This window comes from Pelmatolapia mariae, linkage group LG16_19 (assembly GCF_036321145.2).
Source record: "Pelmatolapia mariae isolate MD_Pm_ZW linkage group LG16_19, Pm_UMD_F_2, whole genome shotgun sequence".
NCBI classification, from domain to species: domain Eukaryota; kingdom Metazoa; phylum Chordata; class Actinopteri; order Cichliformes; family Cichlidae; genus Pelmatolapia; species Pelmatolapia mariae.
In genome coordinates, this window is record NC_086241.1 from 56,155,539 (window position 1) to 56,277,096 (window position 121,558).

A 121,558-nucleotide genomic window follows, 5' to 3' on the forward strand; every position below is an offset into this window, starting at 1 on the left:
TCTATTATTTTACAAACCCTAAAAGGCATGGCACTATTTGGCCTCCTGGAAATTTTGCAGAGATGTTTGCGGTGTAAGGTTGCACCCTCTGTGAATTGCAAACATCCCCATGTGTGCAGATTTATGCCAGCTGTATTGGGTTTACATGCATGCATGTACAGAAAGGGATTCGATCTAATTAAGTCGCTTCAGAAGGATGACTTCATCATGATTTCCTTTCTCCCTCCCCCTACTGAGACCCCGCCACTGCCACACCCCACTCCTGCACCATTCATATTACATGGCAGTAGGATAGCACGTCTTTGAACCAAATTAGCTGTCATTGCAACCCCTTAATTCCCAACAGACAGTGGGGGTAATTTAATCAGTCAGCTATAGCCTGCAGGAGAGCACGCATGCAGACATCCAAATCCATACAATAGAGAAAAATTATTTTATCATCTGTCTCTTGTGACCACACAAACAAATGCTTTAAGTGAGTCTGGGGAGATAATTTCTTCTCTTTGCTACATCAGCCCCGCCCTTGGCAACTTTTCCTGTGCACCTGCCAATAAATAAAAAGAAATAGAAGGAGTTTAGTAGGTAGAGATTTTATCAAGATTATTATCGCAGCTTTTAATTACTGTCCATACTACATCTGTATCTCAGTTAATGTTTAGAGTTCGTCTGAGCTTTGTTGTGACCGACTTTTTCTCCTGGATTAAGTTAAATGAAGCCTAATCCTAATGAGCGCATTTGAAATTACCCAGATCGCTATAATAACTGGATTACATGGGCTCCCCCTGATTTAAGACACCCCTCCTCTTCTTAAAAATATCAGGAAAAAAAATAGGATGAGATGAGTTGGGTGAATCTGGCGAGACTGAAAATGGTTGAAAAGTAATAGCACGACTTTGATGACTTTGTGTATTTGAGCATTTCTTTCTATTGTAACTCTTTGTGGTATTTCTAACTTTAACAGACCCTTGTCTCACAAATTCAGGGAGTGGACATTGGTTAATGAATCTGTCATTATTAAGTTAAACACACACGCACACAAGCACTGGTGTTAACAGTGTAACTAATGACACATGCACTGAACAAAAGCCCAGCTGTCACTCCAGAGGCTTAACAATTATGTATGAATATTCATGGCAGCCACGAGAGTGACAGAAGGTGAGCTTGGCTTTGCAAAGCGTGGTCTTTGTAGTGTGGAGTCAGCTCTTTCACCTCATCTCCTTTAGTCGAACAGCAGCTTTAAGAGCCTGTTTTTAATTTGGTATGGTTAACAAAACATGTTATAACTTCTGAATTAATGCTAAAAAATGATTTAAGAAAATAAGAGTCAGAATCTGCTTGACTAACAAAGTTAGAAAACCTTGCACTGATTTGCTCTCAGTCATATTATTATTGTTAAAAATGGAAACTCATACGGAAACCTGAATGATGGCTTTCATTTTTGAAGATACCCTAAACGATTCTCTACAGCAAAACTGCATGCAGCTAAAAACCGGGTGGACAGCTTTATTTATTTCTTTATCAGGTTATGAGGATCAAATCACACTCTGACCACAGCCTGCTAACATTAATTCCAAGGAAAAGTAGAATTTTCTTAAACAAACTGCTGCTAAGTAGTGATTTTGTTTATTATTACTAATTTTGATTAACATTTAATGACAGTTGTTCTAATACATTTGTTAAGCATTGATTGAGTTTCATTTATGTACGTGTTTTGTTTTTCTGCACAAACACATACATATGGGCACTATATATTTTTATTTATTTGATTTTATTGTATAGACTATACAATTGAAAGAATAAATGAAAAAAATATCACAGCATGACTCTACTAAAAACGGCCAGACGGTGGTAGTAATCAGCCAGTAATTAGAGCACGTTGACTACATGGTGAGTCGCTTAGATAGGCCGTGTCAGTATGAGCCCGCCTCTAGGGAAATCCGATTGGCTGACGTTATGCCATTAGAGAACTCCTTTTCTTATTGGACAAGATACCCTTCACTCCGCGGTGACGGAGACGGACTCCAGACGGCTAGCTGTTTCGAAAATGAAACTGGCTTACCTCTGACTTTGATAGGTAAAGACGAGAAAACGAAAATAAAACGCTTCTTTAAAAAAATTTCAGGCGATTCACTCTTGCGGCCTGACACAGCGGAGGCTCAAGACACAAACGGTAAGGATACGATGATGGGAGAGACGGGGGGGGGACATTTTTTTTTAGGGAGTCAGGCCTTTGCTGTCAAACCACGACAACAACAACAACACCTGATTCGCTTCTCCTATTTTAGCTCCAAGCTAATTACGGTTTACTTACAAGCGAAGTGTAAACATGTCCAGACGTGTTTGTTGACCCCCTCTGACGAAATACTGCTTAAATCTCTGTCCGAGCGGTTTGTTGTGGGTTTAGATAAGACAGGCAGGAGAAAGGCTCACAGAAAACTGCTCCTCCTTTTTTTTTTTTTTTACAGCTGGATATGTTCAGCAAACACCATACCAGTTCGGGGCGTGTTGTACTGGAATGGGGGTATGTATATTTCGTATTTCCTGTCATATATATGTATATAGTTTCTTCGTGTATTTTTAGGGGCCTCTTATAAGCAAAGCCATTACACCACAATGTGTTGTTTATCGTGTGATAAGCCACAGCTTACATGTAAAATAAGTCTTTCGTACATCATGAGGAGTGTGGGTCTTCTTTTCATGTAATTTTTGTGGGGTTTTCTGGGGGCTTTGGGCGTTGGTGTCACGGCTGTAACACAATAGTCAGACAAAAGCTTGAAGGATTGTGTTTTTGTTTGGTTTTACTTGGTCATTCGGGTATATTTATTATTTTGTGTCTCATTCAGGCATTCTAAAATTGTTGCTGGTATCTTATGCATAAAGATATTGCCCTATCTGCTCTATGGACATATTTTATATATGCACTTTAGGCCAAATTTTATCTGCTTCCAACATGTATCATGTAAACAGGGTGCATTTTGACCAGTAGACCTAGTTTTGAATTCCCTAGTAAGTACCTACATTCATCTTCTGTCTGTGATCCTGACCTTTGGCCTTCCTTCTGAAGGGTCAGCAAAAATGGCATTTATCTGTACAGTCAATAATGGATAAACCAATAAAGACTTATACTTGAGGTTAATTCCGGTGGACTTTGTGGCTGTTGTAACCTGTATAGCGTGTTTTCTATAATGTATGGGTCTCAAATTCAGTTGATCTTTAACCAAGATATGAGATGTGGTCGTACATATGCAGTGATATTTATGCAGAAAATGAAACTTAGCAGTGAAACCTGGTCACGTTCTTTAAAATTTAGAGCAATAACTCTCTCCCCTCCTTTCTACAGTCTGTAGCAGCAAGTTTGACAACTCGGTGAGACTGAAGCTGCTGTCGGTATGGCGCACTTTGACACAGAATACCAGCGCCTGGAGGCATCATACAGCGACTCTCCCCCGGGAGAGGAGAATTTGTTGATGCATGTGCCTGAAGGAGTTAAATGTATGATACACATGCACAAATCACAAACAAATATAAGACTTTTTCAAAAACGCATGCCCCTTTTGCTTTATATTCACAGTGATGCCTCAGAATAACAGTGTCACTAACTGGAAACAACTCTTTTGCAGCTCAATGGCACCACATAGAAAACCTGGACCTGTTTTTCCAGAGAATATCCTTTGAAATAATTTTGGCACATTTCTTGCTCACCACATTCTGAATTGCGCTGCACTTTCTTACCGCAGATGGATTTAGGATATTCCTTAACACTTATTACGTCTATAATCTGCATCAAAAGAATGGATTCACTTGTATGCTGCTCGGAGAGATCTTTGAGCTGGTGTATGTATTCTCTTCATCACAAGTTGTATTTTTCAGCAAATATAGCATTAACTTTTATCTGTAGAGTATACTGTGTCTTATGTTTGTCTTCATATTTTCTATTTCTCCCTGTCTTTCCTCTTTACCTGGCACCGCTCGCTTTCTTTCTCTATGCAGTCAGTTGCTGTTTGTGGTTGGCTTTACAGTGTTCCTTGCTAACTGTGTGGATTATGATGTCCTCTTTGCCAACAAGTTTGTAAATCACACCGATTCATCTAAAGTCACCTTGCCTGATGCATTCCTCCCAGTGGATGTCTGCAGTGCAAGGTGAGTCTAAGACTCTGTATTTGTTAAAATGACCTTATGGTGTTTTTTGCAGAGACAGTGCTCCAGCTGGAGTTCAAAACAATAATAATATTTACCGTATGCTGTGCTTGGTGGAGCCCCTTAGTTTATTGACTGCCTTAAACTACACATTTTAGTCCCTCTATCTTTGAGACAGCTTTTTCTGATTGGTTGCAACACCTCAAACAGAAGATTTAACAGCAGGCGGGTGGGGCATCTATACTTACAGCCATGGGTTTGTGTGGCTGAGATGACCATATCAAGGACATCTGCCCTAAATGATGTCATACAGAGACTAGATTAAAATAGAATATCTGACATCAAGCTTTTAGAGCAGTCTGAGGTTTATGTTTGCATGCTGATGTCATTATTGTGTGTTTTGACCATTTTAGATATGAGAATCCAGACAGAAAATAAGGAAAACATAAAAGGTCCACTTTAAGTCTGCCTTAAATCTTCACTGTATTATCTTCAGAAATTATTGTAAAATAAAGCCTCCAGTTTTCTTTATTTTTCTGATAAATATGACATTTTGTTGAAGCACTGCTTCAATGCTGGTGAATAATAACATTTCTTTTGGTCTACAGAATCCGAAACAATGCGTTTGTGATCTTTGTGCTGATAATCTCCGGGGTGTTTTGGCTACATCGGCTCATTAAATTCATCTACAATGTGTGCTGTTATTGGGAGATCCGATCCTTCTACATCAACGCCCTTAAAATGACCATGGTGAGTTTTTTGTGGGACAGTTTGTCCTGTTGACATTAGAAACACCCACTAATGTCTGTTATTTTTTGCCAAGAATAAAGCCCAATTCCTAAGCTTTATAGTGCTTTTGTGCTTCAGTCAGAGCTCCCCTATGCAACGTGGCAGGAGGTTCAGGCCAGGATTGTTGAGATCCAGAAGGAACATCAGATCTGCATCCATAAAAAGGAGCTGACAGAGCTGGACATTTACCACCGCATCCTCCGCTTTAAGAATTACATGGTTTGTATATTTGCAGTGAAATGTTATTAAAGATTTTGGTGGGTGAACACCTCCTTTCAGACATAACAAAACGATGTAACCTCAAACCAAACCTTTCTTCCTGTACTTCTCTAGGTTGCCATGGTGAATAAATCACTCCTTCCTGTGCGATTTCGACTTCCTGTACTTGGGGAGTACGTGTTTTATACTCGGGGTCTCAAATACAACTTTGAGCTCATCTTCTTTTGGGGACCAGGTCTGTCATCAGTTATACATGTGTGCTTTTGTATACGAGTTATATCCTGTGTAAGTAATTGATCTGTTTATGAGAATAAACCTTTATTTAAACTCTGCTGATTTTGATTTTCATTCCTGTAGGCTCCCTGTTTGAGAACGAGTGGAGTCTAAAACAGGAGTATAAGAGGGGAGGGAACAGGCTTGAGCTTGCAGACAGGCTAGCCTCTCGTATCCTGTGGATCGGCATTGCAAATCTGCTGCTGTGTCCAGTCATTCTTGTGTGGCAGATCCTCTATGCCTTTTTCAGTTATACTGAGGTAAATGGTTTACATATGAATTAACTAAGCCATTTCCTTTTGCATTTAATAGTGACGACAGTGCTTTGTTTTGTTTTTTTGTCTGTGTTTGTATGTAGGTGATCAAGCGAGAGCCTGGCTCTCTGGGGGCGAGATGCTGGTCTCTGTATGGTCGATGTTATCTGCGTCATTTCAATGAGCTGGACCACGAGCTCATGTCACGCCTCAGCAAAGGCTACAAGGTCAGTGCACCAACTCATCTCCTGCACATCTTTGATGCTCATAACTACCTTCTTATTTTCTAAAAGCTAGGATTATAAAGGCTAATCCGTAAATCTGGCAAATCTGTAAATATATGAGACCAACTGGGATTTTTCCTGTAGATAAGAGCAAAGAAAAAGATTTTTCTGGTGCTTCTCATTCATTGCCTGTAGAGTTAATAATCAACCCCATTTCCTCCTCCTTTCTTCCTCTTCTTTGTACGCTGTTCCTGTTTCATTTAGGCTGCATCCAAGTATATGAACTGTTTCCTTTCACCACTGCTCACAGTGGTTGCCAAAAATGTGGCATTTTTTGCCGGGTCTCTTTTGGCCGTTCTCATCGCCCTGACCATCTATGATGAGGACGTTCTTGCAGTGGAGCATGTGCTCTCATCAATCACACTCCTTGGAGTGTGTATCACAATCTGCAGGTAAGGACTGATGGTGAAATAATTTAATGGGAAGTCTGAAAAAGATAAAAACCTAAATTTAAATGTGTTCAGTGGAGAAGAAAAGTAAAATAGAGGGTAGAAAGGAGTAAAGGCAAGAAACCGCTAATCAGTCCAACTGTGTAAAACTATATGAAACTTTATAAACATATAAAATACTTAACAATATTGTAAATTAAATTGCATACATCTGCTACAAACTAAGACTATAGGACCCAAATCTCATCATGTAGAATATCAACGATTAACCCCCAGCCATTTCTTTATTGCCCTTTTAAAGCTACTCATAGTTGTAATCCCTTTAATGCTCTTTTGCATCTCGGTCTTCTTCCTACTTATGGAAGGAAGAGGGATTCCTTGCCTTAAGCAGCTTCTGGCTCTTTTACATCTGAATTCCAAAAGTTAATATGACACAGTTAATTTTTTTGCGCTTTCAGCCATCCAAAACACTGAAAAAAACAATGCATATGTGTAGTTTATTATGAATGAAATTAATAATTTTTAAAAATGTCCACTTTTACTTTACTTAAACAGTTCATTCTTGTCTAATATGCATCTGTTTTCCAAAGCTTTGTGTCATCATACATATCTCATTAAATGTGGAAAAAAAGACCTTCTCCACCACTTCTCTTTCTTTCTCTACAGGTCATTTATTCCTGATAAACATATGGTGTTCTGCCCTGAGCAGCTGTTGCGGGTAATTCTGGCTCATATCCACTACATGCCTGATCACTGGCAAGGCAATGCACACAGATATGAGACCCGAGACCAGTTCTCCCAGCTGTTCCAGTACAAAGCAGTGAGTACAGAAACTTAACTATGAATAAACCTTTCTAAATGCTTTTTTTTTTTTTCAAATTATACACTGAACATGCCATTACCTGAAAACTGACTGAAGGACAATTAATGGAAGCCAATCATTGTTTTTTAAAAAAACAAATTATGTACACATGTTCTGCTCCTGCTTACCTCTACCATGATAAAGGCCTTTTAATACATGCTTTTTCCAGCCATTCTTTTGTAGATTTGCTGGTGTGTTTGGGAACTATGGCCTGTTGCAAGGGACGAGCTTTAGTTTGAAGCCTCATATTTGACCCTAGAATACTTTGGAATACAGAAACATTCATGGTTGACTCAATGACTGTACAGGTCCTGGTGCCACAGGATCTGTGTCTGCACAACAAGCATAAATAATCCCCTCTACCACCGTGCTTCACTGTTGGTCTGAGGTCTTTGTGCTGATGTGCTGCATTTGGTTTTTGCTAAATGTTGCACTGTGTTATGGTTAAATATCTCCACTTTGGTCCTTTTTGTTCAAAGGATATTGTTCCAGAGGTCTTCTGATTAATACAGATGCAGCTTTGCAAACTTAAGCTGTGGTTCCAGGTTTAATGAGAAGAGGCTTTCTCCTGGCAAATCTTCCAAAAAAAAAGTCATACTTATTCAATTTTTTTCTAATTGCACTGATTGAACTTTAACATATAACATTACAACATGCAAAATTACTGTCTGTAGATTCTCAGACATAGCACTCTGTATTTGTTTGGGGGGTTTTTTTTTTTTGGCAGTTTCTCCAAGCACAGTATGACATTATGAATTAGCTGAAAAGATTAGCAACAGTATTGAATGTTTTCCACTTGTGAACCATCATTCTCACTGTACAGTAATGGACCTTCAGATTGTTTAGAGGCCTTGTAGCACTTCACAGACTGAAGGGCAGCAACAATTGATTCTTCAAGATCATTAGTGATTCTTTTCTCCTTGGCAATGTATAAACTCACACCTGAATGCTTCAGACCAAAGTATTGCCCAAAAATCTCCATTTATAGAGGTGCTCACGCTTGCTTATGATCAATCAAGTGCATTTGATTAGCAGCACTTGGCCGCCGCTTACCCTTTTAAGTGATATGGAAGCAATAAGGGAGCACATGGGTATTCATACACTCCGCCTGCATTTTGGCTTTGTTTATGTTAAATAAATAATGACATGGTGTAATATCCTGTGTTTTTGTAGCTCATCTAAAGTTACCTGATTTTAAGACTTGCTGAGGCCCAGATTATTTTTATTACTTCCTGATATGTAAAACCTTAGAACTGAGAGAAGGTGCACTTTCTTTTTACCATGAAAGGCTTCTGAAGATTTTCTGCTATTTAGCTGTTAATTACCGCTAATAGTGAGCTTCACATTCACTGTCATTTGCATTCATGTCTCGTAGGGATTGGAAAATTAGCAGATTCTAGCTATTGACTGTGGGGGTCTTTAGTCCCATGCTGAGGAGCATATTATCACTGCTTGTTAGAAGTAATTTACTCTTCCCTTGAAGATTTTTAGTGCTGAAAGCAACTTTGAAGTTTATATGTGAATGTGTTCAAGAAGAATAAATTTAGCATAACACTTTCCTCGTTTTCAGTGTGCAGTTTACGCTTTGTTTTCCTCCAGGTGTTTATTCTAGAGGAGCTGTTAAGTCCAGTGGTGACTCCCATCATCCTCATCTTCTGTCTAAGGAGAAAGTCTTTGGAGATCATTGACTTCTTCAGAAACTTCACTGTGGAGGTGGTTGGGGTGGGAGACACCTGCTCCTTTGCTCAGATGGACATTAGGCAGCATGGACACCCTGCGGTGAGAGACTGTCACAACGCAGCCAATTTTATGACTAAATATGTAGATGTAAACACAAAGTGTTTATGTATAAACTATGTGGTGTTATTGATTGATAATTAATCCTCCCTTTGTAGTGGATGTCAGAGGGGAAGACAGAGGCATCTATCTATCAGCAGGCAGAGGATGGGAAGACGGAGTTATCGCTGATGCACTTTGCCATCACTAACCCCCAGTGGCAGCCTCCTCGAGAGACCACACACTTTATCAGCCAGTTGAAAGAAAGAGTTCACAGAGAAGCCACAGGGGCTCCTTCAGACACACATCCAATGTCTCTGTCAGAGTCTGAGGTAGGCTGATGAACTACCATGCATTCCCAAGTATGAAAGTGGTCATTAATTAATGTAATTACATTTTCACTGGTAAAAATTGATTTTCTCTGTTGTCTTTTCTTTCTTTTTTAGCCACGGAGTCTCATTGCAAACCTCTTGACAGGTCCCTCCACACTGGCCTCAGTTCATTTTGACCGGGATATTTCTTTAGCAAATCATGCAGCAGCTGGCATAAATGATGGGGGGTCCGCCTTACGCTCTCTTTCGCCAATTAGCAGCAGCCTTCACTTGAGAGGCAGCTTAAGTGCAGCTCACAGGGCTGCTGGCCATACTAGCAGAACAATGGCAGGCTCAGGGTAGGAAAGATACTCTTTCAGTTATACTAAACTCATGTTCTCCTTCTCTTTGCCATTTCCTTGTGTCCAATTTTCTCCACATTTGTTCTCTCCTCCGGTAGGACCGACGCTCGAACTGTGAGCTCAGGCAGCAGCGCATGGGAAGGTCAGCTTACCAGTTTGGTCCTATCGGAGTATGCCTCCACTGAGATGAGCATCCATGCACTTTATATGCATGAGGTATGTGCGTGCATAACAGAGGTATTATGAATATTTCGCAGATCTCATCCATCTTTATCCATCCTCATCTTTCTCACTTTTATTCCGAAGCTCCATAAACAGCAGTCTCGTGGCGAGATGTCCCGCCACACTTGGCACAGACAGGAGAGCGACGAAAGCAGCGACAGCATCCCAGATGAAGTAAGGAGCGAACCCATTCCCCATTCAAGAAATTTCCCTCGATCGCACACTTTCCCCACCACAGTTCCCAGTCCTAGTGCCATTCCCACTTCAGCTTCAGCCACCAGCAGCACCGCTCTGGGCCAGGAGGGGCCAACAGCACAGAGCAGCAGTCAGAGACCTACAACTGGTACCTATGTTTTTGGTTGCTTGATATTCTTTTTAATGTTATTCATTTTAAGGTTATTATAATAAAGCCTTACTTTTGCAGTAGCATTATTGCAATGAATGGAAATATAAATTAATACACTTAAAGGAAATGTGTTAATTTTAGGAAGAGGTGTGGGAACTAATGTGAAAATTTGCCTGCACTGGAAATACTGTAATTCTTCAGTTCTACTTATAGGCTGTATATAAAAGATAGATGTAGAGTCTGGAATTGAAAAGAAAGCTGATGCAAAGTGCTTTAAACCTGCATCCTTTCAAAAGGCCATAAGGAGGCGACTCAAAAAAGAAGCCAGTTGTGGAGAAGTCACAGAAGTGTGTTAAATCTTGACTCCCTGTCTGTTTGTTTTGAAGACCCGTTTGGTACAGGGGTAAAGATAGTGAGGTCAGCACGTGTGCCAATGGGAGGATGGGCAGAGGATGGTCAAGCAGCGCCACGATACCATGAACCACTACCAGAGGAGAGTTCAGAGGATGAAATGCCTCCTCACATACACAAGGTGAATGCTCTTTCTTTCTGTGTGTGCTATTGAATGTTAATTTGTCTGTATTCACTGCAAGTAAATGAATATTTTGTTCTTTCTCCCCACTTTAGGTTACATAATCAAGCCATGTGAATAAGTACCTGCATCTGTCCTTCTATAGCTCCCACAACATTGATCCTCATCCAGACCCTTTTCCAGGACTGAACATCTGATCTGACATATAATGCAAAAGCAGTAAAACCATCTGAACAGGTTTAGATAGTTATTGCCTTTGGTCATTAGAATACTTTATGACTTTGTGACATCCATGATATGTTTAACAGGCATTTGGAGTAAACCTGTTTATCAGAAGAGGACCTTCAGGATCAAGTTATTTCTAATAGCCACTGTGCACATCAGATTACACTACACATTTTTAAACATCACGTGGGATGAAAGTGCGTATGCTGTGGAGACACAGTGCTTGTGAAAACCAAGCACTGCTGGAAAGTAAACAGTTTGCCCAAACCAGACCACAGCAGTCCGGACTGTGCTGTCTACCACTTTTGCAAACATTTTAACATGAAATGAAGAAAATGAAGAATGTCTCCATAACAATGAAGTGTGTTTAGACAGATGCTGTTAAAAACAGAGACTTTCATTATGTATATTTGTTCTTGTACTGATAGCAGCAGGCTGTGGATTATACCATATACTCTGCATTTCAGCTGGCATTTTGCCTCTTGGAAAAAAAGTATGAAGATCTCAACTCTTATAAAAGTCGCATAATATTTTTCATATCATATTTTCATTTAACCTTTTTCTGCATTAATTGCTTTACAAGAGATTTTTCTAAAAATGTCACAAAGCCCAGAAATCTGGATGCATTTACACAAATTGATGTTTGTTTAAAAGATGAATTGTACTGATTTGAGTTCTGCATGCAAACATGCACTGTGTTATCAGGTTATTTTACAGCAGCCCAGGGGAATATTGAATCCATTTTGATGTGTTTGCAGACACTTTAAAATCTGATGTCACCCAATTTTTTTCCCCATTTAAATATTTGTCAACAGACTTATAGACTAATAGTTCAGTAGGAAAACAAGGCTGTCAAAGCATGTAATATTGACTTCTGCCATACTAAAATCTCCCGAAGTGCATGGACATCACATATTCATCCTTCTGGAGAGTTCAAACTTGATGGCACAGCAAGAAACTGTCTACCATATCCAGTCAGAGCATGGAAGCACTCTGTTCCCCTGTCAATAAGCCAGGTCTTTACACTGGGAATGATGCACTTTAATAAGTTGCTAATGCAGAGTGTCACTTAACTTGGATTGTTTTGCATCTGTATATTTTCGTACACATATTGTTAAATTATTTTTATTTTTCAAAGGGATGTGCCAAGGTGATGATGAAGTACTGTCGATGGAGACTGCAGTGATTAATGTTAATTTGAAGGTGATTAGCGTTTGTTTGTTTGTTTATATTATAAATCTTGTAAAATACCAATTTGTACAGCTGAAAATTCGTCTATTAAAAACGATGCAATGAATTTGTGTGTGCAGTGAAAAACAAACTACAAACAGTTTCTGATCCCGTTTATAATGGGTTATGATGAGTAGGTTGGCGGTGACTAACCTTTCGTATTTTAACGTCGCTCTGGCTACATGAAGTTACAAAAGGCTGTCTGCAGCGCTAGCTTAAGTTTAGCTTGCTAGCGTAGTTCGCTGCTAACATAACGGCCGTTTCGCCTTGACATCACGGAAGTTGAAAGAAAAGTTTCTGAGACTGGTGAAATAAATTGACGGCGTTAAGGCTGGTTGTCATACTTATTGTGTCCTGTGCGCCTTGTTGTCAGAGCCCGGATAGCTCAGTCGGTAGAGCATCAGACTTTTAATCTGAGGGTCCAGGGTTCAAGTCCCTGTTCGGGCGTCAATCTTTTCCCCTTCGAACGAAGAATGAAGAACAGTTTAATTTATGCTCTTCGACAAAAGTGAACACACGAACGATATTCAGCGCTGCAGCACACATACCCGTTTTAAAGCTGTATGTTTTAAACCTTCAATCATATAGTTTTTACAAGCTGCTTTGAGCAGTTTTTTCTAAGTTGCCTCAGTTTTTTCTCCTTTTATTAGTTTTGTTTAAGATAGTTTTCCTAAGTGAAGCAAATCTATTCTCTCAAAGAAGTCTACTTAAGATCAGTCATTTGGATCCAATGCTGAACAGATGAAAGAAGACAAGGAGACTATGTGGAATGAGGAAGTATGCAAAGGAAGAACAAAGAAAAAATGGAATGGTCAGGGAGAAGGTAAAGTAGCTGGATGCACTGGGAGGCTAGGTATAAAACAAAGAGAGAGGTGGCAAAGGAAAAAAAGGCTTGTTGGAAGTTTTATATGAGCATGGACACTAAGAAAGGAGAAAATAACTTGTATTAATTGGCTGGAAGGGATGTGCAGCAGGTTAGGGTGATTAATTATAAAGATAAAATTGGTATGAATGAGTGAAGAGAATGTGTTGAAAACTTGGAAGAAGTACTTTTTCATTGATGAGCCTTACCACAAATTTACGTGTATGAGTTGTTAAAGCTAGGTTAAGAAGAGAGATGACGATCAGGCAAGCAACGCTCAGGCTTCGGAAGGAACACTGCAGATGTGACGTTTGCTTTGAGAGTAATGATGGAGAAGGTGCAGAAAAGGTCAGAAGGGACTGCACTAGGTCTTTGTGGATCTAAAGAAAACAAGATGTGATAGGGTGCCAAGAGAGGAACTCTGGCAGTGCATGAGGAAGTCAGGAGTGGCAAAGAAGTATGTGAAGATGGTGCAGGACATGAACTGAGGACCTGCTGTGATGGAGATGGTGGCACTGACAAAAACACAGGACAAGCTGGTGGGAGAGTTGAAGATGTTAAGATTTTAAGCGGGAGTAACCACAATGGACAAGATCAGAAATTAGTATATCAGAGGGACAGCTCAGGTTGAGCGGCTTGAAGACAAAGTTAGAGAGAGAGGCAAGGCTGAGATGAGAAAAGAGGAGGACCACAGAGAGGATTCATGGGTCTATCAAAGGAAGATGAAGGTTGGTGTCTCTACATGTGGAGCAGGGAGAAACGTCACCCCTGGTGGCTGATGAGCATGTATGTTCGCTGATTGGAGGCAGTTGTGGTGATCTAGGGGCAAGACTGCAGTGATGTTGATGTTGATGCACAGCCACACTCTTTATTTTGAGATCAGGTCTTACAAACATGATATCCATGGTAACTTGCCTGGAAGTAATGATTTATGACTTTGTTGAGACAAAAAAATGTCAATTTGGTAAACAGTGTAGCCATTTTTTCACTTTGTCTCTATGTGTCAAGGTGTTTGTGTCAGTTTACACGCTTGAGAAATGTAGTGTGAAAAGCACAGTGACTGAGCCCACCAGGTGGTGACACGGCCACGGACAGTATGGCTTGGACCATGATGTCATGCATCATTTCATTTCATTTATTCATTTATAAAGCACATTTAATAACAACAGGGCGTTGACCAAAGTGCTGTACAACATAACAATTAAACAGTGACATTAACAACAACAACAGATAAAATTTAAAAGCAGATTAGGATAAAAGAATTGGTAACTCTCCTACAGTTTCGAAAGCCAGGGTAAAAAAATATGTTTTAAGATGCGATTTAAAAAGAGTAACAGTTGGGGCCTTTCTAATGTGGAGAGGTAGATCGTTCCACATTTTCGGTGCCACAACCGCAAATGCCCGATCTCCTCTATGAACCATCCTAGACTTATGTAAAGTAAGGAGTAGGTGATCACTTGATCGGAGGGCTCTAGAGGGCGTATACAGCTGCACAAGGTCAGACAAATAGTCCGGTGCCTGGCCATTTAGCACTTTATAAGTTAAAAGTAAGATTTTAAATTTAATTCTAAAACGCACTGGAAGCCAATGAAGGGAAGCAAGCACCGGAGTAATATGTTGGTGTTTCTTCACACGAGTCAAAAGGCGAGCTGCAGCATTCTGTACAAGTTGGAGCCGGGCCAAGCTGGACTGACTAACACCCACATAAAGTGAATTGCAGTAATCCAGTTGAGATAAAACAAACGCATGAATTGCTCGTTCCATGTTTCTAAAGGATAGAAAAGATCTCACTTTGGATAGGAGCCTTAATTTAAAAAAGGACCGCTGGACAACTGAATTAATTTGTTTCTCAAATGTAAGTTTGCTATCCAAGAAAACCCCCAGGTTTTTTTTACATGCGTTTTAACAGCCCATGTTAGGTTACATAAGTCCAAATCTGGGGCATTGAAATTACAACTTGGTCCAATAATAATTACCTCTGTTTTATCCTCGTTGAAAGTAAGAAAATTTGAGGCCATCCAGGTTTTAACTTCGTCGAGACATTTGACTAGCGATTCCAAGGGCGTAGAGGTGTTTTTATTAAACCGAAGATAAATCTGGGTGTCATCAGCATATGAGTGAAAGCAGATGTTATGCTTCCTAAAGATTAGGCCTAGAGGCAACATATAGATTGAAAAAAGAATTGGGCCTATCAATCTGGTCTGATCAATCTGGGCTTTTTGTGTCAACATCAGCTACACCATGTCAAACAGTACCAAAGATATACTGTAGCTACACATGACATAAGCAGTGCTGTTACGCACCCTTTGTGATGACTGTTTTGCAGGGCAGGGCTGAAGGAGAAGAATCCAAGGAATCTGCAGTTGCTGTGGCACAGGGTGCTGCGATAGTTGCAGTGCCAAGAAACGTCACCCCTGTCAAAATTATCGTGTGGTTTGTCCTTTTTCTCATATATAACCAATAATTTTACAAATTAACAAATCTTGCAAAGGATATTGATGCAAAAAACACATACTACAAGAAGCACATAGATAAATAATTGAATTAAAAAATATATAACGTTTCCATGTCTTAAAACTCAAATAACCATATATAACACTAGATTAAATCAAACTGCACATTTTCAATTTATTTTGGTGTATATGGGATATGGGATTTGGCGTATGGTATAATGCAGGGAGGTAAAAAGATCATTTTACTTGGGGATTTTACCAGAGCATTTTAAATCTAATCCGTGCAATCTTGTACACAGTGTAGGTCAGGTTGGGTCAGGCAGCACGAGGAGGAGAAGAATATTAAATACACTTAACAGACCAAATAGAAACAGAGGGGCACTGTACATGAGGAGGCTGAGTTGGGGCAGGTAGTGGTAGAGAGGGCAGGAAGGGCAGACCAGTGGCTGGTTGACGGAGATGGGTGGGTACTGTGGGTGGATGGTGAGGACCACTGATGAAATGCGACTCGTGCCATGTTTTTGATCATTAAAAGCTATGGGTTCTCTGTCGGACTTTATATGGAATAAAAATAAAAGGTTCAAATACAAGAGGCAAGTCCTACTTTCATCGGAATGCATGGAGAAATACTTCCATCCAAATCCAAATTCAAGTTGTTCCAATATCTTTTTTATGAAGTACTAACCACACAGACTTACAGCTTGATTTTGTGACTTTTATGTAGAGTTTATATTTTACGCCTGTTTTGTTTAACTTGTACAGTGCTCTCGTCAGCTGAGGTTGTTCTGAATGTACTATAGAAATAAAGTTTGACTTGCCTTAGCTAAATTTTACTTCATGTCTTGGCATTTGGAGTAACTCTGACTTTTTTCAGACAAACTAAAGCCACAGAGTAGCTGCCATGGGACACACCTGTTTATTACGACTGGACTTAACTATGACTTGCATTACCTGCTTGGTCTGGTTTCTCTGCTGCCAAAAAAAACTAAGGGTGGGACAGTGAAGAAAACCTTCAAACATTAAATGTGTCCTATTCTTCTTTTGATTTGTCACATACAAAAGCCTAAAGCTGGGTTCTGAATTATTACTGGGCTCTGTTGGATGGATTTAGTGCTTTAGTGCTGGCTGCTGTTGGTGCTCACCTCATTTGGGTATAGTCAAAACCTTTCTAACGTGGCACAATCATTGACTCCTAATAAACGGAAACGCACTGTTTGAGTACATTAGGCACTAATCTTTAATTAATATAAACTGTAGATCGTTGCTTTGTGTTTTAATAAATATAATGTGAACGGTATTAATGTTTTTAACCTGCGTACTTCACTGTGAACGCCCCCTAAATGAGAAACTTCTCATCCAGCTGTGACAGGAGTATGATTTGTATGAGCTAATTGTGGTTGGCTACAAGAGACGTCAATCCAGTCTAGGCGGCTTAAAGCAGCAATGTGATTGGTTAGTTGAGTGATAGTTTTGACTGATAGATAAAGTAGGCGGTGCTTTTAACTTATTTTTAAACAACACGAATTTCATTGGCTGAAGGTGAGGAAAGTAACTAATTGATTGGGCAGTTAGGCAAGGGAAACTCGATAAGGGCGGAGCTACGTTGACTTGGCGGCCATACTGAATGTTGTCTGTTGACAGTTGCATGTAAAGATTTGTTCAAGGGTTAACTTATTCTTTGAAGGAAGGTTTAGCGTTATTTTCAGTTAAATTAGGACGTATGTCCTAAACCTTTAACGCGTTTATTTCGATCGAGTCATGGATGAAGATGAACGTCGGAGGAAGGTAGAAGCTGGGAGAGCTAAGGTTTGTTGCTAACATGTAACGCATGCTAATATTGAATGCTAGCACTTAGCAAACTCTTTTGTCATAGCCTTGCGTTTATCCATTGCTAACTACACCCACCACCAAAAATGACTGCACATTTGTTGTGGCCTGAATTACCTTTGAGTGTTAAAGTGCAGGCTCTCGCCATGTATTTCCCGCGGTTGGGCGTAGCATATGAGAAGCGAAGAGTAACATCATTTATGAAGCAGGTTAATCAGCTGGTAAATAAAGGCAGTTTTCATATAAGTTACTTGGTAGTTCAGCAGTAAACACATATGTGATTGTTCCATTGACCATAGCAAATAGCTTTCATTTTTATTTAGACATATGTGTTAAGTTTGCCTTTAACTCGTATGCAGTGAAGATGCATTCGGTGGAAGATTTTTGGCACATGCTTGATTTATTTTGCTATTGAGAATGCAGGTTGCACATTATTCACAGGCCATTACAGCTCTAAACAACGTGGATCAAAATCATATGTTTACTCACTGAAAGGGTTTACTTGTGCAGTGGTTATAACAGAGCCTCAATTCCAAAGTTAACTATTCACTAAGTCAGTCATCTGTGTTTCAAAATTGTGGCAAATCTTTATGTCAGCCTATCCCCCACTAAGCTCTCTAAACAAGTACTGTTTACTTGTATCTAAGTGACATAGTGCTCAGAAATCAGGAAGGAGGCAATTTTTTTTTCATTCTTTTTGTATACTTGTCATACATGGCAGATCAAACTAATTTTCATGTTAGCCAAAGAGCCCCGCCACCACCGGGTAAATAACAAAATGCAGTTTTTAAATGATTTCATTTAATAACTGGTTGCTCCAACCTTGGCAGAAAGAACTGCAATCTGCAATAACTGGAAATGAGTCCTTCACATCACTATTGAGAAATATCCTGCCACTTTTCTTTGTGGAATTGTGTGAATTCAGAGGTTTTGCAGCATGAACAGCCTGTTTAATCTCATGCCAAAGCATCTTAATGGGATATAAGCCTGGACTTTGACTAGGTCCCTCTAAAACCTTCATTTTGTTTTGTTTGAGCCATTCAGAAGTGAACTTGCTGGTGTGTTTCAGGCCATTGTCCTGGTGAGAACTAAGTGAGTCAGACCTTCAGACCACAAACTGATGGTCTGACATTCTACTCCCGGATTTTCTGAGAGCGCAGTCTGCATGCTTCATTTAGTTATAGCAAGCCCCAAAGTAGCAAAAAAAAAAAAATTTTTCAGCCCTCATCAGTTTTGAAATTGGCTACTCTGGTGTTTGCAAGTAGAAATGGCAAGCAGCTGATTTCACCTTAATGGGAAGCCATATTTTTAATGGGCTAGTAGTCAAAAATGGCTTGTCCCACATTGACAACAAGCCATGTGGTCTAGAAACAATGTATAAAACTAAGTCACCTTTTTAGGATAGCCATTTACACTGCATGTGTTATATGATGTAATCCATCTATAGTTTGTAATGGAACTCATTTTGGGGGAAAAAATAATCATCATCATAATAATAACAAAAAATTACTCAACTACAACATTTATATTCCTTATAGAAATCTTCCACCATGCCTCGGAGTCAGAATGTAAGTATAGAAAGTGGAGGATGAAGGAGCAAATCGATAACTTGAGGGCTTGTGGCTGTTTCTTCTTTGATTTTTCTTTTCTTTTTGTTTTGTTTTGTTTCTGTTGAGTGATCAATGATAACTTTATTTTTCTGCGCCGTGGGGTAATCACTGTCACCTTTTAATATATAATGCTCTTCAAACAATACAGCATCTGAAAGGAAATCTGCCTGCAGTCATGATCTGAATGCCTAAAATAGCCATGCACCTTGTGTATGCTGTCATGTTAGTTACAGGCCATCAGGTGGTGCAGTGCACCCATGAGATTGGGTGAGGTGGAGGATGTTGCGCGTGTGTCTCACATGAATGGTGTTGCTATGGTAATACAGTGCTGTCTTTTGCCTTTACTATGTTTGTGGCATCGGAAAGCTCTGATTTCTCTCTGGCATTAAAAGCGTGGCACAAATTTGACACCATCACCAACGTGAACAGCAAATTGACCCCTTGTTGGAGACAGCAGTGCGCCCTGACCCTGGCTTCATGATGACATTGTTGAGAACACCGTAGCAGCTTTCAGCAGTCCAATTACATCTAATTTGACTAGAGTGAGCTTCAGCCAGCTTGTTAGGGCGGAAGTGGCCTTGGGCTAAACACAGCTCATCCTGCTGTCTTTGAGATGTGATGTGGGCTTTTTTTTTCTTTTTCTTTTTCTTTCTTTTTTTTTTTGTGGCAAGCGGAGGCAGTGAATAGGGTGATGGATGGAGAATGGGTGCGGTTTTAAGCAAGTAAGGAAAGAAGGCTAACAATTTAAGGTAGGAAAACATTTAAGTGTGGTTAACCTGATAAAAGGCTGCTTTCAGGAGTTGGACACTGAGGTTGTACAGTGATGGATGCATTTCAGGCTGCTTATAAAGCAGAACCTACAATGTGGCAGTGTAGTCAAGGAACATGTGATCAGAACAAGGTTTTATGCACATGCACATACGATATTGTTATGCATCACGCTTGTGAGTCATCACATAAAGCAACAAGTAGGTCTCCCAGGGCCATGTAATCTCAAATTGAATTGAGCATGCACACTCCAGTGCTGCTTGCCACACATAGAGTTCTGTCTCCTCCTCTCTATGTGAATGCATGTCCCAGTCTCCACCCTCTTTCTTTAGTCTAGACACATGCCATCCTCTACCCAGAGTTTGTGGATCCCTCTGCTTCGGATGTTGGCTGTTGACAGCGAGTTTTTGGATGAAAGGTTGGGCTGACTGCGCTGTTGCCTGCAGACTGCAAGATCTATATCTGGACAGTAGAGCAACTTGCCCGATGAGGAAGAATGGACAGGTCTGACAGGCAGCAAGAAAGGAAGTCAATAATTGCTGTCAGATATTGATGGAAAGCTCTGTGAGGGTCTCTGTCACAATGTGAACTGCCGTAATCTGATTTAAGCTGCTTAGGAAGAGAGACGGGCCATGAGAGAGAGGCAGTGAACAGAGGAGAGGGTGTGTTGCAGTCAAACTGACCGAGGTGAATTTCTATCAAATTGTTCCCTCTGGAATTCAAGATAAATATTGTAGCTTTAATGTAATTTTGCATTTTTTTTCTTGTCAGGTTTAGAGTCTTGATATTTTTTTCTTTTATAGCTACAGAAAGGACTTTAAGAGACCCTTCCAAAAAAATAGGGGAAAAAAAAAAGCTGCATCTGTGATTTTTGAGGTTTTGACAAGCTGAGAAATACAAAGTGACAGTTGCGTGTCCTTTTTTTTAAACCTTGCTCTGTTTCTGGTCTGCTGAGAGGTTGTCCACTGTGTGTCAATGTAAAATCTGCACTTCTCATCAGCCTGTTCTCTGGAGATTTGAGAATATTTAGCTGCCTCACCTCATTTTGAATTTGGATACCTTGTCAGGCTATGGTGTAGTCTATTTTGGATTTGGATTGAGTTTTGGGACTACTTTTGGGCTTTTTTTTGCTGAACAACTGACTCATCAAGACGAGGGGTTTTCCTTTCTACACTGTGGACTATCACTAACTTCACATGATGACTTTTGTCTCGTTTTGATTCATTTTGTATACATTTCCCTACCTTGAGGAGATAAATCTGGACTCTGACCTCATTTCTCCTTCAACTCCTGAGGTTCACCATGCTGATGGTGTGGTGGTGCTCTTTGGTGCTGACGTACGTGTCCATCTACCTCTCGCTGTCCTTCTTGCGCAGCTTGCTAGTTTCAGACAGAAGCGGGCGAAAAGCGACGGGGCGGGGGCGGCGAAAAAGACGCAGAAGAGGAAGGGCCAGATTGACTCGCAGAATGACCGCTCGACGGAAGATCGCCACGTAGAACCAGCTCTTCCATCAGCCAGTGCCACAGAGCATAACAACACCAACCATGAGGTATGTCGCTGATTGCCTAGAGTTACAAACACTGAAGCAATTTTGATATGTAGGGAGCATAAGATTATTAGTTTTAATTAAAACTGCTGGTTATTTTCATCACGGTCATGTCTCCATTCATACTCACATCCCCCCCACCCCCCCAAGTGTTTGTCTAATTTTGTTTATTCACTGTATGCTTCAACAAGTGGTCTATACCCCCTGTCTGTAAACATACATTACAGAAATGGGTCACTAACCATCACATTGCCTGTAGGCCATGTTGTCATGGCAACCTGGCCAGGATTAACTGCCTTTTTTCTTTTTTTTTTCCCTACTAAGGCAGAGTTCACTAATGACATTAAATGTGCAAATTTGCAGCACATGCATTTTTTCCTGACATTTCTTTTGTGGACTCTGGTAAGATTAGACTTTAATTCTAATACTTTTTAATCCTTTAGGAGCCTCAAATGTCAGAGAAACCAGAGGTTCGGCAGAACGAAGCGAAGGATCAGCCGCTCACCCCCAAGCATAGCCCGTCCCCTGTGGATGACTTGAGAGAAGAGGAGTTAGCTGCACTTACTGGCAAAGAGCAGCTCAAGGTATACAAAGCCGGTATCTGGACACTGCTGTAGGATGTCAAACTTAAAGTGTGTCTGGGGGAAAACTCAAGAATACCATAGATGGGTTCTCTCATGGAGTTGGTTATGTTTAGAAGAATAAAATCAAGAAACGTAGGTCATTATTGTTAAAGAGGACAGAGGATTTACATTTGTTCTCGTGAGATGAGCCAGAGACGTTGACCAAATCTGTACCCTGGATTGAGCTGTAGAAGTTGAACAAGTGGTGTGAATGGCTTTATAAAAACGTGAGTGATTTAGGTTTATCAGAATTGACTCGTACTTCTGCAAACATTTTTTTCCCCCATGTCCTGGTGCTGATTGGATTAATTACATAAAGGGCTTTGTCTCCATATTTGGCGCAAGTTAGCTTCTTGAAGCAGTTTCCAAGTTGGCTGGTTTGCATCTATTAGTGCAGTTCCAAGGAGCATGTCAGGATATTTGCATGTCTTTGTCTTGTATGGCATAATTCAGTAATCCGTGAGTAAGCCGTTTGATTGGAGTTCATCATCATGGTAAACTCAGCTGGCTGAAGCATAACTGGAAATGGAGAAACAAGATGGGGTTTGTCATGAATACTGTAATCTACTTGGGCTCACATTTTTAAGTTCTGTATTGACACACAGTAACCTCAGAACTGAGCAGTTGTCTAAATCCGTTCCATTGTGTACTTTGTAATTGGATGTGTTTAATTTGTCCTGATGCTTTGTTTGCTCACTAAGACAATGAAAGTCTTGTTATGGTATTGCTATGTGTGTGAGGAGGACTGTTTGTTTGGATTTCTGTGTCATCACCTCCCATGGGGGATTGTACCAAGTCTCCTCTTCTGCATGGCTGCTTGGTGCTCTAGACTGAAAAAGCAGCACAGTTGGTCTAATGTGAAGCTTTGTATGCAGAGGAATCTGGTTAGTGTCTTTGGCACGTAGTGTTTCACGTGTTCACTGTGTATTTATATCTCAAACTAGGGGTGTTTTCTCTGTATATAAGGTATTGTAAGTTAATGGTTTGTTCTTCCAACCAGATTGTGGGCTTCATTTGTTGTTGTAATTTGCATATAAATTGTTTGTTTTGAAGTATTTAGTCTGTTTTCTGGCCAGCCACAGAGGGGAAAAAATAGAAAATTAATTTGGAAGTAGGAATGCATGCTGGACATTTGATAATATGTTCTGCAAAAGCTAATGGAAGTGTGTGAACTTATGAGTGTTTGATTGCTCGTAAAACTGACAGATACTTTTGTCCTGCTTGCAGCTGCTACAGCAGGCTGTGGAGAAGCGTAATGAAATAATTGCCAAACTCAGCTCCAACCTGCAGGAGGCACTGGCCAGTAGAGACCAGGTACAGGTGGAGGCACAGTCTCTTGCTGGACAGCTTCAGGCACTGCAGAGGCAGCTCCAGCAGGTAAGTGCCAATCAAACCGAATGTGGCTGTGGTTGTTATTTGTGCTTCGTTGCTCATGCACAACAACCGCTTCTTGAATGTCCTCTCGTCTGTCACACAGACCAGTGTGGAGTTTCTACGTATCAAAAATCTGTCAGGAACTGAAGCCCTTAATATTCAACAGCCTTACCATGGACCGTCCTCCCAAGAGCCAAACATCAGTCATAAGGAAGCGCCATCAGAGGGCTCAGGAAGTTCTGGCTCGCAGTCTGATGCTGAAGGCGAAACTGATGTAGAAACTGTTCTGTGCAAGCTGAGAGCTGAGCTGGAGGAAGAAAGAAGGAACAGCCAGCGAATATGTAGCGAACTAGCAGAGGCGATGGAGAAAAACAAGCACGTGCTTTCTTTGCTGGAGAACGAGAAGCAAGAAAGAGAAGAAGAGCGAAAAGAAAGGGAGGCAGAATTGCAAAACCTTCATATCCAGTTAAGCCAACTTCAAAGTCAGTGCCTTGAGATGCAACAATACAAAGAGGAGAAAGAGGTCCTCAACATAGAACTGCAGGAGCTCAGGAGAAGGCTTCAGGAGGAGGAAGATGCACGGAAGAGATGTAGTGAGAAGCTTGCTAGCTCTGCCCTTTGTTTTCAGAGTCTTGAGGAGGAGATGAAAAGGCTCAAAGAGGAGCACACAGTGGAGGTCGAGCAAGTCAGGCAGCTTTTGGAAGAGAGGGAGAAAGAACTAAAATTTAAAGAGGAGGAGGTGATGGGACTCAAAGCGTCTAAGAATTGGCAGAACCAGGTAAAAGCCGGCGTTAACTCTGATGAGACTGTCAGTATCGATGAGGCTAATCTGGAAAGTGGAGCTGACCAGGGCAGTATGAATGAATCAATGTCTGGAAATATTCTGATGGAGCGCTACTTGTCTTCAGCTCCCCTTGCACACTTGCAGTCTTCAGCGATAACTGAGAACCTTGACCAGTGCAGTCAGCTGGACATATCTGCAGACCGCAGGTGAGAGCAGCTATTATTGCACCATCTATCAGCTGTAGATATCTTTCATCAGTTATCTTAGAGTTTATTTATTAATCCCCTTTGTAATTGTGTCTTCTCAGTTTTGAGCTAAATAGTGATGTGTTTGGAGAAGAACTATTATCAATTTCCAAACGTCTGATTGAAGAACACGACGACCGCCAAAACACCTCTAGTCCACAGGACTCTCCGGCTGACGAGTCCAACCCTCAGTGGCTTCACTCCGCTTCGGGCAGGATGGAAATGAGTAATGTGTCCGAGCAGCAGTCTGAGGACACTAACTTGGAAAAAGAACTGCTGAGTCAGCAGTGTGAGGAGCTCCGTGAGGAGCTGGCCCTTAAGGAGAGGGATCTAAATGTGCTAAAGGAGGAAGTAATCAAGAGTGCAGAAGAGCTTGAGGAGGCAAGGAGCAGGTAATGAAGTTCATGCCATTTATCAAATGACTAATTCAAAGTCCTTTTAAAACAACTCTGTGCTCTATACCTAACAATGATGTTGCTATTGTGTTAATACAGTAATATTTACTTCTAAAGTAAATTGCATAACTATTAATTTTGATTAATAATAAATATTTATCTCAAGGTGAATGTTGTTAAATGTCCACGTTGGAAAAAGGCATTTCTAAGAAATAAATCACTAGTTTACAATAAACATTTGAATGTAAGCTGGTTTACTGTGGTTACACTTATTTCTTACTGTAGATTGATATACATTTTTTTTTTTATTATTATCTGTCTTATTAGGTGGGCTCAAGTCACAGAAGAGCTTAGGGAAGCTCTCCAGGAGCTCGAAGACGAAAAGGAAATGAGGAGACAATTTGAGGAGGAGCTGAACTTGAAAGTCTATGAACAAGACAGCCTTAGGAGCAAACTCTGTGCCTTATCAGAAGAAAGGGAGCAGGAGAATGTAGTAATGTTGACGGTAAAGGAAACTGAAATCTCTGCTGAAACTTCCCTCCTCATGTCTGGTACCTTTCCATCAGATGAGGATGAAAAACTGGCAGGGGAACTAAAGGAGGAGGAAACTGCACTCCAGTCTCATCAAAAACAGCAGGAGCTGCTCGTATTATCTCTGCAGGAGATAAAGCAGAAAGCAGATTTGGAGAGCACAGAATTCAGAGATGACAACCAGCTGCAAACATTACAGGTATGCCAGTACCACAAGTGTGCAATAATTACAATGCATTCAAATATGATAATAATAGGTTTCTGAGCAATTAGATTTTTTTCTAACAAAGATGGAATGGTGGAGCTGATGCAGTAGTCATATTAGTACTAAGACATCAAGTTGGAGGTTTTGACTTGATAAGAAAAATATTGTATAAATAATTAAAACCATTTCCCTGGCTTCCTTTTCTCAAGGCCAACCATGAGCATCTCATGTCACAACTCGAGGAGACAAAAACTGAGCACAAAACTGCATCGACGCTGTTGAGTCAAAGGACTATAGAGCTCGATACAGTTTTAAAGGAGCTTGAAACGACACGTGTGCAGATTTTAAGTGTCCAAATGGAGGTGGAGAGGCTGGAGAAGGAGCTGCAGCAGAGCCTCGATAGTCTGCAATGTGCTGAAAAAGAGAAGCATGAGCTAGAGTCTCAGATCTCCTGTCTGAGAGAGAAACTGACTTGTTCGGAGGAGGATCGGGCTCAGGCTGTGAAGGAGAGGGATGAGCACACCAGAAGAGAAGAAGAGATGGATGAACAGATCAAAAAAATGGAACAAGTGCTAGAGGAGGAACTCGAGCAGTTTGAGAAGCTGCTAAAAGCCAAGGATGTCGAGGTGAGAGATTATGTAATGCCATACTTTAAATGCATGCCAGTTTGAAATACTAATGTGCAGTGATTTACCTATAAAATTATATTCACAGCTGGCTGAAGTGAAGGAAAAATGGGAGGAGGAGAGGCTGGAGAAGGACAAAGAGATTTTTGATGTAAGACATCTGTTGGAGGAGCAAATGAAGGAGAAAGCAGATGAGCTGAAGGCTCTCCTGGAGAAGCAGGCACAGGCTGTGGAGGAGGCTACAGAAAAGCTGAAGGCATCGCATCAGCAGGAGATAAAAGATCTGATGGAGAAACATCAGCAGGAGGTGTGATTCATCAACTGCTGTAGGATTTGTAATAGTCAGATTAAATATTAATTTTAGTAGCAAGCAATAATAAATGTAATCTGCATGACTCTTTAGATTTCTGACTCGAATACCCGCCTGGAGACAGAGCTGCTGAAGCAGCGGGCCAGTATGGAGGAAGAACAGAAGCAACAGATCAGTCTAATCAAACAGGTATTCGAGCAATTCACTCCTTCACTGCTGTGAGGACTCCATTCACCAAGAGCGCCATTTTAGCTTTTTCTGGCTGTTCTTTCGTGACAGGTAACTGAACGTGAGCACGAGCGGATGATCTCAGAGCTCAGTGCCAAACACAATGAGGTTGTCAGTCAGCTGAAGACAGAGGTTTCTTTGGAGCTGAGAGAGAGCATGGAGGCCGCTCACCAGGCTGAACTGCAGCAGGTTCAGGTATATTGTATGCAGACGCACAAGCCAAAACATTATTCATTCAGTCAGCCTCTTCATTTTTTTTTAATTATTCCAAAGTCATTGAAATATATTATTGTCCTCATAAATACAGACTTGGATTCATCATTTCATTATGCTTTTATTCCTCTAGGCTCAAAAGGCCATTGAGCTTGAAGCCTTGCATCTGAGCCTGACCACAGTCCACAAGTCTCATCTTGAGCGCTCTCAAGAAAATGTGGAACAGGAGCAGACGTCTGCCCTCATCAAGGTCCAGGCCTCTGTGCAGGAGAAATTTGACCAAGAAATTGCACTCGTACAGGCTCGCCATCAGTCAGAGGTGGCCCAGATCAAGAGGAAGAACCAGGAGCAGCAGGAAAGGCTGCTTGAGCTGCACCAACAAGACATGGGTGATTACACACAAGATCATCTCAGCTGCTCAATGATCTTCATTCTTTAGCTGTCTTTGTTTGAGTCATCCAGTTTCTAAAGAATCGTTTCTCATGTGTTCAGAAGAGTTGAAGGAGCAGTGGGAGACTCGTGTTGCTCAGGAAAGTGCTTCAATGGATGAAAAGCAGGCCAAAGAAATACAGGTCAAATTTCATTATATTTTTATACAAAAGCCGCATTTTATTCAATAATTCAAAAAATTGCTGTGGCTTTTAAAAACATGCACTGTCTTGTCATTGTGTGTATTATTATATTTCACTCCATTTTGGTTTATTTTGTTTCAGGATCTAAGAGCACAGTGGGAGAAAGATGCTGAAGCCATGCAGGCAAACTTTCAAACGTCCCTTTTGGAGATCCAGAACAGCCTCAGTGCCACCCAGGCTGAACTCACCAGCACCCAGGCCTCCCTCGCTGAAGCGCAGGAAGCTGTGTCCCAGAAACAGTCAGAGGTACAGGAGACACAAGCCAGGATAGAGGAGCTCCAAACCTCCAGTAAAGAACAGACACGGAAACTAGAGGAGCTGAAACGAGCCTTGGCTGAGAGAGATGCTGCTGTCTGTGAGTCCTTCTACAGTCCCCGTATTCCTCAACAGTATACACTTTCATAAAGGCTGCACAGTCCTCTAAATCCATGATTTGAATTTGTGTATTACATTAATATATGCAAAGTAATGATGAGTGAAGCTGACTCTGTTCTGGTTGTTGTTGTAAAAGGTTCCCTGGAGGAGGAAATTTCTTCTAATAAGACATTGCTGCAGGAGAAAGAGCAGCAAGCCCTCCACCTACAGGAGAAAGAGCAGCAACTGCAGCAAGAGGTTAGTTTACTGCCATGTTTCTGGCATGTCCCAGGTCAGTTCCACAAAGTCTGGTAAAAATGTATCCAAGCACCAAAGGGGCTTGCCCGGGAGTTTGAACTACTGGTCTGCTGCAACCCTAAATATGCATTTTATCTGCAGCTTTCTAAGTCTTAAGTCACAGTAAAAAGGATAATCTTTTTTTCTTTTTTTTTTAGTTTTGTAAAGGGTTTTTTTTTGTTTGTTTTGTTTTGTTTTTTTTCAGTATCCAGAAGTTTTAAACACTAACTTATTAATATAATAATTACTTCCTGAAACACATTGCCATCTTAAAAACCTGTTGGGTCATTTTTTTAATTTCATAAAAACTTTTCCAAACTTTGCCACCCAGGTTTCACAGCTACAGGAGGAGAAGACCTTGCTCAAACAGAGCTCGGATCAGGAAATCAGTCAGCTGTGGATTCAGCTGGAGAGCATGAGGACTAGTCGTCAGGAGTTGGGTGGTATGAATAAGTACCAGGCTAAAGCTTGGATTTTTTTCTTTCCTTTTTTTTTTTTTTTTCCCCCCATACACTGGATTTCTTTACATTCTAACAAAAATGATATATTATTAGCAATGCCTGTTCTTAGTGATTGAATGACAGATGTCTGTTTATTGTTTTACAGAGCTTAAGGAGCAGCTGCTTGCACGCTCATCTCGGGTTGATGACATCGAACGCCTAAAGATGGAGTTTAATGAACAGAAACGAGAAATTAAAGAGCAAAATGAGGCTGAGCTAGAAAGCCTGAGGAGGTACCATAGAAGCACCTGAAAACACAAATTCTTGATGCATTTATTCCTGAATATTAACATTTAGTGTAAACAGAATCTGAATTATGGGTTTCTTTAAATTGAGCTTAATTTCTCTACTCTATTATGTTTTACCCTCATCCTGCTTTTAGGTATTTTGAGAAGCGGTTGCATGCAACAGAGGAGAGTTACAAAGAGGAAATTGCTCTGCTACAGCTGAAGCTGGTAGAAGGTGCCTTGGAGGACTCTCTGCTTAAAATTACTGATGACGGGTATTTCACTTTATCTGGATATAAAAATGAGATTCACGCTCTGCAGTTTTGCACAAATGTTTTTGTGAATATTCAAGTCTTTGGTCTCTGCTTCAGTCCTCTGTCTCAGTGTCAAGCTCAAGGGGATAAAGATGTTTTGTCTGATACTGTTCAGCTGGAGAAACAGCGGGTAAGAGATGCAGATGTTTAATGGGCGCTGCTGTCAGTTACATTTTTAAGTCGATACATATTAAGTGTAACTGATTGAGAGGTTGCTTTGTTTCCTGTTCCTCATCCAGGAAATGCTTGACAGTTTGACACTTCACCTTGAGGCGAAACACACAATGGACCTTTCTAATCTGCGATCCTCTTTGACTCTTTCCTTTGAGGAAGAGGTGCAGAAGGTCAGACATCAACTTATATGTTCAGCCTTTTATTAAAGTGATATCGTACTAATATGTGACTGCTTGTTGTCACGAAGTGTTTTTGGTTAACTTGCTGCATGTTGTAACTTGTACATCAGGTGCGTGCAGACCTCACTGATCATTACTATGAAGAGCTGCAGGAGATGAAAACTCGTCACGCTCTGGACCTTGAGCAACTCAGAGCCAAACTTTCTGACAGACATCTGCAAGGTCCTTCACATACTTTGTGGTGTGTGTGTGTGTGGTGTATGTGGCAAAATGATTGAACATGAATATCTTTGTTGTAGAGCTCACCAGAGTCCATTTGGAGGCAGCAATGCAGGTTGAGGTGAGAAGAAGGCTTAATAATATAGATAACAAATTCGAGATTACATTGTTTGGCCCAAAATCTGAATGTTTCTATTATTATAATTAGGCTGAAGTGGAACACAGGATATGGTCTCACACTGAGGAGCTGCAAACAGCAACGACCATCATCTACACTCTGGAGAACAGAGTGGCTGCTCTCACCGAGCAGCATGATGCTGAGATCCAGAACATGCAGAAGGTATTTCTGTAATCCTTCATACTAAAAACTATCGTACACAGTAAAAACAGAAAACTGGGCAGCAGGTGGTGTAGTTGCATGAAAATACTGATTTCATAATACAGTGACAAGCTTTGGTTTAGTAACAGCTATTTAATATGTTCCTTCAAAATACTGCAGATGAAACAAGAGTTTGCTGAGCAACTTGCCTGTCTTGAGGAAGCTCTTGAACTAGAGAGGAGTCAAGCACAGGAGAATATGAACAAGCTGAAAGAAGAGCTGCAAGAGAAGTATGAATCTGAGATCTCTGTCCTGAGGTCACACCATGATGAGATGGCAAAGGAGCAGGCACGGCTTGAAAAAGCACTTCACGAGGAGCAGGAGAAATTGAAGTCTCTTCAGGATGCACTGGAAAATGATGAGAGTAAGAATCTCCAGGACTCGTGTAATTTTTATTTATATAAAAATGTTGGTGAATTGCATCTTCTAGCCAGATCTCATGTTTTGGAAACGGTATACAGAATCTACCCTTTGGTTCTCCATCAGTTTTTAATGTCTGCCTTCTAGGCCAACAGGTTCTGTTGTTGAAACAGAAAGTGGAGGCCCATGACGCAGAGCTGCAAAAGACCAAGGACTGCATGTCTGTAGAATTCAAAGAGCTGCTTCATGAGCAGGTTAAGATGCAGCTGTGCCAGGCCAGAGAGAGGTGAGCTCAAGAGTGTTGATTGTAGCGAAAATTGTATAATCCAGAGTGTATTAAATAGGTAATCATATTGATTGTGTATGATTTTTTTCTTTCTCAATTAATAATGATTATAATAAGTGAGAGATACCGTTTACAGTGGTTTGAAGCTATATTTCAAGAAACTTTTTATTGAGTATTTTTGGTCATAAAGGGAAAAATATAAACCTAGGGTTCTTCAGGAGCTGCCCAAAATTGTCACGTAATAAACTGAAAAATGTTTTCTACCTGGTTGTAGCTTTTTAATAAGCTGCCTAACGCCCTGTTTTTTTGTAACCACACCAGTAATATGAATTGACCATTTGCACAGTACAATCGGGGATTGCTCCAGCGGCGCATGGTGGACTGATTTATTTATCTCCGGGTCACACATCACCAGCTGCTAATATCTCCTCCTTCCTAGCCTTGCTGCACTCAAGGGTGTTTCTGCTTCAAGTGATGCAACAAGTTTGTTTTCACCTTGAGCAGGAAGGGTTTTCTTGTTGTTTGTTGGATGGTGTTGAAATGACTCCCTATTTAGATACTAAACTGAATCTGAGGCTGACACATGACATGCCCAGGCTTGTCTCGGGTTATACAGGAGGGAACAAATGCATATGGTTGCTATAGCAATGATATTGCAGCTGTATAGGTAAAGGTAAACTAATGAAATGGACACTCAATAAAATTACAATTTCTCTTGCTGTACTGCTGTGAGGGTCTGCACTGCAAACTCAGGCCACATGGTAGTAAATCAAAAACTGAAAGATGGTATTGGAATGTCTCAGTTACTCTTCAAACATGTTAACTTCTTGGGTACTTTTTCATGTCTTTATTCAGGTTCCAAGAGGAAAAGGCAGCGGTAGAGCAGCGTTTAATCGAGAAATATGAAGTGTCTGTGGCAGAGCTGAAGGACAAATATGAAGCTGAGCTGGAACATGAGAGGGCAACGCTACTGAACAGACACTCCAAAGAAATGGACGCACTCAATGCCAAACACAAAGCAGACCTAGATTCACTCTGTGCCTCTCACAAAGATCAGCTTTCAGCTAAAACAGCCGAGCTTGAATCTAAGCATAATGCAGAGCTTGTTGCCTTGGAAGCATCCCTCAGTTCCAAACTAAAGGAAGACCTTGAACGTCTTGAAGAGACTAATCGTGCTAAGTTAGAGGCTTTGGAAGCTGAATTGACTCTTAAACACCAGGAGGAGAAAGATGAACTAGAAAAGAGGATGCTGAGTAACATGGATACGTTGGAGGCCACCTACCTGAAAGAAGTGCAAGTAAGGAGATGGAAGCCACAGACAGTTTCTCTGTTTGTTTGTGGTTTTTAATGTCTTTGTCCTTTACAATTGCAGACACTACGTGATGAAATGGCTCAGCTTGAGGAGAAACATCGCGAAGACCTGATTTTCCTGAATTCAGAACATAAGCAGTTAATAGAGCGTCATACTGCAGAGCAACTGTCCATCAGGGAAGAACTGAGGAAAGAACTGGCTCATGTGCACATGGAGAAGTTTAAAGCCATGGCAGCCGAGCTCAGCCATGTTCACAAAGTGAGTAATGAAGAGGAGGGGTCCCCCCCCCCCCCGTCAAATAAAAATACCAAAAATTTCTTTACCAAAACAGTAACTTATTTTCATGTTTTATTTTTACAGTCTGAACTGGCTGCTCAAAAGGAAGCCTTGGATACTGAACACTGCAAAGCCCTGGAAGCACTCAAGAACCAGGTACATGCCCAGTCATCATAATAACTACATCATGTTTGTTTTTCCACTGTCTCAAAGCCAAATAGCTGAGTACCATCTCATTATTAGGCTGGTTTAATGTCACAACAATAAGTATATAATTGCAGATTTCCTTTAATTTTTAATGCAAATATCTCTGAAAAAGATGTGTAACTATGGCAAACAGATGGTCTCTGCTTAAACATGATATAATCTGATTGTTGGCAGTTATTCATAGCTTGAAGTAGAGCTGGGCGATATAAGATTTTTTCATATCACGATATGTTTGTTTTGTTTTTGTTTTTTTTTTCCATTTCAGGCGATAACGATATATATCACGATATAAGCCAAATAACTATATTTGTAAGATTTAAATGTGCCGTTGCTCACAAGTAAAATGTGAAATAATCTGCAGCTTGTTTTGATTTAAATATTTATTTCCCATAATAAGTTTAACAGGGTAGATGTACTTAAGGAACATAAAACTTCAGTTTCAGATAAATAAAGGCAAATATTGCAAACTACACAAAAGGCAGCCGCTAAAGCGTTTAAGTTTCAAAATAGAACAAACAAAACAGACTACTAAATTGTCAGTTCCACTTAGAAACAAAATATTAATTCTAAAAATAAATCTTAGTTCGTTTTTACAGAAGAACAGACAAAATTGACTAACTTTTGTCAATATCAAATAAACTGAGAACTAAAAGGAAATTCTCAATCTCTCCTTGTTGTATAGCTTAGCTTTTCAAACAGTTTTAACAGTTACTTTAGTCTGACAAAAGCCGAATGACGAATTAGCGCTTTCAGTCAGAGATTGAGCATGCACCGGTTTATTGTATTTCCAGACTTGCTTTCGGCACAATTTACAGTGCGCGCTACTCTGTTTTTTGTCAGACTTGAAATAGCCGAAATACCTTCACACTACGGAACTTCTATGGCCCTTCCGTTCGACAAGCTCTCCAGCATTGGAACCATCATCGGTTTTTTCTTCGGTAACCTTCGCTCACGCTCTCGGTTGATTTTTCTCTAGTCGGCAAACTCATTTCCTTCATTACCTGGGCAGCCCGGCTGCAAAAACAAATACACATGTGCGCCTTGGCACTTGTGCTGTACGGCTCTGCGCTACTTAATTTGGATTGGCTGTTCTTTTTTTTTTTTTTTTTCTTTTTTTTTAAGAGGATAAGAGAGATGAGGCCTATCGCAATAGTTTAATTTTTCTATCGAGAAAAAGTTATTTCGCAATACATATCGTTATCATTCTATCGCCCAGCTTTAGCTTGAAGCCATTAAAACTTTATGAAACTGATTTGTTAAAATCCAAAATAAAAGCATTGGAGCCAAGTTTGTTTGGCTGGATAATCAAATTTGATTTGTTTTCATCTGATTAACTTAGTCTTGTGCATTAAGTACCAGGAGACTCTAAATCGGACTTGATTTGTATCTGTTTCTTTTGCAGGTTTTAGAGCTTGAGCAGCAACACAGCACTGCTCTGCAGGAGCTCTCGCAAACCTACACCGCTGAAAAAGAGCAACTAACCAAACAGCACCAAGTCCAGCTACAGGTGTGTGCGTCACAGTCTGTCATAAATCCTCTTCCTTTTTTTTTTTTTTTTTTAAACCACGTGAATTAACATCCCGTTCTCTAAATTGCGAGTTGTTTTAATGGTTACCTGTCAGTTCTTGTCTCAGTGGCTCTAAAAGCCCATTAGTGAATGGACTACACTCAATTATTGTTGATCCTTCATAACGGTCTATTTGTGCGTAGAGGCACAGAGTATTTATTTGGATTTTGTTTTCTCCGAAGCACTAAAATTTTGACCTTCTGACTGAGTACTGCGGTATTAAATAAATACATGTGTCTGCTGTAGGAGCTGAAGGGAGTCTCTGCACGGGAACTAGAGGCATGTCGCAGGGAGCTTGAAGAGGAGTCATCAAGGCAAAGACAGCACTTCCTAGAAGAGGTGGAGCTCCTCAAAGTCCAATCAGAAGAGCGGCTGCAGGACAGGATTAATCAACTGAAGGTAAGAGGAGAAAAAAGAAACTCCTTGAGATAGATAAAACAGTTTGGATTAGAAGTATTCTTTCAATTAAGATCTTTATTAATGCTGAACACCTTTGAGGTAGCCATGTTTCTCCATATAAGCAGTTCATGTGAAAATACATTGATATTCCCTATATTTGTTTCTTTAACTCGTTTCAAACATTATTATGCAATAGCTCCGGATTATTTGGAGCGTGTGTGTGATGCCATTGGCCTCTCTAAGCTTCAGCTGCACCAGTTCATTCCCAGGGATATTTTTTTCTGTTGGACTCTATCCCACTGGGGCTTCATCCAAACCCAGTTTCCTCATAATCCCTCCATCATATATGTACAAGTGTTCATGTCCGTCTGTCCCTCTGTTCTCTGAATGTGTGTGCTGATGGGTCGTGCATGTGTTCGTGTTGCTGCCATCTGAACAGTGGCTAAATGGGATGGATCTAAGCTTTTTATCCCCTGATGCAGAAGGTTTTAAGGCTGAAGTTAGTTGGGTTTTTTTTTTTTTTCCCCCCCTTCCCCCTCCAGACTTTTAGCATTTTACCATCTGAAATGTGCAAGCCAGTTGTCAGCTATAAGCCAGTCAGTCCAAAGGTCTCTGGAATGAACGAACCTACTGTGTACTTCAGCTGTTGCTCTGTGTTTTTGAATTAATCTATACACATCACTGTTTTCTTTGAAGACGGAATTTGAAGAGCAGAAGGAGGCGGAGCTTGAAAACCTGAGGCGGAGCTTTACGTCTGAACAAGAGGAAAAAGAGCGGAGCTACACAGAGAAAATGAGTCAACTCACTGCCCAGCTGCAGCAACTAGATGCTGTGGTGGCCCAGGTACCAGTCATGCATACATACATGCATATAAATATGTCTATGAAGTCTTAACTTGGATAGGTTGACAATGGCTGTTTTACTTAAGGGGGGGGAGGCAAGACTAACTGGGCGAAGTGGACAGAAAAATGTTGTATATTTACTGAAGGAAGGGAAAAGGTCCACAAGAGGGCTGAGGAGATGCAAACTGATCTCCCTATTGGAGCTCAGTCTGGGGGGAGTTATATTTTTTTTCTCCTTATCTTTCCTCATGTGGTGCATTTTCCATTGTTATACCTCTCTGACCTGTCTTCCCCTTGTGATGTTTTTGTGTAATGTATGTATGGTCGGAAGGTAAGATGGCGCCGCCATTGCGTGCAATAGGTTGGCAGCCTTAACATGAAATTTCCCCCTGTGGGACTAATAAAGGTATATCAGTCAATCAATCAAAGAGTGAGGGATGGTTATACAGACTGTGGATCTGTAGGTTAGTTTCCTTATTCACCATATATCAGATGGTATCCTGTGGAAGATGAACATATTAATGAATAAAATCACCAATCTGGTGTTTGTTTTGTTTTTGTGTTTTTGTTTTTTCAGATTAAGGCGGGTAAGGTTAAAAGCATTAGTCGAATAATCGATTAGTAGATCAACAGAAAAACAGTTTTACTGCATTTGCTTTGGCGTTTTTGTTTTTGTTTTGTTTTCTTCCCCCGAAGTAAAGCAAGTATTAGATTTCACCCTGATCTTCAGAAAATGACTTTTTTCTCTCTCACATTTTTGTAACCTCATTTGGACAGTTACAAAAAGCAGTTACAATAATAATAAATTATGTCCTGGCACATAACTGTATTCAGTTATGTATTTGGGGTTTATAATTTACTCTGACTGACCTTTTTTTTGGGATTGGTCTTGGTTATCTTCTAGGGTTGTAACAAGGCAGTTGCAATATTACCTGCATTAGTATTTCCTAAAACCTGGGGTCCCTTGGATTTCACAAACTGATCGGTCTCCTGACTGATTGGTGTTTGCATATATTTGTTTCCATGGCACCTGTCTAGCTTGACTCTTTGTAGTGAGATATTAACAGACAGCCACACTTGTGTCCCCCACGAGGTTAAAAAGGAGCGCTTAAGAGAGGTTGGGAGGGGGCTGTTGTCATGGCTACAGCATTGTTTTGGTGAGGCAGGTGACTGCATGAGATGCAATTGTGGGAGGGAGCGGAGGGGAAAAGGGAGGGAAAACGTGGTGAAAGCTGAGGGAGAGATCGGAGAGGCTGAGGAAGGAAGGGTAAGGACGCTTACAACAGATATGCAAGAAAACTCTTCCAGCTTTTGAGTGTTTGACGTCCTGAAGTTGGATTTTGTCACCGTACTGGGTTGGTACTTAACATCAGACACCTTTGATATTATATACTTTAAAATGAGGAGTGTTTTTCTCTTTAAAGTCTGTATTCAATATATTTACAATCAACAGCTGGTTTTTATTTCCTTCTGAGCCTTGTAAATGTCTTCTGTGTTATGCTTTTGGATCTGGATATTTTTGTGGTTTTCCCATTTCCCTTGTTAAGACCCAGAGGCTTTAATCAGATAGACTTGGATGGCACAGAACCAGTGTTTCAGTCTTTTTATTATGTTTTGGGTTTAGAGGTCCTGCCATGCCCTTTTTTTCAGTCTGTTACTTCTGTCCTCTCTGGGTTTCAGCTGCACACAGGTTTTAAACAAGCCATGGCATAGGTGAGAAACTAAAGGTTGGTCACAAGTGCAAGGAGAATTAACAAGATATCCTTGTTCGTTTTAACAGCTGCGGGCAGAGGTCGGGTGCCTGCAGGGAGAGCTGGAAGGAAAACGTGCAGAAATGGAGACCATGGACACGCTCCTTCAACGAAGGGAGCGAGAGACACAGGAGGGAGGGAACCTTCTTAAGATGCTCACTGATGACTTACAGACGGCTAAAGAGGAAAGGTGTGCATTTAGTTGTGTAGTTAATATTTATTATAATCATATTTTAAGCAGCAGCTCTGAGCTTTCGCAAATCCTGAATGTTCTCATTTCTGTGTACCTGTTAACCCAGATGCAAATTACACCGTACAAATGAGAAGCTGAGGCAGGTGCTGATCGAGATGCTCCGCGGCATCGTGGCAACAGAAGAACTGATTGGACAAAAGATCAGTGCCCGAGCCAAAACGTCCGAGCAGGCGACTCACCAAAGGAGCTCAAGCGTGAACAAAGAGGCACAAGAATCAGGTCTGACTGATGTATTCTATAGTCTTACAATGAATGCTAGGATTTTTTTGTTTGTTGGGGATTAACTGAAAATTGCTTTATTTCTAAAGGAACCAAGGAGGACTCTTTTTAGTGTAAGTCATGTGAGAGTTGGTTAAAAACACTTAATTTGCTCTTTCGTAGGTATTTCAGTTGCAGACTTGTCATCAGAGGAATTGGAGCTCACCCAGCTGCTCTGTGAGAGTCTCCTGGTTTCTGATGGTGAGATCAGTCCTGGTGGAGAAGAAGCAGCTCTAAATGCTTGCGGCAGACTTCGACATACAGTGGACACACTGCTAGAGCTGCTCAACCAAGCCAATACGCAGGTAAAGGAAGTAGAAATGCTCCTCAGTCCACATAGGGTTTTTTTCCTGTTTTACAGCCTTGCAAGGTGTCTGATCATTTTATGCTGGTCATTTCTCCAGCTGGAGCAGACTCACAGTGTTCATCTTTCTCTGGAGGAAAAGTTTTCTCAAGGTCGAGAAGACTCTGCACAACTCCTTGAACAGCACAAGCGTCTAATGGAGCAGCTTGATCAGGAGGCCAAGCTTAAAAGTCAGCTCCAGGTGGAGCTTCACAAAGCAGAAGGTGAGCACTATGTCTTTGTTTGGCATACTGCTGCTGTCTTCTGATTATGCTGCACATTTAGCATTTGCACCACAGTTTAACAGCTCTGCCGTTTGTGACGCTCAGTCGTGTTTGAGGTCGTTCCCTTTTTAAATAAACTTGTACCATTTGCATGATTTCTTCAGGTCTTCTTGAAGGCTACATGGCTGAAAAAGCAGCCCTAGAGGAGTCGCTACAGCAGAAGGAGACTCAAGAGGAGAGACTTGTGGAGGAGCTAGAGGACCTGAAGGTGAAGCTACACCAGATGGAGGGCCTTACCGCAGAGCTGGACACCCTCAGAGTGAAGCATCATGAGCTGACTGAGGAGCATGCCATCCTCCTGCGACAGAAGGAGCATCTCTCTACTGGACTTGGGGAGAGAGAGAAAGGTTAGCGGAGGGAGTACAAAAACATGAAATCATTTGTCTGCATAAAATAGTACATGACCTCTTTAGTGAGTTTGACTGTGCGCTTATATAATGTCTGTGCTCAGACGTGTCTTCTCTCCGTAGGCCATTGGCTCAATTTAGATCCTGACGCAGGTTTGTGGGTCAGAGTGGAGTATTAGTGTGTGAGAAGGGGGCGGGGATGAATATGCAGTATATTTGCAGTGCTGTGAGGTTGCTTTTTGTAATATTGCAATTACCAGTAGCGTGTGGCAAAGCATCTTGGAGTGCTGTCATTTGCTGTTCTATTTCTTAAGGCAGATTATGCTGAATTGTCAGTATTTAACCTCGCTCATATTCTGCATCTGCTTTTTTTTTAAATTCCTCTGAATTTAACTAAATGAAAACAATTTTACTGACTTTAATTCCTCTTTTTATTTTTCAAGCTTTGTTGGCAGAGACGGATCGTTTGTCCCAAGATAGGCTGGACTTGCAGCGGCAGGCAGAGAAGGACCACCGCTCTCTGTCCCTTCGTCTCCGGACTCTGGAGAGGGAGCTTGAGGAGCAGGAAACCAGAGGCCTGGAGACGGAGCTGCACCACAAGACCAACACTGAAGACCTCAACCAGCGTGTCCAAGCACTGGAGAAGCAGCTTAAACATGACAGGCAGTTTATCGAGGTGAGGCTTGACAAATTAAACTGGTGGGTAATCTTTGGGTTTGTTTGCATTTGGATATCATGGATTCTTTCTTGATTGTTTTTTTCAAGGTTATCAAAGTGTCATAGACTATTTTCCAAGTTGGTGCTTAATCCAGCGGACAGGCTTTCACTGAATTTGTTACTGTCCATAATAGGAGCAGGCTGTGGAACGTGAACACGAGCGGGATGAGTTCCAGCAGGAGATCCGCAGGCTTGAGGCCCAGCTCAGACAGACTCCTAGTGTGGATAATAAAGGATACCAGGTGAGGCACTTTAACTTAACTGTGTGTGTCTGTAAATATTACAGCTTTTCTCAGCTTGTGATTTGGTCACAAAGCATTTCTTAAACCCAAAACAGAAGTACCTTAACAGCATCTTTTGTTCTTCTTCTTTTTTTTTTTTCTTCTTTTTCATCAAACATTGTCTTATCAGATCTACTGCTATCCTGTAATTCAGCCTAAATTTCATTTTCATTACCACAGGCATAGTCTCTGTTAAAACTCTTGTGTTTGGATCAATTGCTTTGTTGGCTTCAACAACAGACGTCTTTTTTTTTTTTTTTTTTTTTGTGCAATGTTTTGTGATTTAAACACAGGTTAAAGTATTTCAATGCTCTGATTTATATCTACCCATAAATACTGAAGCACAATGTATTTAACCAGAATTTGTTAAACAAAATGTTTCTGTTTCTAGTGTGTCGCAGTTGTAGTGTTTGTTTGGTGTGATTACTATTTGCAAGTTAGCTGTGGAGTACATAGTGTTACTGGTGTTGAAGTGATGAATGTGGTGTTTGCCAATGAGCCTGACTATTACCATGTGTTTATCCCTGTGCTGAATGGATTGCTGTAGTTTGAGGACTTGGTTCTGCAGGTATGAAATCTAACTGTAGCATGCTTGTCTTAGCTCTCTGTCATGCATGGTGTGTGTGGTTTGCATCATCTTTTTTGTAGTGCTTATGTACTGGTTATAGGTTCTGCATTCATTAGTATTCAGTAGTCCATTTGCTAATATTCATTTGCATCTTTTTCACACGTCATCTGTCTTTCATCTTCATGTTGCTGCTCTCTGAAATGGCTTAAATTCAGTGTCCCAACCAGTGGCTGCAGATCTGGATTGGCTGTTTGTTTTTTGTTTTTTTTAAAGCATCTTATCATGTAGCGTTTTGTTCTTTGGCTTGTTTTTTTTGTTTTGTTTTGTTTTGTTTTTTGCTTGTTTTAAATTTGCAGTTTTCCATCTTAAAACCCTGGAAACTGAATCAGTCTTTCTGCCTCTGCAGGTGGAGAGCTTGCAAGCTGTTATCAAAGATAAGACCGAGGACTATTCTTCTTTGCTTGCAACCTGTCAGCAAGCCCAGCGCGATCTTGCAGAACGCAATGAGGAGATAGACAAGCTGGCTGGTCGAATCAGAGAGTTGGAGCAAGCGCTGCTCAACAGTGTAGAGAGTAACAGATGCGTCAGTCAACTGGAACAAGAACTTCAAAAAGCGAAGCTGAGAGAGCAGGAGCTTACACAAGTAAGGGCAAAGTGCACACTTTGAGTTCAGGTGAAGTGTCGGTGTGCATCCTCCCTCAAGAGTTAACTGATGCTCTCTTTGTCAGGATAAACAGGCACTAGAGCAGCAGCATCTGTCCAGCAGGCTTCAGATCTCAGCCCTGCAGTCCAAACTGGATGAGACGAGACACTGTTACCATGACAACATGCGTGACCCCACCCAGGAGCTTAAGGATGCCCTAGACACTGCTCAACAGAGTCTACAGAGCAAAGAGCAGGAGGTCTGTTAGGTTTTATGTAATGCTAGTTTATGGTAGCTAAGAAGATTTGGGCTGATGTGTGGTGGCGGTTGTTGTTTGACACGTTTTGCTGTGCTGCCACCTTTTGGTTGGGAAAATGTTTGTGATGTCTTAGTCAATCTTTTAAAGCAATCAGTCTGATTAGTTATCAGCAAATGCAGAACTTGAAAATTGTATTTTGGTTTTGATTTAAATAGTTACGTTGCATTTCTTAGGTTGAGGTTCTGCTTGGCCAGCTGGAGACTGTGCAGAGAGACTTGACTATAAAGGAAGCTGAAGTAAAACACCTCACACTACAGCTGGAGCTGCTGACTAATTCCAATGCAGCACATGTTAATGAGCTCCAAGAGCAGATTACTGCCCTGAAGGTAAGAAGTGGGATGTGTTTCTCAGATGACTAAACAATGTAAATGACCCAAAATATGTTACACTATACAGTTCAATACAATTCAATAAGTTGCGTTTGTCCAACATTTGTACTTTTATATAAAACCATGACTGCAGCAAAGAATACTTATGCCTTAATTATATTGTTATCTCAGCTTTTGAAGACTTGCTTCTTTTGTGAGTCTCCTCCCTTCCTGCTGCTACTTTACTGCAGCCTTAGCTTACTTGCACATTTCATGGCTGATAAAAGTAAGATGGTTACTTGTTGCATTCACTTTTCTGTTGCTACATCAACTTCTATCAAGCCTGCTAGGTCAGACTGCTACACCCAAACAAAGCCTGACTGAACCTTTTTTTTTTTTCTTTTTTTTTTTTTAAATGTGACTGAGTGAAGCAGTGGAGATGGGAGACTATGTTTTATCTGCTGCTCTGAGCTAACACTAGCAGTTAAAATGCACTACTGTGCCCTCTATTGTTTTTTTTGTTTGTTTTTTTTAATATCAGTTTTTCTGGTTTTGCAGCAGATTTCTTTTTTCTCTATTTAATATTTCCTTCAGTTACTCTCATTATGGTTAGTTGAAAAACAGTTGAATCCAAGGATAACTGATAATGCACTACCAATTCCAGGAAAATGTGTCTGCCCTGACGATACTTAAGGAGGAAAAGGAGCAACTTTGCAAGGAGGATGAAATGGATGAAGAGACGCTCCCTTCAGCACTTCTTCAGGAGAAAAACCACGAGATCGACCACCTCAACAGTGAAATCCAAAGACTGGAACAGGAACTTGAGAATACCAGCGATAACAAGGTCAGTGTAAACACTAACTAAATATTTGAGTGCACATACCTGATGAGGCCATGATTTATTTATTTATTTTTAATGGAATCGTTTTGATTGTTTTCTGACAAAAGGTTCTGGAAGCTGAGCTTGAAGATCTGCGCTCACAGGTGGAACATCTTAAATCTGAAATCACAAGAGTGCGCCAAGACAAACAGGAAGAAGAGGAGCGCCTTCACGAGGTAATCAGTACGCTGCAGGCAGAACTCGCCACCCTGGGACCCAACCTGCATGAAGTCAGTGACTCTCAGGACGGTGACAGCATCAATCCTTCACCCGCCCCCAGCCCCGAACCTCAAAACGATACCATCCAAGAACAAGAGAAGAAAGTGGGGCCGAACAGCCTAAAGCATGAACTCAGCCTGACTCATTCTACCGCCTCCCGATCGCTTCGTTCTCGTATCAAGGCCCTTCAGAGTCAGCTCGAGACTGCAGTGGCAGAGAAAGAGGGACTGGAACGATTACTGCTCACCCAGGAGGAAGAGTACAGAGGGCACGGGGAAGAATTTGGAAAGAGGCTAAAAGCTGAGAGAGAAAAGTCAGATGAAATCCAAGGTCTCCTCTCCCTGAAGGAAACTGAGCTGGAGGAGGTCACAGCCCAGCTAGAAGAGGAGAGGGAGAAGAGGACGCTATCAGAGGAGGAGAGGAACAGCTGGAAAGTTCAAGCAGAAGAGGCAGGTACCCTGCAGGAGGAAAAAGCCTGCCTCAGCTCTCAGGTTTTGGAACTCCAGACTAATGAAGAGGAGAGGGTGAGAGAGATCGAAACTCTAAAAACAAAGGAGATGGAGATGAAAGTGGAAATGGACATCCTCAGAGAAAGCAGTCTCACTCTTGAGAGACAAGTCCAGGAGCTAAGAGCAGAGGTGGTCGATATGGAGGAACAGGTGGCTCAGGAAAGGGCAAGAATTAAAACCCTGGAGACTGTGAAGAGAGAGCTTTCTGCCGAACGTGAGGCACTGAGGAGGAGAGAGGGCCAGCTCCAAGAGGAAATTGAAAAGCTACAACAGGAAGTGACTTCACTGAAAGCCCTTATCCAGGACCTGACGGTTAAGCTAAATGAAAACGAAACCAGTCAAGAAGAGGCTCAAAAGGAAGTGCTGGTAGGTGTTGGTTTAGTTTTAAAGACCAAACCTCATTATTGGCTTATTCACTTTGAACACAGCTATCTGTCATCAGTGATGGTCTTATTTGCGGATACGTCGGCCATATTTCTGTTGTCTCCCATAAACCTTTACTGTCTTTATGTGTATGTACTAATCGGAAGGTTGGTGGTTCGATCCCTGGCTGCTCTAGTCTGACGCATTCATTGGCGTATGAACATGTGTGACTGTTGGATTAAAAGCATTTCAGCATAGGAAAAAAAAGTGCTTGTATGAATGAGTGAATGAGGCACGTTTGTATAAACAGCTTTGAGTGCTGCAGGAGAGTAGAAAAGTGCTATACAAGAATCGCTCAATTTACCATTCAATCTGTAATAACCATATAATAACAATGTTTTAGCTGTTTGACTATTTCATTAAACAGAGCAGTAAAACATGCTGTAATCTTCAGTTTTTAAAATTGTAATAGTTTCAATGAACAAATCTGTTTATTGTCACTCAAAAGAGTTCTTTTTCAAAAATGTCAGTTGCCCAGCAACCTCTTTAAACTTAAACAAGTCTCAGTACGAAACAGGAAATATTTTGCTGCTGCTTTTCTTTTTCTTTCCCCTCCGAAGCATACAGCTGTGCCGTAAGACCACATCTGGTTATAATTAGGGGCGTTGCTGTTGTGACGTGGTGCAGCACTGAGAGATAGCAAAATCTTGACCCGCACAGAGGAAGTGACATTAAAAAGAGGAAGCAGGAAGAAAATCTTTGGTAGCACTGGCTTTTAAAGCTGTGTTGCACTTTATTTTTTGTGTTTTGTTCTAACTTGGCAGGATGTGGTAAGAAAAGAGAGCATGACTTCTTTAATGCACTGGTTAGTTTGTAGCATGTCTCTGCATTTTATCGGAGCTTGTTGTTTTTCGGTTTTTGTTTTGTTTACTAGTTCACAGCTGCTTTTGGCAAATTTCTCTCTTCATGTTACATTGACGTACTTGTTTGTAATGCGAGTGAAAGATTACAGCTTATACAACAGATGCATACACTGACTGTACTCTGTAAAATGCTGTTATATTTGAAAGTGTTTAAATCTGGTTATATAAGGTTCGTGTATGTTTTCTTTTTTTTGGGGGGGGGACTAAAGGAAAAGGGGTGTGATATGACACTTAATGTTTCTGTGGATGTCTTTCTTCCACTTCAGACCCATGCTGAGGAGACCTTGGCTAAAGCAGACACTACCTTGAGACAAAAGGAGGTTGAGCTGTCCGAGCTCAAGGAAGAACATCAGGCTCTGAGGACAGAGCTGACTGCACTGAGACAGGGTCTGAGTACCAGTACAGAAAGGGCTGAAAAACTGCATGAGGAAGTTCAGGTGGGAATCAGAGTTGACCACACATTATCAGATAAGATGTATAGTGGTTTTAATTAATGTGGTGGTCTGAGTGCTTGAAGCTTGACTGCTGCATTTTAATGTCACAATTTCTCTGGCAGACCAAAGATCGTGCTCTCATTGACCTTGAAGCGGACAACCAACAACTGAAGGCAGAACTTCAAAGCGTTCAGGAGGACTTGGCTGCACAGGAGGAGGAATTGGCCTATCAGCAGAGAGAACTGCAGCAGCTCCGACAGCAGAGCCAACAGGACACACTTCAGGGATACCCACATAAGGGTGAGTACTAAATAAGTCTTTGCACTTATTGTCTGAGGGTAAATATTGTTTTATGATTATGTGCAAGCCTATAAAAAGCAATGACAATGGAAATCTATTTGACCTAGCCTTTTATGTTTACAAGGAATAGTGGAATTTGGGTTTTAAAATAAGAAATGCAAACTTTGTTTAAAACATGACTTATAGATTCCCCCCCCCCCCCCCCCTTTTTTTTTTTTTTTCCAACAAAACAAGCAGTTTCCAGATGTTGAGCTCTGGGAGTATTTCATGGATCAATTGAAAGAATAAAGGTGAACATTTTAACATGTTCTCATACTGATCATTTTTTCTTTCACTGTCAGATATTTCTGTCAGAGCCTTCGAGGATATTGTGTCTCACCATGAAGACTCTCTGAGCTCTCCGGAGGTTTTAAGAAGACTCGAGTGCTCTGAGGACAGAATCCCTGAACGTTTCCACACCTCTGAGCTCAGTGGCTTGAATAACACAGGCCTGGACCTCCCCCAGGTCAAACCCTCTCCCAGGGTTGTAATGGAGCCTACTTCACACTCCAGGACCATCACCCCAGACCCAGCTACACAGAGTTCCCACTCGCCACGCTCTGTGTCAGTGTCTGAGAACTACTCCATCCTCGATTCACTGGATGCCGATAAAGTATGTAGTTCGAGCTCAGATATGTAAACCATGTGTTCATTTCTTTTGGTTTCAGTTCTAACTCAGATTATTATGTATTCTTGTTCACAGGTACGTGAATTGGAAGGACTTGACCTAACGACTCCTTCCTCACCACTTGGCTCCACCTCTTCCTTGTCGGCACCCGAATGGGCCAGTGACGGATATGGCAGCAGTGAGTATTTCCACACCGTGACACCTGTGACTTGTGAGGATTTTGAGTCACTTGTATATCTGGATATTCTGCATAAAGGCAGCTGAACGCCGCTGTTCTCCTCTTATTCAGATGTGAGTTCAGAACTGGGTGCTAGGCTGAGACTGGAGTTGGAGCAGACTGAGAGACTGGATGCTCAGTTTATTGAGTACCTCCGCTGTAGAGGAGTTGACCCCACCGCTAACACGGACAGTGCTGCGGGCAGTATGAGCTACAGCGATGATCTGTTGTCACCTGAGCTTCAGGTAGGCTTCACATAGAATTGATAAACATGTTAAAGTAACAAAAAGCCAGATTTTTTTTCACTTTGTCTTTCTTCATGCAGGGACTGTTGAAGAAAGTTTATCAAGAAAGCTGCAGAATTCTGACCTTATCTCAGCGTCGTGTCAATCCATCAGCACAGTCTCATGTGTTGGACTTAAAAGCCTGCTCACTGAGTCTGTCGCAGCATCATGCTGAAGATGGCTCTGCTCTACTGCACCACCAAGATAAATCATCTAATCCTCCCATGAGCTGGCAGCAGGAGAAGAGGGCATTGCAGGAGACTGTGATTGCACTCCGAGAGCTGCTCTGTCGAATGGCACAAAGACACTCACAAGTGAGTTTCTTCTATTTAAAGGATAATTTGTTTTAAATCGGTTATTGGCATGAAGGTATTATTTTTCATTCAGGTGTAAGGAGTTTAACTTAACATGGTGCATTAACTTACCTTGTATCTGTATAAATCATTTTTTTCACCATCTTTCTCAGACTGATGACAGAGTTGACAGTAACTGGCACAGAGATCAACTGCAGACTGAACGACGGGATGAATCCCAACTGAGGGCAGAGCTGGAGGAGAGCCAGAAACAACTCAAATGTGCACATGACGCTCAGCAAGAGCAGAAGAACAAAATGATGGCGCTCAGGTATGTATTACATGCTCAAAATACAGTCACTTAAACAGGCCTCCCCTGTGAATCAGCATTTTGCAAACAGATGGGTTTCAACTTCATTGTTGAGGCATGTTAAAGGGCCCCTTTCCTAAACTTTTTTTATGTTTTAGTCTAACCTATTACAATGTAACTATGGTAAAGTTGGAAATTACCAATTTTCTTCAGGCTGACTATAGAAGAGGCTGAGGAAGCTTTGAGGAGAGAGCAGGCCAGAGTGTGTGAGCTTCAACAAGAACTGGAGCAGGAGAGGGCTCTAAGTCTGCGTAAAGGAAGGGAGGAGGAGGAAAGGAGAGAGGTAAGAGGAGCACTAAAAAATGGACACTACTAAAATTTTCTATTCATACAGAAAACTTCAGTTCGCTACATTTGTAACATCACTACCCAATGTTTGTGTTTTTACTCGATGTACTCTGTCTAGAATGTACAGGTGTCTTCTGAGAAGCTGAGGTCAGAGGTCATGTCTCTAAAGGGGCAGGTGGAGCAGGAGAGGGTGGCCTGTAGCAACCTGAGACAAGAACTTCAGATTGAACAGTCCCGCTGTTTGCTGCTAGAGAAACGCCTGGACGACACTCAGAAGGAGCTAGAAGATGAACGCAAACGTTCTTCCCACCAACAAGAGCTCAGCTTGCAAGAAAAGACTCGTCAGGAGCTCCTGCTGACTGAAGCAGAAACTCGCTTGACTGAAATTCACTCGAAGCTTGCAGATTCTCACAGGAAGCTTGATGAAGAGCGAGACCGCTGCTCTAGGCAGGTGGATGAGCTCAGCCGTAGACATGATGCCGACGCTGCAAGAGACAGGAAGTTCATCTCGGACTTGCGCTCCCAGCTAGAGCAAGAGCGAATGCAAGGGGAGGAGTTGGCAGCTGTGGCGGACAGACTGAGGGCAGAGCTACTACAGAGCAGGAGGCGATGGGAAGAAGAGGACCGAACGAGGAGGGAGGAGCTTCAGCGGGAGCAGGAAGCGGCCACCCGAAATCGTATCACAATTGAGACTCTGAAGGAGCAGAAACAGGAAGCAAACCGGGCTTTAGAGGTGGAGCGAGAGCAGTCCAGGCGCCAAGGGGTGGAACTCACAGAGCTGAAGGAGAGACTCCGAGTGCTGAAGGACAAAGAGAGGGAGAGGGAGGAGCAGTGGGAAAGGGAGAAGAGGAAGGAGATGCAAGAGCAGATGGAGAGAGAGAGGCGACAGGAGAGGATCAACAGCAAACTGGTAAGATGCATCAGCCCAAATCTTCTCTAGTGTACTCACTGCCTATGCAAATCCATAAAGACACATCGTTGTGAACATTTCTGACTTTAGTGTGAGTTGGAGTTGTTGAGGCAGCAGGACCAGCAGCGCATGCAGGAGCTGCAGCGCACTCTGGCAGAGCTGGAAAGAGACGAGAGAGAGATGGCTGCTCAGCGCCTGTCTGGACGAACAGCGGGACAACAACACGACGCTGAACCTTTCCAGCACCCCCACACCAACCTTCATACTGATGGTGGCCAGGCAGGAGTGTTAAAGCAGCACCAGCAGGTATTCAAGTGCTTTAATCCCTATGAGGAATCCAAACTATTGTGACAAAGTTTTTCATTAGGATTACATTTTGGCACATGTAATCATTGCTAAATGAATTTTTTTCTCGCCTTAGACGCCATCCAAGTCGTCTTCCAACCTGTTGGAGACGTTACTGAAGGAGAACTCTGATTTGACAGAGCGTGTGACATCACTGAGCCAGGAGAGGGCCACTCTCAAGCACAAACTCACCTGCCTGGAGCGACAGCTGCGCCGCACAGAAAATGAGCTTGCCAAGGTCACCGCGGAAACCGAAAATAGGCCTGTCTACGACATGTCCAGCCAGAGCAAGGTCAGTAGGCAGGACATCAGGATAAATTAGGGGTGTAATTGCCATTTTTGCAATAGCTTTTCAAGAACAGATATTGACTCCAAAGTCCCTAATTGCCATTTCTGGCTTCACTGTACACTGGTGGTTGTATAGGGATGAAATGTTGACAGCGTTTGCTTGATTTGCAGCTTCAGCGTTACTATGAGCGCTACCTGCGAGCTGAGAGCTTCAGGAAAGCTCTGGTGTACCAGAAGCGTTACTTGCTGCTGCTGATAGGAGGATTCCAGGAGTGTGAACAAGCCACGCTGTGTCTTATCGCTCACATGGGAGCTCGACCCTCACCCCCAATCTCCTCCAGGCGTAGACCCCTCGGACGATTTAGGGCTGCAGTGCGAGTCATAATTGCGGTCTCAAGGTAAGAAATGTATCATAATATACATATTAGTTGTATTCCCTAGAAGGCAGAGATTATTAGTTAATTCCATGCACTTTTTCAGAATGAGGTTCCTGACGAGGAAATGGCAGAAAGCAATCCGAAGATTATCAACTGGGGTTGTCAATGGGCATGCTCCAGGTCAGCTCTGTCTACATAATTTAGACTTGCATGTATTATCCAAGTGAGTATGAGTGCATAGGTAATTTAATTTTATCGTTCCTGGCAGGGCCTAAAGCTGAAGTTTTAAGGCAGCAGCAGCAGCCAAGATCAAATTCTGACCCGACGCAGATCCGAGACAGCAACGCCATCTACATAGACACTCTGTCAGCGCTCGTCCCACCCAGCAAATCGCCCTTCAGGCTGCGCCACAGGTTTGGTCTCGCTTAGCAGATTTTATTAGAAACTGATATGATTCAATTAGTTTTTGGGGTTTTTTTTCGTCTTCTTAAATACGCTTTCTATACTCTTCAGGTCACACTCCAGTACCCCTTTGGCCTCTGTACAATCAGGTGGAACAGCTCAGGATCCAGAACAATCCCTGACAGAATATATCCATCATCTAGAGAAAGTCCAGCAGCGGTTGGTGGGAGCCAGGCAAGGTGAGTAGCATTTAGAATAAGAAAGAGGGGGAAGGGGGGCTATAAGGTATTCACTGCAAACACAGGGTGTATCCCTAATGGTAAGTTCACTGGTTTAGGGGTGGGAACACTGTTGCTGTATGCCTGCTTGGCCGTAGCAAACCATGACAGATTGAGCAGTGCACAGGCCTGAGAGAAAACACCGTGGTGATGGTCTTCAAATAGCTCAACGCTGACAGGATTGGGTTTGCCTTATTGAGCACAATTTAAGGGGTTCTGAGCACTTAATTCATTTGAATATCATACTGGAAGATGTTTCAGGGCACTGGGATATAGCACCTGTACCAGCATCAGACTACACAATAGTAGCCTAGGAATGGCCCAAGTGTACTTTCAGTACACTCTAAAGAACACAAGACAATACTTTTAAACATGGAAAAGGGAGGAAAGAGTCACATAATCATCTCTCTTGGAAGTGCCCTATACCAAATTAACCAACCAGCCACGAGACTGCTTTACTGACAAGTAACTAAATTGTATCGGGCTCTTTAAAATGACTTTCAGCTGCTCCCTGGTCTCAAGAGGGCACCACAGCAGGTTGCTCCACATGTTTGATTTGGCAAGGTTTTACGCCAGATGCCCTTCCCCGACATAACCCCGAAGGAGTTATGCCGGGGAGCTTTTGCCTGGGAAGCAAAAGCTTGCTGGTTCCCTACATAAAGGAGACTGTGCTGGGCTTTTTGCATATATAAATGCACTTTGTGCTGTTGAAGAAACTCCCAGGTACCTGAAAAATCTGCTAAAATGTATTGCAGGCATGAGCATTCTAGTCTGCTTTGTCTGCCATTGAAAGAATTTGTGAATCTGACTGTGTGACTTACCAACCCTCTAAAAAGATAAATGTTGTGTGAGCTGATCCTGGTGCTTCATGCATGTCTCCTAAATAAATCACCCTGTTTCTGGGAGATGTTTCCTATAAATTTTTATATCCATTAGTCTGGTGCAAGTCAGTTAACCATTAAGATATTTTTTCCCCTGGGACCATACTGGTTTAAAAAAATGAAATAAAATTGTTTCCACATCCCACAAAACCTATGTGCTCTATCATCTTCCAACCTAGTAAACAAGACTCATTTATCCCCACCCTCCAAAGAGGAAAGGAAACTACAGTCACCCTGTTCCCCTGATATGATTGGTTATCGGCAGCACTGGCTGCAAGAGAACGGGACTTGGCTGTACCTGAGCTGCTTGTCACCCCTTTACCTATATGGGCCAGGTGAGTGTGAGTGTAACACACTCACTCCACTGAAGGATAAAGTTAGCACAGTGCTCAGGGACTGACGTGTCACTAGTCACCGAGCACAGTCTATTACAGGGGATAACTTTGGTCTGGAAATGTACATGTCCTGCAGGGTTCTATAAAATTTAATTCAAACGTACTGAATAATAATTTTTGAGAGACATGTCATGTGGTGTGTTATGAGATTTGACTATTAATGCAGTGAGAAGCTAAGCTGTCAAAAATTCGATCCTGAAGCATGATGATGCAATAATAAGTGATGATTCAGGATTTAAACCGTGGCTGAGCACATGGCAGAGCTTCCTGTCAACACGGTGAACGAGTCAAATGCATCTGGAAAAGTAGAACAAAGGAGGAACATAGTTACATCGAGTACATGTCTGAAGCCCAGGTGGCTCTGTATGTGTATAACCCAGTAAAGTGGTGAAGCTGGTGCAGTAGATGCATAACGTGGATGGAGTCATTGTAGCAAAACCCTGCAGAGCATGAAGTCACTAAGTGGAATAGTTTATTCCATTTCAGCTACATTTGTTTTTATGTCTTGTTTTATTTAACTTCGTGTTTGTGTAAATGTTGAACTGTTTTGAGGTGCACTCTGAAATTTTGAGGGAATAGTGGCACATGTTCATCTACTGATCTCATAACTTTCGCCATCAATGCTCCTGTGCCTGACTGCTTTTAGTCTTAGAGCTAGAGATGCAGTTCTCTGACAACAAGAATTATGTCAGTGCTATTTTTCAGTACATTGTCATAATTTTAAAAGTCAACAATTTTGTTTATTAACTAGTTGGAAAACTACTAAATAACTACTACGTTTACTGAAAGGAACTTGTAGTCAAGACCATTTTAAACTTTAGCTTGGTTCCTATTTATGTAAGGTGCCAGTCTGTAATTAAAGGTTGTTTGTTGCTGCATCTAATTTTTCTTCTTCTCCCCTTTCTGTAGGTTCATCTGGTCTCCTGCCTGATCCAAAGTAGCCTGAAATCTAAAGACTGAATCTGCCTGCATATTGTTTCAAAACTGCTCATGCCTTACATCTTGTAGAAATGTATAGAAATTATAAGTTTCCTGACTTTTATACTAAATTGTTTTTTAATTATTTTTGGGGGGTAATTTTTCTATCCTGTGTACTGCCAATATTTTGAAAGTCACTCTTTAATACACTGTTTCTCAAACACTGTTTGCTTTTTTTGTGCTCTGTAAATGGTGTTAATGTTCTTCATACATGTTACTAAATGCACTAGTTTTATACTGGAAGTCTAAGATCTACAAAACTTGTGCACCATTACAAAAATGTAAACCACGTACATGTTGTTTTTATCATAAAGTAAATAAATTAAGTGTGACTATGAACCAGATGGAGTGTTTCTTGCAAAACCTCAAAACACAGGTATCCTGATAAATATTGAACAATGGCGGGGTGTTTTAGTTCTGTTTGTAGTCCACTGTTAGGCTTAATAAAGAGTTGATTTAAAACCGGAAGTCTTTAGTGCACAGAGTAAAGCAGTGAGCATTTTGGGATACTAAAGCTGTACAAAGGTAAATCCAGTCAGTAAGGAACTTCTAATTGGGTGGTTTTATTTTTGGTCTCTTTAAATTTTCTACAAAAATAGGGATTTTAAATACACATTTATTACATTAGTAACAGAAACATCGGCCACTAAATTAACTATTAATGATAGCCACATTTGAGAGAGGTTAGAAAACTGAGGTATTTGGGATTTTTCTTTTTCCTTCTAACTCGCAATTGATATGCTGATTTAGTATTATGTAACAAAGAATGGACCTATGCTAGAGGTTTGCCATCAGGGCTTTCTGCCAAAAAAAGCTTTGTAAGAAGTAAATAACGCTGAAATTGTGGTTTAGATTAAATGAAACCAATCTTGAAATAAATATAAAGAAATCCATGCTCTAACTTCTCCCACTTGCTCTCCTGAACAAGTCAGAAGGGGCTAATGAGAAAGTTGCCAACGATACCACTCCGTAATCAGGGGTTCGTTTGTTTATTATCTCCGCCACGCCGCTTTATGTTTTGTATTTTATCTGTCGTCTTTAGACTTTACACTTTAGAACACCGCCCACTCTTTTTGTTTTGGTGTATAAAACGTTTGCCCTTCGCAGAACGTCAACACGGAATGACGGACGTTCTTGGCGTTTCAGCACAGCGGCGCTAATGCTAAGCTAAGGTAATGGTGGGCGGTGTGTCGTAGATTGCGGTTTGTCATCTTGCCTGTGGAGAAATAGTCCTGGACCGCATTGAAAACCTCGTTACAATTTTCTCGTATTTGACTGGGATGTATGGATGGATACTTGGCGGATTCTCGTCGCTGTTTGAGCCCATTACGGGGCAAAACCCCACGGAGTGGCCTGGGAAAGGTAGCGTTAGCGCAGAGGTACCCACGCGACCAGGCGTAAAAACAGCAGCTTGGCGGCAGGAGAGTCACTGCAGACCCGCTAAACGGAACTACCAGAGGTCGGTGATTGAAAATGGTCTATATTTTTTCAGTCCTAAATAGTTCAGACTTCGTTGGCCTATTAATGAATTGTTTTGATTGTCGAGGGCAGTCATTCACCCTTCCAGCTAGCTATCATTAAGTTTTGAGTTAACTTTAGATGTAATTTGTTTATTCACAGCAGGTGAATCTTAACAAACTATTTTACTGAAGTTTACTGACAGTATGTTTGTAACGGTATCAGTGGACACACACATGACATTTAATATCAAGTACACTCATAACGAAAGCAAAAGTAGTCTAAAACAAACTATTTATTATGACCGTTCCAATATTAATTTATTTTTGTTTAAAACCCTACTTAAATCCAGTAGCTTGTCGTTAAAAGTGTAAAACACAGTGTAAAACAGTATTTTCTCCCTTCCTGAGTTCTCATGTTTTGCATATTTGTTACATTTACATGTTTCAGATCATCAAACAAATGTTTTACTCCAGACAAAGATAATTCGAGTAAACAAAAAAGTGCAGTTTTTAAATAATTTTCTTTGTTAAGTGACTAAAAATGTCCAAACCTACCTGGCCCTGTGTGAAAATAATAGTTGCCCCCTAAACCTAATAAATGGTTATGCCAACCTTGGGAGCAAGAACTGCAATCAAGTGTTTGCAATGGCTAGCAATGAGTTTTTCAACATTGCCAACTCTACCTCACTGAAGTATTTTAATAAAGCTACACTGGATGGTTTTGAACACGAACAGTCTGTTTAAGGTAATGCCAAAGGATCTCAATCGGATTTAAAACCGGACTTTGACTTGGCCACTCCATAACCTTCATGTTGTTTTTGTTTTTTAAAGCTTTTCAGAGGCAGGGTTGCTAGAATGTTTCAATGCATAACTTAAGTGTGCTTTAGCTGCAGGCCATTCTCCTTTTTCTGGTTGAAGAGTAGTAACAGAATTCGTGGTTCCATTAATTACAGTAAGTCATCCAGGTCCTGAAGCAGCAAAGCAGACCCAGCTCATACTACCACCATGTCTGACTGTTGCGATATAAAATGTTGACATAATGGATTTTAAACCATCCAAAAAGTTCAATTTATGTCTCCTCAGTCTAAAGAATATTTTCCTGAAAGGCTTGAGGGACAAGCCTTTGTTCTTTTTGGTCAGCAGTAGGTTTACCTTGGACCTCCTCCATGGATGGCATTTTTGCCCAGTCTTATTGGTCAATCATGAGCTCTTATTGAACTCGCCGGCTCGTCCGTCGAGTTCAGTGAGAACTCGGGTTAACTGAGGCAAGTGAGACCTGCTCGGCTTTAGATGTTGTTCTTTTGTGATCTCCTGGATTAGTTGTCGATCTGTTCTTGCAGTAATTATGGTAGGCCGGGCACTCCTAGGAAAGTGCACTATTGTTCCAAGTTTTCTCCATTTGTGGATAATGGCTCTCACCATGGTTTGCTTTCCCTTGTAAAGGGTTACAAAGCTGTTTCAGACTGATAGATGTCACTAAGTTTTTTTCTCATCTGTTCTCAAGTTTCTTTAGATCTTTAGACATATTGTTTTGCTGTTTGAGATCTTTTAGCCAACTTCACTTTGTCAAACAGGTTGTGTTTCAGTGATTTCTTGATTCAGCAGGTTTGGGAGTAGTCAGGCCTAGTGAAATTGAAGTCAGTTTTCCCACAAGTGGGGTTAATAACAGTTAACTCATAATTTTGGGGGCACAATTACTTCAGATAGCTTTTTTTTTTCTCTTAATAAATGAAATCATTATTTTACTTCTGTAAAATATCTGTGTTATTACATCTGTATTTATTCAGGTAATTTTTGTCTGATATTAAAATTTGTTCCATCTGAAATGTGTGACAAATATGCAAAAAAGGAGGAATGAGGCAAATACTTTTTCACAGCAATGAATGTACACAGTTAATAAGTAGTGGTAAAGTAGTGTGAACAGTAAATGTGTGAAGCATGAGATCTGATCAGAAATAAATATAATAGTTTTATGAATTTAAACATTTGGGAATAAATCTGGATCTCCAATTAACATTTGTTTTAAAGATTAAGAAAATCTTCAAAAGACTTGAGAGTAATTTTAACTGATTTTGTAAGTCTGCCTGTAAAGGTCGTCCAATGATATCTGCATAGCATGGTTTTGTTTGGGTTCAGGCAGCACAGTCAGCAGTTTGTATGTGCTATCAATATACAAACAAGCTCTAGAAGGACTGGACAAGAAACAAATACAGTGGCATCATTGTAAATTTTTTGGGAGAAAAGGTATATGTTAAACTCTGAGAATTTTATACATTTTTTTTTCTTGAAATTTATTTTTGTAATGTGTGAATGGCCGTAAATGCGTAATTTAGTCAAAGTATTTTAAAATTTAGCAGCAGAGTGCCTCCCACAGTGGGAGCAGTTAGTGATCACTCAAAGCTACCAGTACGTAGAACAAGATTTATCCAGTCCTCTTTTACAGTTAAAGGTCCACAGTTCTCACAGAAATGGGTCTTTTCTTGCTGTTTTCTTCATTATGTTTGTTTTTATGTTTGTACTGACAGGTTGTGGCTTAAAAACCTAACCGGGGCCAATGCCTGCAAATTAGCTGTAGCTAGGATTCCTGTGTACATAGCATTGGTTGCATTTTATATAAATGCATCATTGCTAATATGTATGGTCCCTGATATATAAATAAAAAATGCTAATGAATAAATTCAAAACCCTTGTTTCAGTTTCTCAAACATTTGTTGATGCAAATTGTGGCTTTATCTCATAGAAAGTGAATATCTTTGGGTTTTGTGCAAATATATTGATGTTTGAACTCGTCACTTTGGACTGTCCGAATCTGCGATGGCCTTTGAAACTATTGCCAAATTACCTCCAGGTTAATGGTTGTTAAACCGTCGTTAGAATTCAAGAAGAACACAAAAAGAAATCACCTCATAAATAATAGCTACTTTTCCTCTGCGCTCTTATTCACAAAAGGTTGCCACAGCTGGTAGCGTGAGATTTATTTATTTTTTAATCTCTTACTTTGCAAGATTATGTATTTTTGAAAACCACTCATTTCGAACCGTTTTCTGTTATTACAGCGTGCATGTTGCAGAGAGTGTTTGCCAGAGTGAGCAAGTCGAAGTGAAAAGACGCAAAAGAGGTTTGTTAGAAAATAAAACTGCTTAATATTTTTTGCTTCCTGACGTGGAATTCGGTGATCGTGATTTGTGGTGTCCTGTCTTTCAGATGTCGTCATCAGCTTCATGAAGAAGACCGTGGCTCGGGTAGCAGGTTTACTCAGACTGCGGAAATCACTGACGAGGTGTGAGAAGCCCAGATCTCATGAAGAAACACAGGTGAGTGCCCCGTCTGTGCTTCAGACACATACATTTAGTATTATTTGCTACAGTGTATCAGAGTTCATCGAATAGACAAGTACTGAAATGACTGGGAGTTCTAAGCTGAGGTGTAATGATAGGTGGACACACACCACTTCTTAGGGCGTTTTCACAGCTGCTCTAAGGAGCTTGGAAAGAACAGCGTCTACACTTCTTTAAGTTGCTTGAAGATGTTTCACCTCTCGTCCGAGAAGCTTCTTCAGTTCTAGGGTCAAATGGTGGAGAGTCCCAGATGTAAGCCCTGTGGGAGTGTCCCCCCAAGAGGGACAATGGACCCCCTAATGATCGTCTACCTAGTCAGACGACTCAAGGTGTGAAGACGGGTGTAGGTCACAATCAGCCAAGGTTTCGGGTGAGCTCATTGTGAAACCTAACCCCACCCTATCATGTGATTTCCTGAGGTTAGATGGCCCAGGACGTGAGTAGGTATTAAGGCGGCTTGGAAAGGGATCTCAGAACTGGATTATAGATGGCAGACAGTTGGTGCCGTAAGCCACCGCCTCTGTTCAAAGATGGTCGTTCACAGTGGACATTAATGGCTTCTTTCACTCCTCTTTCAAACCATCTGTCTTCTCTGTCCAAAATGTGAACATTGCCATCCTCGAAAGAGCGACCTTTTTCTTTTAGATGTAGATGGACAGCCGAGTCTTGTCCCGTGGAGGTGGCTCTTCTTTCCAAGCTCCTTAGAGTACAATGACCTGGATGTCTGAGGACCTTTACAGACAAAAAAAAAAGTTCAGTAAACACATAAGCTTTGCATTCTGGGATGCAGCAAGGTACTATAGATGTGCAGAGGGTTTGTACAAGCTAGCAACTAGCTGTGAAATAAATGTCAAGTCTCCATGTTGTCAAATAATCCAGAACACAGGCCCTTCTTCCTGTATTTACTTTTGTTGCTCTCGCCCCAGACACATCTGGCAAATAGGACAGAACATTCTCACATGGTTTGTAGTCACGCATATTGGTTCACTTGGAGCTCACTCAGATTTTCTATGTGAAAACAAACCAAATCACAGGAAAAAGCTACAAGTTAACAAACTCATAAAGTGATTCAGACCTTTATGGAGGAGCTATTATGGCTAATTTAGGCAAAACAACACTTAGTTTAAAAGTCTTTTGGGAGTCTCTTTGTGAGATACGATGCGATGCATACTACATGTGCTGCTTTATCCATGTGGATACATACAGTTTCATAGTTAACTTTATTTATCTGTGTAACTCTCTGTAATTCCATTGAATTTCCTCTGTTGATCCAGCCTGTCGCTCTAATGGGCATAGATGAGCTCCACACCTCATGGCTGAACAGTACTGAGTGGAGAATGGGTAAGCGAAGATGGACCTTTTAGTGCACAATTCATGATTATACTGACGTCACTGTGTTTCAACCAAGCTTGTCAGTGCAGAATGATCTCATCCTTATACCCAATGTCATTTGTTTTGATGTTCTTTCTTCAAAGATAAACCAGTAGCTGGAGGTAATGAGAGTCAGGGAAAGAATCCTTTTCAGAGCTCTTTACCTCCTTTAATGAGGAAATACAGGCAAGTGATTCAGTACTGGAGATTTATGTCAAGTACAAGTCATCCAGTACCTTTTTTTTTTTTTTTTTTTTTTTTTAGCCTTTGTGCTTGCAGTCTTCAGGCCGTTCTTATTGTTTTATGTTACCACCTATTGAAAATGGGTTCCATGCTAATGTATCTCCCTCTTTTTATTTCAATCCAGTGGGACAACGCTCCCTGCAGGGCTTCCAGACAGAGCAAAGGACAGGGAGAGGAGAGGATCCCTCCAGCTGCTGTCCTCAAGGCCTGTGCTCAGGGCGGGAAATGCTAATCCTGACCCAACATGCAATGGCTTTGGACACAACCGCTGCTATAAGCCCAGTCTTACTGTGGAAGAGGTAAATTAGTCAGTTATTTGTATATATGAAAAGATACTTAAATTCCACTTTTCCCCACCTCACAGTGCCAATAATCAAACTTTAAAAGTATGAACCTCTGCACTTTCATTTCTGATATTTCTGGTGTCTTCAGGCCATAAAGCAGAATAATAAGGAGCACTACAGGCGGCTGCTCGAGATGGTGACAGAGAAATACAGCAAAAGCCAGCCACTACCTTTTAACCAATCAAAACCACAAGAGTTAGTATTAGCTTTGATTTTTATGTGGGTTTTTTATTTTCATTTTAATATTTCTATTGACCATGAGCTAATAAGTGGCTTATTTTGTATTTATCCTCAGTGATCCGCTGTCACAGGTTGATCACAAAACTGCTGCTTCAGTAAAAACTTTTGAATCCGTACACAGGAAGACGGGACAGACAGGTGGGGCACTCAGTTATCCATTACAGACAAAGCTGATTTGTTTTTATTCATCGTTGACGATTACAACTAATTGCAGATTGTTAGTAGTTTAACTTCACCCTTTTTTGTAATCTATAAATAATTTTGTCAATAACACATGATCAAATATCAGTTAATGAATATAATTCTTTTGTAAGGTTACCTAAGTGGCTTTTACTTGAAAAAACAACTTTAACGATCAAAGAATTGTCCAGATACTTAGTGGGGGGATGGCGTGTTGATTAAATCATGACTGTTTGGTTTATTTGTAACATTTTATTAGAATAAATAAAGCCTTTCATGTCACACAGTCACTTCACCCAAAGTAGGTTTAAATGCATAAATGTATGCATATTGATCAGTAAACATGTTGCAGTGACTCTTCTGTTCATGGTTTATGCTTCATTTCACAGCTGCTGCAAGTCTATTTACATGGAGAAATGCATCTGCAGCTAACGACAGGTTGGTGCGGTGCTATTTTTATTTAAATGACTGCGTCATGCATAACGAGGAATGATTGCTTTAACTTCTTTTATGCGACTCGTCTTCAGCAGGGGTAGTTTTACCTTTAGTAAGCCAATTAGCGGACCCTTTGAGGACGCCCAGCCTGTTGGATATATAAAGGTAGTCACTCCTCCTCTTCTCTGACATGCCACAGCATGGATACGAGTCTGTCCTGTCCATAATCTTGACCTGTGTTGCAGCAGAAACATCCAGCAGATTTGGATCTTTCTACAGAGGTAGCTACTCGCCTCAACCTCGTGGACAGAGACGCTCCTGCTGTCGGTCTGCCTGACACACATTCTGCACATACAAGGCACAGTGAGGAAGACCTACCCAGACTGACCAAGGTAAGAGTCTGTGATTAATGTGGACTTTTTATGCTGAGATTATTTATTTTTAATGTGTATATTGTCTGTGTGTGTGTGTAGGAAATGGCAGCAGAGGTGAGTGGAGCTTTGGCTCAAAGTGATCCCAACCGTGTCCTGAGTGCAGCTTTCAAACTTCGCATCACACAGCGAGACCTGGCTACACTACAAGAAGGCAGCTGGCTCAACGATGAGGTGAGAAAGTAGAAATGCTGGAAAGGTTTTTAAATAGAATAAATTTCATGGTTATTTTAGACAGTTATTTAATCTAATAAGTCTTGAAAATTCCACTAAAAAAGTACACAGCACAAGCACAAAAAGTCAAAAACAGGACAAGAGCAAGTTTTGCACAAAAACAAAGGAGGAAACAATCATGTCTGTATTTACCTTGATTATCTTGTTTTCATAATTGTTAGATAATTGTTGTTAGTTAATGTGAGTGCTTGATTTTTATTGTGTGACGCATAATTTTATTTATCACGCCCAGGCCAGGCAGCCTTACAAGGCACCAGTAACAAAGGAGCTGAGCCAGTGGACTAATTAGATATTCTTTATTAATCATAAGGGCAGTTCAAAAGAAGGTGTAATTCACTCTCAACCTCTCATAATCCCCATAGCCTCTTGCCATGCTAGAGTTCAACAGTGATGTTTGGCATAATTTGAATACATCTTCATAATTTTGGCATTAACAAAATATCTTTCAAGCATTTGTCTTTTAAATATATGTTTATCTTTCTTCAAATTTGATTCACATTGCTACTAAAATGTCATTGTAGAGATACTGTAGTGGTTCAGCTCCCTCAAAAACACCAAAGAGTTCCACAGCATTCTTTAAATCCGTGTTTTTTGTGTTGTTGTGTCTGATCCAGTGTTACAGGCCAGGGGTTTCTTTCTTCTTAGAGTGCCTTTTTTCTCTAAAATTAAAATTCTTACTTATTTAATTACAATGTTTGTAGCTGACCATCCTCTATAGCACTAGCTGTTTAATACATTTAATGTCTTACAAATTATCTTCGGACTCAACCAGTAGAGTAATATCATCTGCATACAATCAAATGCCCAGGGCGAAATCATCCATATAAATTGGATTCCTTAATTCTAAGAGCTAAATATTTTAAATAAATTGTACACAGGGTAGGAGAAAGAACATCACCTTAATGCCAAAGAGTGTTAAACCAACCAGTATGCATATTATTCATTAATTGCATGTATAAATACTAATTTATGTTATTTTGTTGTAAATGTTGTTTTGTTAAAAAAGCTGTAGACTCAGATTATTAAATGTGTGTCTTTAATGAGTGTTTATGTATGCCATGTTTTATATTACAACTTTTGTGTTCTCCACCAAGGTGATGAACTTCTACCTTTCCCTGATTATGGAGCGAAGCTCTGTTGAAGCAGGACGATTAAAAGTCTACTCCTTCAGCACCTTCTTCTTCCCAAAGCTAAGGGGTGGAGGAGGCGGGCAGGCTGGAGGACACGGTGCTGTGAAGCGCTGGACCAAAGCTGTCGACCTCTTCACGTTTGACCTCATTCTGGTCCCTCTGCATCTAGGCGTCCACTGGGCATTGGCTGTGAGTCACTTTGGATCTACCAGTTTTTGACATGCGCTGCCTAAAAATACCTGTAATATTGCAAAGGCTCACTCTGTACATCTAAGCTGTGATCAGTATCTTTTTTTCTTGTCAGTCATTGTCACAAATCAAATGTTTGCACTGGTTTTATTCCAGAGAAGCAGAAGTGCACATTTTAATCGCTCACCTTTTTCTTTGCAGGTGATAGATTTTCGGTCAAAGACAGTGAAGTCTTATGACTCGATGGGCCGGAGACACGATGACATCTCGAGTCTTTTACTGTGAGTCATCAATTTTCTCTTAAGCTCCATTTTACTGGCTACGTTAGACATGTTTTCACTATAGCTTTGTTTTTACTGAAGCATTATGAATGATGTAATTGTGCTGATTTTTCAGACTCTACCTTATAGAGGAGCACAAAGCGAAAAAGGGTAGAGAGCTTGACTGCACCAAATGGACTGTTGGAAGCTTGAAAGCTAGTGTAAGTCTGTGATGAATGAAATAACACTTCAAATGTGTTATTCCTCACAGTGAAATTAATGACTCTGTATTATGCATGTAGGAAATTCCCCAGCAGAAAAATGGAAGCGACTGCGGTGTTTTTGCCTGTAAATACGCTGACTATATCGCAAGAGGACAGCCCCTTACCTTTAAACAGGTGTGTATTCTGAAATCCCTGCCTTTCTTGGCACATTGCAGCATATCAGTGAACTGGTGTGAAACCATGTATGTCCATGTCCAATTTAAATATACATATGAACAGATAACAAACAATATACAAATAACATCTGCCTCTTACTTTACAGTGCCACATGCCTCTCTTCAGGAAGTTGATGATTTGGGAAATTCTTCATCAGAAGCTGCTATAGAATAGAAGGGTCGCATCCATTATTAATGGCCTACCAGAAGAGACTGGGACAGTGGGAACAACCTCTCGTGTACAGTGACTACATGTGAAGTAAGAGAAGAATAAATGGGCCAAAGAAGTGGACTTTTCCGACTGAGATCTAACCCAGTCTCGCTCTCCAGATCTGGAGTAACAAACACTAGTCTTAAGAGTTAATTGTTGCTTATCGTGTCAGGGACATGTAAACATTTTGTATTCTCTGAGTTGTAATTAGAGACAGTATTTGTAACAAGTGTGTGTCTTACAGAAACTTTGGCACTACTGACTGAATGACTTGTCATTGATTGTTTTTCCTTATTGTTTGAAGTGCTGCCTGAAGTGCCTTAAGTCTTCTCACACTGAGCTCGGCATAGTTTTTTTTTTTTTTTTCCCTTCAGTTGGGAAATTTGTTATTTACAACCCAACAATCTAGGTGTAGTTTACCCCTCCCAGCTATGATCAGAGTGGACAGCAGATGACTGGGATGAAACTTAATCTTTTTGTAAAAATATAGACAATGGCAATTAAAATACCTCCTCCAGACGTTTGTCTGACAAAACGTGCATGATTGAGTGCTTGTCGTAATGACAAGATGTATGATTCCCGATTATTTATGACTGGATGAGTGTATTTTGGAGTGTCCATGTATAGTTTTTTTTTTTTTCTTCATGACTGGAGTATTAATAGTTGTCTCTCCATAAAGCGCTGTTAGAGCTGTGAATCTGTTCAATAAGTATACTGCAGCAGGCTGTTTAGGGCTGTTACAAAGACTCGAATTATAGTATACTCCATTTAAAAAAAAGACAAACTACTGTATACACATGCATGTTTGTGCTCATGTCTTTTTTTTCTTTTTTTTTGCTATAATAAAGTATTTCTCCTTTTTTTAAAATTGTGTATTGATTGATTTATCATTAGATTAAGTGAGATAAAGGCAGATAATCTGTGTCTGTGGACTCCTGAAGGGATCAGCCACAAGAAAAGGTGTTGAGGGATATTAGGAAAAGTATTGCAAATATATAAGCCTGAAAAATGGAGGTTAGTATTAAAAAGAAATACAGAGGTCTAATTGCAAAATAGTGTTTTTGCAATGTCCAAGGCTTGTTGGGTTTTTATTTATTTTTTTTAAATCTTATGAAAATTAATCATCTCATTCATGAATATTAAGAACAGTGGTTTGATTTTTAAGAAATCTGTAGATAAATTGTTTGTTCATAATAATAAAGCTGCTGTACAATAATTCTCTTTTCCTTTCCATCATTATAACACCAAATTTAATATAATTAAATATTATTTCTCAGGAAACCATTTTTGATTTAACCAAAAAGTCCGAGTTTGATTACAATCCCAAAACATGTTTTAAAGTTTAATAACAAAGTGTTATTATTATTTTATTAAGGCTGAAGTGCTTTCTCTTTAGGTGAAAATAGGTAGAGTGAGCTCAGGTTGATCTTTAAAGAGGTGTTTCCTTTTTAATGGTGAAGGAGAGAGCTTGGATGTAAATGTGCCCCTTATCAATTTGTTTGTATGTATGAAAAATCTAATTTCCATACAATCTATATCATTTATATAAAGCAACAGCTTCTGTGGTATCACCAAACACACTGAAAATTATTTTTATTACTGCATTTCAAAAAATACTTCTCAGTAAATGCATCATATTCAAGAAAATTCCCCTTTGAATCCAAATACCTCTCTCTACCAAGTTGCAATAATAAAGGGATTTTATACATCTGTTAGTACAAACAGGGTAACTGAGGACTGAAATTGTGCTTATCATCGGATTAAACCTGGAAAGTTTAAAGGGTAATTTAGAAACACAAGTCAAATTTAAAATAGAAAATCTATTCCCACACACAATAAATATATTGGATATAATATAGTCACTCCATTATATCTCAACCTCTTTTAGATTAGATTTAGCTAGCTCTTTTAGATTTAGCTAGATTTTATTGCCCCCTTTTGTAAGACGTTGTTTTTCCAAATACAGTTCTACATTCCCTTGATTAAGCGATCTAGTCAAATTTATAAGAATATGCTCAAAACATACATGATTTCTTTAAACTTTATTTATGCATATTTGACTGTAGGTGCTTTTAACTTGAAACTCAAACCGGAAGAGGAAAGCGTCCTCCTTAGGCGCAGACCGTTTCTGCTCGGGTCAAAGCAGTACGCGTTTTCGGTAGAGGCAGCAGAAAGATTAGTCTTCAGAGCAATTTTAGCGTTAAATATCTTTTAACGCATTTGCTAAACGTGTTATTTTATAATGAGCGACAACGAGAAAGAGTTCAGGGAGCAGGTGAGTTCACGATTCATGACAATCAGCGTTAGGACGAAAGAAGCTGTTAGCTGCATTTGCAGATATGTTTAACGGCTACATTTTCTTTTTAAACAGGCCTCGAAATTAGTAAAAGTCGAGTTTATACACGAATATTAAGCACGTTGTGTGAATTATAGACTTAGATTCTTAAAGTGTATTGGGGCGTTTATGTGAAAATAAGAGGGCTAGCGCTTGCTTGCTAAGCTAAAGCGTGCGGCCTGCTAAGCGCAGCGGTCGGTAGAGGAGGCCGCCGCCTGGCCGCGGGTGCTTTCACTTTCTCATTTACTTGTTATCAAACGTTGCTTAATGAAAATATAACTAGCCAGCAGCAAATATATGTGTACAGTTAATAGTTAGCTACCTCAACGTTCAGCTGTTTGTGAGTAAGTAGTGAGTAAGTAGCTTAGTCCCAATGAAGGTCAGTTAAACTTAAAAAGTGCAACTTTTCAGTCCTAATAATAATGTTTCCTGGTTTTTCTTGATGTTTTTTTTCCCTTTTCTTTTCATTTTTTTTAAATTTCTGGTTTTAACAGAAACCAACATGCCTTATCACCCTTGTTTGTTCTTTGTTAAGGTTGAGGTTGGAAGAAAGAAAAAGGCGGAAGACGTTTCAGATGTGAAGTTATTATTGTTTGAAGCTGATGGTGTTGATGCATGCTAATGTATGGGAGAGATGCTGAAAAAAGAAGCGATCAAGAGCTGTCCCCGCGTCTAGTGTTGTAATGGCAGATGGTAAAAGGGGGAAGAGGAGGAAAAAAAGAAGTCATATATTCAAACGGAAGAAAGAAGAAATGAAGGGTTGTTATGAAGTAATGAAGTTAAAGAAGTTATGAAGTTAAGATGAGAAGTTTTCCAGGGTATGAGTAATTTCCTAACAGCCTGCTATGTTATTACTCTATTTCATCCTATTATTTTTCTCTATAGCATGCATGATTTTCCCTCTCTGTATCAGCCACATCACTGGTCAATTCCTCCATTCTTTATTTTTAATTAACTTTTTGTGCAGTCAATATTTAAGCTACATTTCTTAATATCTGCTTGAAATATCTTTAGTATTTCACCTAATTCCTCAATATTTAGTGTCAATCCTGCTAAATGCGAAAATGTGGTGAACTTCTTCTGAAAAGGGCATTGAAGGTGGTGAGCGGTGTCACCTCCAGGCCCTGTAGTGTTGTTGTTTTGGTACATTTGGCTTTAGAGTGTTTCTGACATCTGCAGTCTGGTTTGTTCAGGACTCTCGGGCCGGCTCGCGGAGCCCATCCCCTGGAGGCTCACCTAAATCCACTAGCCGCTCACCAGCGCGCTCCAGAGGTGGCTCCCATCATTCCAGATCCAAATCTCAGTCCCGATCTAGATCTCGGTCAAGATCTAAATCCAGGTAAGTCAGGTTTCTGGTTTAAGGTACATAACAAGATAATCGTGTGAGATTTTGGTTTCCTCACCTGTGATTTTGTCTGCAGGTCTCGATCCCATCGAAGCTCACGCAGGCACCACTCCCGTTCCCGCTCTCGTTCCCGCCGGCGCCGCTCCAGGAGCCGATCTCGTAGCTCTGAGTACCGCCGGCGCAGGAGCCACAGCCGCTCCCCCATGTCGAATCGACGCCGACACATTGGCAACAGGGTATGGTGCTACTTTGTTAACTTGTACTCAAGGTGTTTATGGAGACGCGAGTCATCAATTTTTAGATTTGACAGTTTAATGTTGACTGTGTGATGTATAGTTTAAGGTGTGTGTGTTTGTGTGACATTGAGATATGTTGACATATGTCACAATCATGAATTTCTCATCTTAAATTTTTTTTTTTTTGTCCCCACACATCAACGTTTCTGCTCACAGGCCAACCCAGACCCCAACAACTGTCTGGGCGTGTTTGGTTTGAGCCTCTATACCACTGAGAGGGACCTAAGGGAGGTTTTCTCTAAGTATGGCCCGCTGGCAGACGTCAACATTGTGTATGACCAGCAGTCGCGTCGATCCAGAGGTTTTGCCTTTGTCTACTTTGAGAACTGCGAGGACTCCAAGGAGGTAAGTAGAATAACATGGGGATATGTATTTAAAAGCTTAAAATAGTTGGCTTATTTGTCCTAATATAGTTAACCTCTTTGCTGTTAAAAAGCTATTTTAGTTCAAACTAAACTTCAAAGAGCACATCCATGGTTCTGTAAACAGGGTGAACAATAGTAAATAAGTAAAATAGCACAAAAGACAAATGTGAAAGTGGAACTTGTTTGATTATGCAACTCGTCTGGTCCGTCCAGTCTGCTGTTTAGTGTCTACACAAGAGTGAAACAATTTGCAATGCAAACAATTTCAGTTAGTCTGCTTCTGACTGTGCGTGTGTTTATTTTAGGCCAAGGAGCGAGCTAATGGAATGGAGCTGGATGGACGCAGGATCCGAGTGGATTTCTCCATTACCAAACGAGCCCATACTCCCACTCCAGGAATCTACATGGGACGCCCCACATAGTGAGTGCTTGTCCACTGGGGAGCTTGAGATATTATACGGTTACTTGAGCAAAATTGACACACTATCATTTGTTTTCAGTGGTGGTGGTGGTGGTGGTGGTGGTGGTGGAGGCGGCGGCGGTGGTGGCTCATCACGTCGTGTCTCAAGGGACTACGACAGGGGCTACGACAGAGGCTATGATAGAGGCTACGATCGTGACTACGATCGTTACGATGACCGCGAGTACCGTTCATACAGGTTGGCGCTTTTTCCAGCACCGTTTGTATCCCAGTGTTGATCATGAGGATTTGATAATGATGCATGATTGATACAGTTACTGACTAATTTGAGTCTTTAACTAAATTTTTTTTCCCCTCCCCTCATCCTGCAGGCGCAGATCTCCATCTCCTTACTATAGTAGAGGATATCGCTCTCGATCACGGTCCTACTCACCACGTATGTTTAAACCATGTTTCTGCCATTAGACTAGTTTATTTAAAGAACCTTCAATTTGACTGAATCTCTAATCTTTATGTATTTTTAAACAGGTCACTACTGAGCAACAAGAGAAGAGGCGACAGAAGTGTTACTATTTGGATGACAGTTTTTTTTCTGTTGTTTTTGTTTTAAATCTGACAATATTATGTATGTGATTTAAAAACTCTGCATCTGTTTGTGTATCAAAAGTTTAACAAAATTGATCCAAAAAACCCTAAATTTCTCCCTGAGCACAAAAAAGTCAGCAGGGAATCATGCTGCACCAAGTCTGTGCAAAGAATCAGTTTTTTTGTTTTTGTTTGTTTGTTTTGTTTTTTTGAAAAATGAAAATGGGTTTTGTTTGGTTTTTTTGAATACTCAGTGTGATCAAATGAATTGATTGAAAGCACAGTCAGTGGTTGTAAAAAGGCTAGGATGTGCTCAGTAGTTCTCGGTTTCTTTTGTTTGTTTTTTTTAATGTATCATAGCTGGATTTTTCTGTGCCAGTTTTCAGCTTTCTCATTTTGCTCTTTGTTGGTAGGTGATTTGTTAAACTGTCGTGAGCGTAGTTTGCCCCTCATTAAGTTTTAAATGCCATGTTTCTTTTTCAATTTGTTTTTGCTTGATCGAAGATCCACTTTTGTTTGTATATAAGAAATAAAAAAAAATAAAAAATACTTTGACCATGCTGTGCTCTTTGTATTTAAGATGCGCTGCCATTTTTTTTTTTCACACCTAAATTGTGTTATTATCAAAATTGTCAGAGTTACTGGTTAAAGCATTAATTATTGAACATTATTTGATTAAACTAATGTCTTCCACCAGTAAAAAAAGCATTGCTTGATTACTACTAACAATATAGAAACAAACGTTTGGGTTTTATTTTAATAAATTACAGCAACAGCTACAAGCAGTCATAAGCACTACTGCTCCCTTTAGGGGTCAGCACAGTGGATCGTCAGCCTCTATCTCATCTTATCTCTAGAATCTCTGTTACAGCAACACTGTATATCCTCCACAACATCTGTGAATCTTCTCTGTGATGGTTTTGTTTTCCTCCTGCCTGTCAGCTCCATGTCCTTTGTCCATTATATTCCTCTACACCAATCCACTCAACCTGATCTACTCATCTAATGTACTCATCGTGTCCATCTTGATTATGAAACGGAAAATATTTCCATTTCATAATCCTTTCATTTCACTCTTTCTGCTGTCCTTTTGTCACAAAACATCTTCACTCCACCTCTCCTGCACTCTTCTTCACTTCTTGTGCACTTTCTGTTGCTATGGATAGTTGATCCATGTGGGCAACGGGCTAAGCAGAGAAGCTCAGACCTCTCTCTCTCCAGCCACTGGGACACCAAAGCATTCTTAGGATATTCGAGAGACATTTCTCCAGCATTTCTTGCTTCTGCTGGCTTTCATTCCTCTTCTCTCCAGTGCATACTTCAACCTCTCCAGGCTTCTCTTCTACCTGCTCCCTACATTCACTTAATTTGTGAGGACATTGTATTTTGAAAAAGTAGACCCCTTTCTGTTGTTGTCCAGCGTATTTTAATGAGGAATGACCTCAGATATCCAGTTCTATCGAAGCTAGTTAAGAAGTAAAGTCTTTTTTATGGGTTACTGACCACAATTAAATAGCGAATTATTTGGTCGTCTTCGGGTTCTTGAACGCATTACGCACGTGTCACGGTGAAACAGACCGCGGAGTAATTTTAAATACTCACGAGACGACTCATGTGTCGTATAACAAAAGAAAGGCAGAAAAGTGCATTTAAATTAAATAATTTGAGGCAAAATAACAAATATATGTCCAAGTTGAGTTATGTCGTGGCATTTCCAGCTCTTCGCCCGACCAATCAGAGAGCCCTTACGTCAAAACACTTCCGCTTTGCTCCCCAGCTTGTCTTTCCAGTAGAGCGGCCGGTGTGAACACGCATCAGGAGTGGACAACACGTAGCCTGCAGGTTGAGAACAGACATTAAGGTAGCAAAAGAGACGTTTTCTTAGCCAAATAAATGTTGGTGTCTTTATAAAGTGCGGACGGTACAAACAGGACTATGTATTCTGGTTTAAATTTGCCCATCTGCTAGCTAGGAGTGGTTCCAGTTAGCTACTAGCTAGCGTTAGCATGCTGTGTTTGAATGAGCATATGACCCTACACGTTTTTAGTGGAGCCAGCTGACATGCAGCAGAGCCGAGGAGTTGGTTAACAAAACTTGGGTTTTTTTTAGTATCCCAACACGAGTGTCTTAATCTGACCAGCTTGTTTTAAATCTCGTAGATGCCTCCAAAGAAGACAGAAGCTCCGAAGCAACCTCCATTGATTGGACGATTTGGAACATCCCTAAAAATAGGAATAGTGGGATTACCTAATGTTGGGTATGTAAATTTTATACTATTTTTTTCTAGCTGACTGAGTGGGGAAAAGTGTTAAGCGTCACCATTCTCTCTTAATGCTGTTGCAGGAAATCCACATTTTTCAATGTGCTGACTAAAAGCCAAGCTGCTGCGGAAAACTTCCCCTTCTGCACAATTGACCCAAATGAGAGCAGGGTACCCGTTCCTGATGAGCGCTTTGATTTCCTCTGCCAGTACCACAAACCTGCCAGGTGTGTATTGCAACAGCTGGTTAGGAGATGTAAGGACATCTGCATCATCTGATGATCTTCCTTGTCACTTCAGTAAGGTTCCCGCTTTCCTGAATGTTGTGGACATTGCTGGTCTGGTGAAGGGAGCTCATTCTGGACAAGGACTCGGAAACGCCTTCCTCTCTAACATCAGTGCTTGTGATGGGATCTTCCATATGACTCGTGAGTTACAGTTGCTGCACAAACTACTGCAGCTGCTGTGTAGTAACAGCTGAGAGAGCACAGGTGTCAGGGCATGCTGGAAATAAAGGTCTTATGGGGTAATAGGTCCATCTTAAGAACTTTTCTCAGTGTACTTGTGGCTTTGACTAGGACTGGGAATTGAAGGCTAGTTCCAAACTGTTTCCATCTACAGTTTAAAGGTGTGTTCTGATTCTGAACCCTTAACTGGATAAGCAGTTGAGAATAAAGATGGACGAATGGTTATGATGGGGACATTTAAGTTAAAATTCAAAAATAAAGAAGGGTGACAAATATTATATTAGAAGTGAAATCTGTGTGTTAAATCTGAGCAGTTTGTGTTTATGTTTTTTTGTTGTTGTTGTTGTTTTTTAATCTCCAAGACCAGAGGTGTTATCCAGCATTCTCTGATTTTGCATTTGTGTCCATATCTCAATGATTCTGTTTCATAAATTGGTATAATGAAATTTGTGATCATTCGAAGGTAATGTTAGGCAGATCTTGAGAGACTGAAGAAAAATTCATTTTGTTTGTTTCCCTCTCAGCAATTAGTCAATAAATAATGAAGGCAAATGAAATAAAAAGGCAAAATAATTATTTGTTAGTTTCACTTTTCAAAAAAGTGAAAGGGACATCAATTTGCTTAGAAATAAATTAGCAGAATTGAAAATTTTAAATATGGTTTAAATTGATTAATAATTTATTAAGTCTTGCTGTTGCTGTACTTCTCCGGTGAAAGTATTTGGATTTTTTTCTTCAAGCTATGTCGTTGCATCGACAGTCTGCTGACGCTTGTTTGTGTTAAGGTGCGTTTGATGATGAGGATATCATCCACGTGGAGGGCAATGTTGACCCGGTGAGGGACATCGAGATAATCCACGAGGAGTTGCGGCTAAAAGACGAAGAAATGATCGGTCCAATTATCGACAAACTGGAGAAGACTGCTGTCAGAGGAAGTGACAAAAAACTAAAACCTGAATATGTAAGTGAAGTTTTTTTTGTCTTTTATTGATTCTGAATTAAATCGGTCTGTATATGCTGCTTCACATGCTTCTTTTTGCTTCAGGATATCATGCTGAAAATAAAAAACTGGGTGGTAGAAGAGAAGAAGCACATCAGATTTTACCATGACTGGAATGACAAAGAGGTACTGATGTGTTCTAGTGTAAACAGTGTTTCTCCCTGAGACCCTATTTGAAACGGCTTTTTCATAAAGAACTTTATCTCTAACTCTTCACAGATTGAAGTTCTGAACAAGTACCTGTTTCTGACTTCCAAGCCCATGATCTACCTGGTTAATCTTTCAGAGAAAGATTACATCAGGAAAAAGAACAAGTGGTATGTTTGCTTTCACCCTGCGTGTCTACATGTAGCATATATTAATCTTACTGTCATCGCATTTCTTTGCTATTTGAAATAACTCATCCTGCGGCCTGTTGTTCATCAGGTTGGCAAAAATCAAGGAATGGGTAGATGCTCATGATCCTGGTGCTATGGTCATTCCTTTAAGTGGAGCTTTGGAGTTTAAATTGCAGGACATGGAGGAGGAGGAGAGGAATAAATACTGCGAGGAACAGAAGACACAGAGGTATTTGGTTATTAGTCTTTAAGTTGTTAATATCATGCTAAACTTGAAGGGTTCTTTCTTTATGGGTGTACTGTGAAGCAAGCAGTCTCTGTTATTGTAGGTCCAATTCCCGCAGGGCAGAAGAAATGTGTAGATGCCTTTAAATGCATTGCTCCCTGAATACGTGCACATGTCAGTGAGAATGCAATGCACAATTTGTGCTGCTGTAACTTTCACAGCAGGGTTTATTCATGGTTAGTAGTAAGGACCGGCTCAACACGTTGCATGCATAAAACAGTTTTATTTAGGCAAACTCTGTATTGCAATCAGAGGAATAATTGGGGAAGACATGGTACTTTGAGGTGACTTTAAACTGAACGACACTAAAAACTTTGATTTTAAGTTCATGGCTCACTAACCCTTTAATGACCCTTTGTAGTTGCACCTTTCTGCTCTAATGATATTAAGTGGCTGCAGGCATCAACTGAGTAATTAATTAAAGCTTGCGCTGGTCGTTATTTACTAATGTGCTTTGAAACGTTCGTACCCTGTGCAAAAATTGAATTTGCAAACCATGTTTGTTTTGTTTTGCTTGTGCGTTTCTAGTGTTTTGACCAAAATAATAAAGACCGGCTATGCAGCGCTGCAGCTGGAATACTTCTTCACAGCAGGACCAGATGAGGTGCGAGCGTGGACCATCAGGGTGAGTGTTTTGACGTGTGTGTGTGTGTGTGTGTGTGTGTGTGTGTGTGTGTGTGTGTGTGTGTGTGTGTGTGTGTGTGTGTGTGTGTGTGTGTGTGTGTGTGTGTGTGTGTAACTTTTTTTGATTGAAGATAAGCCACTGATAGTTTTGAATTTTAGAGATCTTCACTGAGTTTAAAAAATAAAAAACATAACTTATTCAAAGAATATTTTGGAAAGCTTAATTTTCCAATGTTTTTTTTTTTTCCTAATTTGTGATTAGAATTTTGGCTTGTATTACAATTCCAACATTTTGCATCATTTTTGTTATTTTGTTTCTGACAACCAGCTTCACTTTTGTTTTCAGTTATTATATTTAAGTATGTGTTAGAGATGGAGTGAAGATCTGACTTGTAAAACTGAGTGATGGAAACATCTGACATATAGATTTTTAAATATATGTGATATTATATTACTTTGGCTATTGCCATTTGGTGTCTTCAACAGTTCTATATTTGAATACTGATAGAAATGTTATTGCTTCTTTGTTATTCAGTTAAAAAAACAGCCCTGAAGTAAATTTCTGACAGTTGTCATCATTTTGTGATGATATCAGCAGCACAGATTGTTACTTTTGCAGAATTTCTTAAATGTGATGTGTTTAATAAATACATATTTTATTTATATCAAGTCCTGTTGTGCTTTGGTCCCACAGAAAGGTACAAAAGCTCCTCAAGCTGCTGGAAAGATCCATACTGACTTTGAGAAAGGCTTCATCATGGCCGAGGTGATGAAGTTCACAGACTTCAAAGAAGAGGGCAGTGAAACTGCAGCCAAGGTGTGAGCTTTTGTTTTGTGTGGTTTTTTTTGTTTGTTTGTTGTTTTTCCCCCAGCCCAATTATTCCTGAGTTGCTGCATGTGCTGAATTTCCATCAATAACTGTTATTATTCTGGAATATATCAACTATAATTTTTTTCCTTTGTTTCTTTCTCTCCCAGGCTGCTGGGAAGTACAGGCAACAGGGCAGGAACTACATTGTGGAGGATGGGGACATTATCTTTTTCAAATTCAACACACCCAACGCACCCAAAAAGAAATAAGACCACAGAGTCACTGGGTTGGGGGGGATCAAAACTCAGAATACAGTTTAGTCCCACAGAGCACACTGTCTGCTGGTTTTCATACTTCTTTTTTGATTCTGATGGCTTCAGCTGTTCAAATCAGTTTTTGGTAACAATGCTTTAGTTGTTCATGTGTTTTTAACACATAACAGACTGTTTTTTTTGATAATTTAATTTAAAGAAAAGCTCAGACTTTTGAGACAGGTTTCTGTTTTGGATTTTTTAAGACTTAAGTGTTTTATTCCTCTGAGCAGCTCATCTTTTCTCTCTTCATGAATTGCCGTCATGACCACAGCTGATTAATCTGTAAGCTTTCACATCCTAATGAGCCTGTTGTTTGGTGCTTTAGTAAGGACAGGTGTGGCTGTTCTATCATAAAAATACTCATAATTGCATAAAGCAACAATCTGCTGCAGGTGAATTAGTTTTAGATGTCATCCCTTAAAACTTAAAAAGAGCAGCACAGTTCAATTAAATTAAAAAAGTGCTAAAATATATTGTGTCCAAAAACTGATCATAATTTCTTCTTGGGAGAACGAAAGCCATCGGTCGGTGTTTCACTGAGGGTGGGGCTGAACTGTATTGTGCTGATAACATGAGGGATATTATTTTAGAAAGAGGAACGGAGGCCTCGGTGGCAGTGCCTCATCAGATTCCTGAACAGAAAGCTGTTTTTATTGATTTACAGACTCCTGACGTAAAGGAGTCCGCCCCGCATAACGAGAGAATGTGGATCATTTGGACTGTACAACTTTAAATTGCATCATGTTTCACCTCTCTCACTGCCCACAAACTACGCTCATTTTCATAAACATGCTGCCGCACTGTGGACTAAAATGGAAATCTTTCTAACCTATGGGAACCAGTGTACAATAAGTATCACCCTCATCAATATGCATGTGTCAATAAAAGGAGATAAACCTGTTACGGTTTTGTATGTTTATTTTCTTTCATTCCAGGCAAAACAGGTGGGAAGATAAAGAATTTTTGAAGGTTATAGCACTTTGCAAAAGTCTCAAGCTACTCTCATCTCTTTATATTTTGATAGGAAATAGGTGCAGCAATTATTGAAATTATTTGTGAAACATGTACAATTGTTTGTGGCAATGCAGTATATATAAGGGAAAAAAAGCTCTTTGGATGTTTGGTTCCATTCCAGATCAAAACCAGGTCCAGGCCTTGAGGCGGTCGATCGATGACTGATGGTGTTCCACTGTGTTTTTCTATCCAGATTTGCTTTTACTACATTGGCAGTGTGTTTGGGATTATTCTCATGCTAAAAAAATGAAGGCACTTCAGGCACTTTTTGGTTGGTATTGCATGGTGGATCAAAATCTTCCTGGGATTTTCTGCATTTATAATTCCAGCAATTTTCACAAGATCTCCAACACCACTGGCTGAAATGGAGACCCAAACTGTGACTCCATCTGTTTTACACATGGCTGTAGACACTGTTGTACCTCTCTCCTTACCTTTGTACATATTGAAAAAACAAAACAAAAACATATTACCAAAAATTTCAAATATGAATTCATCACTCCATAAGGCCTGTAGCCACTGATTTTATTTCCAGTCTTTGTGTAATTTGGTATACCTCAGCCTTTTCTCACCATTTCTCCTCCTACACAGGGGTTTCTTCATAGTCAACCTTCCACTGAGACCATTTCCGATGAAGCTTCATTGAACAATAGCTTATCTCTCAGGTCGTTGACACTTATTTTGTTGTCCAGTTTCCTCAAAATCTGCCCACCATGTGCCAAGTTTTCAGCTAATACCTCTTCGGGAATCCCCTTGGTGTAAAAAATATTTTTGACTCCTGTCAAAACTATGTAATCTTTGGCAGTTTTGAAGGTTCAGCTTAAGAAACTGGAACAAATGTGTTTTTGTGACAGGCTGCTAGTAACAAAGTGTCTAAGGACGCTACCAGAGCAGTTGTATACTTTTACAATGTTTATTGTGCATTCATACTGGTTTAAATCAGCTTAAGCACTGAACCTTTCTGAAGATAATAAAACCTGAGCAGTTCTACTTTAATGACTGTAATTTGCAGATAAGAAAGTACTAAAAATTTACACCTAGTAAATGAAATTTTTGGTGAGTCTGTTTTATGCTTTAACCTGTACAATTTCTACACGGTCACGAAAGACTGCTCTGCTGTACTTTTCATACACTCTGGAGGTCTTATTACTTCACTGGGCTTCATGCACTAAGTGATAATATAATAATAAGTATAGGTATAATAAGTAATAGTCATGTGGCAGCTTAATTCAAAGTTGGTGGTTATAAAAATGTTTTAACCTATTTTCATATATGGATAAGCTTTCATCGTGGACCAACACATGAAATTTAGCCAGAAACTAATTTAATTTTTAAACGTTTAACATGTTTTTATGGGTTTATAAACTCAAAAGACAAACAGATCTGCAGCGGTTGAAACATCTGGACGTTTTAATCCCGAATTAAGTGAAATAAAGAGCTCCTGATGTTTGATAGCACTGCTTTCTTTAATTATGTGGCATTTGGGATGTGAAATTAACTATTACAACGAGCCAGCTCTCAGTGTGAAGCTGTAATAACACGTGAAGCTGCCTGGTTGTAATTATGGAGGTTAAATGACGTTTGCAGTGAACATAAGTAGTTTGAACTTTTAAAAAAAAAATCCCTCGTATCGCAAACGACTACGGCTTTAAAGCGAAAGCAAATCAAAAGAGATAATGCAATACAAAATAAATAAATAACTTTATTTTACGTCAAAGACTGAACTGGAGCGTCTCCGTATTCAAACTAAGCCCTGTTTAAATTTCAACAACTGCATTCCTTCTCTTGTCTCCTTCAACAAACAGGAAACACTCGTCCTACAAAAAAATGACTGGCGCTCGATTTTAACCAATGATGTTCCACCACAACCTCCGCTCAGCCAATCGACATAGAGAAGAAGGGCGGAACGTCCTGTAATGTGATGCAAATTCGACGGTCAAGCTTGTTAGTCCCACCTTTTTGTGTTTCCCGCACCGTCAATCAAAATAGAAAAAAAAATCGACCCGAATTCGCCGATCAACACTGGCCCGCCTTTGATAAAATAATCATGTTCGGAGTTTAGTTGATCCGATAATCCCCCGGGTTACTACCACTCACGCTATGACTGGTACGTAAACGTTCAGCACATCGAAGCGTGCAGCTAATCGGTGAGTTTGTGAGAGCTGGAGCCGAGCGAGCTACGTCTTTTTATCTTTAGCTCTGCTGCTAACGAGCTCGATATGGTTAGCTGACTGAGCTAGCTGGCTAGCCACGGAGTTGACAAAGTAAACAGTCGAGCTCGGCCCCCCAAATTTCTTCAGAACCTCCGCTGCAAAGTTGAATTTCGCAGTCGGCTCCTTTTGGGACCGGAGAGTGGGGATGCTTTGCGGGCTTTTCTGGCAGGCAGGAGTTGAAGATTACAGAGTTTTGCTGAGTTTCCCCCTCTCTCCCTGCTAGCGCCAGAGCAGCCTCTGAAACAAGGAGAAATGGCGTCCGCGGACGTGGACAGCAGTCAAAGCGAGTTTCTGCAACCCGGCGGCGCCGCGGAAACACAGGTATCCGACATTTTCTAGCTCGTCTTTCTCGCTCGCTTTCGATTTCTCGGTTGTGTTTTGTTTTGGGAGCATGAAGTTCACAGGTTTTAACATTTTGATGGCATGGGGGAGAAAGCCGTACACTTCCTGTGTTCCCCTCAATAACGGCCACCCACTTTACCCCTGTAAAACCCGCCCATAGTGGGTAGGACACTGAAGTCAGTCACTTGGGTCGGCTCGCTGGAAGATAGCCGGTGTACCTTGGGCACGGAGGATGCAGGGGTGGGATAATGTAGCACGCATAGCGTCCATAATCAAAACAGTAGCTTGCAGTTGTGTTGTAATGGCCACCCATCCCCCACACCCTGCTCTCGGCTGTATCTGAGCCTGCTATCTTCACTCTGTATATGTGTATGTGTGCTGGTAGTGCTCACATCTTTCTTGTGACTTTAAATGCTGCATGATCTACTCCTGCCCGTGCTCCACTTGTTCCTTTCATGCATCTGCACAGTTTCTGAATCCAAACCTGATTGGTAGACAATAGCCAGACTGTGATCTAATCTGAAGCTGAGAGGAGTCACTGTCTCCCTGTTGGAAGTGTGATCTGTCCCTGTTAATGTGACTTTTGATTGTGCTCCCAGACGACAGATATGTCAGCCATTCAGCTGACGGGCTCAGATCGATGGGAGGTGTTGACTCCCGTCTCGGCTGGGAAGGAAGACCAGGGAGTCGTTCACATTCCAAACTCGGGGATTATCACGTCCAACGGGCAGTACGTGCTTCCTATTGGGAGTATTCCCAGCCAGCCCATATATGTTACAGCAACCGGGAGTGAGGCTGCAGCAAACGGAGTGTCGGGCATTCAGTATCAGGTAAAAAAAAGATGAACATATAGATCAGAGCACTCCTGCATAGGTGATCAGCATTCTCAAAGCTTTCTCCCCCCCGCTCTGTCTTTCAGGTCATCCCTCAAATCCAAAATGCAGATGGGACAATTGCAGGATTCCCCACGCAGGGTTTGGATGACGGTACAGGGCAGATTCAGCTACTCCAAGATGGCAGCCAGGGCAGCATTGGAATCAGCTGTGCCACGACGGCAACCACAGATCTCTTGACACAGGCGGGGCAGGTTCAGTCGATCCAAGGCGTTTCACTAACTGGAGGTTCGGCGTACACGGGCACCATGCCTGTAGGGCTTCCTGGCAACATAACATTCGTCCCTATAAACAGTGTGGATCTGGAGTCGCTGGGGCTGACCGGAGCTCAGACGGTCCCCATCGCAACAGGAGTCACACCTGAAGGCCAGTTGATAATGAGCAGCCAGGCTCTCGAGACCCAGAACCAGGACACCGGAGCCAAACAGTCGCTGGTCACAGTGAGCGACCCGAGAGCCAACCAAGAGCTCTACGTGCCAACGACCACAACCACTTCCTCTTCCAACTCCGCCCAGCTTCCTGAGACCATCGACGGCACAGGAGTTCTCACCCAGGCGACTGCCGTGTCCGCAGGCGTGTCTGATCCCTCGTCCTCGGAGAACTACAACTCCCACAACCACCTGCAGCAAATCCAGGTCAGCGTGTGTGGCTTTAGCAGCATGTCATGTGAATGTGTGTCATGCCAAATGGTCTCTGGAGAAATTTGATTACAATTTAAATTATAAGTGAGCAATTTAATAAAATTAAGCAATCTCAGAAGGAAAAGTCTTTGGTCTGCACTAAAGCCACAAGTGGGGACAAGTAGGCCCTGGAATATCGTCATTCCTGAAGACTTGCATCCAATATCTTATTTGTTGTATGAGTTGACAGATTCCCAGCTTTAGTCATACTGTTGCCAGTTTAATGGGAAGGCTTTGCACAACAACCCCACAACACTTAGAAAACATTAGTTAATTAAAAAGATACTAAAGAAAATCCTTAATAATAGTAATAATAATAACCTGGGTAAAGTAAACACAATTTAATAACTGTGTCGTCACTGGCAACAGAATGTGAGAAATGACGCCCAGCCCAAGTAATGAGGGGTTAAGCAGATTCTTCTAATCACCCCAAGGCCAGTAATGTCTGTAAGGCACTGCTTTAAGGTGTGCATTTAAAGTTTACAAATTCCTCTTTATGTTTGTTGAAGCTTTCACTGTGACTGATGTGTATCACAGAACATATTTTGGCCAAGACCACCTGGATGATGTGGTTCCTATGGAAATCCACCAAGAACCTGGGCTCGACTGAGGGCTGAAATCATGTTAAAAATGATTTGGCTGGCTAAAGTCATTTGATTGCACAATGTCTCCATTATTTCAGCACAGCGTGTCATGCTAGCAGTCAACTAAAGCACTTACGAAACTGTTACTCACAGCTGTCCGAATAATCAACATCCCACTGCAACACAGATGCATTCACAAAAATATTGTGGCCTAAACTCATATTTGGAAATTGGTTTTTAAATCACTGCACATGCACACATACTGATCACAGTTTTCCTGTTCTTCCTGCTGATGGTTCCTCCACTTTCTTTTCACTCGAAAAATGCAGTTCTTTGGTTTGTAAGGTCATAAAAATGTAGCTTTGTGTACTTTCATCAGTTCTACTTTAGATCAGAGCGCTGCAGTGCATCTCACATCCGTCTTTTTAAAATTTTGGGGGGATTATTTCTAGTAGATGTGATTGACAAGAAGGCATCTGCACATGATACAAAGCAAAAGGGCCTAAAAGCGCACTGCTGATAATAGGTTTGGTTAATTTTTTTCATGCACTTGTGTTATTTGGGCCTTTACATAAAGCGGTAATGTGCAGTTTCTCCACTGCAGAAAGTACTGCATTCAAAAAAAAAAAAAAGGAAACGTATGAATTCTACTTGTAATTTCTTTCTGCAGGTGTCATCCTCCAATGCCACCACTATCTCACAGCCCATCTTGCAGCTGTCTGGGGACAGTCAGGCCCAGGTAGCCCAGGTGGCTCAGGGTCAGGACCTGACTGCAGCAGCAGGTCAGACTCTACAGAGCGTGCAGCTGGTCAACCCTGGGACCTTTCTCATCCAGGCCCAAACTGTCACTGCTACCGGACAGATCCAGTGGCAGACCTTCCAGGTAAGTTCAAGGGGGATGTTTTGCTCTTTCAGGTGAGCTTACTTTCCTAAAAACATCTGTTTTCTCTCTTAGGTTCAGGGTGTCCAGTCACTCCAAGGACTTCAGCTGCCCCAGGGTCAGGGCCAGGCCCAACAGTTGACTTTAGCCCCAGTCCAGACCCTTCCCCTGGGCCAGACAGGCCAGGTCAGCCTGCCCAACCTCCAAACAGTCACAGTTAACTCTGTAACACAAACTGGGGTCCAGTACTCACAGGGAGAGGATGCAAACAGTCCAGCAGGTACAGCCACGCATAAATCACTCTTCATTTCATTCATTTAGTTAATCCCTTACAGTTTCTTAAATCTCCCTCTTGCATTCTGTTTTCCTCTGCTCAGGTATCCAGATAAAGGAAGAGCCAGACTCTGAGGAGTGGCAGCTGAGCGGGGATTCCACGCTGAACCCCAGTGACCTGAACAACCTGCGTGTTCAGATGGGAGACGAGGACATGGAGACGCCAAGCGGGGAGGGCAAAAGGCTCCGCAGAGTCGCCTGCACCTGCCCCAACTGCAAAGAGTCCGGAGGAAGGTAGGCCTCTGAAAACACACACACAAGCCACGGATAACAGGAGGTGTAGGTGCTGAGCTCACCTTTTACCAGCAGAACAAAAAAAGGAACGAGTAAATGAAAAGTTTGGAAAATGGAAGCACTTCACTTCTGCCGATCCCTTTTATCTTCACTCTCCCTCGTTTCCACAGGGGTTCAGGTATGGGGAAGAAGAAGCAGCACATCTGCCACATCGCCGGCTGCGGCAAGGTTTACGGGAAGACATCCCACCTCCGAGCTCACCTGCGCTGGCATAGCGGTGAGAGACCCTTCGTCTGCAACTGGATGTTCTGTGGGAAGAGATTCACCAGGAGCGACGAGCTGCAGAGACACAGGAGGACGCACACAGGTGAGATCACCTATCGACACGCTTTTTGTTTTGAAATTGAAAAAAAAAAAGAATAACAACAAAGTAACAGTTTTATGGTAGGAGCTCATGTGGGGATCACGTTGCCGTTACAATGTTACAGTTACAAAATGTTTTTATGTCTGCTGCTGCTGCTGTCCAGAGCTTTTGTTTGCGATCGCAAACGCAATGTTCAGCAAAGAGGTGTGAAATGCAAAGGAAAAAAAAGTGAGAAACCGACACTTCACAGCAGATCATCAGCGATATCAGTTTTATTTTATTTGTAGCTGAAATGAATTTAATCAGCTAATAAACACTTGAAATTACATCATTGTTCATCTGTGCAGTTAAGTAGGAGATAATATCAACTCAGCACGAAGTATTATTATTAAATCATTTTAACAAGGCTGCCGTTCTGTGATAAAGCCTGAGATGTAGACGGGGGCTGTGATGACAAACTTGTGATGTGTGCTTGTCCTTAATTGATACTTTGGGTTAAACGACAACTAGAGTCAGGCTCTGATTTCTTTAGAAATCTGACCCCATCACTGCGATCACATTTCTCTCACAATGATGCAATATGTGACCGTCTGTCATTAATAAATCATTAATGACATCCATCAACAGTCTTCCAGCAGTATTAATGTAGAGGTGTAGCTGCTCAGTCTTGCTATCTTGGTAAAGCCTTTGGGTTCCTTTTTGGCTCTTATTTTGAAAACCCTCTAAGTCGGTGAAGGAGGAAACCAAAGTTTAATTTCAGTGGTCACCAGGACAGAAGCACCAGTAAAGTGTGTTGTTTCATACTTTTCCCGTTTAGATGTTGATTGGCTCTTTAGGGGCAGGCATGGGACAAGTTTTAATTATTCAATTAGGGGGCGTTTTAGCTATTTTCAGAGAGGAGAGTAAAGTTTTTTTTCAGAGAGGAAAGTTGGGGGAGAGCGACAGGAAAGGATCTGATCCCAGATTTTGCATTGAGCCTTGGGGCATATGGTCACCTGCTCATCCAGGTGATGTCAAGTGAATCTGAGTAGGATCTTGCTCACGTGGGCCACCAAGAATCCAGTGGTCACGGTGAGTGAGATCCACACTTCCTTTGAGGAGATGTAAGTTCAGTGTAGAATCAGATTAGAGATTTATGGTTTCAACATCACATATTTTTTAAGATGTATGGAAGAGAGGAAAGGTCACATGACCTCGACAAGGGCTGCAAATCAAGTTGTGTTGCAATAAAGTTGCTCTGTAGCATCTTAGTGAGGTAAGGCAACTCATTAAAGGCATCCCTGTTGTCCAGTGTGCAGTGTCATCATCATGCTGTAGGGATGTTTTTCTTTCTTTTATTTGCTCAAAATCAAGATTCATCTCAACACGCTTTATATTGTGAGGTAAAAGCCCTAAAATGTTATGACTCTAAATTAATATGATGCTGAAAACTATTTAACAGTTACACTAAGAAGAGTGAGGAAATGCTTAAAATGGGGTCCTGAGTAGGCTCGAGGGAGCCGTCCCCACTGCAGGTGCTTTTACAAGTGCTAAGTGAAGGATCTGATGCTAGAAACAAGCGACAAAGTCTCCAAATGCTCCAGTTCAGTTATTTGCAGACAAAAATGTGCCTCGCCACTGATGTGTGCTTGTTGGACCCTGCAGGGGAGAAGAAGTTTGTGTGCTCAGAGTGCTCCAAGAGGTTCATGCGGAGCGACCACCTGGCCAAGCACATAAAGACTCACCAGAATAAAAAAGGCGGGGTGCCCCCCTCCACGTCTCCACCCACCTCCGACGCCGTCATCACCACGGACGGAACAACGCTCATCCTCCAGGCCACCAATGCGCACGACCTTGTAGCCAATCAGGAGATCCCCTTGCAGCTGGTCACAGTGGCGCCCAGCGAGGTCATGGAATGAGGGGGTGGGTGGGGGTTGATGTGGTGAGGTGGCTTTTTGAGAACTGGCCTATCAAAAGGGACCTCTTGGGCTTTTCTCTTCCCCTCTTCCCCCCCCTTTTTTTTTTCCTTTTTTTTTTTTTTTTTTACATATGAATATATACCTAAATGTATATGACAAATATATATATTTTAAGTAAGAGTTATCTTGACTTTATGTTTGTTTTTTGCAGTCTTTTTATAGGCGGGCAAAAAGAAATAACATTAAAATGTGTTTGCTATGTACACACGCTCACACACACACGAAAACACACACGAAAACACACATTAACACTCAAAACACGACATGAATACTCAACACGATGAAATGCCTTATTTTGTATTATACTCTTGTATAAAATGCTGGAGGTGCATGTTGGTTTTTTGTTTGTTTTTAAAGAAAAAGCTTTGCAGATGATGTAACTGTAACGGGGGTAAATGTGTTTGTGAAATCGGACCGAGGGAAAAGGAAGCCGTGGAAACTCTCGGGGAGAGTCGTGACAAATCTGAGCGCCCTGTTTGAAGCGGCGCGGCGTCCACACCGCTGCCTTGATTTGTTTTTGTTTTGTTTCGTTTTTTTAAAGTAGTTTTTAAATGTTTTTTGGAAATGTGCTGATTCGCTTTTTTCCTGAGAGTAAAAAACATCCAGCACCTCAGAGTCTGGTACCATCCCTTCACTGTCGTCGTGCTACAGGTAACCAGCTGCTCACACGGGCTTCGCGTTTGGCGTTACAGACTTTAGTAAGACTGCAAATCAGGTTATTTTCCAGCCCAGTCAGGGCAGCGGTGCTGATGTCACGCCGCGCGCTGCTCGACGCCGAGCACGGGCGCAGCTGGCTGGTCAGGTTAAGATGACAGTGCCACCATTAACCGGTTTGAAGTTTGCGTTTTTGCCTCAAGGACGAGGGGAGGGGAGGGGGAAACAGATGCAAGCAACTTCTTTCAGCATCTGTTTTCATGAGCACGCCGTCCGCTGTGCTTGTCAACATTTAAAGAAACACCACATCTTTTTTTTTTTCCTTTTTTGGGGGGGGGCGTTAATTCTCGTTGTTTCAGTTCTCCACGTCTCTTTGCTGGTCTGGGTGTCGTCTCTGTTGAAGCCACACGATGATGGGAATCATAGGTTTTAAAGCGTTCTGGGTTATTGTTTGTTGGCTGCAGGAGGAGTCTGCACACACCAGTGTTGCCATGTGAAGAAAACGGATGCATCAAATCCGCTCCATTAAGGGCGGTTCTACTTTTTTTTTTTCCTGCTTGTTTTTGTGTCATCACATTCCAGTTGCACGCCACACGCTGTGGGATTCGTTTTGCAATAACCGCTCTGTTGGTAATTCTGGCCAGATGTCACTCAAGTGAAAAAGCAAAACAATCATGCCATTGTTTGTGTGTTTTTATTTTTTATTTTAATTGATGTAATCCCTTTGTTTGTCCTCATCTTTGTAGCATTCATTTACATGTATATTATCTTATTTTCACATTGTTCATAGAAGCCATTAGTTAACTGAATTTTGTTGTATCAAAACCTTATTTTAAGTGATTTTTGTTTTTTTTAAAGAATTGGTGTAAAAATTGAATGTTACCTTTTTGTAAAACCTTTTTTCAAATGGATCACAATAAAAGTCTGAAACCTTCCAGTAACAGGTTTTTTGTGTCGAGGGCAGAAATGGGATGCCCTGCACCAAGAGAGTTACACTTTAGAGAGTATGGAGATGCTGATGGTTGGTAAGATGAGAGTAAACAACGGGGGAAAGGAAGAGACCAGCAGTGATGTGCAAAGAGATCACAGTATGAATCGCTGCTCTGGAAAAATTAGATCTGTAATATTAAACAGGCATTGTGGTGGCAAATCCAGATGTTGCCATCAGGATCAGATCTGTTCTTAAGAAACTCACAGCTGTGCATGATGTGAGAACAAGAACCATCACGACATGCTACATGTGTGAGAGGGGTCATTTCCCAGTCTTATATGCAAAAAAAGTACACTGTTAATATCCATACTGTCTTCATTACACTTCTAGCTGTGACATAATCACAGTGGAAACTTTAGTCTCATAGTAAATGAATTTAAGAGATAAATTTGAAAATCCTAGGTGTTTTTCAGAAAGGCTGGTTTCGTGCAAAATGCTTCATAAGTTCTCATGTGGATTCAGATTGGTGCAGGGAAGTGACATCACTACTTTGTCATCCAGGAACTACCTACACAGTCTAGCCATTGGCCTACATAATCAGTCTGATGATGCCATCCTGGTAACGCCAGCACAGTCTAGAGGTCTGTGTGACTGAAGGATATGAATCCCCCAGATCACCACTAACCCACTGCCAAACCTGTCATGCTGGATGATGTTGGAAGCAGTGAAGCATTCGCCCAGCCTCTCCACACTCTTTCAGGCTCAGAGTGAATCTGCTCTCCACATGGGAGAACGGAGTCCCAGCGGCAGACCGGCCAGTTCTGGTGTCCTGTCAAGCTGTGCAGTGCTGGGGTGAAAAGGTCCCACAAAGGGACGTCAGGCCCTCACACCACCCTCGTGGACTCTGATTCAGAGAGCCTGCACATGAATAGCTTGCTGGAGGTCATGTTGTAGGGCTCTGGCAGTGCTCCTGTTCCTCCTTGCACAAAAGAGCAGAAACAAGTCCTGCTGCTGGGTTGATGTCCTTCTATGGCCCTGTTCAGTCTCCTAGCAGCTCCTCCACACTCTTGAGGATGTGCTGGGAGACACAGCAAAGCTTATTTTGACAGCAAGCATGGGCTGCAGGTACTGCCTCATGCTGCCAGATGTGACAAGGACACTAGGCAAAAAGCAAAACTAGAGAAAAAGCAGTCACGAAGGATACGGGAGCAGTCTGGTTGTTGCCTCTGATGTCACTTTGATTTGCACCAGAGCAGGTGATATGGACTCACAGTGGTTCATGCTTCCTACCAGGACAGAACGATATCCCTGAAGTTTAACGGACTTGCTGTTATCATGTGAGCCAATGTTTCCTTTTTCAGCAGTGAACTTATCTGGCTGCTAACTAGCTTTCTCACCAGGGTTAGCAGAATCTGCACAGGACCTAAATAGTTAAAGCAGAATATTGTTCAAGTAATCACATGTAAACAAAAATACAATGGACCACCCATTAATCGGAGTTTATTTAACAAAAATATCTGACAGCCGAAACAAGATGAAGATGACAAATCCATCGATGTTACCAAAGAACAGAAATCACTTTTGCTTTAGCCAAACTTTTAAGGCTTCTCTTCCCTTTACAGTATAACTTTGATCTGCTTCTGACTTTATGCTGCAACATCTGTACCTGAGAGTCACAGTGACAACAATCCTACTGATTTTGATGTTCATTTTCAGGTCAAACACCTGTGGGTGAGAGTTTACAGTGCTTCTCCTTGTTTTCTTTAAAATCACAGCCTTCACATGAACTTGTATCTTTATGCAATCCAGAGAAAAACCAAACAGCTTCAAATGAGCGAATGCAAAGTGTTCCCAGCACCAGATGTTTGACTACAGCAAATAAACACCAAAAGGAACCAGCAATACCATTCTCTGAAGTCCTCCTCCCTTTGTGCTTCTACAAAAGCCAGAACCAGAATCCCAATCAGTGCAAACAGACTGACATCAATTACAGGGAGAAAAAAAAATGCGTGATTCGCTTCACAAAACACATCCTCACAGTTTGCACCCACACAGTCACCAAAACCTATAAAAGAACAAAAAACTGGACATTGTTTCAACCAGTCGGTCAGTCTGTCAGCAGTCCCCGAGGCAGGAGAGGAGCGTCGTTCTGAAGCAGACTCTTTAAACAGAGTCCAGTTCAGAGCCTCATCGCAGCGAGCGCCTCACAGCTCCGTGTGAGCATCTGGCAGAGGACAGAGGAGAGAGACGTTAGTCTGAGTGATTAATGCGGAAAGCTGCGCGTATCGGTTTCCGCGAGCGAAGCGCACCTGTGTCCTGCTGCTTCGCTATGTGGTTCGCTCTGTCTTGGATTCTGGCCTGCAGCCGTTTGATCTCCTGGTCGTAGTCGGTCCACTCTGCCACGATCCTCACCGCAGCCTGCAGCTTGGGCTCTTTGGTCATCGGGTTGTTGCACTGATATTGGGAAAATGAGAAAAAAGACAAAACAGCTCATATCATAGTTCACATAATGTGGTTTGGTAACAAAAACAGGACGCAGCATCAAAACTGATTTTTGTCCACCTATAAAACAACTATTTAAAACCTTCATGGCAAGGCTGAGATGGTTTGGACATGTGCAGAGGAGGGATAGTGGATATTCTGGGCAAAAGATATTGAATATAAAACTGCCAGGCAGGAGGAAAAGAGAAAGCTTCATGAATGTAGAGGAGGAGGACAGGCAGAGAGTTTGTGTGACTGAGGAGGATGCTAGGGACAGGGTGAGATGGAGGCAGATGATCCACTGTGGTGGAGGAAGAAGGTGGTCTTATTTTTAATGTGAACTCATTCTTAAGCCTGCCTGCCCTCTAGTGGCTGTTAGGATACATGACAATCTTTAGAAAACTGCCATCAATCCTCTGGAACTCTGTCAAACTGTACACAAAATAGTTAATAAAAAGAAGCATGTTTTTTTTTTTTACCAGATCTATTGTTTTGGCGCTCTTCTTGGAGCTGTCATCACACCAGGTCTCACACCACAGCCACTCCTGAGGTAGAGACTTTATGGGCACCTGGTGGATCATGTTGTTTGGAAGATCCTGGAAAAAATCAAATCATATAAACAAACAAACCAGTGAGAAAAAGTGCAGAGCTTAACTAAAAGCAGAGAAGGGAAAACTATTGTTATGAAGGTTGAACCATCATGTACAAACAAGCATTAGAAGCAGCATCTGCTTCCCCTGTGTACTTTCACAGTTGGCTGTCTTTATGTTTTCTTTCGTTGCGTAGTAATCAAGTTGCAATCACAGACTACAGTTTGTCCTGTCGCTGTGCTCAAGGACATCAGAGCCTGAAATGTAAAAGCTGCTGAACAATGCTGCAATCATAAAACCAGTGATGCGCTGTCGTGAAATCAGAAGCAGAGCAGAACACGACGAGTAAACACGAGCGCCGACAAGGAACAGACGCACACTAACGCGAGGCTGCTCTAAAGTCTTCACTGAAAAACTGGAGAAGAGTGTTCAATCAATCTAAAAACATATGGCTGTTTTACATAAAACACGTGGCTCTGATGTCACGTGTACATAAAAACACAAATGTAGACAGTGAGTGAAGAGAGCGTCAGACCTGGTCGAGGTTGGAAAGGCTGTTGGGGTCTTGGCTGAGCCCCTGGTACTGTCCTCTGAGTCGATCTCCTGCAGCTATTTTCCTGAACTTCTTCAGATCGACGATGTACAGCGCGCTGCAAACGATGGTAGCACGTGAAAGTTGCAGGAAAGCATGTTTGCAGATAGTTGATGTTAAATGCTGCTGAAACTTGATTGCGACACTGGAGCTGAGCGATCAGCGTCTACCTGATGTGGTATTTGCGTCCAGCGAGGTGGCTCGCCCAGTATCCGGACTTCCAGAAGCGGTATCCGTCCATCTCCCTGCGGCTCTCGCAGAATGGAGTGTATCCGTACGGAGCTCCCTCCAGGTCGAAGTCACGCAGCTCCTTCAGGTCTGTGCGCACGATCTGAAGCAGAGGAGGAGGTGTGAACAGCTTAGCTGGCACAAAACAGTAAAAAAAATAAAATAAAAAGAGTCTAGGAACTCATGTGGAGCAGAACTGAGTGTGCACTTCCAAACTTTTCTATAAAACTACTTCCAAACCTTTTAGCACTTCATGGCAGTCATGAGGAATATTATATTTAACAGGTTCTCTGAAGCTGACAGTTTCCTCCTTTAATGAATAGTAAAAGAACAAATACTTGGACAGATGCAAGATGAGTGACTGTGTTTGCACAGCTACATGTGAGCGAACCTGGTCAGCATCCACGAACAGGATCTTGTCGACGGCCAGAGGGAACAGCACGTCCAGGAAGAGGATCTTATAGCCCCAGATGATCCTCTGCTTCTCCGTCTGCTGGTGTAACCAGCGGGGCCACTTATACTGGACCAGCTCGTACTGGAAGCCGTATTCCTTCGCCATGTGGGGGATAAACTCCTGAAAGATGGTGACACACAGGAACAGAGCTGTCAGCATGTGCACACCTCATAATTTTCCCCTTTGACAATATGGGGCCATAAATAATTAAGGTTTAAATTCATAAACAGGCTGACAGCTGACCGACAACTGACCCCTGACAGATTTAATGAAAATGGACTCAAATATCGAAAATGCAAAATTAAATAAACACAATGTAAGACCAACCCCCCCCCAAAAAACAAAAAAAACCAAGCACGGTAACTTCAATAGACAGCAAAACTGGCCTTGCTATGCCGCTCTATGAGGTCGTAGAAGGACACAAACTGCTCCCAGCCAATCGGCAAAGATCAGGCTATGTGACAGTTAGAGACATTATTGCACGGACCAATCAGTAATGGCCTAAAGCGTTTCAAACTTCACTGTTCTTCTGGATTTCAGAAAACTCTTACATCTGTAACATTGAAACTAAGAGTGGTAAGCTAAATGAAACTCAGTCATTCTGTGGTTGAATAGTTGCTCTAAATGTTGAGTTTTGTGTTGTTTACGTAGGATTTCTAGAAATTAGTGAAATATGTGGCATGACAGATGATTTTGTAGGACAGCAGAAATCAAAAGTAAAGTGAATGCCACATGTTTGTATAAAATTCTGCAGTCATCTACTGAGGAACGAAACTCATTCATAGAAATTTTCAAGTGAAATAAGTATGATTACACTCAGTTTTAGGACATTTTAGCAGATTTTATTATTCTTAAATTGTTTATATATATTTATTTATGTTTATTTTTAACTCTAAATCTTATTTATGGTAACAGTGATCTACCAATTTAATATTTTTGATGTATTTAATTTTGACTGAATTACTTTTTGTTGAATTCACATTTATTATGACAATATTTTTTTCTACACTTTGCTGTTACTGTTTTTGCTTCAAAGCAGGCTCAATATTGACTTAAAAATAATCTCTCTTTTCCTATTGCAGCCGTCTGCTTGGTTCTTTTATTGAAAGAAGGCTGTTGTTGTGCCGTGCTACAGAAATAGCACAAGCTGCTCGATTCAGTGTTTATGAATGGGTTTAAATCTTTGAAGACTAGTATAAATGTTTGGTGCAGTCACTTCAAAACCACATTAGATAGATCTGACACAGAAGTGTAATTCACATTTCAAACCGTCTCCGGGTGAAATAACCGCTGGCGATGCCCAATGGCCGGGACCTGACAAACTTTTCTAAGCTTCCGGGCGAGCAATTGAGGCAACAACCAATGAGAGAGCAGGATACCGGTGACTGACACATGACCCGACAACCAGAGCCTGGAACTTCCACAAGGGATCAGCCGTCAGCTTCAGAGTGATATGCAATAACACTCCGGTGGTTTCACCGCTAACAAATGGGTTTCAGGTGTGACGCCTTGTGGGCACAAAAAATGTCCAGTTAGTGCTTCTCAAACGTTCACCGCCCGCTGTGTGTCACATGTGAGTAACTTCAGACAACTTCCTGACCCAATAGTCCAGAGGTCATGTATGAAAACAGCGTCAGTGAGGTGGTTGTTACATTTCTTCACACTAGCTGCACTCAGCAGCGTTAGGAAGGTTTAGTTTGCTTTTATGGTGAGAACATAAGAGAAATGCTCCTTTGGTCCTATTCTGTCAGAGTACTGTACCGTGGGTGTACTGTGCTTTAAACAAATAACATGTTTTCTAGTGAAATACTAAGTACATCCCACGTTTCTCTGTTTTCCTGCAAGCAAAGGTTGTTACACTCGTGTTAAAACATGCAATACATTCAGCATCCTATCCACTAAACTGCAGCACCTTCAGAAGCCAACAGTATCTCCCACACAAATTATTTTTAGACACAAAAACTAAAGAATATTTAAAAGAAAAATCAGGGAGTAATCCGATCCCTGCTGCACGTTTCTGCTTGAGCTTCACATCGATGTTGGACAGAGAAAAAGCTGCAGCCATTGGAGAAGATTTCCACATCAGTGACGAGATGCCAGCTGAGTTTTAAAGTAACACCAGAGGCAAAAAATTGAATAAAATAAAGTAAAATCCTACCTTAAAAGTGGGAGACAAGTAGTTCTTGAGGAACCAGAACTTGACAGGAGTTTTGGTGTGCTTTAGAACTGACAGCATCATGATCCTGAGAGAGAGGAGGACAGTAAAGTAAAAAGACTGGTGGCAACAGAACTGGGAAGAAAAAGACTCTAAAATCAAAAGTATAAGGAAGAAGCAGGGATGTTCGCTTTCAAGGATTTTTGGCTGACACAACAATCCCCTTTCTTTGCCCGGTCACATCTCTGACACCCACCTGAGGAACCTCTCGTACAGATGCCCCGAGGCCACAGAGAAGATGTTGATCGTATCGTCCTTGTCTTGCTTGGGCTCTTCAGTCTTGCCTCCACCCGTGAAACCTCTGAAAGACAAAATGAAAAGCGATTATTTGACAGTTTTGAACATTTGAAAATTAAAAATGAGATCACTGTTTTGAGCTGCACCTGGTCAGGGAATTCCAGAAACCAGTGTCGTTCTCCTCCGTCCCATCACTCAGCAGCTCCTCGCTGAACTTGTCTGGCTTCTTTTGGACCTGATCAACACACAATCATAACTGAGTCAGTCACAACATACTATGGGAGGAAAAAAGAAGAAAATCAATTATTCTGTTTAAAAATATGAATCAAATATCATATGACATGGTTTTGATTCAGGACTGAAACTTACACAAAACATTAGTGGTTGAGTTTTTACTCTGACTTAAATTTTGTATTGGCTTTAAGATCACACGAGATCGCATGTTCACATGTTGTCATGAGTTCAAGAGTGTAATTCTCTAAATATTAAGTTAAAGTGCTTCAGGTGATTGCTTTCTTACACAGCTTTGCTCTTTGGGCACATTATCAAAGCTAATGCTAAGCTGCTGCGGCGATGTTGCCTTCAAAAACACGAGTAAGATTCTGGGAGCATAGCTGCAGACACGGGGTGGATACTGGGCCAGATGTCATATTTATGAAAGACTTTCACAGTAGTTTAGTCACAAAAGCTTTTCATCTTTTTATCGTAAATTTTGGAAATAGAATTGTAGACAACAGACAAGTATAGTCTCTTGTTTGTGCCGTTGTTGGTTCACCAATTAGCCACAGAGAAGAGCTAACAACAAAGAGCTGAAGTGATAAACAATGAAGTTTCCAAGATAGTCACTGTCTGTACTTTTCATGCTGCATCTTCCCTCTCGGTCACGGCAGGTTCAGCGCCTGCTTCTGCCAGAGGTTACTTCCTGTTAAAGGGTTTTTTTCCTTCCCACTGTCACCAAGTGCTTGCTCATAGGGAGTCGTCTAATATTGTTGAGTATTTACATTACAATATGAAGTGCCTGTCGCTCCCTTCCCCTTCCAGCCTACTTGTCAACCAATTAGCATTCAACCTACACAAAGCATCATCCACACCTATTGTTGAAAACCTCTCTCCTGCATAAACCTCCACTCATAGACACAACAGCAGATCGACAACCTGAGAGAATAAAAGCTGACAGCGTAGTTGGATTTTACCTATATTTTTGCCTAGGAGATGAGACTGTATTTACCACACAGGGGGCAAAGCTGGGGTTGTGTTGGGTCAAGGGGCATAAGCAAGACCTGAAGTGAAGACACTGTTCACTCTGGCAGCCAACATTACAAAAACTGGCATGCGTTGCTTGTGGCTAACCTTTAGAGTAAGCACAGCGAGGGAGTAAAGGTCGACTGTGAGGCAGCTGCTCCTTCTTTGTTTGAGGAAGGGCCAAACAAGCTGTTTGGTGGGCATTATGGAAATGTGTTTCACAGTGATGTAGCTGAATGGTGGAAGACAATTTTGAAGCATACTTTTGCAACTTCTCAGAATTTTTGAGAAGACGAACACGAACAAAACACTATAAAACCCACTAAAACCCAAAACTTATAATATGGGCTTTTTAATGTGAAAAACAAAGAGGTGAGAGAAGCTTAATGTGTATGTGCTTTTGTCTGTAGTTGAAAAATGCACTGGCACGTGGGCACATCTGTCATATGCAAATACCGCTTCAAAGTCTGATTTTACTTTACTCATCTTTGCACAAATTACATATTTATTCAGCTCAAAATGGCTCAGTTCAGACTGCAGTTTCTGCTTCTCGTTAAAATTTATGAGAAACCTGAGAAATTGAGCAGTCTGGAGATTCTGCTCACCAACTTTCCATCCTGGATTTATCCAGCTAACAGTGCTGAAGGGCAGATTCCTGCCACTGCTTCTGTGCTTTTGTACCAGAAAGACGTCACTGCATTGAAAGTGAACCGACCTTGACTTTAATGATTCTGCTCTTGAAATTGTTCAGCACGACTACAATGTCGTCCGAGTCTGCTGGAGAGTCTGTGCCGTCATGGCTGCAACAGAAGAAAGAAATGATAATGAAAACATTAGAAGAGAGATTTTCAGATTAATTTATAGAACCAGGAGCAAAGAGGAGTGGCTGACATTTCATTTATGTGACAGAATATAGCCAATTCTGCACATTATTACCTGTAAATCTTGTAGATTTCATCAGAGCGCCCTTTCCTTAGCTTCAGGATCCAGGCGCCTGGGTTGGCTTTGAGCTGAAAGTAACCCTGCAGAGCAGAACAAAGGAGATTTACAGTTTCAGGCTGAGAGAATATTAATGTCTAGGAAAGTAAAAAATATGTTATTTATCAAGTAGGAAAGCATTAAACTATAACAAATCAAAGCTGTGTTATAGAGAGGGTCGTGCTTTGAAGCAATTACCAGGTTTGCCATGACGATAGTGTCCACGATGACGGGCTCAGACTCTGTTCCCAGGGTGAACTGAAGGCCACGTGGAGGCTGACCCGAACTGACGTCAAAACAATGGCCTTCCAACAAAAGGTGCTCCAGTTCATACTCTGCTGCTACAATATTCTCCACCTGCAAACACAGAAGCACAGCCAAGGAAAGTTTACTTTATGCAGCCCGATATCAGCGTCCAGGGGCTCCACAGACACACATTAATAATGGTTCTCAAATTAGCTGAAGGTCTCCATGAGGACTGGACTCCAAAATGTTCAATATATAAGCAACTTATATTATCTATATGTTGTCCAGCCAGTTGAGTTACTGAAACAGCAAAATTAAAGAATTAAAAACAAACAAACAAGCGACCCTGCCTAAAAACAGATGTACTGCTGTACCTCCTGCAGGTAGATGTTGTCCAGATCATATCGAGTGTGCACAGACTCAACCATCCAGCTCTCGGGAGTGTTGAGGTTTAGAGTGAAGAGTGGAGACTGGGGCATGTCCAGGAACTTTGCCATGGGCCCAGGAGAGAAACTACCATCAGCCTGAAACGCCACCTCTGGCTCCAGTACGTAACGATAAAAACTGGAAGACAAACACACAAGCAGAAATCAGGTGAACTTTTATATCAGGTGGAGGAGTCTTTACACCACATCCTGCCTGCTTTAACAGAACAATCCTGACTTACAGTAAGTGCCATATGCACATGAAGCAACATCAAAAGATTCAGAAACGGTAACAACTTGTTAGCAGATGTCCATATTATTATGCAGTCAATAAACCTGCATAATAATATGATATTTGATGATTCTGTACTTTAACTAAAGGATAAATGAAAAGTGATGTGGGAGAGGAAATAGAAAGACCATGAAGGTGCAACTAGGATGTACAATTTCAGCATGGAGTGCAGAAACTGCTTGTTTTCTCACCTCTTCAGGGGCATTTCTGACAGCTTTGACTGGCAGTTCATGAAGACACGCAGGTTGACGTTTACCAGCTGCTTCATAACCTGCAGGAGGCGAGGAGAGGGAGGTGTTACACAGAACAAAAACAGACCACGTTGGAAATAAATCAACTGGACATACAAGCATGATGGATCACACATTCAAAGGAGTTATCACAGATAACCTACCAGAAGAAGAGGAGCAAGTTTCTGAGCTTCTCTGGTTACTGGATCTACCACGGCAACAACATCAAAATATACATCTCCCTCTTTAGGACGAATCTTCACAGCACTGCCAACAAATAGCAAATCAACGAGAAAATCAAGCAAACAAAACATATTTAAGATCCTCCTGCTTTCTCCAGAAACAAAAGCAAACAAAAAAACTTTAACCGACCTCTTCAAGGTCTCCCTTCTGAAATAAACCATCAAATCACCCTTGTGGAGTACTCACTTTTTAAACATCTCAACTCAACAAAGAAATCTTGCTCATCTGATTTATACACAACTGTACCTGTAGCGGTCATCTGCAAAGCCATACTCCACACGGGCTTCTCCTTTAGGCTGAGACGAGAGCAAAGCATCCACCTTCATCACAAGGTCGCTGGCCCTGAGAAAAATGAAGTGTTAACTTGCACAAGAAAAGTTCATCTGTAAACTTCTTCTTAGAGGAGCCTGAAAATACCTGTCCTCCTCGATTCCAAAATTCTGAACTTTGCTTTTGATGCGCTCTCCAGAAGTCTTTAAGATGATGCTCTCCAAAAGCAGGAAGTCGTCCTGGTTAAACACCTCCGCCTCCTCCAGCGGACCTATGATCTGTCAAGAAGAAAACAAAAATACTGACTGAATAACTACAGCAAATGTGGGTAGATGGACATTTTTGAAATCAATATAAGCTATATTTGAACCTATACAACATCTAGGACAGGTTTTAAATTTCTGACTCACTCTTCCGTTGCTGATAACTGCTCTTTGTCCTTTCTTCAGTTTGAGCACATCTCGACAGTAAGCAGCGTGGGAAAGCAGGAAGTCAAACTTGGGAGCCTCATACCCACTTTTAAACAGTGACAAATCCATACCCTGAAGCAAAAAAAATAGATATCCTGTAGGCAGCTGACAAAAGGACAAATTAGGAGTAAAAAAACTAGGATGGCTTAGTGCCTTAGTGCAAAGGCTAAATATTTCACCAGTAATAAAAGAAGAAAACATGATCCTGTTTAGATTCTGTGTGTAACCCTCTCACCCCGACAGCGAACTCGCCGACGTTGACACCCTTCTCCAGGGCCGCAGCGGTCTCTTCTTTAGCCATCTTTGTGATGAAGTTCTTGGCATTATTGGCAGTTTGTGTCTGCATGGCGGACCAGATTGCTCTGGTCACGCGGGTCGTCTCAGCAGACAGGTCAGCTGACGGGTTGTTGATCATCCCCAGTCGGACGTTGTTGCTGGTTTTCTGTTGTACAGGAGGGGAGAGATGGTAAGCTTCTACAGGCTTTAATGTTTTGACCGTCTACACGCTAAACTCCACATGAATATCACTGTAAAGGAAACTATGATACACAGAGTGGACAGCCTCAGTTTTAAAACTGGTTCACCTCTTTTTAACAAGCATGTGCATTTATTTGGTTAATGTCACAGAACACGTTTCATTGCTTTGCATCCATGTTTTTCTTTGTGCAAAGGAACACAATTACTTTTTGGCATTCTGCCTTTTTGCTTTTCTCTCCTTCAAGTTCTACAACAATAAAGTCATCACTCTTGTGTCTGCACGCTATGATGCCATAGCCAGCTGCACATTAGCCTAGCTGTATATAAAAGTCTGTTTGTCTGTTACTGTTTGTATAATCCCAGAAAAACTGCAGAATAAAAACATCCAGCAGTAGCTTTATGGAGTGGTTAGGTCACATATCATTGTGAAAAAGCAACTTTTGGAAGGTATCAGAATTTGTTTTACACAGTTTACTTCACATCAAAAAATTCTATAACAATATTTTAAACAACAGCTCATTTCATACCATGTGTTTGATGGCGTCATAAAGGAGCTGGCGTCCTGAGGGTTTGTCAAAATCTCCCACTATCCAGAAAGTCACAGGGCGAATGTAGGCATCATCTGACAACCACAGAAGAAGAAAGACACGAGGTAAGAATAAACAACCACAGTTGTGCTACAGATCAACTTCAGTGGTATTAATAGTGTTGGCAAACAAAGATAATACACTCACTGGCCACTTTGTTAGGTACACCTGTTCATGGCTCATTTAATTCAAATTTACTTATAGTCCAACATCACATATAGAGGTTCTTCACAGGCATAAAAACATTAAGAAACAAGGTCACTTATATCTAAAAAAAAAAAACAAGCAAGCAACCCATCAGAAATACATATATACAGACACACACACACATTCACAGGCATAAGTATCATTTACCAAACAGACCATAAGAATAGAGAAGAAAGGTCATTTAAGTGACTTTAGCCATGGCATAGTTGGTAGTGTCAGACATACTGGTCTGAGAATTTCAGAATGTGCTGATCTACTGGGATTTTCCCCCATACGGAAATCTTTGGCATTTAGAGAATGTAGTCAGAGAGAGAAAATACCCAATAAGCTGCAAATCTCTAGGTGAAATTGCCTTGTTGATGCCAGATGTCGTTGGAGAATAGCCAGATAGGGTGACAGTAACTCAAAAAACCACTTGTGACAACAAAGTATGCAGAAGAGATTCTCTGAATGCACAACATGTTGAACCTTGAAGCATATGTGCTACAGCACACCGAGTGCCACTCCTGTCAGCTAAGAACAGAAGCCACGCCCAATGAATCAGGATGTCGCACAGCTCAAATCATCTCAAACTGGTTTCTTGAACATCACATGACCGCTCTACTCAAATGAGCTTGATCCAATAGACCTGTGTGATGCAATCGTGTTGATATGGACCAAAAACCTCTGAGACTCATTTCCAGCACGTACAAACAACTAAGACAGCTCTGAAGGAATCAGCACCATCAAGCTGTACCTAATAAAGTGACCACTGAGTACTTACGTGCTGCTCTCTGCTCCAAATTTTGCTTCCTTATCACACCGTTCAAACTTTTCATGCAGTTACTTTGAAATCATACTGGGTGAACTATCATGCTCTCCCACTGGAACAAACAACGTTATAGTGAGCAGTTACATAAACACATTTTAGTACTCATGCTTGGAGACTGGTACACAATTATCACATGCATAATTATTAGTCATTTGTGTCCTTTGAGAACTGAACACAGATGGAGGAGTGGTGGTGGATTCACAAACACGGTGCCAACAATGTCGTTAACAGAAAACTGAAAAAAAGAGCAAGTGAGTAGGAGGGAGAATAATGTGGAGAAAAAGGGTGATTACCATGCCTGTTGGTGGTGGTCATCCCTGATGCAGGGAATTTAAAAAACACATGAATAAGAGGCGGAAGTGGAGGAGGAGGAGGGGACAGAAGGAGAATACACCAGGAGAGAGTTTAGCTTTGAAATTTTTTATCTTCACAAGTAACAACAAGAAAAAAAAATCCACAGCCATGCTTTTCTACTCAGTGAACAGATGCCAGAGTGCTCTTACCTTTCTTTGTCATATAGTTCATGCTGTTGGCCACAGCTGTGTTCTTCTCTACTGTGTCTAGCGTTGAGAAGCGAGCGTAGTCATCTATGAAGTAGTTATCTGCAAAACGAGGGGAAAAAAAAGGAGTAAAGCGTTGATTGTGGAGCAAATGTTTTGATAACACACAAACTTTTGATTACATCATATCTGTACTGCAAGCTAAAATGCCAACAAAATAATAATCATCAAATAAATAGAAATAAATAGTAGCAGTAATGGTTGAAGAATATTTGGAAAACTAACTGTGCTTCTACATGAAGCTTTGAGGTCAGACAGCACATTAGTTTCTGAGGATGATCTAAAAAAAAAATTGAAATTTAAGAAACCCTCATACTTACTGGTATCAGACAGATCCAGGTAGGTTCTGCTGGTGGACAACACTCTGGGGTTGATTCGAGGAACAACACTGGGCTGGTTCATGATGAAGTCGACGACATCGTGGTCTGTAGCCAGCTCACCCTGCAAGTGACATGAGAGGAAAGACGCGAGGTTAAAGTAAAAAGTCAGAGTCGTCGCTTTAGCTGCAGAGCTGACAGTCATGCAGGAGGTCCTTCTCTGCAAGATTTCCTTGCTCACAGTTTAAAAAGCACTTCTTAAATGTTAATGGCCTTTTCACTGCAGTTACGGGTGCTTGTTTAGAAAGTTTTCTCTGAATAAGTTTGAGTTAAAAAAAAAGAAAAGAAAAGAGAAAAGGTAGGTAGGATGACTAATGCTATGCTGACCAGTAAGACTGCTATAGCCACCAAATTAAATGCTGCTTGCTGTGTTTAAATTCCTTAGAAATCCTTTGAAAGAATCAATTCAAAGATTTGGCTCCTCTGTGTGATGGGCTGACATTAAAAGAGGAAAAATGACAGATGGCATGCTCACAAAGATCCTGCTGAAAGGAGAATTTGTTTTATGACTACAAAGACAGACAGTGTACTTTAGCAAGTTTACTTTATGGTGGCTTAACTTCTGCCTTTAATACCTTTAATTTTACACTAAGATTTTGTAGCAGGTCCAGGAAAGAAAAACCTAATTAAAAGAAAAAGGACAGACAAATAAATATATCTTATGAAACCTGCATCTGGAATTAACAGAATTAATTAGAACAGCAATTAGAATAGATTTGAAGTTTGCTTGTGAAATTAAGGCAAACTATTTTTGCTGAGATGCAAAATGCAGTTTTCTGCATATTGTTCAAAATAATACAAATACAAAATATCAAAAGATGAAACTGAGATATATTATTGGTTGTTTTGAATTAAAGTCCAGCAACATATTTTTTTAAGAAACTGTGACTGATGCTCTAATGCCAATGATATGGCAGATAATAAGCTTTTATTGTAAATGTGATTGTAACTGACAAGGTAGACGGCCCTCTGGTAGAATGAGGTGGTCTCCAGGATTTTCTGCATGGTGACAGTTTCCAGTTCATCCGGGTCCAGCTGTTCACGCTGGTAAGGTATCCCGTTGTACATGACCACAGGAAGCGGGCCTACTCCTGTTTGCTCATAGTATGCCCGTCCTTCCTGAAAGGGAAGAAAGAAAGAAATGTTATCTGGTTAACCCTTAATTATTAGGCTCTGCAGTCAGTTTTAGGTCTGACCACTTTAAAAAGGCTGTTCTATTTCTCTTTTAGAACAAAATCACACTTAATATTCTTGCATCTAAAAACCTCTTAAATACATGATACTATTTTATCCCACTGGAAGCAGCCATCAGACGACAGATACTCCACGTCAGATTCCTGTTCTTTGCTGACATGAGTGTGACGCAGTGTGGTCTTCTGCGGTTGCTGCTTCAAAGTTTAACATGATGTGCATTCAGAAATGCTCTTCTGTATACCTTGGTTGTAGCCAGTGGTTATTTGAATTACTGTTGGCTTCCTATCAGCATGAAGCAGCGTGGCCATTCTCCTCTGACTACAACAAGGTTTTTTCTCCTGACGCTCACTGATTTTTTTCTCTCCTCTTTTTTCAGACCATTTTCTATAAACTCTGGAGATGATTGCGTGAGGAAAATCGGAATAAATCTGCAGTTTCTGAAGTACTCAGAGCAGCCCGTCTACCACAAACCATCCCACGTTCAGAGTCACTTAAAATACTCTTTCTTCCCATTTCTGACGCTCAGTTGAGTTGGTGCCGTTTGACTGTCTGCTCAGATATTTGTGTTTGTGAGCAGTTTAATGTGTGTACCTAATAAAATGACCAGTATTCATCCACTGATGAATTATCAAACTATTCTTGAGTTGTTCAGTTATCCTTTTATTCTGGTACTACATACAGCTCTTTTGACTGTAATTGTACACTTAGATTTGCTGTGTTATTAAAAATGTAATTTTAGATTAATAATATGAACAGAAAAAACATTCTGCTCGACTCACCTTCCTGTTGCTGTCATAGCTGGAGTCGGCTCCGAGGACACTGCTGACTTCAACGTAGGGAAACTTCTTCTCCAGCACTTTAACTACATCCCCAACACTCAGCTGACCACCAACTGGCACACGGTTAAACATCTATAAGAGGGAGAAGAGAATGGGATGAACAGGTGGAAAAGGCAAAGAGTAACAGAGACACAGATTAGATAAAGTCTTACAAAGGTCTTTTTCACTTCCTAGTTTCTGTGAACAATGGACTCACCGACATGACGGCTTCAAATGCATTCTGACTGTCCACCTCTTCTGTGATGTAGTTGTAGGCTCGGACGAGTGCCACACCGGCATCTTGCATACCATCTATGTCGTCTTCATCCGACACCACAAACACCAGCCCGATCCTAAAACACAAACACGGAGCAAGTAAGCTTCCAAAACCAGTTAAAATGCACAGCGTGTGCTGCCTGTTTCATCAGTATTCAAACAAACTGACCATCCCAAGATGCCACATGCAGCGCGGTATCAAAGGTCTTCCAAACATCCCTGACAAAACTCCTAAATTAAAATGGATTTTTAACTACACATTTCTACTGACTACCAATGCTCTGCAGTGCCTCTTTTTTTATTTATTTTATTTTTTTTTTATTTTTCTGGTTACTGTACAGCAATAAAAAAGTGATATGTTGTGTATTCAAATTCACAAAAGCTGATAATTAATTTCCAAGAAAATGTCTGTCCACAAAAATTTATGCATCTTGATGACAGAAACACCAACCTGAGGGGTATATTATTAGCATAAAACATCTCTGCGACGCTCAGCAGTTCTACAGTGTTCTCCTGGGTCGGATCCAGAATGATCACCTGCAACAGATGCGTGTTAGCATTCATCAGAAAAGTTTCAGACCTATTTGGATTCGCAGGGGTCTGATTAATAAATTGCGCTCTTACCAGATTGTGAAAGTTCTTGCGGATCTGCCTGATGACTCCAGGGAAAGTTGGTCTGAGCAGCTCCTGCACGTTGGAGGGCCATGAGCTGTACCTGTAGTCGGTCTCCAAGTTGTTAATCCACTAAAAAGGAGAATGCAGTGAAGAGGAAATGGTTTAAATTAAGTTTAAAGACAAGACTGAGCAGACAGGAGCCAACAACAAATTACTTTTTACTGCTGGCGGAAGGAAAGCAGGACCATAATTTTGGAGGGCTTGAAATGCCTCCAAATTTGCTCAAATAGAAACTTGATTGCACAACAAATGCAACACATTTCTTTCCAAGCTTATTTTGGTTAAGTCCCTCATTTGCTGCAGCATTCAACAGTTAGTTATTAGGGACGTGTGTGAACACGGGCACTCTTACACTGATGGCCGGGCTGCGGATGTCGACGGCGTAGTCAGAGTCGGAGGGCTGGACGTTGAGCTTCAGGATGTCGTGAATAAAAGGTGTCTCGATTAGCAGGGAGCGCAGACCCTCCATCACCCGGGCCTCGCTGCGCAGCACTTCAAACACACTGCAGGTAGCAAAGGACAGAGGCGAGTTAAGTGGTGCAGTGTGTGTGTATTGTAATCAAGAATTCGAGTGTAGCATCTAGACTGCCTTATTATCTGAAAGAGATATATAAGTAGAGCTCATTATTTTCAGTTTTGATCTGGCTTATTTAAATGATTAAACAGCAGGTAATACGTGAATGTGAAATCAGATTTTAAAAACGTGACAAAGAAAAAGCAACAATCTACGTTATTATACAGTCTCACTCTCAACTTATTTTATCGATTGGTTCAGCACAACCTATTAATACCTAATACAAGAACTAATTTTTGAATTTTCCAGTAAACTGGAGAATATCACTTGGGTACAGTTTTCCATATGCAAGCGTTTGCTGCCTCTGTGACTATCATTCAACCATCATTGCCCGGTTTTAGGCCCAGTTGTCTTAACATTCCCGGGTCTTAAGAGCGCCCCCCCCACACACACACACACACACACACACACTCACACACTAAAATCTTTAATTTTGCTTCTAACGTTTGAGGACTGATTTTCAAAACAATCGCCAGTTCATAACATTTTGTTCTAAACAATTGTTAAAGTATATAATCAGTCAAGCTACGGTCTTGACTGATTATATACTTTCATTTGCAAAAGGTTAAAGCAACACAGATGCATTCTGTGCTGTAATTACTGCAAATTAGATGCTCAAAATATGTCTTTTTGTGTGTACCTGAAGATGTCCTGTGTGTCCAAATCTATATGCAGCCCGTTGATGAACAGCGCTGAATCCCCAGGCTGCAACCCCAGAGTTCCTTTGAAAAACTATGGAAAGAGAAACGTCAATATGACTAAATATCCTGTTCGTGTCAAGCTCCCCATTCAACACCAGCTGAGCAGATCGCCACGCTGTGAGGCAAACAACATCAAAACCAGTCATCACGTAGTCAATTATACTGTAAAACTAGAGGCAACAGTCAACACAAAGCCACAACGAGTCACGTTGACAGCTCTAAACAAGCACTGACAACTCTGTTCAAAATCAGCCTGTTTAGAGCAATCAAACCCCACACTAAACAAATCTAATTATCAAAGAAGGGGTGTGTAAACGTGTGTGAATATGTCTATGAGAAGAGACGCGCATGTGTGTTTGTGCGTCTGCACAGGCAAAAGGAAAGCTCAAAGTCGTTCTGGCGCAGTCAAATCTCATTACAGAAAGACAAAGACATCAGATTAATCATACTCCAGACATTGCAATTACAACAAGACATGATTAACACAAATATTGTTCATCCCACTTAAATTGTGTGAGTGTGTGGATGCATGCCTGTGTGTGAGAGAAAGACAAAGACGTGTCTGTGTGTGAGCAAGTGCACGTGTCCAAACTACTTCAATCAATAATCATTTCTCGCTGCAGGACTCTGCGCGCCTGCTGAATGAATCACCGATTCAGTAATTAGGACGTTTGTCTGCTCAGCCCCACCATCAGCCCGAACTCCTGTCTGCACACCAAGATAATGTGAGCACAGCTTCAGGAGAGGAGACCACGCAAAGGAGAGAGAGAAAACACTGACAAGAAGAAGGGGTGAGTGCCTATTCCATTAACAGGCGAAGCAAAACACACATTGTCAAAAACTGAATGCCTTTCAAATCAGATGATGTTTACAATTTATCACAAAGTAAAAGGTAAAACAAAACCAGGAGGGGTAGTTTCATTTTGAGAGATAAAAGCTACTTGATTGTGGATGTTTGCAATAATGCCGTTTGTCTCGGTTCTTCCTCTTTAGTGGATTAAATTGGTAAACAGCTAAAGCTAAATTATCCCTAACCTCTAGAGGACACAGTCTGCAAGATTAAAAGAATAAGGATCCTCGATAATAGAAAGACAAACATAGGACAGAGGATGAAATCGAGCAGTTTGAAAGCAGATGATTTAGTCCTAGCCACTAAACTGCTGAGCTAAAAGTTAAGGCTTCAGGCTGATCAAAACTCAATTTTAGAGTTTTTTTCTACTCTCACTTTGTGGGGGGCAGCCAATCACAAGAAATACTGCTTAGAAGGGCAGCAAATCTAAAGGGGGAGGAGCTAAAGAGACTTCTTTCAGACAGCGGGTGAACTGAGCAGGCACACCAAGGCCCACTATAAGATTTATAAAGGTTATTTTGAACTGTGAAGCATACAAAGCTACTCCAGGGAAGCCCAAAGAATAAAAGATTTCTGATGGATATGAAAAGAACTCACTTTATGCCAACGAAAAGGTCTTGGAGGCACAAAAGAAGGAACCAGAATATCAATGATGTAGCAGCTCATGATCCACCAGAATTCACAGGTTATTGTAAAATGTAAAGTTCTTAATGAAAGGTCTAGGTTTTGTTGTAACTGGTAAAATCCACCGAGAAGTCAGGGAGGATCACAAACAGCCATAAGGGGGACAAATGAATCTTGTTTCACTAAAAATCACACTAATATTCTTAAAGAAGCAGCAGATCTTGTGAAAACGAAGGAGTACCTGTAAAATGACAAATATGACCTTGATCTTGCACCAATTCTTGTGAATTGTGGAGATATGTACGGACAACAGATGCTTTGCCATCACATAAGCCTATCAGTCCTTCGATTGGATGAGTCAATAAAAAAACAAAACAAAAAAAGAGCCTTGTAACAGCCTCATCATCCGGTCTTTGCAAGAAGACAAGAAAAGCTTGTGTCCTAATGAGATTTTTATGTGACATCAAGCAGCCATCAGTATTGTTTTTTCCCCAAGTCACACAGCAAAGACGTATGACATCAGAGAGGGGAATATAAAGACTAAAGACACTGACACATCGTGTTGAGGTTGGGATCAGAGAAAATGTTGCATAAATTAAGTTAGCTTAATTCATGTTGTAACAATTACATGTGGTTTCTAAACCTGAAAATACCTGAAATGATCAAGTCATTTAGTGTTAGTCTAACAAGCACATGAAGGCCTATTAACTGCATTCATGAAGTTGAAAGAAAGTGAAAGAGACTAAAGTGTTCATTTTCATCTTTAACCAAAAGCAGAAGTGTTTTCATTGTGTTACAAAGGACGAGTGGGGAAAAAAATAGAAGATGATCAAACATGTACCTTTTGATTCTCGCCAATCTCTTTACGGATCTCCGAGTTGACCACAGTTTTAGTGATTGACCTGGGAGAGAAAAGGAAAGACTGAACTGTGAAACTGCTGACTATCCAAAATCTACACAAACCAAGCTTCTTATTGTAGTTACTGCTCGTCTGTGTGTGTTTTTGTTTCTCCTCTACCTGGCCTTGGTGGGAAAATTCTGACTGAGGTCTTTCATAACATTGAGGGCATCAACAGCGGGAGCAGCAAGAATGCGAGCAGCTGTCTGGAAACTCAGATCTGTAAAAGAGAAGGTGGGTGGATGTTCAGGCAGGCAACGAGGGTCAGAATGGGAAAGAGATGAGTGGAAAAATTAGTAAGAAGAACAGGAAACACAGGAAAAGAAGAAAAAAGAAACAATGATCATAATCTGAAGACATGCGAGCACTTAGACATAAAATAAAATAAAGACAGGGGCTGCTTCAAAGATCGTTAACTTACCCTTGATTATTTAAAAGGACTAAGGCTATATGCTTGCAGCTCTGTACAACACATACATTTCATATGGGCAAATTACTATTCACATTAAAGTGTCGATGCTGAAATGTTCGTGTTGAGCAGGAATAATGTTTATGATGTTCACCACCTTAAATTGATATAAACGCAGATATACTTATCATCTCTTTAATTTCTAAGTGTGGAAAAGATAAACGGGTGCATGGAGATTTGGTGTGCAAGGAGGGAAGAGAGCAGTGAGGATTATTTCAATGCAGTGAGCATCTCTGTAATGGTGTTGTAGTCTGTGTGATTATTAGCCTCTGGAGGTCTCCCTCTCTTTGTAAACAGGCTGAGCTAATGAGCCCCACAGGGTTAGGAGATAAAGACAGACGCCCACATGACAGTCTGACAGTCGAGTTCAACCCCCTCATCTCCTCGGAGCCTTTATTCGCCAAATATCAAAGCAGCCGAACGCTCACATCCTGATTACACCTACTGATAGACTGACCTTTTACGTATGGAAGCGTTTTCTTTAAGAAACATAAACATAACAGATGAGCTGGAGCCTATATAATTTTTTATTTGCTCGATAACATCAAACAAAAATGACAAAATTAAAAAGTATATATGATTACATCTGTGAGAGTGAGTTTGAACAGTTAATCAATATATGATGTAATCTTAATCAATGCGTTTATATTGCTGCAGACAAAGCTCTCATGTCTTCAAGGTATTATGGCTCAAACGCATCAAGAGGACACTGATCGATCGCAGTCGTAGATCAGAGATCGATACAGATACATTTTCAGCTGCTAGTTTGATTCACAGATGGAATGACATCATTGTTAAAGCAACAGAAGACAACTGGAGAAGCCAATGTTAATTTATTTTCATTTATTCCTGATCAAAGGGTTGTTGAGACAGGAAATAGGAAAGCGTTTTTAACTTTCTAATAGCTCAGGAAACTCCCATGGTTAACAGATGATTGTAAACAAATACAGTATCTGTACGGTGCTAGCATGTGATAATAAAGATACAGTTTATTTTCTCTCATATAATACTGTTTTGAGGTGGACCCATTTTTAGGTCCTCTTGGTCCACTTGTTTAAATCGCGTTAACCAGTCCTCTACCAAAAATGCAAACTACTACCAACTTATAGTTGGTAATAGTTAAGCATATTGGGCATTTTTTCCATTTAACACATGTTAGGAAATCCCAGAAAAGACATGGGCTTCTAGGAAGCACAGGCTGACTGCTTTTACTGTAGGCGGCGATTATGTTTTCTGCTGTCTGTAGTCACTCCCCAAAGGCCCATTCTGTGCTAGAAAAAAACCTTGAAATGATCTTTTTTTTCATTTGTGGAGTAAGGAGGGTATCTTTAAAATGATTGTGTAACGAGATATTTCTGTGAAATTGTAAGAACATCAGAGGACGCTCTGGGTCAGCTAACAATTGATTTAATTTTAATGGGTATGAGGACATGGGATTTTTCCCATCGGATAATTGTCTTTGTCAGCCATAGCTATGGAAGTAATAGATAGAGAACGAAGTTCAAGTCCTGCAGGTATATTTGCAGGATCATAAAATTGATTCTCTGAAAAATTAAGTCACAGGAGCAATGCCCACAGGTGTTACCTGTAAAATGAGAGGGCCTCACAGTTTATTTTCTGCTAGCCTGTCAAGACGTTGACTCGGTCAGTTTTGACAAGTTTGTTTCATTGTGCTGTATCATTATTTATTTACATGTGTAATACCAGAAACAGATACTTCCTTACAGAGCCTGTTCATATTGTCAAAATCAATCACTCAGAAGGAAACTACAAACAGAAAAATCTGCTGATGTCTGAAATAAGACAATTAAATTTGGAAAGAGGCCCACCTTGCATTTGCCAGACTTTCAGAGGTGCCATCTCGTTGGTGCTTTCAACTAAATGCTTCCTCAATTCTTTAAGCTGTTCCTTGAGCTCTGGGTAAAGGGTCCTAGTGAGAAAGATGGACAGAATGCATGCATCTGTTAAATGACTTAAGTGCTAATTAAGAGAAAGTTGTTGGATTCAGATTGATTTGATTATTTCTGGTTAGTTGAGCACAGACGTGGTCGGTGCTTCAAGGCAGGAGGAAAAACAAAGAAAAAAAAAAGAAAGGCTTGGCTGAGAGAGTGTGGTGCAATTCCTGGACTGAATCCAAGCTTTGAATTTTTATCATACGCTGACACAGAGTCACTCACTTGAGTTTGCCAAAAAGGAATCCCTGAACCTCATCCACTGGATCATTCTCTCCGATCATTGTAGCATTCACCTCCGCCCCTGAAACCACAATCAATTAACTCGATTTTCAAGTCAGGACTCCTCTGGGATTACAACACTGTGGGCATGTGTGTATCGACTGTGTGTCTTCCTGTGAGTATGTACACCTTGGACTTGTGTGTCGTCCTTTGCTTTGTACTCCTGGCTTTTGATGGCCAGCTCCACTCCATACCCGGACAGATACACCTTCTTTCCTCTTGACTTCTGCAGAAGAAGAAGAAAAATAAGAAAAGATGGGCTGATCACATACTTATAATTGTGTCACACACAGAAAACGCTTAATTGCAATTAATTGCATTTGCAAACAGATTAAAAGACACAGTTATGCTAACCTGATGACAAAACAATATATATATATATGTTTTATGTAAAAAGCTCTGTGAACGTTCTTGTGTTCCCACTTGTAAAAAAAAAAATCCCACTCACATTATAAATGCATGTGCTTGCTGACTATCTTCCATGTGCAGACAACCAGCTTGCTAAGTACTTAAGCCACTAACTGTCCCTGGTCTGGCCCCAGAGCTATATGCACAGAGTAAGAGTTAAATGTTACAGCCTTTCTAGTGCCCAGGACTTCCTGCCTGAAAGACAGATGGTGAGAATAATTTAGCATAATCAGGGGGAGGAAAAAAAGAAAAACGCTATCAAATGGATTTGCATGTGAGGGGAAAGTAATCCAACTTGAGAAACTTGCAGTCTAGCATGAGGAACTGGAGAAGCTCTTTTCATCCCAGGTGTAAATGAGGACCGTCTTAAACTGCAGAATTTTTTTTGTAAGACTCGGATGGGAGCCCAAAGTAACTTTGGGATTTCACCACATGACCATAAACCAACTTACACTTATAAAACTATTCCTGACATGGAAAACATTTGCTTTATTGATAATTTCACATAGTAATATACAAGTAGTGACCTAAATACGCTCAATCTCAAACTATCTAATGTGATCTTCTCATTTAAATTATATTAGAAGTAAAGCAATTCTTACAGGCAGGTAGTGGCGAAGCACGTAGGTCACAGAGCCTTCATTAACTTTGGATAGAATGACTTGGTGAAGCTTCTGGAAATCTGTCGTCCCAAACTGGGCGTAAAGAATCACAACAGGAGCATCTGGATTTGAACCTGGGTATTTATGATCACCTTTAAAAAGATATGGCTTTGTCCTGGAAGAGAGAAAAAAAGCTGCCCTTAATAATATAATTCGTAATCCTTTTGCTTTAGATGTATGTGACTTTTTTACCTTTGAGGTGCAGTTTTTAGGAGTGCCTCTAACTTCCCTGTATCACAGGTCTTCTCTCCGTGGATGCTCAAAAAAGCTGAGCAGTCAGAAGGAGGAGGCTCAGTGGACGCTATCTAAAAATATACCCCAAAAAAGCATAATCAGTAATAATATCATCCTACTCACATGTATGCTCAAGCCTTCAAAACAGCTTTAAATTGCCCTGCTGTTACCTGTTGGAAGGAGTGTACTGTTGCAGAGTAAGCTCTCAGTGAGAGTGCGAACTTCAGCATGTTTAACTGGACGGAGCTGAGCAAGGCACTGGCTCTCTTCATGATCAGATCATAGTAGGCCTGATCTGTGTCTGTGTGGGGACAGCAAATGTGCACATGTAAGATTTCGGTGTGGTCTCGCCCCTCTCTAGAGGACCTATTATCCATCATATTTAATTACTGTAATCTATATTAAATAGCTTTGCAGAATTCACAATTCAGAATAATCCTTTTTTATGTTACACTGGGCTGTGAGGCAATAACCACAGATCATCTTATCTCGCTTCAGGGTCACGCTCCCTGTAAGCAAACTTTCTTCTAATTCGCTGCGCCTCACAAACGGAAGGTCTGAACAGCAGGTGGACGGGGCTGCTGTGCTAAGAGAATATCTGTTCTCACTTACAACATAAGGTGCCATAATCAAAAAAAGAGAGAAAAAGAAAAAACTGTGTTTAGAGCAATCTGAAGCCTGAGTTTTCACTGGGATTACTTGCACAAGCGCTGACCTCAATATCGGAAAATCTGACCAAATTTAATATGAGTAACCACCACTGGTACAGTATATATAATAAAGAGAATAAGGAAAAGCATAATAGGTCCCCTTGAAATTGTGTTACAGCAGTGCTGCTCTAACTGAGATACACTTTTTATTGTGTTATTGCTCCAACGAGTATGTGGCTAAAACACTGACAATGCAATTACTGCCAAGATGCTGCATACACATCATAAATTCAGCTGCTCACGGCGCAGAAACTAAAAGTGAAATCTTGTCCACAGAGTCCAAAGTTTTACTTTACCGTCATGCTCTCCTTCTATGCTTTGATTGGCCTCTACAAAGTCCCAGAACTTCTCCTGGCTCTCCTCTGCCATGAACTCACTGGGGAAGAAGAATATGAAAGTGGTGGTCTCATAAGCTGGAAATGCATAGTGTTAGCTACTGCAAACAGCACAACACCTAAAGCCCTTAATTATTCACAGTCTTGCTCAAGGACATATCAGTGAGACAGAAGTGTAGTTTAAACTCACTTAGAGGACAGTCACAGTAATGACCTCAGAACACTGATTTATCTATTATCTCCTTTTGAAATGTAATTTATATGTAATGCAGCCAAAGTGCTGCTCCCTTTGAGCAGTGCAGTGTCATACCTGGCCTCCAGCAGCAGCGGTGTATCAGCCCATTTGGTTGTAAGAGTGGTTGTGACAGCCTTTGAGTCCGCACCCCCAGATGCTGCAGAGAGCAGCGAGAGCAGCACGATCCACAGAAGCCACATCCTCAAGCCTACACCTGAGGGAACAAGAAGAGTTGGGAAGTGAGGCTAAAGATTTCCACATTGCTGTTAAAGTCGAGCTCAAAATAAACAGTGTGAATGATAGTATCATCCCGCCCATTGTGCTACGCGGTAGTGAAGAACCGGGCCCACTCAGCCTCCAAAGTAGATTATAATGTTATCTGGCTCTGTACAAATTGGCTGAACATCTCACTGCCGACAGAGATAAAACACAGAGGCAGATCCTAACAAACTACAAGCTCAGTGACCACAAAGATGCCATTGAAAGATGAAGACAATAAAAACATGGAAACGGAAATACAACACAATATGTAGCCACTGTCAAACCTTTAATAACAATAAATCATTTCCTTTAACAAATTCAGCTCTGTTTATGCAGATTTCCAAGAATGCAGTTAATTATCTCTCAAATAAAAACATACAGATATAACATACTACAACGACTGTGTATAATCAACATATATTATTAATTGTACATTAATAACATTTAGTTGCTTAAACTCTGTCCTAAAGCGTTGGTGCTACTGTTTACTGACACTTTTATCTACTAAAGATGACCTTTGAATTGAACATATTTAAACCTTGGTTTTCTTCATGGATGGGGCCATAAGGACTTAGGGATCAAATAAGGCCGTCTATGTGCAGTTCTAACCTTTGTACTGTGGTGCTTTTTTTTTTTTACCTAGAATTTGCTTCAATAGACCCTCCGTAGGATACAACATCTCAACTGAGAGTAAAAGCTCCTGAAACAAGGAAATGTTTCAAAGAGACCTCTGAAGAAAGAGCAACAGCGCTTAAATAGAAAACACATTGCCATTTTTACACATTTTTGCTTATGATATAATTTCATTTATGCTCTCATGAGTTCTTGGCCCCAAGATTTAAAGCTTGCAAACAACATTTCCAGGTGATATTATTTTTAGCAACTTATATTTGGATTTCACCATAATTAAACACCAATATTCAGTGACTGTAAGGGCACTGATTTTAACATAATTGATTGATTTTATTGTATTTATATTGCACAGCGATATGACAAAAATAAAGTTAGCCTTTCTGAGCAAGGTCGATTTAAGTCCCCACCTCACTCATCTATTGGTCACGAGCAAAAGGATGAGATGGTGGATGCAAGCGGGAGAAATGAGCTTCCTCAGAAGGGCGGCTGGGCTTGCCCTTAGAGACAGGGTAAAGATTTTAGTCAATTGAGAGGGTCTCAGAGTAAAGCCACTGCTCCTCCACATTGAAAAGTGCCAGTTGAGATGGGTTGGGCATCTGATTAGGAAGCCTCCTGGGTGAGGTGTTCTGGGTATGTCCTACCAGGAGAAGGCCCTGCGGTAGTCTCGGGACACACTGGAGCAACTATATCTCTCAGCGGCCCTAGGAAGGCCACAGTGTTCTCCTGCATAAGCTGGAGGAGGTGGCCTGGATAGGAGGAGGTCTGGGTTTCTCTGCTCAGGCTGCTGCGCCCACAACAGACAACAAAATAAATAGATGGAAGGATTAGTTCTTCCTTTGCGGTCTTTTTATGTTAGTCTGTTAACTAAACTACACGCAAAACTGTTTCACTAGCAAGGTCAAACAATTCTGATATTTTAATGGACAAAATCAGCGTTGTTTTTGCCTTTGTATGTATTTATATGACCACAGTATGGTGGGTGAACTCTAATTTCTGACGGCACTGAACGATCCATTATTCAGTGCCACAGGGTGTGCATAACAGGCTTTTATCAGCTTTCCACTGAATAATATTGAGATCTGATCAAATCCTGTTATTAAATAAAAAGTCTGCTCAAACAATAAATGGTTCCAAGCTAGTCATTTAAAATTAAAATAAACAAAATTAATATTATTGTTTTACACATATGTATGATTATGTGGTCTAGACTTTATAATCATCTTAATAGTAGGACACATTGCGCTGCTTCAACAAGTGTAGTGTCAGAAAATATCCTTAAGACTTCTTATTAACATCGTGATACCGCCTTCAGCAGTGCTGCCGACAACATAAGGCTTTCCAAGCACAGTAGGATACTGCTAATTTGCTAAGCAATTCAAGCACGGTTGTGAAGTGTTCACCTAAAGCAAGGTACCAGATCGTCTCCTCAAGCTGTGCAACTGATTCTACATGTTTGAATACTTAGCAATTATACAAGAATACACCCACATAATTTAAATATTAAAGAAAAGAAACACCTGGTCATTATTTATTACTTCATGGAAAAAACACTGTAATTAATCTAAACAAAGCTGGATTTTTAAACATTTTATTCCTCATATTATGCAGAATCATTTACCCGTGCAAGTTTAGCTGCAAATAACATAACACAATGCTTCCTATTCACGATTGTAAAAGTTATCTTAGTTATATTTTATCGTATGTTAATATGACAATTTTTCTTCTAGCTTTTGGGATGCATTAACCACACAGCAATGTCAGACCTTGCCGATTACCGTGTGGGAACAAAATAACATTTACCAAAGGTGGTGGCTGAGGTTAACTTTTTTGTGTCTGATCAATTTTTGCCCTGGATCAGAGATCAACAAAGACAAATAAACAGCAATGAAAAATTAATGAAATAAATAATTAATGCTGGTATCTGGATCATCTGTCAAATTTAAACATCGGTACGATGCCAGGTTTTCCATATTGTTGCATTTGAGAAATATTTTTTTAGGAGTTCAGTATTTAGAAAGGCTTAAAAAAGCCTTAGAGCCTTTAAAGGCCTAAAGAAGATGCACCAGTAACCTTGTTTCTTTGTGTTACCTGGCTCAATAAACTCTAAAAACCTGGTCAGAATTAACAGGTATCAAAACAGCAGTTATCAGCTTTGTCTACTAACCTAGACCTTTTGCCTCGGGGTCTGTGCATGTTCACATATAGCCTGATACTATCAAGTATCATTTCACTCGTCTTCCACACAAAATTGATCAATCGAGTGCTGCCTATTTCAGTCAGAGACATTATTACAGGAACTGGTGATAGAGATCTCCAAAGAATAGACTATAAATATATAATGACAAAAGCCAGCACCAGTAAATGTATTTATACTCACCTGCCACTTCATCTTTACATCTGTTCAACTGCTTTTAAGCACAAATATCTAATAAGCCAATCACATGACAGAAACTCAATTAATCTAGGCATGTAAAGTTCTTCCCCATTCTGATGCCCGAAATGAGGAAGAAAGGGGATTTAAATGACTCTGAACGTGGTATCGTTGCTATTCCTTGATAGGCTACTCTTCAGAAATTTCCTCCCTCACATTCATCTTTAGGGTTTATAGAAAATGGTCAGAAAAAGAAAAAATATCCAGTGAGCAGCAGTTCACTGAGAAAAAATGCCTCATTGATGCCAGAGATCAGAGCATAATGGGCAGACTGCTTTAAGCTGATAAGAAACCAACATAAACACAAATTACCACTGGTTGCAACCAATGTATGCAGAAGAGCATCCCTGAATGCACAAAACATCAAACTTTAAAGCAGGCTGGCTACAGCAGAAGGTACACAGTGAAAGAATGGACCCATTCTGCATCCTATCAGTGGTTCAGGCTGGTGGTGTTGCTTTAACTAATCCAACATCACAATAGTTGGAAGCTATCTTGCTATGGTCAATAATGATACTCTGCCTGGTAGAAGGGGCCACTGTGTTTTCTGGGCCAAAAGGGCGAGTTCAAATACCCTACCACAAAACAACCAATGGGGAGTGAACCAGTGGTTATGTATAATCCGCTGGGTACACTACACTTCATTGAAAGACACCTGGGTGACCAGCAAGTCAAACTCTAAATAACTCTAAGATATAAGGTCTGAGAGGACAAAAAGAAGAGCCAAACTGATGAGGAGGAAATACATGAATTGACATCGCCATATCATAACGTTACAGATTTCTTTAATAGTGTTACGCTTAATTACAGCAGAGCAGGATGCTGAAGCTGTAAACAAAACGTGCCATCATTTCTATCCAATAGGAGAGTTCAGCGTGGCTCATCCGTCCAATGAGTGCATAGTTTGGACATCCGGGCTGTCTCAATGACAACCCTCAGAGCTGTCATAATAGCTATAATCACGAGCTAACTGCTAATTGTAACAAACTCACACGTTCAGATTTTACTGGTTTAACCAGCTCTAATGTCTGCTATATTTACTCTTCAGAGCCCATTCAGAGCCGAAAAACTCACGGCGAGCTAGTGCTACCTGAAATTAATGCTAGCTAACGCCTCCCGCACAAAAGGAAAACTGCCCGATTGCACCTGTTTTTGTTTACTTACACGCACAAAATGTCAAATTCTGTTTGAAACGACAATAAACAGCCTTAGCTACAAGCGTATGAAGCTCCACAATACAGAAAATGAATGATTTAGTCTCACCGAAGCCGGCTCGGTAGCTTCCTGAATTCATGATCCGCTGTGGAGTGGGCGGGTCCTGACAGGCTCATTAGGCAACCACAATGTTGCCTGTTCAAAATGACTGAACCTCTCAAGCAATAAATGATTAACAAATGAGACGTGCCTTAGACGGTGAACTGCAAATTTCGCTGATAATTAATTCACTAATTAAAAACAAAGACTGTCAAAATCCTTTTTCTTTTTATATTTATTATTATTGTTGTTGTTAGTGTTAGTAACTATATGAAAGGACATTATTTTTTAAAAGTGTAAGAAGTGAGAAGCAGAAAATACATAATTTAATAAGCCATATTATTAAAACCACTGACAAATGTAGTTAGAGTGCTCGCCAACCTTGGATCCTGACATTCATTGGATGTTATTTAAAAAGCAGCGCCCACTTAAAGATTCTTGAAAAGAAAGTATTGCCAGCTCTTGGCAATAGCACTAACCAAGGACTTGTCTCTTTTAGCTTGTTTCCCAATGGTCAGAGGTGGGAAGTAACATTGTGCTTCAGGTAACAAACACTTTTTAATACGGGCCTGACAAAGGGTGTAATTATCTTAGAATTAAATGGAATTTCCACGTATTATCACCTGGAATTACAATATAATTATATTTACCTACAAATACTTAGTAGTAAATAGACTAGAATAAGGGGGTAATAGTTCAAGATTTAACAAGAAAGAAAAAATAATTATAGTGTAAGTCATTTTAAGTAAGTGCCTAATTTCCAGGCATTTTGTATGGTTAATTTTTAATTTTACATCTTACAGTGTAAATATACTGTACTTTTTGGGGTGCCGCTGTATTATGTAGTAGCTTAACCTTACTTATACTATATACTACCTAATACTTCTGTGCATCACAGATGTTCCACTATTCAACTGTCCTCCTATATTACATATAAACATGTGATTAAAGACTGTTGTCCCTTTCCTACTTAGAAAAAATTAAAATAAACCCACCAGCAAAAACTGCAGGACATAGGCACATTTGATCTCTATATTGATGGAGATAGTCAAACTTGAGTTCTTTTTTTTTCACACTGATCAACCATCAATCAGAACTTTCAAAAGGACTGTGAGAAAACTTCCAAAAATTGGATTAACACAAATGAAGAAAGACTCCAACAGAATATTTTTTTTAATTTTTAATTTTAATGCAAACTCGAACACAGTTAACAATAAATTATTGGCTAAAGACACCGTTATTTAGCCTTTTCTATTTATACAGTTCAGTCATTTCTTTGCTTTTTGTGCTCTCTTCTTTTGTTCTTAGACCTTAGTTTTAAACAGCTGGCAAGTGGTTACTGAAGGTTGCAAAGAGGTGTACAGTGCTGCATCGATCTGCTTGTGATTGCTGTGGTCTCCAACAGTTTGCATGGAAGATTCTGACATGTCTGTAACAGCTGAACAGTGTTGAAACTGTAAATGAGACAAGCTGAAATAACAAGACATTCCTAGTCTATGCTAAGAATGAAATTACAAGAGAATTAAAAACGTCATACAGTTAGAAGGAAGTGTTTATGTGTTGAAAATTTGTTTAAAAACAGTAAAATGTTGTATTGTTTAAAAAGTGGTTTATGCGAAGTATTTGTAGGTAAATATAATTACATGAGATGAGATGAAAGAACCAAAAAAGCATATAGTTCATGCATTATTTATTATCTTTTTGGTGCAGATGTACAGAAGTTGTGGTTGCTGTATTACAGCGTCTAGCTCATGCTACAAAAAAGGAATGAAAGGGGTCGCTTTTGAAAGCATATCATTTCAAATACAACATTTCCCTGTGTAGTTTTTCTGTGCAGTGTGTCTGCTAGTTAAATGTGCATCTGCTGTGTTTCTCAGAAAGAGAAAAGAATGAGTGATAACTTTACTCAGAGATGGAGGAAGAACCATCCGTTCTCTTCTGCTCATCCTCATAAGGGTCCTGGGAGAGCTGAAGCCTATCCCAGCTAAATTTTGTAGTTTTGTAAGTTTGTAATTCCTTGCATTTTGAATTATTGTATTTTTATATTAGTATGACATGAGGTTCAGATAGCTTTTCACAAAAATACCTAGTAGAAATGTCTTCCAAAGAGCTCCTGTTTACTTTTATACTTTGAGTACATTTCAGAGTCAGTACTTTTTAATTATTACTTGAGCAAAGAAATTGAATCAGTATTTTAACCTTTACCTGAATATTTTTTTAACACAAGCATTTGTAAGTGAAGAACGCCTGTGCTTTTGCCACCTCTGCCAATCATGCACCCTTCTGTCTCCTGTTACAGTACTTTCTCTTTTTTATATACAGTAGTTTCTCTTGTCTTGTATATACTATAAATATTTTATTTATTTTTCTTTTAAAAATGCGCTTTTTTCACTTTTCACTTGCACCGAATGGGTTTGCACACAATTTCGTTATTCTTAAAGCACAATGACAATAAAGATTCTGATTTCTGTTACCGATGTAACTGACACATGCACAAGATGCACTTCATAAAACCATCCAAACAGGACCTTCTTCCATTGCTCTATGAGTGAATTCTGACACCCATATGTCCACTATAGGCCTTTGACAGTGGTCAGCATGAGCAGTCGGAAAGGTCTTGAACCATTCCCAATTTCTTAATATTTTGGATAAATATTTATTGAAACATGAGGAAACATAAATGGGAATACAGTAAATCAGGCATAAGCAAAGTTTGTAAGATTTTAACAAGCTTGAAAGTCAATATTTGGTGTGACAATATTTATTCTTCAACAGGACTGTAGCACAGAACTCCAGGCAGTCTCTGTGGGCCTCCTTTCTTTCTTGATTCGTGTGTGTCTTGCACATCTTATGATTTTTTTTTGACCAAATAATTTAGCCAACAACTGTATACAGTAATGTGTAGTAGTCATTAGGGTAGCAAATAATGAAGTGTTCATATACCATATTGCATAAAATAAATTACTGATACATTCATAAATATGCATGGTTTATATGGTTAAGTAAGTTTTGCTTTGAGTATTAAGTTTATGATTGTATTATTTTCTTAATTTATATAAGAATTCATGATGCTTATGGTTTATAAACAAAGCTTAAAAGTCAAATCTGAGTTTCTAACTCACTATGTCTGCTCCTCATCCTCACCATCACCCTCAGGGCGGCCATTATTGTTCTTGCATATTCACTTCCATCAGCTTCTATGACTTATATCTTCTGCTGCACAGACAGCCTGATGTTGTTTTCAACCTTTTTGGTGCTATGGCACATCAAAGGTCAGAGACTAAGGCACATCGTAATGACTGTAAATAATGAAATCATCTCGATAATAGTCAGTTTAAATAAGTATCCAAACCTATTTGTGTTTATAGACCTGCATCAGTGTAATTATAGTACCTTGGTTGAGTTGGCTGAACAGCATTATGTTACAATGCATTAGGTCAAATGAGGTTTATGATATGTGCAATGATTTGATATATAATAGCTATTTTCTGTTAGTGTTCACTCTAACAGTCTTGTGGCTATACTGTGTGATTAAGTAAAACATTAAATAGTTTTCCAGGGTGTACACGTGTTAGTGTGCTGTCTGATGGTGTTTTATTAGAACTAGAAAAAGATAAATAAATCTATTCATCCACATATTACTGACAACCTACTTTTAAAAAAAGTTAAATTAAAAAGCAGAGTCATTGTGGTATTTTTAAACTACTCTTTCAACTGCTTGAAATGCATTGGCTTCCTCAAAATGTTTTCAACTGAACCTGCTCTCAGAACATATAATTGCTTGGAATAACTGTCAGTTGCCACTATATGAGCTCACCTTGTGTCTCACCTTGAATATTTGGAGTCACTCTCTGGTTGTTATTGAAATTAAGGGCCATGAGTTTCATTGTGTTAAGTTGTGCTGGGTCATTCTGATAGATATAGTGTCACACCCCACATTGCCTCACTTTCTTTACCACCTGGTGATAGGTGAACCAACCAACTTAAACTAAGGGAAGTCAGCTGTGAGCTGAGCACGAGACTCAGCTCACAGCTGACTTCCCTTAGTTTGCTTACTTTCCTCCCTTTCTTTTGTGTTTGATACTTCAGTTTTGCTTTTCTGGGAATAGAAATGACTGGTTTGTCGTACTTTGTAAAGGGTGAAAGGGGCATTAGAAAGCCTACACAATCCTTTTAAATCAAGGTTCAGTCTCCCAACTTATTTATTCAGGCAGCTTAATTATGATGCTAATTACTTGAAACAAAAAACTGCAAACAAAAGCAAACTTTTCATTTCAGCCTTGCAAGAGCCCCTCCCGCCAGTATCCCCCTGGCTCGTCAGTTCACTTTACTGCCGCTGTTCTTCAACACAGCTGAAATGTCTTATTCAGCTTTCTTATAATTTCTTTAAGTAGTCTGCAGGAATAGTTCTCCAGGCTTCTTGAAGGGCATTCAAAGCTCTTCATTGGATGTTGGCTGCCTTTTGTTCCGTTCTCTGTCAAAATGATTCCACACTGCTACCATATTATTGAGGCCCACGCTCTGGGGAGGCCAATCTATGACTGATAGCGTTGCATTGTTTGTTTTCTATCCAAGTATAGTTTTACCACATTGGCAGTGTATGTGGGATCATTGCTGTGTTGAAAAATGAAGCTGCTCCCAATCTGCTGCTCTCCCCATACATTAAAATCTGACAACACTTGTTTATGGTTATAATAGACACTCACTGTTGTACCTCTCTCCTGACCTTCTCCATACACTTTGTCTATGTCAAATTAGGATCAATCTTTACTGTCCATGACCCTGATCTCACTCAGAATACTATACTTGCCCATCAACTTCAAGGACAAATTGTTAAATTGGTGCCAATACATTCAACCCTTTACACACATTTCACTATGATAAGAAACATGTTTCACTTCCTAATGTTGTGACTGATTAGCATGCATATTCTGAAGTCAAGTCTCCGGTGCTGATCCAAATCTGAGACCCGCCCAAACTCACCTGTTGTAGAACTGTAAAAGACAGAGCATTGTTCAGTGTGTAGTGGCTTTTGAGCTATATGTACTTGGGATTCTAGGTATTACTCTGAAATGCAGCTCATGGAATTACATATTCTATATGCACAGTGTAATAACCATGGGAAATAAATCCTTCATTCAGAAGCAGGCATACCTGTCCCTTTGGTTAAAGGTATTTGTTGTGTGGTAATGAAAAAGCAGATAAACTGAAAACCCTCTTATTTTGAAAGGAGCACCTGGGATCATTTTGTAAACCTTTACCTTGAGTTTGTGTGATATCTTTTGGATAGACAATCCCTGTGGGGCAGATTTGGTAAAATGTGCCAGACTGCCTTTCTACCTGTTGTGTGGTCTTGATAAAAAGAAGATGAAAGGTACGGAGACAGTGTCCCAGGGTGCAGAGACATGGCTCTTGCTTTTTCATTTACTCGCTCTAGCAGCCTAAATTAACTTGGACAGTTGATCCTCCAGAGGGAGCAGTTCCAGGGTTTGATTTAACATTATATAAAAAGCAGCAACATTAATTATCCTTCTGGATTTGACCTTCACTTTGACGTGCCCATGCGGACAGACTCGCAAAATCTAACACATACACAGAAAACTCAGCCGTATTAGGACAGGCCTAAACATCCCATTAGTCCGCATAAGTATGGCTAAAACCCGTCTCACACATGCACACACACATTGCCCACAGGGCCTGTTCATCTGTCAGGAAGGTGACATCTTCAGATGAATTATGGGAGATGGTTGCCATCTTCTCTGGGGTCACATTCGAAATGGCGAGCTCGGGCTGTGGTCTCCCTCTCCTCACACTATCGCACGTCAGCCA

General features: G+C 40.8%; 7 protein-coding genes and 1 non-coding gene across 13 annotated transcripts; 7 read left to right on the plus strand and 1 right to left on the minus strand.

The window, feature by feature from the left end:
* The first annotated feature begins 2,011 nt into the window (after nucleotides 1-2,011).
* Nucleotides 2,012-12,506, plus strand: atg9a (ATG9 autophagy related 9 homolog A (S. cerevisiae)). The gene is made up of 20 exons (XM_063499209.1): nucleotides 2,012-2,170; nucleotides 2,466-2,521; nucleotides 3,341-3,492; nucleotides 3,621-3,664; nucleotides 3,770-3,834; nucleotides 3,991-4,140; nucleotides 4,746-4,887; nucleotides 5,005-5,145; nucleotides 5,260-5,380; nucleotides 5,503-5,678; nucleotides 5,777-5,899; nucleotides 6,161-6,348; nucleotides 7,012-7,165; nucleotides 8,807-8,986; nucleotides 9,103-9,315; nucleotides 9,430-9,653; nucleotides 9,755-9,872; nucleotides 9,963-10,221; nucleotides 10,611-10,756; nucleotides 10,852-12,506. The coding sequence occupies exons 3-20, from the start codon at nucleotides 3,390-3,392 to the stop codon at nucleotides 10,858-10,860; spliced, it is 2,556 nt and encodes an 851-aa protein (XP_063355279.1). The 5' UTR covers nucleotides 2,012-2,170; nucleotides 2,466-2,521; nucleotides 3,341-3,389; the 3' UTR covers nucleotides 10,861-12,506.
* A 79-nt stretch (nucleotides 12,507-12,585) lies between these two features.
* On the plus strand, nucleotides 12,586-12,658 carry trnak-uuu (transfer RNA lysine (anticodon UUU)). The gene has a single exon. It is a non-coding gene; the product is annotated as a tRNA-Lys (tRNA).
* A 4,509-nt stretch (nucleotides 12,659-17,167) lies between these two features.
* Nucleotides 17,168-52,336, plus strand: pcnt (pericentrin). Of its 2 annotated transcripts, XM_063500146.1 has the most exons (60): nucleotides 17,168-17,332; nucleotides 21,108-21,281; nucleotides 21,722-21,862; nucleotides 23,129-23,278; nucleotides 23,379-24,265; nucleotides 24,367-24,696; nucleotides 25,027-25,429; nucleotides 25,645-26,061; nucleotides 26,150-26,368; nucleotides 26,465-26,560; nucleotides 26,651-26,794; nucleotides 26,946-27,201; nucleotides 27,305-27,384; nucleotides 27,526-27,799; nucleotides 27,956-28,056; nucleotides 28,427-28,538; nucleotides 28,702-28,828; nucleotides 28,978-29,097; nucleotides 29,194-29,266; nucleotides 29,376-29,480; nucleotides 29,600-29,711; nucleotides 29,789-29,829; nucleotides 29,917-30,048; nucleotides 30,208-30,451; nucleotides 30,595-30,733; nucleotides 31,589-32,030; nucleotides 32,106-32,303; nucleotides 32,406-32,477; nucleotides 33,931-34,035; nucleotides 34,342-34,494; nucleotides 35,191-35,337; nucleotides 37,117-37,277; nucleotides 37,387-37,559; nucleotides 37,722-37,903; nucleotides 38,003-38,165; nucleotides 38,330-38,572; nucleotides 39,016-39,248; nucleotides 39,424-39,531; nucleotides 40,118-40,138; nucleotides 40,545-40,781; nucleotides 40,867-41,040; nucleotides 41,274-41,426; nucleotides 42,073-42,252; nucleotides 42,357-43,382; nucleotides 44,569-44,739; nucleotides 44,859-45,036; nucleotides 45,378-45,688; nucleotides 45,779-45,881; nucleotides 45,993-46,165; nucleotides 46,246-46,518; nucleotides 46,671-46,828; nucleotides 47,021-47,150; nucleotides 47,274-48,065; nucleotides 48,156-48,371; nucleotides 48,487-48,702; nucleotides 48,870-49,096; nucleotides 49,179-49,255; nucleotides 49,344-49,488; nucleotides 49,589-49,716; nucleotides 51,941-52,336. In XM_063500146.1, exons 1-60 carry the CDS (start codon nucleotides 17,285-17,287, stop codon nucleotides 51,970-51,972), a joined length of 12,426 nt encoding a protein of 4,141 aa, XP_063356216.1. In that variant the 5' UTR covers nucleotides 17,168-17,284; the 3' UTR covers nucleotides 51,973-52,336. The 2 variants fall into 2 exon arrangements, with proteins under 2 accessions (XP_063356216.1, XP_063356217.1); XM_063500147.1 differs by lacking the exon at nucleotides 40,118-40,138.
* Nucleotides 52,337-53,122: 786 nt separating this feature from the next.
* Nucleotides 53,123-63,647, plus strand: senp2 (SUMO specific peptidase 2). 2 transcript variants are annotated; one of them, XM_063499659.1, is made up of 17 exons: nucleotides 53,123-53,468; nucleotides 56,526-56,587; nucleotides 56,674-56,783; nucleotides 58,082-58,148; nucleotides 58,283-58,364; nucleotides 58,546-58,720; nucleotides 58,854-58,960; nucleotides 59,061-59,143; nucleotides 59,575-59,623; nucleotides 59,713-59,785; nucleotides 59,866-60,012; nucleotides 60,094-60,225; nucleotides 61,380-61,604; nucleotides 61,806-61,885; nucleotides 62,001-62,085; nucleotides 62,167-62,262; nucleotides 62,411-63,647. In XM_063499659.1, the coding sequence occupies exons 1-17, from the start codon at nucleotides 53,290-53,292 to the stop codon at nucleotides 62,471-62,473; spliced, it is 1,815 nt and encodes a 604-aa protein (XP_063355729.1). In that variant the 5' UTR covers nucleotides 53,123-53,289; the 3' UTR covers nucleotides 62,474-63,647. The 2 variants fall into 2 exon arrangements, with proteins under 2 accessions (XP_063355729.1, XP_063355730.1); XM_063499660.1 differs by having other exon boundaries at nucleotides 59,869-60,012.
* A 968-nt stretch (nucleotides 63,648-64,615) lies between these two features.
* LOC134646037 (transformer-2 protein homolog alpha-like) lies at nucleotides 64,616-68,414 on the plus strand. Its single transcript, XM_063499708.1, has 8 exons — nucleotides 64,616-64,789; nucleotides 66,043-66,188; nucleotides 66,271-66,430; nucleotides 66,647-66,835; nucleotides 67,161-67,276; nucleotides 67,356-67,514; nucleotides 67,648-67,712; nucleotides 67,805-68,414. The coding sequence occupies exons 1-8, from the start codon at nucleotides 64,757-64,759 to the stop codon at nucleotides 67,813-67,815; spliced, it is 879 nt and encodes a 292-aa protein (XP_063355778.1). The 5' UTR covers nucleotides 64,616-64,756; the 3' UTR covers nucleotides 67,816-68,414.
* Nucleotides 68,415-69,619: 1,205 nt separating this feature from the next.
* Nucleotides 69,620-74,025, plus strand: ola1 (Obg-like ATPase 1). Its single transcript, XM_063498156.2, has 11 exons — nucleotides 69,620-69,722; nucleotides 70,021-70,118; nucleotides 70,205-70,348; nucleotides 70,422-70,549; nucleotides 71,374-71,549; nucleotides 71,634-71,714; nucleotides 71,808-71,905; nucleotides 72,015-72,155; nucleotides 72,741-72,837; nucleotides 73,531-73,653; nucleotides 73,815-74,025. Exons 2-11 carry the CDS (start codon nucleotides 70,021-70,023, stop codon nucleotides 73,914-73,916), a joined length of 1,188 nt encoding a protein of 395 aa, XP_063354226.1. The 5' UTR covers nucleotides 69,620-69,722; the 3' UTR covers nucleotides 73,917-74,025.
* Nucleotides 74,026-76,952: 2,927 nt separating this feature from the next.
* On the plus strand, nucleotides 76,953-85,047 carry LOC134646290 (transcription factor Sp3-like). Of its 3 annotated transcripts, none has more exons than XM_063500143.1 (9): nucleotides 76,953-77,122; nucleotides 77,412-77,509; nucleotides 78,130-78,360; nucleotides 78,450-79,058; nucleotides 80,358-80,570; nucleotides 80,643-80,847; nucleotides 80,945-81,134; nucleotides 81,305-81,501; nucleotides 83,143-85,047. In XM_063500143.1, the coding sequence occupies exons 2-9, from the start codon at nucleotides 77,441-77,443 to the stop codon at nucleotides 83,394-83,396; spliced, it is 1,968 nt and encodes a 655-aa protein (XP_063356213.1). In that variant the 5' UTR covers nucleotides 76,953-77,122; nucleotides 77,412-77,440; the 3' UTR covers nucleotides 83,397-85,047. The 3 variants fall into 3 exon arrangements, with proteins under 3 accessions (XP_063356213.1, XP_063356212.1, XP_063356214.1); XM_063500142.1 differs by having other exon boundaries at nucleotides 76,959-77,082; XM_063500144.1 differs by lacking the exon at nucleotides 77,412-77,509 and having other exon boundaries at nucleotides 76,960-77,082.
* A 1,479-nt stretch (nucleotides 85,048-86,526) lies between these two features.
* On the minus strand, nucleotides 86,527-115,785 carry uggt1 (UDP-glucose glycoprotein glucosyltransferase 1). 2 transcript variants are annotated; one of them, XM_063500140.1, is made up of 41 exons: nucleotides 115,739-115,785; nucleotides 111,226-111,364; nucleotides 110,877-110,956; nucleotides 110,041-110,171; nucleotides 109,829-109,941; nucleotides 109,577-109,751; nucleotides 108,696-108,792; nucleotides 108,510-108,588; nucleotides 108,162-108,262; nucleotides 105,984-106,083; nucleotides 105,807-105,867; nucleotides 103,431-103,522; nucleotides 102,569-102,719; nucleotides 102,166-102,285; nucleotides 101,993-102,078; nucleotides 101,483-101,618; nucleotides 101,227-101,358; nucleotides 100,208-100,372; nucleotides 99,197-99,317; nucleotides 98,820-98,918; nucleotides 98,610-98,633; nucleotides 97,239-97,333; nucleotides 96,470-96,676; nucleotides 96,175-96,306; nucleotides 95,912-96,042; nucleotides 95,741-95,836; nucleotides 95,416-95,518; nucleotides 95,213-95,292; nucleotides 94,679-94,868; nucleotides 94,257-94,415; nucleotides 94,017-94,102; nucleotides 93,796-93,880; nucleotides 91,985-92,073; nucleotides 91,798-91,902; nucleotides 91,545-91,629; nucleotides 89,324-89,506; nucleotides 88,875-89,035; nucleotides 88,648-88,762; nucleotides 88,002-88,118; nucleotides 87,351-87,495; nucleotides 86,527-87,265 (listed from the first exon to the last, which is right to left on the minus strand). In XM_063500140.1, the coding sequence occupies exons 1-41, from the start codon at nucleotides 115,767-115,769 to the stop codon at nucleotides 87,246-87,248; spliced, it is 4,617 nt and encodes a 1,538-aa protein (XP_063356210.1). In that variant the 5' UTR covers nucleotides 115,770-115,785; the 3' UTR covers nucleotides 86,527-87,245. The 2 variants fall into 2 exon arrangements, with proteins under 2 accessions (XP_063356210.1, XP_063356211.1); XM_063500141.1 differs by lacking the exon at nucleotides 98,610-98,633.
* Between the last annotated feature and the right edge of the window lie 5,773 nt (nucleotides 115,786-121,558).

Coding starts and splice junctions, on each gene's coding strand:
- atg9a (XM_063499209.1), top strand. CDS start 3,390: ATGGCGCACTTTGACACAGAATACCAGCGCCTGGAGGCATCATACAGC. Junction 3,835..3,990: donor GGAGAGATCTTTGAGCTGGT/GTATGTATTCTC, acceptor TTCTCTATGCAG/TCAGTTGCTGTTTGTGGTTG. Junction 9,316..9,429: donor TGTCTCTGTCAGAGTCTGAG/GTAGGCTGATGA, acceptor TTTCTTTTTTAG/CCACGGAGTCTCATTGCAAA.
- pcnt (XM_063500146.1), top strand. CDS start 17,285: ATGGATGAAGATGAACGTCGGAGGAAGGTAGAAGCTGGGAGAGCTAAG. Junction 26,561..26,650: donor AGATCAGTCTAATCAAACAG/GTATTCGAGCAA, acceptor CTTTCGTGACAG/GTAACTGAACGTGAGCACGA. Junction 49,489..49,588: donor CCCTTCAGGCTGCGCCACAG/GTTTGGTCTCGC, acceptor TATACTCTTCAG/GTCACACTCCAGTACCCCTT.
- senp2 (XM_063499659.1), top strand. CDS start 53,290: ATGTATGGATGGATACTTGGCGGATTCTCGTCGCTGTTTGAGCCCATT. Junction 56,588..56,673: donor AGTGAAAAGACGCAAAAGAG/GTTTGTTAGAAA, acceptor CCTGTCTTTCAG/ATGTCGTCATCAGCTTCATG. Junction 58,149..58,282: donor CAGTACTGAGTGGAGAATGG/GTAAGCGAAGAT, acceptor CTTTCTTCAAAG/ATAAACCAGTAGCTGGAGGT.
- LOC134646037 (XM_063499708.1), top strand. CDS start 64,757: ATGAGCGACAACGAGAAAGAGTTCAGGGAGCAG. Junction 66,431..66,646: donor GCCGACACATTGGCAACAGG/GTATGGTGCTAC, acceptor TTCTGCTCACAG/GCCAACCCAGACCCCAACAA. Junction 66,836..67,160: donor ACTGCGAGGACTCCAAGGAG/GTAAGTAGAATA, acceptor TGTTTATTTTAG/GCCAAGGAGCGAGCTAATGG.
- ola1 (XM_063498156.2), top strand. CDS start 70,021: ATGCCTCCAAAGAAGACAGAAGCTCCGAAGCAACCTCCATTGATTGGA. Junction 71,715..71,807: donor ATGACTGGAATGACAAAGAG/GTACTGATGTGT, acceptor AACTCTTCACAG/ATTGAAGTTCTGAACAAGTA. Junction 72,838..73,530: donor TGCGAGCGTGGACCATCAGG/GTGAGTGTTTTG, acceptor TTGGTCCCACAG/AAAGGTACAAAAGCTCCTCA.
- LOC134646290 (XM_063500142.1), top strand. Junction 81,135..81,304: donor TGCAAAGAGTCCGGAGGAAG/GTAGGCCTCTGA, acceptor TCGTTTCCACAG/GGGTTCAGGTATGGGGAAGA. Junction 81,502..83,142: donor ACACAGGAGGACGCACACAG/GTGAGATCACCT, acceptor TGGACCCTGCAG/GGGAGAAGAAGTTTGTGTGC.
- uggt1 (XM_063500140.1), bottom strand. CDS start 115,769: ATGAATTCAGGAAGCTACCGAGCCGGCTTCG. Junction 108,589..108,695: donor GGACGACACACAAGTCCAAG/GTGTACATACTC, acceptor TTGTGGTTTCAG/GGGCGGAGGTGAATGCTACA. Junction 88,763..88,874: donor GGACGCAAATACCACATCAG/GTAGACGCTGAT, acceptor CATCGTTTGCAG/CGCGCTGTACATCGTCGATC.